The sequence below is a fragment of the Haliotis rubra genome, unplaced genomic scaffold (assembly GCF_003918875.1).
Source record: "Haliotis rubra isolate DU_JTF1 unplaced genomic scaffold, ASM391887v1 Scf69, whole genome shotgun sequence".
NCBI lineage: Eukaryota > Metazoa > Mollusca > Gastropoda > Lepetellida > Haliotidae > Haliotis > Haliotis rubra.
The window spans coordinates 993,174-1,137,352 of record NW_025767401.1 but is presented as its reverse complement, the minus strand read 5'-3'; the positions used below and the strand labels follow the sequence as shown (position 1 = coordinate 1,137,352).

The following is a 144,179-nucleotide window of genomic DNA, read 5'->3' as shown; positions in this document are numbered from 1 at the left end:
ACCTCAAATATATCTGAGTTTTCTCAACATTCGGGTTTCGGGATTTGAATCCCGAATCTGAATATTTTTTCACATTTGGTATTCGAATGATGAATCGGAATTTTTTTTTCATATTCGGGATTCGAATCGCGAATCTGCATTTTGTTCACGTTCAGTTTTTTCTTTTGCACATTCGGCACTCGCCATTGGGCATTCGGTATTTGGTATTTGAACTCTTATCATGCATTTCATTAACACATTTGGAGAGTGAGTGAGTGAGTTTAGTTTTACGCCGCACTCAGCAATATTCCAGTTATATGGGGGCGGTTGGTAAATAATCGAGTCTGGACCAGACAAGCCAGTGATAAACAGCATGAGCATCGATATGCGCAATGGGGAACCGATGACACGTGTCAACCAAGCCAGCGAGCCTGACCACCCGATCCCGTTAGTCGCCTCTACCAACAAGCATGGTTTACCGAAGGCCAATTCTAACCCGCACCTTCACGGGTATTAACACACTTGGAATTCGGAACTTCACCGCCCTTGTAACTATACTCTTTGCATCTTCACTTGTCAAAATTCGGAATTCGAACTCCCCAATATTGTACATGTAAGCAAAATAAAACCTCAAAAACGTTATTTCTTCCTTCAGCAAAAACGTCCAATAAGTCACCCATCCTACATTATAGAACCAGTCAGAGGAACCAATGAATGAATGCATGATGAATGAACGAAGGGATGAAGTTTGGCATTTTCCAACTAAACATAGTATTTCTAAATACGGGTTTGTGGAGACTAATGTATGTTTGAAAAAACTTGCATTTTTATCACTAAAGTTAGGTGGTGACATGTGAAGCTACTGCCCCATCAGTGAGGTTGTGTGATGTAATGAAACCTGCAAACTACGAAAAAAATTCAGATTCGGGATTCGAATCCCGAATATGGAAAAGATATTCAGATTCGGGATTCAAATCCCGAAACCCGAATGTTGAGAAAACTCAGATTTGAGGTTGAAATATCGGAAACTGTAGTTACGTAGGTATACAACGAGCACCTAGTACTTTAGAAGGGGGATGAAATATAAGAGTTCAAATACCGAACGCCGAGTGTCGAATGTGCAAAACCCGAATATGGAAAAAAATATTCAGATTCGGGATTCGAATCCCAAAATATTCAGATTCGGGATTCGAATCCCAAATGTGAAAAAAATATTCAGATTCGGGATTCGAATCCCAAATTCCAAATCCGTTTCTAACTTCATGTTCCCGCCCAGGGCCCCGTTCCTCAAAGCGATCGTAATGCTACGACTGTCTTAAGTCTATGTTAAAGTATGGGAGATACGATAATCGTAGCGTTTTCATCGCTTTGTGAAACGCGGTCCTGCCTGGTAAAAGGTTCATTGTCAACGGGACGCCACAGGGAGGTGACTTCAGTCCTATCATGCAATGGTGACGACGTCCATTTTGCAAATCATTCTAATCAATCAATTTGAGTGTCAGTAATTTAAGATATCTTATTCACCAGTAATAACAATGATACTGGCTATGATTAAAGGTAACACAATATTTGTATAATATGCTCGCCTTTAGCAAAGAAGAGACAAACAGCCCTTGAGATTTATGTCATTGGTGTTTTGGGACCACAGACTCATCTGGGTGTGACCAATATACTACATGTAAATGTGTACAACTAACTGACTTTAAAGTGATGACTTGACAATACTCGATACTGGGCCCAGTAAACCAGTGGAAACATACCCTGTTACATAATGTCGTAGCTGTTGTTGTGTTTTAAAGGAAAGGAGACAGTTACTGACGTAGCAGCTGTTTTGTAGCGGTAGATAAGAGTGTGATAAGGAAACAAGTATAAGACCTCGTACCGAGGCAGCCAGGAACATATACAAGTAAACCTTTGTTTATACCTCAAGTTCTCAGCAATGTTCAAGTTTCGTTTCACCGTGGACATGTTATTAACATCGGTATTAAGCTTAATCCTATGGAAATCCGGTTCTTCGTTTGAGATGTACACTTTTGACGACACTCCTGGTCTGGGCCGTGTATTTGATGGGATAGGAGCCATTAGCGGAGGTGGGGTAAGGCGCTCTTCCTGACATTCTACACAGTGTATGTACTGTGGTAAACATTTCTGTCAAACTGTTCTACATACTTGGACTTTTCCTCAAATGGATATACGGACAATAGTTATGATTTGGGATTCATCAGCATTTAGACTGGATAGTTTGTGGTTTGGGTGAGCAATGACTGACCAGCTAGTCACCTTTAACTTAACTTGTTACTCATACAATCAGCCTCTGGTTTTTAAGGCACGTGCATGAACGTTTTTTGATGCCATCTGGATACCACGCGATTTTGCAGATCGCAAGGTAAATCTACATAAAAACAATAACACAGTACTACGTCACTACGTGAAACGAAATCTCATAAACATTCAACCTTGCAGCTCTGTCAGGCTACCTCTGTCATAACATTAAGTGTATCTTCTTGCAGGCAACGTCAAAACTACTTGTTGGATACCCTGAACAGCAAAGAAATGAGATTCTGGATTACTTGTTCAAGGTAAACCAACCATTATAGTCCTAACATTGCTCTGATCCAAGAACCGCATAAATGAGTGAGTGAGTGAGTTAGTATGGTTTTACGCCGCTTTTAGCAATATTCCGGCAATATCACGGACACCAAAAATGGGCTTCATACATTGTACCCATGTGGGGAATCGAACCCGAGTCTTCGGCGTGACGACCGAAGGCTTTAACCATTAGGCTACCTAACAGCCCCAAGAACCGCATAAAGGGGGTAGGCTTCTGTAAAACATATACATGTACGTACATAGTATCTCAATATTGGAATATTGTTGAACATTTGCTCCGCTCACTTTTCAGCCGAACTTCGGAGCTTCGTTTCATATTCTTAAAGTCGAAATTGGGAGTGACACCCAAAGCACAGGTAGAGTATCCTACAAAAAGACTATATATCTAATTGTGCCAGTGGCTATTTGTTCTGTTCTCCTACTAACCATAGACTTAAAATAGCTTACATGGAAGTGGATTTGCCTGTAATTCGTTTTAACAGTAAGTCTAATTAGAAACGATAGCACATTTCTCCGAAAAGGACGGTATATGACACATGTTTGTTGGATATGTTTTGTATGCGGGTAAATACATTACAACAGCCTAAACTCACGCTACATGTATATATGTCATTTAGATGGAACCGAGTCCACCCACATGAGAACACCGGACGAGGAGAACTATGACCGGGGTTATGAATGGTGGCTCATGCTGGAGGCGAAGAAGGTACAACTCCGGATGTAACGAAGTCGGATATAGTGAAGGTGGTGTCTTGGCTGATGGGAAATGAGAATATACTACGTGATCGTAGTAACTGACGAACTGATAGTATCAGTCAGTTCGGTTTAGCTGGACATGACCAACTTATGCAACACCGGCCTGACAATAACGATCATATGTAAAAATAAACATGACGCTCTATAACATAGTACATATATGTCATTATTAGATCAATAATTATCCCAGATCACCGACTCCTTCAATGACGTTTTTAAAGTAACAAAGTAATATTTCAAAACATCATCATTTAAACATTGAAGAGATGGTTCTTTCTTTTGAAACTTCAGATGAAACACGAACCGGGTAGATATTCTTCATTACTGGACCGTTCAAATGAAATGAACTCAAGATATATACAAGATATGTACTCAGCTGATACATCCAGGAAGTAGAACACAGTTTGTTATTGTGCAGAAATACAAACTCCCATAACAAACACTTTTAATTCCTCTAACTTCTACAGCGTAATCCAGACATAAAGATATATGGGCTCCCGTGGGGATTCCCTGGCTGGGTTGGAGGAAGCACCGGGAATATCTATGTTGACCCTGATCGGACAGCTATGTACGTCGTCAAGTGGGTAATGGGGGCTAAAGTTCACCACAATATAACAGTGGATTACGTTGGGGTATGTATATACAACAATTACTTAGATTGTAATGACATGTTATAATTAAAATAATTACTGCATTGTTATGGTTAAACTGTATTATTATGTGTAATGTTATGTACATTTAGCTGTTCTGTGTCTGTTCCCATGGTGCCGTTCTGTCGGCATACACATGTTCATGCCCTATTGTTGAAAAGAAATGATATATTGATGTACATTGTTTCATTGTTAGATCTGGAATGAGAGGTTGTACAACACAACATATATTAAGGTATGTATACCTTATTTGAGGTAATAATGTTCTCAGTGTGATAAAACAAAGTTGTTTTCAATAGTTGCATCTTTCAATGATGAATGTATTATATACATGATATGTGTGTTTTTCAGTCTTTGAGGAAGAACCTTGATGCAAATGGTTTACAGAACACAAAGGTCATCGCTGCAGATGATGGCAGTAATATCTCCTGGTCAACATTAACAGCAGACATACTTGCAGACCCACAGTTGGCAGCGGCAGTTTATGGAATAGGGTAGATAGTAGTTGACATGTACAACCATCGGGGTACGATGACACACTGAGACAGCCAGCCATCGTGATCATCGATATTAATCTCCTTTTGTGAAATAGAGCATTGCCATACCAGCATCACCGTCAAAGGATTCCACCAAAAATGATGAAATTGTTCTTAGAATTAATAGTAAAAAGGACGCTAGGTATTCGCTGGTCATTCAAACGTTTTCTCTCCTCTATTTCGGGTTTTGAACCAATGTCTTATGATTATATTTTTCGTGATAATAATGTTTGGTTGCAGGGTTCACCACCCTGGGACATTTTCCACCCCATCTGCCATCGCCACGGGGAAGCCACTTTGGGCGTCAGAGGACTACAGTACCCCCAACAACCAGACGGGAGCGGGATGCTGGGCCAGGGTGGGTCATCTTCATCAATGATGAATTATATTTGGTGTCTGTTTAAATAAATACTGGAACTTTGTTTGACACATAGCTTTTTACATTCGCAGTAAAGATTGAAGCTGATCAACATGTGTATAGTTTAATGCTCTGCTAAAGAAGTTTTGGACTTGAATACTGGATTTGACCAAACAGCTTCAAACATTCTTATTCCAACTTCAAACCTATTGTCCAACTCTGATATCTTTGTCAAATAATAGTGCATCACCTTGGAATAACCATTCTTATTGGTCAATATTAGCCAGCATCAAAACATGGGCGTATACTTTTTTGTTAGATAGTTCTTCCGGAAAAGAATTTGCTGAGATGAGAGGAAAACGTTTCGATGGTATTTGTCATTTTACTCATCCACTGCAACAATCGAGAGGATGAGTAATCACCCTGAGCAATCAACATACGTATTCTTGCATGTAAATCTTTGCTCGAAGGCGTTATGTTGTGGCTTATAATCACGTTCGGAGTTAATATCACGTTTGTATTTTTCCTTTTGCAGACACTTAATCAAAACTATGTAAATGGAAATGTGACAGGGTAAGAACACGTTAATTATAAGCCATAGTGTCTGTTATCGTGCTAGGGAAATAATTAGATGTACAGTGTTATTATGCCAGCTCTTGAATAATAAGCATAAGCATAAACACAATCACATTTGATTTCAATCACACTTTAACTATAGATGTAATGTCAGTCCAATCCTTGAACCTGTAATACCTTGTACATCTCTGTTTGTGGTAGCTGCATTGCCTGGGCGTTGACAACCAGTTGGTATTATGCGCTACCTTACTTTGATCACGGTTTGATGAACGCTTTTGAACCTTGGAGTGGTAATTATGAAGTGTCCAGTCCTATCTGGGTTACAGGTATGTTGTGTTATGGTATTGGTGGCAGCGTCTAACTGGCACTGAGAAAAATCATACCTTACTGCCATTTGACATATCCGGGAGAATTATATCATCCCCACTGACATATTTCAAAGGATTATTATGTAATTTAAAACAAATCTCATTATGACATTACCTACAGCTGCCTTCGTGCTTTCCTACTGGTTAATACATTGGTTCTATCAAGATGCATTTGCCTTTGGTCCTCATGCAGATTAAAAATATAATATGTTTTCCCTAGACAGTTTATCACAGCTGTACCAAGGTGTAATTAAAAGCAGGGTTTTCACTTGCTATTTGTTTGTAGATGTGTTAACTGTATGAATTAATTACATTCAATATATGTTTTAGCCCACACAACACAGTTTACCAGAATTGGATGGAGATATCTGAAGCACGGTTCTGGTGCTGGGAAACTGTCTCGCGGAGGAAGCTATGTAGCACTGGTCAGTCCCGACGGCAAGGATTTCACCATCATTATTGAGACAATGGTAAAGAGGTCTGATGTTTAGATTCAAATCCTCATAACGAACGAGAGAGTTCATAAAATTGTCAGTTAGATGCCACCAAGCAAACTGTGATTATTTATTGATATATATTTCACATATATATTGGAGGTGTTTTGATTGTTACATATTCTTGCGACATATATGTTAACAGAACTGAACGAAATAAGAAAGGATACGTGATAATAAGGATGAGGTCCACTGCTATAGTCGTGTTAACTGGCCATTTTGAAACTTCAAGTGAAAATCTAACCATGAGCAAGTCCGCAACCCAAGATGTTTTTCATACATGATTGCAGAGAAACTACATCTACCAAGTCTAGCTAGGAAATGTTAGGATAAAAAATACCCCAAGTCTTGGAAACTTTTAAAATCATTTTTACATAAGTTTACCTAACATATATATATGGTACATTTGCTCAAGGTTTGCATGCAAACACGGTAACGAAATCGGCGTGTGGCATCCCTAGTATTGAAGTGATATCCTGTCGTTACCCAAATCTCATGGTCCAGATCCACAAAACGTTCGTAGAGCTACTACACTCGTAAGCCTATGATAAACTATAGAGTTACGACAGGTCGTAAAGTTACGAACGCTTTGTGGATCGGGACCCAGAGTTCATTTTGTTGGCCTCTGTAACACGAAGACATGACGAAGGTAAAAATATTTACGACGGCTTGTATTTCAGAGTCATGATGGATCCGTGTGTTGGAACCCCAAATCTATCCCATGGTATGACGTCTCGCCTCAGAACATCACTCTCGTCTTTGATGGAAGTTTGGTGTGTACTGCAACTAAACACTATACAGACAAACGCCGCAATACACTGCGACAAAACTTTTATCGCTCCATGCTCATATAAGTATACAGAGAAGAGAGAGAAAGTTATTTTATTAAAATGTCACATGCTGTGTTACAGAATATATAGTCATGATTATAATTCATTTAAAACAGCACCCGGCCAATTGGCCTACGAGACACTAGATTACTTGAATATATATATATACTGAAAGGCAAAAGAAATGTAATATTGGAAATGACATTTAAGTATCAATGGAACATTTGAACCTATTTTTTTTAAATAATACGCGACTGAAATGCAGTACCGACTTTCATCAGAGAAGATAACCCCTCTCCATTGTCCCCCACGACAGTTTTGCCGCTGTTGTGTCCACTTGGATACGTTCCTGGCGGTGACGTTGGGTGACTGGTCGCTGGTGGTTTCCTATGGTCACCCAAGCTGTTTATCTGGCCCTTGCGAATAGGTCTTGCACGTGTTGATGGACGATATGACGGTCCTGGCGTCGTGTTGTTACACGGGGTTGACCACTACGTGGACGGTCATCAGTGCTGGTGGTGGCGTTGTATCGCACTCTAAGACGTTCTATCGTTCGTACGCTGCAACTGAAGTCATTAGCAATGACTCGAGCATGTTGACCAGCGTGCAGACGTCCAATAGCTTGTTGTGGTTGATCTCTCGTTAACCTAGTCATAGCTGCTGTGTTCAGAAAACAAGTGAACGATTGCCATTCAAGCCGGCAATTTATGCCTGAATGCATTTATGATGCACGTGCATCTCGATTTCAATGTTGTGTTTGTGGGAACTTTTCCCTCTCCAAAAAACAAAAACATTTCTAACTTCAATCTCAAACAATACTTTATTGGGCAATGCAGGCTATACGACCACGATTCATGTTTCCTCAAACTTGACTTCTGGTGTATATTTAAAAAAATAGGTTCAAATACTCCATTGATACTCAAATGTCATTTCTAATATTACGACGTTTCTTTTGCCTTTCAGTATATATGTATATATACATATACATATATAAATAAAGTGAATTTAATGGTTACAAAATGTTTTTACGTACATACATACAGACGATACATACATACATGAACATACCTACATACATACACACACGCACGCGAACGTACACACATACCCCACCACCACCACCACACACACACACACACACACACACACACACACACACACACACACACACACACACACACACACACACACACACACACACACACACACACACACACACATACAAACATACACACACACAGACAGGCAGACAGACAGACAGACACACACACACACACACACACACACATACACACATACATACATACATACAATAGTAGAGTCATACTTAGTACAATTGCCCCCAACCCCACATAAACACACCCATCCATCCAACCAACAAACCAACCAACAAACCAACCAACCAACCAACCAACCAACCAACCAACCATGCAATACACTGCGACAAAACTTGTATTGCTCCATGTTCATATAAGTATACATATAAGCATTGAGTCACCATATTGACAATATGGACAAGGTTTAAAGACCTCACTTTGGGTTATTTTCCAGGCTGGTATAACCCACTTCAACCCGTTCTTCACACAGCTGCACGCTCCCGGGGAACCAACCATCTTCAAACAGTTGCCTCCCATAGTGGTATGTCTTCTTACTTTAGTCATCTTCAAATTGAAGGGAATCGGATATAGAAAATATTTGGTCTCATCCCTTATAGAAATAAACCCCATGGTTAACTTGATAAACAATGACTGCTCAACTACTTCCATGTTGAGTTGTGAAAACATCTCTTGCGACTGTCGGATTCTGCATTCAGTTCAGATATACCCGTTTATGCTTTGCGTCATCTGGGACATATTCCGCCATTGTTCCCCCAAGAATATTGGTCGTTAACTCATCTGTCAACCGCTCTATTTTGCGCGGCCAAAGATTATCGCTGACTAAAGGCATCTACTGCGGAACAGTATGTAATTAACAACGTCGCAAAATACAATTCACTGACCGACTCATCTTTAAAATATATTACGGCTGAATTGTATTTGACTCTGTCTCCCGGGTGAAGGGTGAACCTTCTTAGCTTCATGAAGTTAATACCATTTCTCACTGACGGTTTACCGTTACAAAGGCATGAGCACTATCGTAAATACATTATAACTACACCGCCATATGGATGTTTAAGAATGTGATGTTAAGTTGGTGTTTCTTGAAGGTTTTGAACAACCGTTTGGACGTGTACCTTGGCGTGAACCAGCTTCTCACTCTGACCACTCTCGGCCACGGCAGGAAGGGACAATACCCAACACCTCCTCCATCTAAACCCTTCCCACTGCCGTACACACAGGACTTCGAAAGTAAGATTAGATAGATTGTAGACTTTTCTCAAATATCTATAATGACTAGTAACTGCATGCTGGTACCATTCCGTCTGTTCCCTTAAGAAAAAAAAATAGCCATACCATTGGATATTGTTTCTGTCCGTTTTCTGCTTGGACCCTTGTGATGGTCCTTATGAGGCACACATTCAAGGGCAGACCATTTCCAAAATGTCCTTGTTTGCTTGTCCTAAAGACAGCAAATCACGAGAACCAGATTGCCAGGACGAATGTCGAAACACTTGGATCATGTCTACACGAGAGAACGTTCTAGCATTATTAGTCCACAGTTAGTTGCCTTGCATACCAGGTCTGTAAAATTCTAAAACCACGTTATCGGCTGTGTCCATTCTTTATTCATTCACTGTGTACATTAAACTTGTATTACAAGTGAAATAACACCTTTCTGTCATTTCTGTTATTTCCATAGAATAGACGAGGAGCCATATTTGTTTGCACAGCTAATAACTGGGTTTTTGGCTGTGTCAAATATTTATAATGACTAGTAACTGCATGCTTACCATTCCGTCTGTTCCCTTAAGAAAACAAATAGCCATACCATTGGATATTGTTTCTGTCCGTTTTCTGCTTGGACCCTTGTGATGGTCCTTATGAGGCACACATTCAAGGGCAGACCATTTCCAAAATGGCCTTGTTTGCTTGTCCTAAAGACAGCAAATCACGAGAACTGGGTTTTTGGCTGTGTCAATCCCATATTTATTCACTGTGTACATTGACTTTTTGTCATTTATGTTATTTTGTCAGGTTACAGAATAGACGAGGAGCCATATCTGTTTGCACAGCAGATCGGATCATTTGAAGTTCACCAAGCTGGGGGAAGCCATGGTCAGGTGATGCGCCAGATGACCCTGAGGATGACCATTCCCTTTTGTAACCAGACTGCAGCAGGGATAGCTATAATCGGAAATACTAACTGGTAATACACGTAGACACACCCGGCAGTGTCTACATCTCATTGAAGTCACGACGGAAACGTGAAATATATTTGTTTAGTGTAAAAAGAGAAGCAAACGTATTGTCATTGGTGATGAACTGTAGATAACCGAAATCACTTGTATAGTAACAATTTTCCAACAACTGGGAATCCAAATGGTACATTTTTAATGATACATGTAGGTACAACGAAGTAGTGAACTCGCTCATACCATGATCAATCGTGAGATATAACTTTCATCACCATGATTAGCATTCGGAGCATTTGGTGCCAGATTGTATGACAGCTTTCTCGAGGCAATCTATCAACCACGTGGATTTTGAAATGTTCTTCAATAAATATATTCACCATTATATCCTAGGTATAAGAGAAGAACCCCTATCGTTAAGCACGTCAATATGCATATATACTAAGCAGCAAAAGAAACGTTAGTTTGGAATTTTCCTTCTCAGAAACGGATCACTGTAAACTCATTTAATGTTTCGATTGTATATTTTGACAACATCTCCAACTATACCTGAGCATTCCTTCCCAAACCCAGGAAATGGTCTCACAAACGCAACCTGATCTCGGAGATCGTACGGAGTTCTCCATGTTTTTCATGCAACTCATGCTGCATGTGCTGTTGACAAGGACCAGCCCTAACCTGGTTGAAACATTCACATTACAACGTCAGCAGGATGTCGCGACTCACGACAGCTCAGAAGAACCAGGCGCCAGGAAGACTTGAAGCTGGCCACACTGCACAAGCCGTTGCCAATCACTTCCAGGTCAACGTTCGGACCATCTACAGGCTGCAGCTACGTTTTCCGGGCCACCAACACCAAAAATGATCGCCCCTGTACTGGCAGACGAAGGGTGACCACAAGACGACAAGACCGCCATGTTGTGCGACAGCATGTACAGAATCCCTTCATGCAGGCATCCGAAACAGCATGCCAGACAGTGGGAACACACGGAAGACCAATCAGTAATGATACAGTACGCCGACGTCTTAACAGCGGGAACCTCCATTGCCGTAGACCTTACCGTGGACCTATCCTCATCCCTCGTCATCAGCGTGAACGTCTACAGTTTGCCCTACAACACCAAAACTGGCGATACAGGCAATGGAGAACTGTTCTGTTCACAGATGAGAGTCGATACTGCTTATAAACTGCAGATGGCAGAACAAGAATATGGCGACGACGTGGCCAGCGTTACTTAGACCAATGTGTTATGGAAAGAGACTCATGGGAAGGTGCAAGCATCATGGTATGGGATAGAATAGGCCTGAACCAGAGAGTGGGTCCTGTGGTGTTCCAGAACCTTTGTCCAGGGAGAGATGGCGGCATCACAGTGGTGCGCTACATCAACCAAGCTCTCAGACCCCACGTAGTACCACATTTCGCACGTCACCGGAACAACATTTTCCAGCATGATAACGCCCGGGCCCATACTGCCACAGCTACATGGGACTTCCTACGGTGTCAACATTATACAGTGGCCAGCCCTTAGTCCTGATTTAAACCCAATTGAACATCTTTGGGATGAAATTCAGAAGAGACTGAATAATGTCATACCAAGGCCGAACACAGCCGATTTATTGCGCCAGGCCTTTCTCAGAATGAGGTTCCAGATGCCAATGGGCTTTATCAATCGATTGGTGCACTCCATGCATAGACGCTGTGCTGGCAGTTATTGCCACTCGTGGTGGTCACATTAGATACTGAAGTCAAGAGTCTGAATGGGCTGCAAACGTTCACGTAATATCTTGGAATTGTGCTGAGTTATTCATTGATGTGTCAAGATATTGTACACAAAAAATGTTTTTGATCCTCTTATTATGTCCATTTCTGTAATGATTTGATTACAGTGCCTATCTAATTTTGAATTCGTACTGACCTTTTTTTTGCTGCTGAGTATATGTTATGTAAATTATATGTAGCATTGACCACTCACTCTTTCTCCCTCGTTGCATCCGTGAAGATAATGGCTGGAAGAACTCTCCAGCAACCCATGAGCCGACTAACGGAATCGGGTGCTAAGGCTTACTGACTTGGTTGATGTATGAAATCGTACCCCAATTTCGTAGATCGATTCTGATGCTGGATTGTCTGGCCGAGACTCGTTTATTTACAGACGTCCGCCATATAGCTGGAATATTGCTGAGTGCGGTGTTAAACAAAATGACAAACGCTCTCTCTGTAATGTCCACGTAAAATCGGTGTCTGTGTTTAAGATGTAATCTTTGTAATGCTTTAGAAATTTGGACCAATGAACATTCCGTCAAACTACACCTTGCTGTGTGTACATGTGTTCCAGGACGCACATTTACGTGGAGGCTGATGTGTATGATGATGGTACGGATGCGTCCAAAGGAGTCTTCATTGCTGCCAGGGTCTCAAAGAGAGGATGCAAGACCAACTCATCACAGGGCGTGTTTTTCTTTTTCTACCCCCAAGATAACACCTATCAACTCGCCCCTACTTTGGGTGAGTCCCCCCCCCCACCCCTCCCCTGTTCCATTTGAAGGGTGAAGGTCCTCATTTGCAGATACTGATCTTGAAAGATGAATGCTTGACAGTTGTGTTTTACGTGTTTTGTTTAGAAAGTTCGTGAACAATTTATGAAGGCCAGTCAATTCATATATGCTCAGTTGATGCAGTTTTCCTTTCATTTTATATTGTTTATTAAGTTCAGATAGTAGTCTATCAGTCAGTCTTTATTTCTTTGTAGTGGAGGCCATAGGCCCAGGCTACATTTCAGGATTACAGAGCGATACATATCTGCATACATGTATATAGTTCAAAAGACAATACGTTAAATTACAAATATACAGAAGGAAATATGATAGTATTGGCATAGGAGTTAATGCATTGTGTATATAAATAGCTATTTGTTTTTACAATATCTGACATGAGCATGTCAATATATTTGACATGAGCATATTAAACTTATGAATAGTGGGATTTGAATAGAAATACAAACATCTCAGATTTTGATAACATTTACATACCAAAATAAAATGAAATTCGTTTTCAATAAAGTTATCTTTGCATACAAAACATAATCTATTCATTAATATATCGACTGGTTCCAATTTTGGAGGCGGTGTGAAGAACATCTGAATTTAGCGAGGGCCGGTCGGAATTTTTAAATTGATAAATCCTTTATGTAAAATTCAACATTAAATGAGATTATAAAACAAGAATAAAGTGAAAATTTAGGACTTTTTACAAACTATGTACGCCATTCTTGTTCATAACTTGCTCTCAGTCTAAAAACAAATTCTGATATGAATTTATCAACATTATATAAATTTTGCTTTTGTTTCCACATAAAGCCAGATCCAAAAGAATAAAGAATATTCTTATTTTTTTAAAACAGTTTTTCTTTTATGTAAACATATATACATTGGATAACGGCCACATTCTCTCCTAACCACTTGGTTCGAAATCGACCGTTTGACATTTAAAACCCGTTTACAACAAAACACATGTACAACTTCGACTTCTTTAAATTTATCAACTCCCCAGATTTCAGCTCCATACAATAGAATTGGACTAATTTAGGTATCAAATATCTTAAAAAATAAATCATAAGGAAATGGTTTAAACGTGAAAAGAGATTGTAGAATACCATGTGCAATTTCTTAGCTTGCAAAGCAGCGTTATTCACATGGGGAGACCAAGATAGAGAACGCCCAAATAAAATACCCAAATATTTTTAAGATGAAACAGTTTCCAAAAGAATTCCATTGAAATGCCATTTTTCATAGTTTGATAATTAACAACCATTTTTAAATACAACAATCTTGTTTTTCCCCAAGTTAACAGTTAGTTAATGACTTTAACAGACACTTTCTAAAATATACTCTTGGAAACGAATACGGGAACACATGAAAGTACAAGTGTTCCTTCATTTATTTCCAGACTTTCACCCACAGTGCAATACATACCTTGTGAAGAAACATGGAAAGGAATAAAGGAACACTTGTACTTTCATGTGTTCCCGTATTCGATTCCATGAATATATGTATACTTTTTTGTAAACCAAATACAGAGTCTGCAAAAAGTACAATATTATCAGCAAAAAGTAGCAAAAACAATTGTACAACATCAGGGTGAAGCTGTATACCAGGATTACATGTAGATTCAATTTCTGAAGCATTTATTGATAAAAAATGAGAGCAATAGTGGGCTTAAAACACACCCTTGTCGTAAACCCTGCAACAACCGAGAAAGAGAAATATCACGCACCCGTCCCTTAACACACTTATAGATAGAAGTTAAAGCTTTAAGCATCTTAGGTGAAACGCCTCTATATTTGAGAATGGTCCATAGTTTATCCCTGTTAACAAAATCAAAAGTCTTTTTGAAATCGACAAATATAGCATAAAACTTCCCCTTTTTTTTCACAGATAACGTTGGATAACAGATTGTAGAATAAAAATACTGTCCAATTCTACAACCTTTACGTATGTATATGCCGAAAATGTTAATCTTTTGTTAAGTACAGATGTATATAATTTACTGAAAGTCCTAAGAAAGGATATTCCCCTGTAACTGCCCTGACGTTCACTTCAGATCGAAAGAGCATTTTACAAGGCGGTGGAGTAGGGGGCGTCACCAAAGGTTGGAACAACATATCCTTGAATGTTGAGGTAAGTATTAGTTTGGACTGCGTGCTCACTGTAGTTAAAGAACCTTGAGCAGCTTCTTCTCACATGGTCAGGTACATGTGACAACCTCTCTCAGTATATCTCGCATTATTGAATACATTTGTATGTGTTAAGGTAGTCTGATCTTTCCTCTGAAATAAGATTTAGGTGACCACAGAACATATTACTAAAACCAACTGATTACATTTAATCGATGTAATGTGCGGGATAGGACATGCTTTCCTCAAACCATGTGTCATCGTTTTCATGCTTCACGAACAGTGGTACCTTCAGTGTAACGTGTGCACTGCCCTAAGAATACCTAATATATCGCAGTGCTTTGTAAGTGTAGGTTGCTTAGTGTGTATTCTGTCTGATCCTAAGACCACATCTAACATTGTGTTTGTGTTATTTGTTTCCAGCTGCAATTTAATAGCTCAATTCTATTTCCATTATATGCTTCTCTCTCGACAAAGAGCAATGCTGTATGAACCATAAATTACTTACTTAATATCTTTGTTGTCATTTTATACAGTTGGAGTTGATGTTTGAAGAGGAGAACGTAACAAATGTGGCATGAATTGTGTAATTGCCCTTTCAAAAATTGTTTACAGTTAAAACATAAGTATCTGAAGCATAACGTAACTGCCAGTCTGATAGCACAGACAGGACAGGACTGTTATCACACATATATGCGGGAACGACACCTGTGGGAAGTCCCATGTTATCTGTGGAATGTTACCTAGGATGCAGTGGTGTTCCACATTTTGCAGGGAACAACAGCGGTGGGCAAGGTCAACAATAAAACAGTGTTCACCTACTCTGACCTCCCGGCTGAGCCGGACCAAGGCTTTGTGGCTGTAGGAACTGGATCACTGGGATACGCGGATTTCGACAATGTGAAAATAACACGTCCTTCTGGAACATGAGTTCCTTCAACTGTCCAGAGAAGCGCTTCTTTGACGCCAATTTATGTACGAGTCTGAATAAAACTTCACAATTAACAGTTATTTTATTCAATAGACAAAAGATAATAGTGACATGCTATCGTAACTTGTTGTTTAGCGAGCTACCAGAATTTACTTGATGTTAACAGCAGATCTATTTTGATATCAGTCGGCATGTAAGTGAATTAAGTTTAAAATACTGCAATGATGAAGATGATTACTCATGGGGGAAAATTATTCTATCATGACTTCAGTGTATACTGGATTATGATTGGGTAGTTATAGTCATTCAGATATAATTAATCACTCAGATTTTCCAGCACAGTACGTATTTCTTAAAAATCTTAATAACGCGGTTATGGTAGAATGAAGATAAACACATTGTGTTGGAAAATCAGAGGTACGCGTTCGGTTTTAAATCATATTTAAAGCTATATAAATTTCGTCATATACTTCTGATTTTCCAACAAAGTATGTTTATCTCCTAATCATATTTAATGTAGGATAGAGGTCTGAAGCTAAAGACTGAACTGATGGTGAAATCATCATATTTTAGCAATTTTCTGCGCATATACACATAATTGTTTTCTGTTTAATCATCGCTCTTCAAGAGTCACGAAGTGGAGAGAGGTACTGATTACTGTTTGTGTGTCCAAGATTGGTCCAGGTTTTGTTAACGTTACCACCATGGCAGGTGTTGCGATCAGACCTTTGTTGAACGATCTGAAGTGAAACATGTCCCTGAGCTGGCTAAACAAGAAGGCTGGATAAGTTCAATCCCCTATCTGTTTTTTAAGTGTTATAATACCAATCCCTCAGATAGGTTGGTGGCGGAAAGAAAGATGGCGGGATCACTGGTGAGAGCCAACAGTTGCTTCCATGACTACTTGTGTATTGGAGGTAACTTCGTGAACTCTTTGTTCTTTTATCATCAGTAGTTGATTGATTAAGTTTAGTTTAACGCCGCACTCAGCAATATTCCAGCTATATAGCGGCAGTCTGTAAATAATCGAGTCTGGGCCAGACAATCAATTCATCACCAGCATGAGTATCGATCTACGCAATTGGGAGACGATGACATGAGTCAACCAAGTCAACGAGCCTGACCACCCGCTCCCGTTAGTCTCCTCTTACGACAAGCATGGGTTTGCTGAAGATCAGTTGTAGCCCGGATGTTCAAGGGTCATCATTAGTTGGGGTTGAAGGTAGGAGTTCAATTCCCCATAAATGTCACATGTGCTCACATGTCCTCATTATCGGTGGAATATTGCTGTCCCTCATTCAGTCATGCCAGAGTTTAATTTCATGACCTGTGCCACAGCGATGTGTTTATGTCTATTGCGTAAACACACAAATATAAAGAAAGTGTATGTGCCTGTAAACTAAGAATGTCTTAGTCTGTTCAATTGAGGCTTTTGTTACACACTTATACGGAATATTGTAGGTGCTTGATATGCTTCACGGGGCGGTGGGTTAGCCAAGTGGTTAAGCATTCGCTCCTCACGCCGAAGACATGGGTTGGACTCCCCACATGGGTACGATGTGTGCAGCCCATTTCTGGTGTCCCCCGCCGTGATATTGCTGGAGTATTGCTCAAAGCGGCGTAAAACTAAACTCACTGACTGATATGTTTCACTACCTTCATGGAAGAATGTACTTATAGTTTATTCGATCTATGTCCTCGAAATGACATAACATACATGAACACGTTAGATGTATTTTATCAATCTTTTGGAGATTGCGGGATCGTTTGTGAGTGAAAGTTGCTTCAAGGCCTTGTAATGTTCGTTCGTGAGTCAAAACTTGCTTCAAGGCCTTGTAATGTTCGTTTGTGAGTCAAAAGTTGCTTAAAGGCCTTGTAATGTTCGTTCGTGAGTCAAAGTTGCTTCAAGGCCTTGTAATGTTCGATTGTGAGTCAAAAGTTGCTTCAAGGCCTTGTAATATTAGTTCTAATCAATAGTTGCACGTGAATCACCTGTCCCCGGCCACATTGAAACATCAGCCCAGTCTGCGGTGGACGATCCTCGTAGTACCGACACCTGGAAGCTACTTACACTACAACGTTACAGGCAACGACGCCACAGTCAAGAACCGATGCGGTACACGTTGTCCAAGGCTACCACAAATTCAAAGATAGTAGAAAACAGCAAACAATCAACCTGTTGTGGCAAGCTTCCCCAACAACCTCTACATAAATCAGGCCATAATCAAGCATTGAAATACATTCAGGTGATACCGCAGGTTGTGTGTACCAGACGGGGACAGGAGTTTTCAACATTACTACCATGGCAGGTGTTGTGATCAGGCGTTTGGTTGGTCGATCTGAAGTGAAACATGTCGCTGAGCTGGCTAAACAAGAAGGCTGGACCATTTCACTCCCATATCTGCTCAAGTGTTTTGATATCGATCACTCGGCTTGGTGGGTAGCAGAAGAGAAAGATGGAAAGATCGTTGGTGAGTCAATTGTTGTCTCTGTGACGAATTATGCTAGTTTTTGTTAGTTTTCATTGCCAATAATAACGCGAGGCCCATTGTTCAATTCCCCAACAAATCCTCTGTGTGAAGCTCATTTGGTGCCCTGGATATAGGTGAAATATTGCTATAACTACAGTCATATCATAGTTTCTTGCCATGACATATAGGAGAAATATTGCTATAAGTACAGTCGTATCATAGTTTCTTGCCATGACATATAGGTGAAATATTGCTATAACTACAGTCATATCACACAGTTTCTTGCCATGACATACAGATATATTGCTATAACTACAGTCATATCACAGTTTCTTGCCATGACATATAGGCGAAATATTGCTATAACTACAATCATATCACAGTTTCTTGCCATGACATACAGACGATATATTGCTATAACTACAGTCATATCACAGTTTCTTGCCATGACATACAGACGAAATATTGCTATAAACCTACAGTCATATCATAGTACAGTCATATCACAGTTTCTTGCCATGACATACAGGCGAAATATTGCTATAAGTACAGTCATATCATAGTTTCTTGCCATGACATACAGGCGAAATATTGCTATAACTACAGTCATATCACAGTTTCTTGCCATGACATATAGGCGAAATATTGCTATAACTACAGTCATATCACAGTTTCTTGCCATGACATGTATCTCTGCAGTGTATTTATGTCTGTATTGTGTAAGCTTTAACTCAATAAATATAAAACCTTTTACATGCATTTAGCAAAGATTCGGTTAGTCTGTTCATCTGAAGCTGTTGTAAAGAAACTTAGGTAGGTGTTTGATATGATTCAGGGATAATATGTTTCTCCGTGTATCGTTATCATGTTATATAGATACTGTAATTTACTGTACAGGGTTGCGTCCCTTGGTCACACGAGGATTCGTTGTGATTGTGATTGACAGCGGCATTCTTGCGGTTGGAATCGCTATTCGTATGCTCGTCGGTTTCACTGAGCTGTTGTAATCGTCTGGGGCCTACGTCACCAAACTGATGCCTCGTGATATAAGTGTCACATTGTCCAAAGTGACGTTAAACCAAGCTCTCTCAATCACTGTATCGTTAACATAACTGCAAATATAACATTTTAAAGTTTTGTTTCACGTCTAGGTAGCTCCAAAATGTTCTTGCAAGAGGACAACACAACCTATCAGGGTGGAATGTTTGTTCTTGATGAGAAATACAGAGGTCAAGGGATCGGTGGGAAACTGAGAAGTGCAGTATTAACAGGAGTTCAAGAGAAAAATGCCTTTGTCACCGCACTTAAACCTGAGAAAAATCTTCACGTTTTCAAGCCTTTACAAGAAGTTCACTGCCTGATCATGACAAAATCCAACCAAAAGCTATCGCCATTACCGAGGACTGAATTCCGCATTCTTCCATTAGCTGACGTCCCTTTGGAACTAGTGGAGAAATACGATGCACGGACATATCCGATAAAGAGAACAACAATCTTTCACAGATGCATCATTGGTGAAGCAGCCTGTGTCTTCGTGGCGGTGGAATCCAGTTCTGGAGACGTCATTGGTTATGCAGCCCTTAAAGAAACCTGGAAAGGGTGGGAGTTCTGTCCAACGTATGCCGATACTGAGGAGGTGGGATACGAACTTATCAGAAAAATGCTTGACCATGTTCCTGAGGGAGCAGATATTGAAGTGAATCCTTTCATTGAAAATCAAGCGGCGATTGACTTATACAATGAAATTGGATTTTCATTCCAATACACTCTTACAGTGATGTACTCAAAAAAGCCACTGATTATTCCAACAAAAAAGGTTTATTCTACAGCAGGATGTGATTATTCGCCGATGTAGACAATTCAAATTCAGGTGATAAGCATAAAAGGCAAATCGAATTATTTAGGGAGACGGTCAGAACAAATTTTCAGATCAGTTTTTTCAATACAAGTGAAACTGAGAATGTAGATTACATGGTAAATTGTAAAAGTTTTGAAATGATAAATGAAAGTAATTTATACAATTAAAGTCTCCTTCTTTCCTGAAGAAAACGTATTTTTTCAAACTCTTTTACACTGATCCCAAAGTGTTACTTTTTGCTTGTCGATCTGGCAAACAAAATTTTGGAAGTCGTATTAGGTGACTTTTATTAAGCAGGAAATCATCGACGAGTATGATTCTTATCTTTCAGCTTCAACCCGCCAGGTTGTATGTTATGAACGTTGTGGCACCTTTACGCAAAGGGGTGGACCACCCGAAATTCCCAAATGATGAAAAAAATGGAAATATAGCAACTTTTGTCAACACTGGTTTGCCTCAGTTAGTAAGAAACATGTGTCTTACTTTCCAAGAATCATATAAGAATATTTGGTTGCGGTTCTATATTGTCAGCAGCAGACATTACTAAAATTGCCATTACATTCCCGATATGTCATTGACTGGCTCTTCAATGCCACCATTTTATACGATGCATCCCATTCGTTTAAGAAAGGCGGCGTTGGCTGGCTCTGAAGACATACGTTCCCATCAATCAAATGTCACTCACGGTACACCTTACGGGTTCTTTCAATGAATGGTTTGTCTCACCCAAAACAGAGGTATCCATGGGAAATAAAGGTCTGATTTCAGTGGGAATGTTCTGTAATCATATGGGCAATCTAAAAGAAACGCTTATTGCACTGTAATGATTAACATCAAGGTAAGAGAGCGCACGCATGCATGCAAATGGCTTTTAGTTTCTTTGGAGCTGCGTCTTACCTAACATCAGTGCACGTCGTGGATAATCACGCCATCAATAATTCCATCCATTGTCTATGCTTCAGTCCAGGCAATTATATCCACTGTTATCACAGCTGATTCTGGTGTTGCGACACATTTGTTCTATATGTTTATATCAAAACTTGTTACTGCATCTACATAACGTTTCATTCATGCAACAAAATGGTGAATTAAAAACAAATATGAGCAAGAGATGTGACACGCATACATCTGCACAAATAGAATGATGACGTTATGTGAAGTAAATAGATTGGAATGTTCAAGTCTCCTCTTTCGGAAATTCATCGAGTAGGTTAAAATGTATCAGTTCCATCTCATCGGCTCAATGGCGTTGTTTGTTGTTTCAGGATAAAGGTAATAAGCGGAGACAATATGTAATTGTTGGAAGATAACACACCATGACAATCCTCCCATTACGCCATCTGTTGTTTTCGAATGTTTAGTGTACCGTTCATGTAATCATTGTTCAGTTGAACTGAATGTCATTGCCGATCTACCTGAGTCGTTTATTCTTTCGTATTGTTTAACGCCAGGACTGAGCAATATTCCATCTTTCTTATGGTAGTTCATGTTCGAATGTTGCTCTATCTCACTTAGTGATATCATAGTTTTATCTTGGTCTGTATCATACAGCGTAGTTGTGTGTGTATTGTGTAAACCTTAAAAACCTTACAGCAATTTTATGCTCCAGCTGAACAACCCGCATTCATAAATTGAACGATTAGAGTACATTTGAACATGAAATGATAATTACACGCTTTAATGTGTCCGTGTATTGAAAAAGTTTAAATGCACATGAAATAAATATTGTGTCATACGCAAAGTGAGCTATATTTTTTCATAATGGACATTATGTATGTTTCAATGGATTTACTGAAATGTGCCTTCAACAAAGAATATCTTTGTAAATTCAGCTGAGGTTGCAACTTGGCTTACAGAATGTTAAAATCTGTCTAAAAAATATATATCGCTCACGAATGCATTAATATAAGTGCGTGCGTGCGTGCGTGCGTGTGTGTGTGTGTGTGTGTGTGTGTGTGTGTGTGGCGTTTGTGGTATTTACTATTCTGTACATTTCGATAGTTTGAAGACATATGTGGCATTTAACTTGACTTTTTTTAAAATAATGTATTAAAGAACAGTATACAAAAGGATTAAACAACAACTATGACTGTACGTTATAAAAGGAATGATATGTTCAGCTGAAGTTGTTCCAGGAACATATGTGTACATGAGTCCTGTGTGAATCAGTAGAAATGTCCCGCCACAGGACATCGGAAATGAGATACACTGACATGCACATGAGCCATATTCCAGCAATATGACGGTGAGAGACTTCAAAATGGGCGTCAATTAGGGATCGAACCTGGCTTTCGACGAGCGAACATTTTAACCACAAGGCTACACCACCGCCCCATTTATATGAATATAGCATCGTCATATACAAGGAGAGAATATTGGTGAGAACAGATCTTCCTGAAAGTTAGTAAAATCAAATATAATAACTCAAGTGAGATTAGCGTCATGACTATTATTGAACAGGGAACAATATTACACTTCACGTATGGAACAACAATGATGATTTTTAATGAATCTAAGAATGCAGTTATAATGTAAACATTTTGTGTGACAACTGATGTCCGTGTTAAGGCATGATAGCGGTAATCTGATCGTGGTTGTTGTAAATACTGCCGAATTGGGGATTTGTCAATTAATTCGCACATGATTTCGACGAAAAATATTGTGAATTTCGAACCTTAGATAAAAATATACAATGAACAACTTTGTTAGCAACTAGTGTAGCAACAGAACTAACTTGCGATCCCCTTCACCCTCCCATCTCTACATAGCTGTATACTTTGGGTGTGCACTGTACACAAGACACCTTTTCTTCAAAAGATTGTTTGAAAAACGCGTCTACCTGGTCCTCTGCCGCGTCATCCTATTACTCGTCCAGTCTCCAGAGGACTTCTTCGTCCACTTCTGCCCAGTCGACAGGCCTCTGGAGGACTTCAGGGTCCACTTCTGCCCCAAGGTCTTCTTCTTGGCAGGCCCGTGTCTCCGGAAGTTTCCTTGACAGTGCTGTGGCTCGGAATCCTTCATACAGTCATTGGCCTTCAAGACCGGCAGACATTCCACTACACCTCCAGGTGACGATGGCGTTCTGGGCACTAATAATAAAGGTAAAGGAAATTTCACACCATTGGTACTTACTAGACAGATAGCAAATGCGAAAAAGCATGAAAAACAACTTGTCACTTGTGGTGACTCTTTGACGTCCGTCACTACGGGAAATCTGGAAAAGAACAGTCCTCACCACATTCAAGGTTGACGGACATGATTTCGTCACCTCTGACTTTGCGTCAATAACGGTAAAATGACGGGTCGACGTGTTCGTATTCTTTAAGCGATTCATGGCTGTTGTGGTGGATACGTCGAAGTTCTTGAATGGTCTGAGCTTTGGTCACTGTAATCTGGAACGTGGGCCGGGGATAAGTCACTCGTATCCACCTGTCTTGTCTTGGCGTTGTGACTTGTGGGCGTCCTGCACTTGGGCTGTGGATAAATAATGCAGGACCTAGATCTTCGTCAAATCAAATACTGAAATGTTCGGTGAAAAACAAGCGGGGTGAGTATCAGTCAGTGAAACACTTCTCGGTGTGATCCAAACACAACACGCTAATGTATACAGCAAGCAATATAGACTGACATTGTCAAACATGTATAATCCGATAGAGAAGGTTCGAAAGGTGTGTGTGTGTGTGTGTGTGTGTGTGTGTGTGTGTGTGTGTGTGTGTGTGTGTGTGTGTGTGTGTGTGTGTGTGTGTGTGTGTGTGTGTGTGTGTGTGTGTGTGTGTGTGTGTGTTTCGGAGCTTGCGAAAATAGATTGATATGATTCTCTTTTCAAAATGTGGCAGCGTCTGGTTGGATTGACCGACATGGTCAACATTGTTCTTAGTTCACCCGAGTTCCTAGAGGTAATGTCCATACAATGATAGTAGTGGCAGTCGTTTCATGTTGCTTATATCATATTGTATATTTCGCACAGAAAACAGGTAAATGGGAATTTTAAAGATCTATCGCTTCCCAAGCTGTCCTTTAGGTAATGTTTAACCATTATGTTATTACCTTTACGTATGTATCTCTTTGGTAAAATATACATCAAAATACTAAAAAGTCCACAACAAGTAGCACAACAATATTTCAGGTATTCGACGACGGTTTATAAATATTCGATGCAGGGACAGGAAAACCGGTGTTTGATAGCTTTTCCTGCTACGTAATTTCTCAACACCCATTGTGTCTCTGAGGAATGTTGTCTACAAGAAAGCAGCTGTCTTGTGTCATTAGATTAGGCGATGATAAGGAGATAAATATGAAAGTATGTGTTGCGACATACAGGGTCATACGTATAGGTGTTTGTGTGCACCCAACAACAACCCAATAATGCTCAGGTTTCGTTTTTCCAAGCACATGTTATTTACATCGGTTTTAAGTTTAGTCCTATGGAATTTTGGTTCATCGTATGAGATGTACACTTTTGACGACACTCCTGGTCTGGGCCGTGTATTTGATGGGATAGGAGCCATCAGCGGAGGCGGGGTAAGGCGCTCTTTCTGATATTCTGCACAGTGTACATAATGTGGTAAACATATTTAACCTATTCTAGACATAATTGGAATTTTCACGCAATTGATTGATAAATGGTTTCCATATATTGGATTTCTCACCAAAAAGACTGTGTCCAGTATTAGGAGCAGATTGCAACGTAAATCTTACGACGCCAGTGTGTGTGTGTGTGTGTGGGGGGGGTGAACTCTGGTCCTTCAAATTTCAACGTTCTTGTAACCCTGTACCTCCATCCCTGCCAAAACCTTCTTCTTGCAGGCAACGTCAAAACTCCTGGTTGGATACCCTGAACGCCAAAGAAGTGAGATTCTGGATTACTTGTTCAAGGTAAAACTACCCGGAATCATCCTTACATTGCTCTGATCCATAATCCACGAACCGCACTGATGGTAAAGCTTTTGTAGAACAGATGTATATTTCCGAATCATGATATGGTATCTTCATATTTGAGCTTTTTAAAATTGTCTCCGCATGCCTCTTTCAGCCAAACTTTGGAGCTTCGTTTCATATTCTTAAAGTCGAAATTGGGAGTGACACCCAAAGTACAGGTAAGACATATAGTTACATATCCAATAGATATACCGCATCTAATGTTCCGAGTGATCAATTGTCCAGTAAGCTTACATAGCCACGAGTTAGTCTGTCCCTGTACCTGTATTCGTTTGGACACTTGTCCCAGTATTAGACTTCAGAAGAAACAATAGTACATTTATTTTAAAAGAACGGTATATGAGATATGTTTCTAAAAGATGTTTTGTATGCGGGTAAATACATTACAACAGCCTAAACTCACGCTACATGTATATATGTCATTAAGATGGGACCGAGTCCACCCACATGAGAACACCGGACGAGGAGAACTATGACCGGGGTTATGAATGGTGGCTCATATTGGAGGCAAAGAAGGTACAAGTCCAGTTGTAACGAAGTTGGATGGGAGACGAGATAATACTGCATGATCATAGTAAAGTACGAACTGGTTGTACCATAGTGTTCGCAATAGCTGGAGTTGAACAATATATGCTGCACTGATCCAAACTGTAATGATTATCATTAACAAAGCACTATACAGTACAGATATATGCCATTAGTCGACACATATTTTCCCGAACTCATTTAGTGAAGCAGGTTATATTTCATAACACCTTTCAGAATAAATATAATCCCTAAAGAGCTTGCCCTGAAGTTTTGAAATCCATATCAAACCTACACCCTATAAATATACTCTATCACAGGGAGGTATAAATGAACCCATTCAATGATCACAATGAGTTCCCTTTTCGGACCAGATATAGTACGATGTTTCTTGCTGTGTGTTCAATAAAAGCTCCCATAACAATATTCTGATATAGCGAACTTGATGTCCTGTCTGATGGGAGAAGTGATAATACTGCATGATCATAGTAACTGACGAACGGATTGTACCATAGCGTTCGCAATAGCTGGAGTTGAACAATACATGCTGCACTGATCCAAACTATAATTATCATTAACATAACATTATATTATTATTATCTTCAATTATTCGATACATATTTTCCGTAATCATTGACTTGATAATCGGAATATTTAGTGAAAGTAGGTTATATTTCATTACACCTTTTATAATAGATAGAATCACTAAAGAACTTACACTGTAGTTTTGAAATTCATATTAACCTGAATCCTTCTCCAGCACATTCAGTGTAAATGAACTGATTTGAGTTGAAATGAGTTTTCTTTTTGGATATAGTATGACGTTTCTTGCTGTGTGTTCAATACAAGCTCCCATAACAAACACTTTTCATTCCTCTAACTTCTACAGCGTAATCCAGACATAAAGATATATGGGCTCCCATGGGGATTCCCTGGCTGGGTTGGAGGAAGCACCGGGAATATCTATGATGACCCTGATCGGACATCTATGTACGTCGCCAAGTGGATAATGGGGCTAAAGTTCACCACAATATAACAGTGGATTACGTTGGGGTATGTAAATATAACAGTACTCAGCTAGTAATGATATTATATTAATAACTGATAGATAATGATAGTTGAGCAATCACCCATGTGTAATATGAAGAAGGCGCACCCTTAAATTAAGTGTTGGTCTTCTATATCTATTCTACTGATGCCACTCTGTGGCAACATCTCCACCTTGATAAAGACACATATACGCCCTTCTCGGTAAAACGAAAGATTACATTGATGCATCTGTTCCGTTTCTTTGTTAGATCTGGAATGAGAGGATGTACAACACAACATATATAAAGGTAAGTATACCTTCTTTGAAGTAATACTCTTGCATATGTAATAAAACAAATATGTTTCAGATAGCTGGACCCTTCACTGATGAATGTAAATGATATTTTTGTGTTTTTCAGACGTTGAGGAAGAACCTTGATGCAAATGGTTTACAGAACACAATGATCATCGCTGCGGATTATGCCAGCGCTTTCTCCTGGGTGACATTAACAGCGGACATACTTGCAGACCCACAGTTGGCAGCGGCAATTTATGGAATAGGGTAGATAGTAGTAGACATGATATGTACAACCATCGGGGTACGATGACACAGTGAGATAGCCAGCCATCGTGATCATCGATATTAATTTGTTTGTAAATATAAGACTTACGAATTCGCGGTAAGGTTACATGTTAAGGAGGATTGACAAGTTGATCAAAGAATATTTTGACATATGCTTGTATATAGTTCCAAACATTAAAAGATGTGAACTATTATTTTCGACATTGCAACCATGCAGTACAATTTTGGATATCAATATGTGTAATGATTGTATTGTTCATGCTACATCTGTTTACAGGGTGCACCACGCAGAGACCTTTTCCTCCAAATCTGCCATCGCCACGGGAAGCCACTTTGGGCGTCAGAGGACTACAGTACCCCCAACAACCAGACGGGAGCAGGATGCTGGGCCAGGGTGAGTGATCTTCATCAGTGATAGTTTTCATATGTTCTTATGGTTGTAAACAAACAACGGTAACCGTAACGGGGTCATGTAGGAGTTGATCATGGAATTGGAAGTAACTATTTGAAGATGATCGGCAAACAATATCATTGAGAAAACATGGCTGAGACGCGGTATTTGACGTTAAGCCCTTAAAACACATCAGTTATGCAGGATGGGTATTGACATAAATGAACATGAATATTCTCACACGCACATCTCTTCAGAAATGTGGTCGAAAGAGTGGCACTGTGGTTGGCTATCCGTTTCTGTATGCTCTGATATTGCCTCAATATCGTCAACAGCGGTCTATTATGATATTCATATTCATTCTTTTGTAGACACTGAATCAAGGCTATGTTAACGGAAATTTGACAGGGTAAGAAAATTTAAACGGTGAAGCATATTCTAAGAACCTTCATATCATACATACATTTGGGGAAATGAAACAATGTGACGGTTAGCTGTGGCTAAATAATGCAATAAAAACTGTCATTTCAGAAACACAAGAAATTTGATTTACTAAAACCACTTTTGGAATGTCAGTCGAATCGATGGACTTCTAACAGCATGCATTTTTGTTTGGTAGCACCATTGCCTGGGCGATGATAACAAGTTGGTATTTTGACCTTCCCTACTTTGGTCACGGTCTGATGAACGCTTTTGAACCTTGGAGTGGTCATTATGAAGTATCTAGTCCTATCTGGGCTACAGGTACGTGGTGTTGGGGGTATTTGACTAATTTTCCAGTGAAATGGTTATGACGAAGAACTTCTGTTTTAATCAAGGAGCTCATCAGCATACATTTGACATATCCAGCAGAAATTACCTATTTCCAAGACATTGAAGTATTTCACACAAATATATTTATGTTGACACAACCAAAAATTATTTTTTATATAATTATATCCATTATTTATGATTCCCTGTTGTTTTTCTGATTAACTCTCAGCTCTCAGCCATACCTTGTCTTCCTTCCCTGAATCTAGTATGTTCCCATGATTTTACCTGACAGTACCTCAACCATACCTTGTCTTCCTTCCCTGAATCTAGTATGTTCCCATGATTTTACCTGACAGTACCTCAACCATACCTTGTCATGCTTCCCTAAATCTAGTATGTTCCCATGATTTTACCTGACAGTACCTCAACCATACCTTGTCTTCCTTCCCTGAATCTAGTATGTTCCCATGATTTTACCTGACAGTACCTCAACCATACCTTGTCTTCCTTCCCTAAATCTAGTATGTTCCCATGATTTTACCTGACAGTACCTCAACCATACCTTGTCTTCCTTCCCTAAATCTAGTATGTTCCCATGATTTTACCTGACATGATTTTACCTGACAGTGCTACTCAACCATACCTTGTCTTCCTTCCCTGAATCTAGTATGTTCCCATGATTTTACCTGACAGTACCTCAACCATACCTTGTCTTGCTTCCCTAAATCTAGTATGTTCCCATGATTTTACCTGACAGTACCTCAACCATACCTTGTCTTCTCTTCCCTAAATCTAGTATGTTCCCATGATTTTACCTGACAGTACCTCAACCATACCTTGTCTTCTTCCTTCCCTAAATCTAGTATGTTCCCATGATTTTACCTGACAGTACCTCAACCATACCTTGTCTTCCTTCCCTGAATCTAGTATGTTCCCATGATTTTACCTGACAGTACCTCAACCATACCTTTGTCATGCTTCCCTGAATCTAGTATGTTCCCATGATTTTACCTGACAGTACCCTCAACCATACCTTGTCTTCCTTCCCTGAATCTAGTATGTTCCCATGATTTTACCTGACAGTACCTCAACCATACCTTGTCTTGCTTCCCTGAATCTAGTATGTTCCCATGATTTTACCTGACAGTACCTCAACCATACCTTGTCTTCCTTCCCTGAATCTAGTATGTTCCCATGATTTTACCTGACAGTACCTCAACCATACCTTGTCTTCCTTCCCTGAATCTAGTATGTTCCCATGATTTTACCTGACAGTACCTCAACCATACCTTGTCTTCCTTCCCCTGAATCTAGTATGTTCCCATGATTTTACCTGACAGTACCTCAACCATACCTTGTCTTCCTTCCCTGAATCTAGTATGTTCCCATGATTTTACCTGACAGTACCTCAACCATACCTTGTCTTGCTTCCCTGAATCTAGTATGTTCCCATGATTTTTACCTGACAGTACCTCAACCATACCTTGTCTTCCTTCCCTAAATCTAGTATGTTCCCATGATTTTACCTGACAGTACCTCAACCATACCTTGTCTTGCTTCCCTGAATCTAGTATGTTCCCATGATTTTACCTGACAGTACCTCAACCATACCTTGTCTTCCTTCCCTGAATCTAGTATGTTCCCATGATTTTACCTGACAGTACCTCAACCATACCTTGTCTTGCTTCCCTAAATCTAGTATGTTCCCATGATTTTACCTGACAGTACCTCAACCATACCTTGTCTTCCTTCCCTAAATCTAGTATGTTCCCATGATTTTACCTGACAGTACCTCAACCATACCTTGTCTTGCTTCCCTGAATCTAGTATGTTCCCATGATTTTACCTGACAGTACCTCAACCATACCTTGTCTTGCTTCCCTGAATCTAGTATGTTCCCATGATTTTACCTGACAGTACCTCAACCATACCTTGTCTTCCTTCCCTGAATCTAGTATGTTCCCATGATTTTACCTGACAGTACCTCAACCATACCTTGTCATGCTTCCCTGAATCTAGTATGTTCCCATGATTTTACCTGACAGTACCTCAACCATACCTTGTCTTCCTTCCCTGAATCTAGTATGTTCCCATGATTTTACCTGACAGTACCTCAACCATACCTTGTCATGCTTCCCTAAATCTAGTATGTTCCCATGATTTTACCTGACAGTACCTCAACCATACCTTGTCTTCCTTCCCCTGAATCTAGTATGTTCCCATGATTTTACCTGACAGTACCTCAACCATACCTTGTCTTGCTTCCCTGAATCTAGTATGTTCCCATGATTTTACCTTACCTGACAGTACCTCAACCATACCTTGTCTTGCTTCCCTGAATCTAGTATGTTCCCATGATTTTACCTGACAGTACCTCAACCATACCTTGTCATGCTTCCCTAAATCTAGTACCTGTTCCCATGACCTTTCTTCCTGACAGTACCCTGATAGTACCCCTCAACCATACCTTGTCTTCCTTCCCTGAATCTAGTATGTTCCCACCTGATTTTACCTGACAGTACCTCAACCATACCTTGTCATGCTTCCCTGAATCTAGTATGTTCCCATGATTTTACCTGACAGTACCTCAACCATACCTTGTCTTCCTTCCCTGAATCTAGTATGTTCCCATGATTTTACCTGACAGTACCTCAACCATACCTTGTCTTCCTTCCCTAAATCTAGTATGTTCCCGTGATTTTTACCTGACAGTACCTCAACCATACCTTGTCTTCCTTCCTTGAATCTAGTATGTTCCCGTGATTTTACCTGACAGTACCTCAACCATACCTTGTCTTCCTTCCCTGAATCTAGTATGTTCCCGTGATTTTACCTGACAGTACCTCAACCATACCTTGTCATGCTTCCCTAAATCTAGTATGTTCCCGTGATTTTACCTGACAGTACCTCAACCATACCTTGTCTTCCTTCCCTGAATCTAGTATGTTCCTCGTGATTTTACCTGACAGTACCTCAACCATACCTTGTCATGCTTCCCTAAATCTAGTATGTTCCCGTGATTTTACCTGACAGTACCTCAACCATACCTTGTCTTCCTTCCCTGAATCTAGTATGTTCCCATGATTTTACCTGACAGTACCTCAACCATACCTTGTCATGCTTCCCTAAATCTAGTATGTTCCCGTGATTTTACCTGACAGTACCTCAACCATACCTTGTCTTCCTTCCCTAAATCTAGTATGTTCCCATGATTTTACCTGACAGTACCTCAACCATACCTTGTCATGCTTCCCTGAATCTAGTATGTTCCCATGATTTTACCTGATAGTACCTCAACCATACCTTGTCTTCCTTCCCTGAATCTAGTATGTTCCCATGATTTTACCTGACAGTACCTCAACCATACCTTGTCTTGCTTCCCTGAATCTAGTATGTTCCCATGATTTTACCTGACAGTACCTCAACCATACCTTGTCTTCCTTCCCTGAATCTAGTATGTTCCCATGATTTTACCTGACAGTATCTCAACCATACCTTGTCTTCCTTCCCTGAATCTAGTATGTTCCCGTGATTTTACCTGACAGTACCTCAACCATACCTTGTCATGCTTCCCTGAATCTAGTATGTTCCCATGATTTTACCTGACAGTACCTCAACCATACCTTGTCTTCTTTCCCTGAATCTAGTATGTTCCCATGAATTTACCTGACAGTACCTCAACCATACCTTGTCTTGCTTCCCTGAATCCAGCATAGAGTCTTAGCATGGTATAACCCCAGGTTAATATACCATTTTAACAATACCATAATACCTTTATCTATCCTCTAATGTGAATATCTAATAAACATAAGCAAATTATCTGTGATCATGACAGATACAAAGTCAGGATATTACTTAGTTACTGCCTGCCTTTATGTTGTCCTTTGCTCCGTTGATGGATTGTTAAGCTTAATATCAAACTACGTTCGACATTATCCATCAGTTTTTATGCAGTTTAAAGATAAAATGTGTTTTAGCCCACACAACACAGTTTACCAGAGCTGGGTGGAGATATCTGAAGCACGGTTCTGGTGCTGGGAAACTGTCTCGCGGAGGAAGCTATGTAGCACTGGTCAGCCCGGATGGCAAGGATTTCACGATAATTATTGAGACAATGGTAAAGACGTCTGGTCTGGACATTTACACGTCTCTCTTCATAACCTGACTTAACATATTATCTGGGAGCAAATTTAATCTTAAATAAATAATGACGTCCTTAAATTTGTCAGTTACATGACAATATTGTACTACTAATGGCATGTCTTGTTGCTTTGTTCAGATTGACATAAATTCATCCCGATAATAAAGTTGCCATAGAAGATGAAAAGAATAACTTTGAAGTTCAACTGAACCTTCATTGCTGATTGTCGGAAAATTTCATGCACCAACATAGGTCTGAAAATTGGTGAAAACTGCCGATTTTGTATTGTCGTTAGTAAAAATGTAAGTATGAGCGAATCAGCAACCCAAAACGATTAGTTTTCTTATTTCCTCAGAAATCAGTTTGGTAAAATACTTTCTCATTTTCAAACATTATAAAAATAGTTCCTTAAAACGTCTACCATCATTTTTACATATTTTAGCCTTGCTTCTACATTTGGTAACACTTGTGACTATTTCTAAAGTTTTACTCATTTCTGAAACCCGTGAAGATGTTGGTTAGAACTGATCTTCAGTAACTCATACTTGTCATAAGAGGCGACTAATGGGATAGGGTGGTCAGACTTGGTTGACACATGTCGTCGTATCCTAATTGCGTAGATCGATGCGCATGCTGTTGATCACTGGATTGCCTGATCCAGACTCGATTATTTACAGACCGCTGTAATAAAGCCGGAATATTGCTGAGTGCGGCGTAAAACTAAACTACCTCACTCATTTCTGAAATTATGGAGATTCCCAGACCAAGGGGCGGTGGGGTAGCCTAGTGGTTAAAGCGTTCGCTCGTCACGCCGAAGACCCGGGTTCGATTCCCCACATGGGTACAATGTGTGAAGCCCATTTGTGGTGTCCCCGCCGTGATATTGCTTGAATATTGCTAAAAGGGCGTAAAACAATACTCACTCGTTCACTCATGTCTCCATAAGTATTTTGTGGTCCTGTTTGGGTAATCCACTGTATGGAGCCATAACCTCCTGTCCCCAAATCACTTTACTCCTGGGCCAGTTTTACAAGAAAATGGTAAAAAACACCAACTTTGATAAGAGTGTTTTATTTCAGACTTACAATGGATCAATATGCTCCCGCCCGGAACTTATCAAATGGTTTAGCGTTTCGCCTCAAAACATCACTCTCGTCTTTGATGGAAGTTTGGTGAGTTTTGTTACGAAATACGAACCCATGAACATATAAACTGCAACGGGAATAGGTATCTTTTCCACATCGTCATAGCATGGCAAAGAACTTACTTTGGGTTATTTTCCAGGCTGGTGTAACACACTTCAACTCGTTCTTCACGCAGCTGCACGTTCCCGGTGAACCAACCATCTTCAAACAGTTGCCTCCCGTAATGGTATGCTTTCATATTTAGTCATTTTCAGACAGAAAGGAATAGGACATTGGGCGATATTTGGCCACATTCTTTTATCAAGGTTCTTTTTTGGTGGTGAATATAAAGAAATGCATTTCAAGGTAACCCCAGGATCCTCATGCGTTCCCATGTCGAAACTGGTGGACGTCGTAGCATCGAACAGAGTTATGCTTCATAGTCCAAGACTAGAATAACTTCTCGCTTCATAAGCCGCCTATGCATACAATTTCCTGACGGTCGGAACTGTGTCCTGAATTAAGATATACCCGTTGATGTAAGGGTAAAGTTCCACGATATTGTATGTTTGTTGTACACTTTGCTGTACAAGTGCTGTGCACGCTGATACAAGTGAGAACAAGTGTGGTATGTTGGCCCATGAAGCGTTATATAGGTCGTTAACCAATGTATATTTTGTGACCAATGAGCATGTACTTTTTCCCCGTGTCCCTAACGAGGCTTTAATATTGTTGACTAAAATGCAATGACCCACTCTGCTTAGTTAAAATAGCACTTGCTCTCGGGAAATGTTTGAAATTCCTTCATGCCTAAAAACCAACACCTGCATGAACACAATGCACATGTATAAATGTGAAATGTTATATGGTGTTAAAAAGGTGTATGTACAGGTATGACTGTGAAGGGGTTCTTCTTGAAGGTTGAGAACAACCATTTGGACGTGTACCTCGGCGTGAACCAGCTTCTCACTCTGACCACTCTCGGCCACGGCCGGAAGGGACAACACCCAACACCTCCTCCATCTAAACCCTTCCCATTGCCGTACACACAGGACTTCGAAAGTAAGATCTGATAGATTGTAGAATTTCCTCTGACATATATAGTGACTGGTAACCGCATACTTCACATTCTTTCTGTACTCTGCAGCGATCCTTCCGATAGGAGGTCAGGCCATATCCAAAGTGGCCTTTTTTTTGCTTGTCCTAAAAACAGCAAATTGTGAGAACCAGACTGCCAGAATTGATATAATGTCTGCTTGGATTAAGTCTACTAAGGAATATCTTTATAGCGTTGCCAGAGCTAGTATAATCATCTATTTTTTCGCCGTACCCGTAACACGCTAAGGCCGGGCTGCCAAAATTGTAACGAAGATCTATTCATCGCACATATTCAAACAATTATTGCATTTGAAGAAAAATAATAGTAAGTTGGCTTTGTGTTGTCAGGTTACAGAATAGACGAGGAGCCATATCTATTTGCACGGTTAAAAGCTGGTCTTTTGGCTGTGTCAATCCCATATTTATTCACTGTGTACATTGAACGTTTTACCATTGAAGTTATTTCCGTGTTGTCAGGTTACAGAATAGACGAGGAGCCATATCTATTTGCACAGGAGATCGGATCATTTGAAGTTCACCAAGCTGGGGGAAGCCATGGTCAGGTGATGCGCCAGATGACCCTGAGGATGACCATACCCTTTTGTAACCAGACTGCAGCTGGGATAGCTATAATCGGAAATACGAACTGGTAATACACGCATGAAACGTATTTACATCTCATTGAACTGACGACGGAAACGTGAAATGTTTTAGTAATATTTCAGAGCAAAAAGAAACTTATTGTAATGGGTGATCAGTGTCTTGAACCCAGTTAAGACTTGCTAACTGCAGTCGAGTCTCCCTTTGTTGGAAGTAATCGCTCGTATTGTTACATTAGCTAAATATATAAATAACTGATACATTCTCAGTGTATAAAACAATACTTCGCTTGCAAACATCAGCACACATGATATCACGAAGCACACATTAGATTAATCTCCTGTGATATACATTTCGACACAGTTATGATTCTTTGGGGCTTTTACAAACATCTTTACATGCAGGGTAACTGTTGAAATGCTCTTCGATTCGCACGTGTACTGTAATAGTCAGCCTTAATCGTAGACGATCGAGAACTTTTCCGAGATCGTTTACACATTTTTATAACTGTTCAAAATATGATTATTTATTATTACATATACGTCTTGTGTGCAAGAAATATGTCTATGTAGCTATAAGATCAAGTTAATTTATCATCGTAATATCTAACAGTTACAGTTCGTTCCAGTGGTCGGCTCGAATTGTCCCGCGATCTACAGGTGCTTACGTCAGCAGAAAATGTGGTTTTGAAGTTGTTTTAAATCTACTAAAATATATATGTGACGTATGCGGATCTGCCTTTCCGCATAGTAAATATTTTTCTAAAGTAGTTTGCTTAAAACGTAGAAATTATAGAAAGTAATATAAATCGTCATAACTAAGAAGCCGTTAAATTAGCAATAGCATAAGTCGTGCAGTTAGCTCATCCACAGTTAGCTATTTTAACTTCATAAGTAATAATAGCAACAACAACATAATAGCATTTCCATTGACTTTCACTATTTGCAAGAGTTTTCGTTTAAATCCGCTTTTTCTATAAATCTCTTCATAACTGGCGGTAGGGATGGGACATCACACATCCAGACAACCACATACCCCCACCCCCAATCCGTTGCATGAACCATTACATCCTTGGTATAACAGAGGAGCAACCCTATCACTGGGGACGTCGTGGTAATATATTCATTTAGTACTTCGTAGAACCACCTCAGATGGTCACTCTCTCCTTTGTTCATTGGCAGATTGTGTAATGTCCACTGAGACTCGGTGTCTGTGGTGAAGATGAAATCTTTGAAATGCTTTAGAAATGTGGACCAATGTACATTCCGTCAAACCACACCTTGCTGTGTGTACACGTGTTCCAGGACGCACATTTACGTGGAGGCTGATGTGTATGATGATGGTACGGATGCGTCCAAAGGAGTCTTCATTGCTGCCAGGGTCTCAAAGAGAGGATGCAAAACCAACTCATCACAGGGCGTGTTTTTCTTTTTCTACCCTCAAGATAACACCTATCAACTTGCCCCTACTTTGGGTGAGTTCCCCTTCTCCGTTCCATTTGAAGGGTGAAGGTCCTCATTTGCAGATACTGATCTTGAAAGATGAATGTTAGACAGTTGTGCTTTACGTGCTCTTTAGAAAGTTCGTAAACGATATACGAGGGCCAGTCAATTCATATATGCTTAGTGGATGCAGTTTTCCCTTTCATTTTATATTGTTAAATAAGTTCAGATCACAGTAGTCGTATCTCCTCATTGTCAATTACGCGATAAACAACGTCTTGACTTGGTACCACTGACATGGTATTCTTCAAACGTTCACCTGATATCACTGCTTTGACGTTCACTTCAGATCGAAAGAGCATATTACAAGGCGGTGGAGTTGGGCGCGTCAACAAAGGTTGGAACAACATATCCTTGAGTGTTGAGGTAAGTGTTAGTTGGCACTACGTGATCGCTGTAGTTTAAGAACCTTGAACAGCTTCTTCTACATGGTCAGGTAAATGTGATAAACTCTCTCAGTGTGTCTCGTATTAATGAATGGATACGTTTAGGGCACTCTGGTCTTTCATCTAATTATATGACTTAGAGGCCACAGGACATTTCCCTGAACCGACTGACCTTCGCTTTTAACTGGAGTAACATACTTATCTGTTTCTCGGTGTAAACATTCCAACACTGCTTCACGGACACCAGGTGTCATACATGTAGCGTTACAGTGGTCTACAAATAGCGTGGATGTACTTTTAAAGTGAGTGAAGGCATTTGAACATAGAGGATAGAGGTTTTTATCTGATTCTATGGCTTCATCGAATTTTGTTTGCATCCTGCTACCGACCGTAAAATATTTTTCTTGCCGATATTCATTTTTTTTATGTACAACGTCATGACGACGAGACTAATACAGTGCCCTCTATATCCCTTTATCTTTGCTATAAAGTGGTAAATTGGATATAAGGTTCGAACAGCTGGCAAACCCACATTAAAGTATCACAAGGACATTGGCGAAATTCCGCTATTGTGTAAAGATATTTTCATTTTAAAAAACAACAAAACAAAACGTTTTACAGTTGAAACATATCTTAGGGTTAACCTAAGATAACCATAACCACATAGAATTATGACAGGAATGTAATCACACGTTCCACACCTGTGGGAAGTCCCATGTTATCTGTTGAATGTTACCTTCTGTGCCGTGGTCTTCCACATATTGCAGGGAACAACAGCGATGGGCAAGGTCAACAATAAAACAGTGTTCACCTACTCTGACCTCCCGGCTGAGCCGGACCAAGGGTTTGTGGCTGTAGGAACTGGATCACTGGGATACGCGGATTTCGACAATGTGAAAATAACACGTCCTTCTGGAACATGAGTTCCTTGAAATGTCCAGAGTCGTACTTCTTTGTACAATATATGTACGAGTCTGAATAAAACTTCACAATTACCAGTTATTTTATTCTATAATCAAAAGATATTAATGGCATGCCATAGTAACCAAGCGGGTTTACCTAATTATGTTAACAGATATACCTAATTCTGTTAGCAGAAGATCTACTTCAAACAGGATTTTAACAGGGCGTCAAGGAAGAAGAGCCCCGAGAAAGATTAACCGTGAGGTTAATGATTATAATTAATCAAGGATAGAGGTCAGAAGCCAACGATTGAAGTGGTGGTTAAATCATCACATTTTATTGCTATCCTCCACATGTACTTGCATATGGTTGTTTTCTGTTTGATCAGCCTTCAAGAGTCATGGCTTGGATAGGTACTGATTACAACTTTCTACAATTCCTACTAGATCGGCAAATGCAGACTTGGCAGTTGCAACAACTGACGTGATAGATTGTGACTATAGTCACCCGTAGTCATCCCCTGGGAAGACAACAATCAGTACAATGGCACTTTTCATAAGGGTCACTTTGCTTCTGCTGAGGGCTATATCTCCCCGAAAGGAAGAGCTCGTTGCTCATTCTGTGAACTATTCTGTAGCAGCACGACTGTTGAATACGGCGTTACATGCATTCAGACCATCGAATGTCTTCAAGAACATACTGTCGCAGTGTCGTCAAACTGAACTGATCTCTGCTCATGATGTTAATTAATGGATTGTCTGACCTGGAATCGATTGGTTACAGATTGCCGTCGTATTTCTGGATGAATGCTAACTTTCTAATTAAACAACAAACAGAAAATAAGATACCAAGGTTACTAAGGGTGGATACAACAGGGATAATGATATGTACACCAGGCAGCGCGGAAGGGTACAGAAGAGAGTAAGGACGAATACTACAGTGAATAAGGTCTGGTATAGGAAACATGGACGGAAGAATTCGTGGAAAAATAGATCCCCCAATTTCGCTCATGGTTGTTGTAATATAAACTGTATCTCGGTGACATGATTTTGCCATCGTTAACCTTACCCTGACTGACAACAAAACAGTAAAGTTAGCACGTATTTATTTTATTATTGAATTCACAAAGAATTAAGCTGGAACTGTCTCCTGTCATTTGTATGCCTTGTAAGGAATATGGACAGAAACTGAAAAAACCGTGGTTCCTTCGGTACAGAGAACCAATAAGGGGCATGAAATATCTATTTTTTATATCTTTTGTTTCTTGTATGACTCTTTCATTCTTCTAATCCCTTCTTCAGGTTGAGAAATCATAAAGTTATCAAAGTCAGCTTCTCCAAAACTGGCCGTTCCGAGACCAGCAAATCCAGACTTAATTGTTGCAGGAACTGGTGTTCCGTGGAAAAGACTTTCACCATTGACAAATGCCGCCGCTGTCGTCCCCTGTTACAAAAAAAGAGAAAAAAAAACAATATCAAGGAAAACAACCGGGGATCTATGTCTACAAATGGTTACCATCAGTACCTCAGTACCATCCTCAGTACCGCTGTACATAGTGAACTGGCCACAGTGCCAGCGTACCGAGACGACATGAGTGCTTCATTATGCTGGCAACCTTCAGTTTTAATTTAACAAGCCCCGTAATACTCAAGAACTTAACTCTCAGAAAGCTCTTGTATGAGACGAATCAAGTAACTTTCTCAGTATATGAAATAAAGGTGTGTATCATGGTACCCTTGGTACGTGGTTGGCAGAAGACCCTGTTTGATATGTGTACAAAGTAAAATATGTCATGGATATTGCTTGTTTCACAACAAACGCAATATTTAAAAAAACTATAATAGCCAGTTCAGGAGCAACAACAACAACAAACAACAATAAAACAACCACCATACATTAATGAACAAGTGAAAGATCTACATACAACATTGCCGCTGTATACTATAAACCTCACCTGAACAAACAGGCCGATCACATTCCACTCTAATATGTTAACATTGTTGATGATTCCTTTGGTAAGGACGTGCTTCCTCTCTGCAACAGACAAAGGTAATAAGTATTTGGTCATCTGAAGCAAGTAACGGAAGCAGAGCATGTAGATGTGTATAGCATCTCTCGTTAATTTCGACAACTGGCTTGGTATCTTCCTACATCAACCAAGCACGAGTGTATGCAGTCTGGATCTCCCATGTTTTGATCGCGGATTTCTCGGTTAGTCATCTTTTAATTCAACAGATTATTTGCCAATTCCTGGCTTGGTATCGTCGAGATGTGTAGTGTTTTTTGACGCGTACTAAATGCAGCTTTATGGCCTCCCATGCGGCGATATGGATTTCACCCATTACCGTTGAGGGGGGTCAGTAATGAAAAGGTAATCTTAGATAAAGAATGCAAGAATATCCATGGACGACGCGAAATCTGATCTTTGATCTTACATATTAAATATCAATAGAAATAAAATAAAATCTTCGATCAAGCATATCACAAAAATATATTATTGGTGATATGCACAGGCGCTTCTCACCAAGATCAGAGCTGATCAGATACGTCTTGTTCTCTGGGTAGAAGTAAAAGAAGACCCCTGTGTTGTTGTCCGCGTGACACCCTCCATGATCCACTCTGGCGGCCAGGAACACGCCCTCGGCTCTGACAGGTGACGTCAAGTTGATTGACACTTGGCACTGGATGTATGTCTCAGACCTGAAGGGAATAGCAGTTTAATATGACACTGTGTACAACTGGGTGTTAGTGTGATGCCCAGTGTAGCACTAAGTACCAGAGTGACAGTATGTGATAGTGTATGGCAATATGTGTCAGTGTGTTTCTGTTTGTTCAAAAGAGAAATGGTACTTTAGATATGTTTCGAACTGCGTTTTCTCAAGCAGTACTTACCAGTAATATTCGCCTACCACTGCCAGCGATACTCCAGCCTGTTCTATTGGACACCAAGTGGACCAGGACACCGGCCTCCGTGTGGTCACCTGCCTCATCACCTTGTCATGTTCACCACCCACTGTCGTGGCTTCATATGCTCCAGTTTGAGGAGATATCATGTACGGTTCCTCATACTCACTGTAACCTGGTACAGATTACTAGAATGCATATACCAATCATATAATGACACGTGGTACTGTGCGCAAAAGCATTCATTGATCTTTTACTGTTCGGTTCTTTATTTTTCTGATTTAAGTCTCAGAAACGAGGCATTTCAAATCATATTGTGGCTCAAGTAAAATCTATATGGTTTGATTTGACACCTCAAGAAATGCTTTGGTTAAAGGATTTGGTTATTAAGGGTTTACTGACCATTAAAATCATCCATATATGGCAGAGGGAATGGCTTAGACGAAGGAGGAGGAGGGTAGGAGCCCTTGCCTCCTGTCGTCAGGGTGGTCAGTGTGTACACCTGGTTTACGCCAAGGTTCATGTTTATCTTCCCATCTATGACCTGCAAATGATAGGTTGAAGATATTGAGAGGGACATTTGTAAACAGGAAAAGTCCGCATTCAGGTTTCTGCGCAAGAATTATTATTCACTCCATGTTCTGCACAATACATACCTGCATAGGTGGTTGTTTCTCAAAGACGTAAGAGTCTGAAAGATTATATATGTTCAGCTGAGTGAACCAAACAGTCAGCGTTGTAATCGAAGCCTGGAACATAGAACAGTTTTCTGTAGATACATAAGGTGATATGCAGTGAGGAATAGGTCAATAATGGGAGGACTGATAATTCTACCAATGTTATATAACACTCGTACATACATGTCAAGTATTCTTTCAAATGGTATCAAATCACTCACAAAGCTGCCTTGAAGCTGCAAGGTGACATTCTCTGAATCAGCTGGAATACCAGTAGTGCTGTCATTCTGTAAATGAGCATGTTACGTACCACGTATATAATATGCTTATACTATGTCAAGGATTGTATTAAGCTATTAAATAAAGAAATACGTAAACACTTTGCTCTTGTTAGCATTTTGATCCGGTTTGAATGTAGTTTATGCGTGTAAACGATTAAATCATAAATCAACTCTCGATATTTACCGATATACCAGATGATTTGCCAGTTCACTGTCAAAAAGTGACCATGTTTTTTTTTATTATCGGATATTTATATAGCGCACATATCCAGGCAACCAGTGCATGCTCAAGGCGCTGGTATGTTTATGTTCATATAAAATCTAAGCATTGTTATTTTAAGGGTTATATTAAGGAAACGTGAAGAATTAACATAATATCATTTTTATCCCATGCTGATGGCAGTTTACATGTGTGTATGAACTGATCACTTCTAAAAAAACGGTGCCGAGATAAAAAATCAACTGTCTGTATCCACGTTCATTTGAACTCACTGATGAAAATTGTCAATAACTTACAACTGTCTCAATGACAATGGTGAAGTCCTTCTGATCCGGGCTGACCAAAGACACGTATATGCCGCCATTACTGAATCTACCGACCCCGGAACCGTGTCTCAAGTACGTCCAACCAGGTCTCGTGAACTGGGTACTGTGAGCTATATATACACTTATATAAGTGTAATCGAGTAGATTGAATGAGCGGAGAAAACAGATGCAGTGACAATAGTTGTTCTTAAAATAAGTTAGGGTCAGAAAGATGGACAATCCTGACTGTTGATGGAATGAGGATGTTAAGGATGGGTTCCATTTAAACATATTCTCGATGATGTAGCAGGCACATCCTACACATGTATTTATTACGAACAAATCATTCTACGATTGTTATGGTAAGTCACATGTAGCCAAATTCTGCAATGTTTCTTGTTGACTAGGTTACTTATTTTGGGATTTTTATTGTTATTCGTTACCATTCCCTACCTGCAAGATACACATCAACTGGAACTGTGTAGAAGCCGCTCCATGGTTCTGAGGCGTTCATGAAGCCAGCCCCTTGGTGAGGAAGACCCTCATAGAACGCCGACAGTACTGGCCATATTACTGTACTGTGTAGATTATCTTACAATGGTTAGCGCGAGTAGTTTTAAATACGGTTGTGGGTAAATTGATATTGCATGTGCCTGACAAAAGAGATCACATAGCAACGATATCTAGCGTTCAAACACGTACATGAACATAGCTAAACTTTGGTGGACATTGGTGTGGCATGTATGACCACAGATAGTCGTAGACGAATGAAATGAACTGAATACAAGGGAAACGTGACCAATGAACGCATGTTCAAAATGGCAGCAACTCTTTAAAGGTCGTTATTTCTTTTTACACATTTATGAAAGATATTTAGACAAACAAAAATTTACATGTCAACAAAGGTACTTACCCAGTCATGAATCCGTTGACATAGTTTAAATTCCAGCGCTACAACAGAAAGTGTTTTTCGTTATGTAACACTTAAGGATAATTAGTGTCGTCATAAACTAAGCTTCCTCAAACATCCGGCGCAGTATATCATTTCTGCCACTGCCACTGACAAATTTGCATATCGCTATTTTCTTGGTTGTAAACAAACGCACTTGTTCTGTAATCAGAACAAACCGTCCCAATGCAAGCCTTTTGGGGAACTCTGGATACTATTTTACATAATTAAATAGTTATGCTACTACAACTGCTTGACGTACCACAGTGACAGTATCGCCAGCTATTCTATGGGCGTCGAGGATAGCACGTAGAGCCGTAAAACCAAAATCTACAAAGGATAACTACGCAAATATAAATAGTTTTCAGGGTGTCTATTTTCTCAAAGAAGGGGTGAAAATTCGTTTGAACAGTATTTGACTCGTCGGAAATGGAACGGATAAAAAACTATGTATAAACCCAGTATAAACCTGTCGGGGTAAGGATGCAGTGATGCATTTTCGCAATGCAAAGTTATCTGCATCAGTTCGTAAAACATATATGGATGTCCTTATCATATAAACTGCCATGATATAGCAAATGGAATTCCACAAACTCTCCACTTCGCTAACCGACCTGTTTACATGGAATGGTTTTAAGACAAACGTTTTTCGCAAGCAATTTCTGAAAGATTAAGTCAACAGTGTTCATCTGCTGTTTCCATATTATACCCACTACTACAAAGCCAAAACATGTTACATGTCCTTACTAAAAATAGGCTGCGAGAAGCATCTTCTGAGGCCCACAGTGGTTTTCCAGTGTCCAAAGCTAGCAGAGAGCTGTTGGTCCCAGGATAATGCACACTGAAATGGTAAACAAATTATGCTTGGTGTGAATAACCCAATACATTAATTAATCATGAAACTACGGACATGCTCATGACTTTGATGCCAATTTAGTCTTAAGGTCATACAGTGAACACTAGACGTTTGTTCAGATGCCACAGGTATCCAGTTTTCAATTCTTACTTGTCCAGTTTATGAAGACACAACTCACCCAATAGCATACATAGAGTTAGCTAAGTCTGGATCAGCTAGAACCTGAGATGATATCTGGTCCCAGTCTCTGCCGTTATCTGCAGCAACAATCAGGGTGTTCTGAAGATCATGTTGGTCTAGCATCTTCCGGAGGACCTGTGGTTATAGAACGCCGGTGACATGTTCGTCGAATGTTGTACATGACATGTAAATTACCTCATTGTTCCTAGTCTAGATTCAGTTCCTTACCTTTATGTAGGTGGTCGTGTACCGGCTCTCATTCCATATCTGTAAAACAAAATTAGACGTCTCAGTGTGTTGTTTTTGCATGTGAAACGTGTCTATTTAATAATATCAGTAAAATGTACCAGTTTACTATTTGAATGAATGAACGATATATATTTGCCTAAAAGTTATCTATCAAACAACGATAAACGCAATGTAAATGTAAATGAATGTGGTATATTGTTTCAACAAAAGACCCACGCACACCAATGTAGTCGATGTAGAGTCCGTATTTCGACTTGGCACCCAGGATCCACTTGACAATGTACATGGCTGTCTGTTCAGGGTTGGCGTACACGTCCCCTGTGTCCCCTCCCACCCAGCCAGGCCAACCCCAGGGCAGGCCGTACAGCTTGATATTGGGGTTCCGCTGGGGAAGAAGTCCGATGCAAAAGGTAGAAGAGTCCATCAATGAAGTAAAATACGTTTTGATACACATACATGTAGATAATTTGTACAATCATAGGATGAATATTGTCATATTTACCTTTTTAGCTTCCAGCATAATCCACCATTCATAGCCTCTTTCATAGTTTTCTTCGTCAGGTTGGCGCATGTGGGAAGCTTCCGAACCGTCTATGCAAACAGAATCCACTGACACTATTTATGTGATTGCTGTTAAAGTATTCTGTTTTAATGCCATAGTTTGAAGTCACATTTGACCAATTATACAATGTACTGTGTCAAAGTCTCCATATCTGGTCCTCCATACTTTGAACTATAATATCTGAAGTTTACTTGTATTGTTTCTACTTGCTCTAACCACCGTATATACTTTCTGTCGACCCCAATGCTCCCTACTTTGTACGAGTGATGTCAACGTGTTAATGTTTCCCAACCTGTACTCTGCATGTCTCCTCCGATCTCCACTTTAAGAAGCTGCAGAGCAGCACCGAAGTCAGGCTGGAACAAGATGTGAATACAAAACTAACATCACTCAGCTGGACGTGTACCTATAGTTCATAACACGTTGTAGTCCTGACACAGGTGTAATAAATCATCTGGAGTTGTAATGTTTTTACATGGGATAGAAGGATCTACATCTAATCAGAACCTGAGGTTATTGATTGTGAAACTGTGATTTGTCTGAATAGAATTTCTGCAATACTGAAGTTTCCTGTGATTACATCACCTGGGTTACCTTGAACATATAATCGAGTATTTCATCCCGCTGCTTTTGAGGGTAGTTAACCAACAGTTTGGATGTTGCCTGGAAGAGAAAGTGTTGATTGGCGACTCACTGCATTTGAAGGATCAGCTGCAACATACAGGTAGCTCACTTCAAGGTAGTCATCTCTGGGGTGTTATACAAGGTCACAAGAGGAAGATCACAGAGGACAGTTGTATGCAGAGATCTTTAATTATATGTACACTGTATTTAGTATGTATGTTATGACTGAAATATCATGTGGTTACAGAAATAAGAATGCGATCTAATGGGATTGGGATTTAATTTAGTTTTCTAGATTTATTTATTCTTTTGGATATATACCACATTGCAACTACTTCCCACTTACAAGGAGAATTTCACCAATAGAAATTCCACAGTGAATGAGTGAATGAATGAATGAATGAATGAATGAATGGATGGATCGATAAATGAATGAGCTGCTATTAGAGCATAAAACATTCCTCATTCCAATATAAACCTACTTACCCCTCCACCACTGATTGCTCCGATTCCGTCGAACCGTCTTCCTAATCCACCATCGTCCCCGAACACATATGTCAGTCTCTCAGAACACAGACAACCCTGCACTCCGAAATACAACAGCACGATCCTTGCCACGACGTCCATATTACCGCAAAGTGAACAACTTCGGGTAGAAATAACAAACACGCTTGATAAGCTCAATCTTTGTGCAGGTATTATGTAAAAGGAGCACCTATGTGAAGACACTACCCGCAGAAATTGACTTATCTAATTAGATCAAGGTAAAATATCTTACCGAATGTTATCAGTTAACTGGAGTATAATGATGGGTGGCAATCGTATGTGATAAGTACCAACATGTAGTTGAAGTATGTTTTGAACTAATCATTAGCCCGACAGATGCCAACACGGTCAAGGGCGAATTAGACTATAACATGTGTCACACTTGAGCAATACGACACGTATGTGACTTTCAGAGAATGTGACCGGCCCAGTCAATCAGGTCGCGCCATTATCTAATGCTCAAGGACAAATAATTTTATCCAGTGACATAATATAATTGTAGTTACATTGTGACACTTGAGTGTGAATGATGGGGAAAAATAGTTAGACTGCACCGGAGATAGATGTGGCTGAACGTCTTTAAAGGTTACGATAAAGATCTGACACCTACGTTTTTGTCATGCGAATTTTCATTTAGTGTTGTTGATCATTATAAATATTGATTATTATCATGAAAATACAAAATTCAGTCATTCAGTATCAATGATAATCTTTTCGACAGCAACTGTAGGCGTCTCAGACTCTACAGAACCACCATGAAGCTGACTGACATGTAGGTAGGCTGATGAACTGTTCAGTGGATTAACATGCCTGTGAGTGAATATTTATTTATCAGCAGATTTCCATGTATTTACTGCAATTCGTACAGAGGCATACATTCTCACAGTTGTGAGAAGCTTCCGACCCCTCTGTACAAACAGAATCCACTGACATGTTTTATGTTAACAGAATGAAGTACTGTGCTTAAATGCCATAACATTCAAGCAACATTTAATCACATTAGCAAAGTACTCAGTTTAAGCCTCAAAATCTGGTCCTCTTAAGTTTGGGGTGGTGGGGATAGCCTAATGGTTAAAGCGTTCGCTCGTCACGCTGAAGACCCGGGGTTCGAATCTCCACATGGGTGCAATGTGTGAAGCCCATTTCTGGTGCCCCCCGCCCTGATGTTGCTGGAATATTGTTAAAAGCGGCGTAAAACTACATTCAGTCACCTCTTTAGTTTGAATTATACTCTGGCAATGATTTTATCTAAAACCTTTCATATTTAAAATTACGTTTGAATTTATAGTTTCTCTATAGTTGCTCTAACAACCGTGCCTACTTTATGCCTAACCCCAATACACATTGCTCTCGCCCTTGTACGAGTGATGTCAACTAAACGTGTTCATGTTTCCCAACCTGTACTCTGCATGTCTCCACCGATCTCCACTTGAAGAAGCTGCAGAGCAGCACCGAAGTCAGGCTGGAACAGAAGATGTGAATACAAAAACTGACATCACTTGATGGTCGTATATTTATAGTTTCATAACACGTTACAGAGTCATGTATCGTAGGCATTTTGGAACAGTGTTTATCAGGGATATTTATAATATTCCTTGAGTTAAGTAATATAAAAAGATCACTTGATGGTCGTATATTTATAGTTTCATAACACGTTACAGGTGTAGTAAAATCATGTGGAGTAGCAATGTTTTACATATATAGGATAGAAAAATCTACATCAGTTATTCTCATCTGGACCTGAGGTTATTGATTGTGGAATTGATTTATCTTCGAAACATGATACACAGTCCTGGCACACCTTATCTTGAATAGGGCTTCTGGAATGCTGAAATTGAACTTACGTTACCTTGAACATATGGTCGAGTATTTCATCCCGCTGCTTTTGAGGGTAGTTGACCAACAGTTTGGATGTTGCCTGGAAGTGAAAGTGTTGATATCTATTAGACAACCTCATGAATGAATGAATGTATGAATGAAATGATGGACGAATGGACGAATGAATGAATGAACATTCTGTAAGAAAAACAAACCGTTATAAACCTACTTACTCCTCTACCACTGATTGCTCCGATCCCGTCAAACCGTCTTCCTAATCCACCATCGTCCCCGAACACGTATGTCAGTCTGTCAGAACACAGACAACCTGCACTCCAAAATACAACAGCATGGTCCTTGCCACAACGTCCATATTACCACCAACTGAACAACTCAACTCCCGAGAACACTTAATTAACTAAAATATATGTAGAGAGCTCATGAAGAACAGGATATATCCGAGTAGATCAAGGAAAATAGCTGATCAAATGTTTTCAGATACTTGGAGGATGATTATGGCAAGCACATGTAATAAGTATCAATACATAGTTGAAGTAATTTGAAGCAATTTTAGAACTAATTGGCTAGACAGGTGTTTACACGGTCAAGTACGAATTAGGACAATACTTGTGACGTCAACTGAGAACGACGACCCGTTGACTTGGCCAGTGGGAGAGGTCACCGCGTTATCTTGTATAAGGCCATATATAAAAATATACTTCTTTCTCATTACCCCCCGACCGAAAAATTCGACCCGATTCTTAGAATATTTTTAATGTTTTACACTAGAGAAAATGCAACTTTGACTCTCAACGTTCATGAATTTTTCACACTTCTAGATTTTGATTTTCTTTCGGAGAAAACGTGTAAATTTTCAAAGGAATCAATTTTTTTTTACATAAACCACTACTACTGCTAACAAAAAATAAAATATAACGTAAATCTGCCTATGTTTGTAAAAACAAATGTGATGAGAAACAAAATGTGTTTCTTATGTGGCCTAACCAAGGTTAAATCACTTTATCCCGTGACATTGGTGCAAGATCCTACATGTTATCTTTAACATTTTATGCAATGTTTGTACTTCTAGACACAGATCCGCATTTGAAAGAATGATGATTCCGATTTCACTTTTTGATAGTAATTTTGAGAACGAGTGATGTGTAAATGTTCTTATCATACTACGTCGCTGGTAGCCTGTAAATATTTTAAGACCAGATAAACCCGTGACTGATAGCAACACCCTCACCGGGCGATAACACCAAGAATGGCCTGACCCCATTTTACAAAGGAATAACCTGTAACTACATCCTTTCACATGGACTAACGACAATTAAAAACCCCAACAACTGAATTTTATACGGGCCCTTTTACAAACCACAAGATCCCCATTTGAGAGGTTCTTATGTAAAGGATTCAATCCGAGGAGTGAGTGAGTTTAGTTTTACTCCGCACTCAGCAATATTCCAGCTATATGGCGGCGGTCTGTAAATAATCGAATCTGGACAAGACAATCCAGTGATCAACAGCATGAGCATCGATCTGCGCAATTGGGAACCGATGACATGTGGCAACCAAATCAGCAAGCCTGACCACCCGATTCCGTTAGTCGCCTCTTACGATAGCCATTGTGGTTACTGAAGATCAATATTCTAACCCGGACCTGACAAGACCTCTGAAAGCGTCACTGACAGGTAGATTCGGACAGTGCCAGGCCGTAAACACTCATGTGTGATCTGGTCATTTAAAAAGATTTTACAACACCCCTGTATCTGATGCACTCTCAAAACATTCATTATCGTAATATCAACATTAATTGACTCCGATATATCTCCCAATGTTTTCAATCGTAAGTTAAAAATGAAGTTCCCCTACTTTAAAGAGTATACGTGTACCTATGTTGTTAAAGATTGTTCCATAAAGGCTCATTTGATGTCAAGGCTAACATGACACGTGAAGGTACATGACAGGCGTTTAATTCAAGGTGAGCGTTAAGTACACATTAAAGTGCTTTCATCCTCAGAAATAGTTATGTAGGTGTAAATCATGTCTATTGGTATTTTAAAGATTTAACGAGCGCTTCAGTTAGGTAAACAAGAAAAAAGTCAGTGTTTTCCCCTGCCGCTAATACTACGCCAAGAAAAATGGTATACCTTAAGCTTGTTTAGAGGTGAAACTACAGGAGTGAGTGAGTTTGGTTTTTCGCCACTTTTAGCAAAATTCCAACAATATCACGGCGGGTGACACCAGAAATGGACTTCACACATTGTACTCATGTGGGTAATTGAACCTGAGTCTTTGGCGTGACGAGCGAACGCTTTAACAACTAGGCTACCCCACCACCCCAAAACTACACGGAACGTACACGATGTCTGGTAATAAAAGTAAGTATTCATGTGGCAAGAATCCAGGCTCCCAAACACAGAAACTGTTATGTGGCAGTGTTATCTGATGCCATCGTGTAGCACTGATTTAAGTGTATGTCATTGTTTCTGTTAAGATTTAGTACAGGGCAGTAGGATGATGGGTATTATTTAGGCTGGGAGACAAGGCCCTTGTGGAAGTTATGGAAGCTTTTTTCTGAAGTATCTAAAGAGAACTACGTCTTGCCTCTGTAATGTCACATTACAACCAACAGTTGTGTGTAAATCTCTGTTCATCTCCATTACTCAACCAAGGCCTAATTTGGAATCTTGATAACTGATGCACTGTTACAGACAGGTGAACACAACCATTGCTCTCTTTACTATTATAATCAATGATTTTATATCATCTGGCCATTGTAATTGCACTGTCATTAGATTCGTACTCTCACTTTATTATGCACTGCCACTGAAATTCCTTTGAAGCGATTTTAAAGACAGTAATTATACAAAAACTATCATTTAAATTATGTTGCATTTCTTTTTTGGTTGTTGGACAGTTTAAGTTGGATTGGTTTCTTGTCAACTTATAGCTTAAAATTAAGAATGATCACATCGCCAGATTTACCATTGTCATTCAGATTCGGTTGTGAGCAGACACATTTATATATGGAATCCTAAGAGGGACATTGTCGGGCAGTAGCACTTTTAATAACAAGTAGAAAGTGTCAAAACTAACCCAAGCGACACAATGCGCCGATTTGGCCATTTGTCGCAATGTCGCACTTTGAATGACATTTTCTATTCTGTAATAAAGCAACAATGCAACTTTTGCACATGCTACCCTTACAGAGACAAGGTGCAGATGGGCACATGTGGGATGGTGTTTCCCATACTCTGCATGTTTCCCATTCTGTCACCAGGAGCAGAAGCAGAGGCAGATTTCGGACAACGGGACATGTCTCGTTAAACACCATGTTTCATCACGTGTTTCACATTAACTATGTGTCACGACACGCCACTGATATTATCTGGAGCCTATCTCAGGTGCTGTTTCTCCGCCGTCAGATTTGTTCACTTCATCTAGCATTATGGTTATTTTTAATCGATTTATCATTTTGGGAGCAACGACAATGACATATTTTGAAAACATACGACATATAACCTAAACCACAATAACTACAACCCGTTATAGTTGTACAAAATACAATTACCTAAAGTGTTTCTACATAGGCATTAGACAGATCACAAAGAAAGATGTTATCATTGCACCAGAAATCCATTCTGTCTCATAATGAAGGAATGGAAATCATGTTTATTCATTTCTAAGGGCGACATGACAGCATTATATTGTTAACAAAATACGATTTGTCCATGGGCATAATGTTCATTCAATGTAACAGGAAACTGTCTGAAAGTGTGTCACTATGTGGTGTCTTGTTATTCAGATGGTATACATTTATGTATTCATGTGAACTACAGATTAGGTAGTTCTAGCTTCAAGTTGTCAAAGTCTGCATAACCATACGATCCCGATCCTACTGCCACCATGCCATATTTGATATCAGATGGAACAGTAATTTTGAACACCATGTTGCCATTGATGAAACCTGTCGCCTGAGTATCCTGGAATAAGAACAGGATGAGTGAATTTAAAATTTGAACCCAAAAAACTAACTAACCTATATATCTTTAATTGGCATTTAGAAGCTGGTTTTATGAAGAGGAACACTTTTTATGGATGGTCAACTTCTTTATTGCAATAGATAATAATATATTATCATTATGTTTTACAGATTAAAGATAGTATGCAGCAGAGAGGGTTCGGGTGGGTCAGGCTGGTAAGGCTCATCATCAGCTCAGGGCCCTTGCCCCCTCTACACGCAGCCCAGACAGCGAATGGGACTTCTCCCAGGAAACGCTGCCTAGTCGAACCCACCAAGAACTTTCCAGAGAATATGAAGGCTCCCCAACACTGCAGCCTTCTGCATTACCCAGAGTGTCAGAAGGGCTGTACTCCCGGTGGAGAACCCGGGCACTCTCCTGATCTGCGCCAAGAGATCAGGAGGTACCAAACCAAGGGCACCGAGAACAATGGGGAGCCTGGCGACAGTGTACTTGGGATGCAAGCGAGACATTTCAAAGGCGAGGTCCGCATATTTATCATGCTTTTCCTGAATCTTGCCAAATCACATTGGTGTCAAAAGGGACAGAAAATTCAATGATATAAATAAATTTATTGGCTTTTTAAAAAGGACAAGATCAGGTTTGTTGGCTGGAATTCTCCTGAGGCTGTATATGGGCCTATTCCAGAGAAGTTTGAAAGCATCATTTTCCATGACGCCCTGGACATGTTCAGGGTCGTACCATGGGTGGACCTCGGAGCAAAAGCCACAGGCATGGCGGAGACGGTAGTAAAAGCAACGAGCCATGCCATCGATCATGTCGTTTAAGATATGCTGTTTGTGCCAAAGGAGGGCATCCACTGACAAGGTGTTGGACAGTCTCTGTAAATTCATTGCAAAGTCGACATTTCATATTGATATTTTCTTTAAGAATCACATTTAGGCGATTACGAGTGGGAAGTGACTGGTCCTGATCATGAGCAGCAAAAAGGAAGCCCTCAGTTTCACATTTAAGACCAGCCGACTTCATCCAGGCGAAGGAGTCGGTGGGATTGCTATTCTGTTCCACACACTGCATGTACACACGATGCAGTGGTTTCTCAGAGAGCTTCTCCACAAATGACCGACTCTGGGCAGACTTGGTGAAGGACTTCACCTGGTTTACTCCCATCGCTGTACCGTATACAGTATATCGCCATCAACAAAATCAACATCAAATTTCAGATTCTGTCCAACAACCTTGGCACGCTTAAAATAGCCGTTGAATTCCTTGCTTTCATCATGAGTCTTGACATGCATCACCAGAGGGTCATCCGATAAATAAATATGTGCAAAAGTACACAATACAATTCTATCATGTTATTATTGTTATTACTATTCGGGATCGGGTGGCTTGGTTGACACATGTCCTCGGTTCCCAATTGCGCAAATCGATGCTCGTGCTGTTGATCACTGGATTGTCTGGTCCAGATTCGATTATTTACAGACCGCCACCATATAGGTGGAATATTGCTGAGTGTGGCGTAAAACAAAACTCACTCACTCACTATTATTTTTATTAGTATTGGTTTGACATGGTCAGAAAACTAATGTTTCTTTTAAAGTTAACGCATTCGAAACAATTAAAACCATTGGATAATCTAAAATGTATGAATTGTATTTTCCCGTGTTATAACAATTTTGATTTTACTAACTTTACCAAGAGCACAGGTATTTAACTGGAAAAAAAATACCAGTACCCTAACAGTAAGTGACAGTGTGTTCCAGTCCAGGTCCACAAGCATCTTTCCGGCTGCTAGGACAGTTTTCAGGTCTAAAACACGTGATAGCAAAATGTATGATTAACTTAATTCAATATACGACATTTACAAGTCTCGTTTAATATGTATTGGGCCCCGTAAGTAGGTCACGGCACTTCGCGAGACCCTATTACTTCTGGTGACAAACAACGTTTCATACCTTTTCGAAAGGTCTTATGGTTGTCAGTTGACAGTAAAGAACCGATAATCCTAGCAGGATTAACGCATTTCTGATCTAACCATCCCCAAATTAACCAACTATTACTACTGTCAACAGCTGTGACAACCAAGCATTGTTGTACACTTGGTCCGGTCTAGTAAAGTCATATTTGGCTGTCGCGAAATTTGGAACCAGAACTGGTTCTTGAATATACGCTTGTCATCGGAAATCTGGTACCGGAAGTAACCTGGGCCCCGTCACGCATATCGCAAGTTGGCTTGGGCAAACGGAGCCGGGAACCAGCTTAGTACCGGAAGTAACGCCTCGTGAGACTTACAGGCCCTATTTTATATGTGTGAAGAGTGTAATTAATATTATAATAGAGCATTAATAGTGGATGAGTGGGTTGACTTCATTTACATCATTACCGCCATATTGCTGGAATAATGCTGAGTGCTACGTTAAACAACAATTCAACCAACTGAGAGCGGTCAGTTTCATACACTGATACATGTTTAAAGTTTTAGAAAGGGAAAATCTGTCCACACGACTGAATGCCAAGAGACCTAAGTATGACTTTTCACGTTTTCAAAACGTCAATATTCCACGGGCTTCTGACATTGTTTTCGACATGCTACAGCTTTTGAGGTACATCTGAGTATTTTCTCTTCAGAGATTTTGAATACTCGTAGCAGCGATGTATGTTCTTGCCGAGTTTGAAACTCATCTTATGACCAACAACTGAAGTACACGTATTTGAAGCAAAATATCATAATAAATACCGGTCTGTATATCAATAGAACCGCACATTAATGGAAAATAATGATAATAATAATAAGGCCATTTCTATAGCGCTGAACTCCACGCCGCATGGGCATGCTCTACACGCCTACAGCACAATGGACATTATTACTCAGGATAACCCAAACTGCATGTGAGGCGTTAGAATAGTATAATAGTCATATGACTTATCCCACCGTGTATCCATTTTCTGCTGGGCGAACAAGGCAAATTTGAACAAACTGACTTGCCTAAGGTGAAACCGCATGTGTCACGTATGCTTCGTTGTTGGGCAGGACAGAAGTCCTAGAAACTCTCACGGGTCAAGCTGCTAAACACAGTCACTCATCACAGGACTCTCCATGGACCAACGTTACTTAATTCCACCTGACTTGTGACCTAGGCTCTATGCACAAGACCACACATCACTAACATATGTACACGTATAGGAACCGAATCTTGAAACACCATCACGATGTATTTGCACATTATGGCAATGTTGTGAGTGCGGTATATCTCGAATCGTGAATCTATCAGGAAAACACAATCTGGCAGTCCGAAAGGGAAAAGTCAGTATCAAAATCGTTTCAGGGAGCAGCCTAAGATACGGCTACCTGTTTGCAATTTCTGAACAAACCGACCATAACTTGTGTTAAAGAATGGAGTAATATCAATATTATACTACCACTGATGAAGACCTACAAAACTAAGCAACCTGGAAAATGTACTGTTATATTTCGGGGTGTCAACTTGATGTGGGAAGAGAGTCAAAAGCGATGGATGTTGAAAAGTTAACATGGTTTCGTACTAATGGGACACATCTCTGTCCAGCAATATTTCAACCACGGAGCCCCAAGTACCACGACACACGACACTCAGTAGATATTACCGATGAAACTGTACATAGGACTAATCCGTAGCCAACTGTCATGTCTGGACAATGAAAACAATATCTCGGTGTTAACATACCAAATCCAGTAGTGACCATGAATATGTTGCTCTGGGGAAAATGAAGAAGAAGACACCCTTTGTCTCTGTCAACCAGCATCCTCCTTGGTCCAGACGAGCGGCGATGAAGGCTCCCTTAGAAGCATTCGCACCGGATTGCACTTTAATGTCACAGTCAAGGACGACATCGCCCCTAAAACAGGAACACTGGACGATGAAGAATGATTTACCGAAATCAACATTCAAAGGAGAGAACTTAATCAATGATGTCTTCATTTAGAGACAGGCAATGATAGAGATATGGACTAAATACACTCATCAGAGGAAATATATGAAATAGATATGGTAATACAAATAATTTATTGGCCATTTAATCAGGCATTCTAAAGGCGTACCTTTAAACTGTTTGCAGAATGAAACATTCAAAGGAGGGAACTAAAGCATTGATGTCTTCATTTAAACTGCCGCAGCCACATAGCTGGAATATTGCTGAGTGCGGCGTAAAACTAAACTCACTCACTCATTTAAACTGATGTAACACTTTGGACAAACTATACTTTGTAGGATGCCAATGAAAAATAATTACGAGCCAGTCTGAATAACGGCCACGCCCATCTCAACATAATCTGCTTGACACCAGGTCACAGGTCGCTGCAAGGTCATCTGTCGCATGACCTTTCCACGAGTGCCTCCGACGTCCATGACCTCAAATGACCCAGTCTGTGGGGCCAGGACGTAGGGCTCTTCACCCACCTCATACTCTGAAATATTAAAAATATATTTCAGTTTATAAAGTTTTCCTTATTCACCATGCTGTTTCAGTATTCGAAAATTAAATGAAGACCTATCCACACATACGTCTTGTCTTTATTGATACAATTACGGATATAAATTGAAACTGCACTCTTGAGAACGTCTAGTGGTCTGTGTTCAGGTAATGTTCAGGTTAAATGGTCAGGTTAAATGTTCAGGTTATATGTTCCATCTGTATTCAGGTAATATGACATTTAAGACAGACATGTAAAAACAATATTTACAAAGAAAACCACCCTTTGGTTCGACTGCGCCAATTACCTTTTGACCAAATTCACACCTGGACATACAAACACTTGGTCAAATCACTCACTGTATCAACAGTATTACTTCTGCGACTACTGTATGGTAACTCTGTTTCTGACATACCCATAAAACCTTATTCCAAGTATAATAACATTAAACTATACCTTAAGGTGGATTTACAGCAAATTCATCAAACCTTGTTTATTGACGTATCGGTAGGTACTGAAGTTCCCAACGCAAAGTGATACTTACAAGCTTCTTTCAGTTCCTTATCCAAATGACAAATATTTAACATGCCTTTAACGTTAAATGTTCCATATGTCATGAAACCGGTACCGATCCACGAATGCAGTGTTACTCAATATTAACAGTATGTTTACGTTCAAAGTCCTCCGCATATGACAGTGGAAAAGGGACGGAAGCTGGGGGTTTCGGGGGTTCCCCTTTATGTCCGGTCGTCAACGTCGTCAAGGTGAAGGTAGTTTCCGGGTAGATCGTCAGATTGAAGATTCCATTTGCAACCTGTTTATATGGTTAAATTTCAGTTGTATGATATTGAATAGATAAATACCTTCCGTCAAACATAATCAAAATTGTCATTTTCAGAATGGATAGGATACATCCTTTAATAATGAACATGAAGATATGGGTTCTTCCAGCTACTATTTCAGTTATTTAACATGGATCCTTGAGAAGAAAAGCTAACATTGCCGCAAAACTGAAAAAGTTAAATGTGAAAATGAAACTGGAGCGGCAGAAAATTAACTCGTTACTTCACATAGTTCTTCACTAACCAAAGTGAAATATGTATTAATTACCTTAACAGGAAATTGTTTTAAGAAATTCTGATAATCGCCTGGAGTAGAGGAGATGTACGTTTTCCAACTGTTGAGCTGGGTGATACTTGCCTGTGAACAGACATAATGGTCATCTTGATCATCGATACACAAACACTGTATACTAAGTGCTGGTAACAATCACAAAGTGAGCGTTTCTTTGAGATTTGGATGTAACCAGTAGAGGTGTGTGCTAACACAACAAATTACAAAAAAAAAACAAAACAAAAATCCCAAAAAAACAACCCCGCCCAAAACAACCAAAACAATTACAAACCCCCCACCCCCACCCCCCATACACACCATGATAAAAAAAAAATCAATAAAACAGAAGAAGTATTTTTTTTGGTCATTTGTTGCTAATGCTTTCAAAGAATGAAGTCATACTGCATCACACTGCATCAGACCTGAATTAACGCGTTTATTGACATGTGTCGCCTGTCTAGACATGACAAGCAGATAATTCAGGAAGTAACGGCTGAAGAGAAGGTAGATAAAACCAAGACGATCTAGATAATGGTTTAGTGTTTACATGCATGTGAGATAGTTTTGGATCTTGTAAGCACTCACAGGGGGTATAAACTGTATACCCTCATATGAAAACATGCGCCAGTTCTTTTTAAAAAGGGTTTTCACAGGTTCCACTAAGACTTACAAAAGTCCCTTTGATTTGAAATGTGATGTTCTCCATCTCTATATCCGCAGGGCCGTCATCTTGATGCTGCAATAATGAAATACCTTGTAAACCTTATAATTGAACTACAAACACAAGACCTATCCAAGGTCGCTTGGAAGAATCAAAACCTAAAATATCAAAATACAAAGGATGTCAGATTTGAGAAAGAGGTTTTCATAAACTTTCTGTACAAGAAAATATGTGATTCTGATTTACTTTGATTATACGGCCTCACCATTTTCTCAATGATGATTGTAAGGTCCTTTTGTCCGGACTGATCAGAGAGACATAGCTGCCTCCTTTAACCAGCTTCCCCACCCCGTACCCGTGCTTCAGGTAGGTCCACCCGGGCTTGGTAAACTGGCCAGTATGAGCTGCAACATTTGTGATTCTGACGTCATAAACTGTTAAAAATGGTTTACATCGCAATCAATTCGGTGCTTGGAATATCCAATAGGAAACAATTCATGAACAGTTCAGTTCGTGCACTGAGACCCAGTCTCCCAGTTTCATCGGTATAACTGACCCCTGTTAAGTGTTATCATGAACTCGACGATAATATATATAAGAACCCAACTAACATTGATTGGCTGTTGACATCAATACTGACCTGCAAGCCATAGGAAATCAAAGGTCTCATAATGTCCACTCCAAGGTTCATTGGCCAGTATAAGTGCCGACGGGAAGTGAGGCAGGAAGGAGTACCAGCTACACAGAGCCGCCCACACGATGGTGCTAGGTTTCCAAAGAAATAAAGGGAGCTTAGGGTAACATACATATCACTTGATAGTCTCGCAATGAAGAAACGAAACCGTATTCTGTATTCAGTGTTCGCAAAGATGCCTTTTAATTGAAACTATTGCCAACGGATTGTGTAACAGTTGTAAATTGGGCATTATATGGCTTACCTTGTGATGTTCCCGTTTACATAGTCTCGATTCCAGTTCTGAAACGAAGAATTGACCAACGATCTACCTGTTTCCATTATATTCCCTTCAGAGAAATATCAACAAGGAACTATATGTGTTTGCCCTTAAGAACCATAACATACGCAATCAATTTGGAAAGTAGATATGTCTTACAACGTGTATCCAGTAATCAGCTTTGTAAAGAAACAGCTGCCAAGAGCGTAGTCGTACATAAAGTGTCATTTTTGTTATATGAGGTATTGTTCCTCATGAGGTATTGTTCCTCATGATAACAACGATAACAACGCCATAAGACAATTGTTTCTATATATGTTTCAAATTTACAAAATATCAACCTCGATATATAGAATCAGATATTCACTTTTATAGTGCGCATGGATAAAAGATCTGAATCAGATAGGTAGTGGTTGAATGTTGTTCAATGCCACATGTATCAAACTGTCAGCAGACATGTCTGGATAGAAGCAATGTTTGAAAGCATGAGCATCGATCAATGCCAGCATGACAGCCAGTAATGTTACAATGTACATTAAAAGGCCTCCCCGACAGGCATTGGGTACTGGGACCAATGCTGCCCGATGCGTGAAAATGGAGAGGCTTCAAAATGATACATTCCGTGACAGATTGTTCGTTGTCATATCACAGTGGAACATAACTGTAAGACATGTACTTACAGCGGGGCCTTTTTCAGATGTATCCTCCGATGCCCACAGAGGTTTGCCCAACTTTTGAGCCAGGGAAGAACTGTTAGTGTGAGGATAGTGTACTCTGAAATAACATAAACGTTAAACCACTCATAACCAATGTATACCTCCTTTAATTCAACATTCATGGTTGTGGTTTGAGGGGTCAGGGTAGACTGTTGGAAAAGAATCAGTTTTTACACTTCACGAACTACGAAATGCAACAAATGATTATCCTTAAAACCTTTTCTATTCAAGCAGCAAATTATAAGTGGTTTCGCTCTTGGGCTATTCAAGGTAAGAATGTAATGTTTGTCTGTTGATTATAAAACAGTTGAAGAAACCAATGTCAACATATACCCCATAGCATAGATGGCTTTGTCAAGTTCAGGGTCATTCAAAATAGCAGTTGCAAAGTCGTCCCATTGGAAGTAATCTGCAGCTACGATGAGCGTGTCTTGGAGGCCATTGCTGTCCAGGACTTTCCTTAAAGTCTGAAAGGAGAACTCAGTAAGAGATTCAAGGGGCTACATTGTCGTGGCTCTTTTCAGTATGAACATGCATTTGACAATAGAGATATTGCTTTACGCCAAAGGGAAGTTTTCAATGTTCAACCGTTTTAGGTAAATACAAAGTTGTAAATAGAGTCACCTTGATATATGTCGTGTTGTACAATCTTTCATTCCAACACTGAAAAACGTAAATATCTATATGTTAGGTATATGAGAAATATATAATTAGAAGTACTTATCAACTGTTGCAATGCCATAATGCTCAATTTTAAAAACACAACATTTAATGAAACATCGATATATAGTCATTATTGTATATTGTATAGCACTGTAATAATAATGTAATAATGTAATGTAATAATTTCACTGAGACATATCTCATTAAGATAGACAAGGAACATAATAAGTTTCATAATGATGACACTTCGTTCAAATGCCGAATGATGCCTGATGGGGAGTAGTTGGATCAGATATACACCCGCCATAATGCACAAGATTGATAGCTTTGGATCATTCAAAACAAAAAGAGCATTGCCTCCAGATTCCATTATACATATGTTGATGGTCCTTACAGTTGGTTTGTAAGTTACACTATAGTAGCTAAACAGTAACTGTTCAGGTAGTACTAAATCACAAGGGGGTGAGGACTGTTCATACAAAGCCGGAAGTTGAGGCATTGCTATGTAAAGCATAGTATTTTAATTCGTCTCGATGGCGCCAAGTGATATAATCATTAAATTTTCATTGAGTACAACAGTTATGGACCGTCGCTGCATGAAGTAAATTCCATCTATATGAAAATATCACATTAAAAGGGTTTAAATCATGCTCCATGCGCTCGGGTAAAATGACACAAAAACAGTAATTGCCATACATAAAATGGCTAAACGGGAGTGAACGTGGATGGAATGCTACAGAGACACAGTCAGGGCAAACAAGAAAACATGACATTCACGATACCCCAACGTAATCTATTGTCAGGTTGTGGAGCTTCTTGGCACCAATGACCCAATTGGCCACATACTGCGCTGTACGTTCTGGCTGACCATACACGCTGTTGATAGGGTCTTCTAGCCAGCCGGGAAACCCCCACGGGAGTCCGTACAGCTTGATGTCAGGGTTACGCTGAAATGATATATACATGCATTTTAACTGAGGAATTACACATCACAGTTGACGTTATCTCATGTTTGATTTTCAGTAGATTATGTCTTTATTTAGAGTTGAATGAAGAAAAATGAAATACATTGGTATTTAATCAGCACACAAAACAGTTGCACGTGCTTTTGTATTGTAGGATGTGATTTAATTTAAAATTTGAAAAATAATAAATAATTCATTGCAACTGCTACAGCGTATCTTTGACATCTTATCTTTGAAAATGTATATTATTTATTAATTTCTTGCCCAAATTGTCATGAAAACAATTTAGGTTTACACAAACTTGCCACAGTCAGCTTACTGATTACAAACTGCTGCAGGTCCTGAGTGATGATTAGAGGAGAATACTAGACAACTGCAATAATTGCTGGGTGAAGGATAAAGTCATCTGAAACATGTACCCCAAGTGTTATTTAAAAAAATATGCTTTATTATGTTTTAATCGCGAAAAGAGTTTCTGTTATCTGAGCTTCGGACATTACGCATATTCCGCTGAAATCACGTGACCTTTCCGCTCGTGACGTCATATTTGACTAGAGTCCGCCATATTGCCAAAGAACAAGCGCTACAGTAGTGCAAATCATGTTGTTTCGGTCGTTTTTGTAAATGGTACGATGGTGTATTCCGTTGTCTGGGGTCTGGGGATGCACGGAATCCTCGAACAATGGAAAGAGCCACAATTTCTTCCGTTTTCCAAGTAAGGAGACCGATTTAGGCAGGAGAAATGTTCCGACCATTCCGAGGGTGTGAAAAATCATGGGGTATGAAAATCCAAAAGCTAGGGTGAAGAAGGAAGAAATACCCACGAGATTCATTTATACTCCATCTTTCCCTGTTACAACTGTCAGTGGTATTTTGAACATAAATTAAATCAAGTCCTATTGCCAGTCGAATTGCCCCAGCTACATAATGCCCCAGCTAATATGGTCAAATTGTCCCAGGGGGGTAGTCAAAATGCCCCAATTTATTTAAAATAATTAAATATAGGCCATAAATGCATAGTTTTTTGTCAACTTTGATATTATGTTCTACATATATACGTATATACATAGTTATGAGTTTGCTAATGGAACATTTATCAGAAATATTACTTCCTAATAATTTTCATATGAAGAACATAATATCAAAGTGGACAAAAACTATGCATTTACGGCATATATTTAATCATTTTAAATAAATTTGACCAAATTTAAATCAATGACTAAATTTGCTGGGTCATTTTGTAGCTGGGGCAGTCCGACTGGTACCCATGAGATATATATTATCAAAATCAGTAAGAGATTTCACAAGAGCTTGAAAATGTTTCGCTATAACGTTCTGTTCGGTTTGGAGCCCTAAATGCAGCAGTCTACCCGAAACATTGTCGAATACAACGGCAAATCATGTTTCATTGTTTTCCATTTTGTCCAATTACGCACGTCGGCAGACTCGCTATTTGTCAGTAATGTGTGCCGTGAAAGTTATTATATTCTCATTGGCTGACAAGATGTCATTCTAAGGCTATGACCGAGCACCATAACTATTTCCATAACCAAAAGCTAGAGAAACATACTTTGTCCTGACTAGTATTGTAAAATTCACCAGTTTTCGGGGAATAAATTATCTGCGTAGCGTATATTATCTCTGCTAGACCAGGCTGGGATCTTGGATGGAGACTTGAGAACTGGGATCCTGATTCACAATCACATTTCAAAAAATATTTTCTTAGGAACTGGTCATTTATCTATAGGGGCGGGCTTGCTGGTTAGAACTGTATCACATTTTTCTGACAAATAGTATTCTTATTAAATGATATGGTCTATTTTTACAATTATTTTGACAGCAAGCGGTGCCTCCGTTTCGCTTGATTATTCTGCAAAATCGGATCGGATTGATACAGTCTCACATCCTCTATTGTGACTGATACTAGAGATAAGAAGGGCGTTGAATACCTGGACAGCGCTATCTTAGATCTGAAATTTCACTATAATGACACACATACCATCATTTGTGGCGATCTTAATGCCAGGATAAGTTACCTAGCAGATTATATCATTCCTGATAAAGCAGACCTTACTCCAGAGCTATATGGTGTTAACGACATGATTGATACATTCGACACTCCACGCTCATCAAGAGATCCCGAGATAAATAACTATGGCAAGGAACTTATTAATCTATGTTGCATTTATGGGATACACATTCTCAATGGCAGATCAAAGAGTGATCCGCATGGAGCATTTACATGTAATGCAAACAAAGGACATAGTCTAGTTGACTATGCATTATGTTCTACTAATCTATTCAACCCAATTAGCGATTTCAGGGTGTGTACATCAGTAGAATCTGGTCATTTGCCTATTGTTTGTAAGCTAAAGTGTTTCTTCCAGAATACTGACGACTCGGAGCATTATGACACAACTGTGATTAAGAAATACAAGTGTAGACCTTCCCATGCAGACAAGTTTAAAAGTAAACTAAACTCACTGCCGCTTGATGCTTTTCATGAGACTACTATGGATAATCAATCTCTAGGTGCAGAAATGCTGACTGACATTATCCAAAAAACTGCATTTCTTGTGGAATGAACTCGAACTCTATGAGAAGACGGGATAGTCATAAACAGCAATGGTTTGATCAGGACTGTGAAAATTAAAACAAGATAAATATGAACTTTTGGATAGATTCCGCCTGTCTGGGGATTTTTCTTACCTTCAAGAGTTTCATAAAGTTCGAAACAAATTCAGAGAACTTTGTCGTCACAAGAAGGAGGAATATACAATAGCAAAAACCAACTCTATATTATCAGATTTTTCTTTTGGTAAAAGGGTCAAATCTTTTTGGTCTTATGTGAGACACTTTAGTAGCGCTTCATGTAAATCTGTAGCATCAATTGAATATTTTGAAGATGCATTAAATATTCAAGATATTCATATTGATGAAGATTTTTTAGCCTTTACAAAGGATTTCATTGTAAATCATGATGTGCAAGAATCCGTCTGTGGAATCTGTAATGATGATGATATAAATAATATTGTGAATAGGGACATAAGTATTGAACAGGTGGAGTTTGCTCTTGGTAGTTTACGACGTTATAAAAGTCCTGGTCCAGATGGTATTCCACCTGAGATGTTTAGAGTTAACAAAATTGTTTTACAGTCATATTTATGTACTTTGTTTAATGGCGTTTTTAGGTCAGGTAAATTTCCAGATCAGTGGTCACTTACTATTGTATATTTCCATTGCATAAAAAAGGAAGCATTCATGAAGTAAATACTTATCGTGATATCTCTCTTATGGATATCTGTGGCAAAGTTTTTACTTCCATTATGAACAGGCGTTTGAAAGAGGTTGTTGAAGTGTTAGATCTGTACCCTGAGTGTCAAGATGGCTTCCGTAAGGGCTATTCTACGGTCGATAACATTTCTACACTTCAAAGTGTTATACAGAAATATTTGTCAAAAACAGGCGGCAGATTTTATTGTTTATTTGTTGATTTCCGTAAGGCGTTCGATTCAGTTAATAGAGATCTTCTTTGGTTTGTTCTGTTATCTAATAGTGTCCATGGTTCTATGTTCAATATCATTAGAGATATGTATTCAAAGACAAAGGCTAGTGTTAAGCTAAACAATTTGAATTATTCGGAATATTTTGATTCTTTCCGTGGGGCGGTGGGGTAGCCTAATGGGTAAAGCGTTGGCTCGTCACGCCGAAAACCCGGGTTCGAATCCCCACATGGGCACAATGTGTGAATCCCATTTCTGGTGTCCCCCGCCGTGATGTTGCTGGAATATTGCTAAAAGCGGCGTAAAACCAAACTCAGTCAGTCAGTCAGTGATTCTTTCTTTCAGTGGGGTTCGGCAAGGTTGTATTTTAAGTCCTCTTCTATTTGAGTTGTTTGTTAACCAGTTGTATACGGAAATAATTACTTGTGGTGACAGGGGTGTATTTATTGACCCAGAGTTTATGGAATTGTATTTGCTACTGTATGCAGATGATTTATGTTTGTTTGCAGATTCTGCCATTAGTCTTCAGAGGAAGATCAACGTATTACTACAGTTTTGTAAAAAATGTGGCTTGTCTGTAAACTTTGAGAAAACGGAGGTGCTAGATTTTAGAAATGGTGGTAAATTAAGGCGGTATGAATCATGGTACTTTGGTGATCATAAGTTAAACGTTTCTACATATTATAATTATTTGGGTTTATTGTTTTCAAATAGACGTTCATGGTCTAAATTGTTTCAAAATCTGGTAAATAAAGCGGATAACGCCTTGTGCTCAGTTTAGGTTTTCGGTAGGAGACTTAAAAATACTTCTCCAATTATTTTGTTCAAAATCTTTGACGTCCAGATAAAGCCGACAATTTTGTACGCTTCGGAAATATGGGGTTTTCGGAAATGGCATGTTATTGAACAGTTTCACATTAGATTTTGTAAGTATGTGTTGGGCGTTAGTTATATTAAGAAAGAAATAGAAGAAATTATATTTATGTTGATTACGTGTTTATTACGTGTTTTGAAGTATTGGTTCAAACTTTTACGCTTACCAAAGGATAGAAATCCAAAGCAGTGTTATATTATGTTGCATTAGACAAAGTTGGTAGGTAAACGTGGGTATATTTTGTCCGAAATACTTTGTTCAATTATGGTTTTGGTTTTGTGGGGGAAGCTCAAGGAGTTGGCAACGAGGAATAGTTTTTGAAAGATTTTCATGTAAGAGTTGGCGATTGTCAAAAGCAATTCATATTTTCAGAAATGCACAAATGCTCATCGCTTGATGTCTATTCCAGTATCAAAAGTGTATTTTGCATTGAACCATATTTAACTTTACTGAAATCTAAAGATGCGAGGCGTCGAATAACAATGTTACGAATCGGTGCACTTCCAATATATAAACATACTGGTAGATTTGATGTAGTTCCGAGGCACCAAAGACTTTGTAATATTTGTAATGATAATTCTGTAGAAAATGAATTTCATTTCCTATTTGAATGTAAAGTTTATCATGATTTGCGCTGTAAATATTTTAAAGCATTACCATATTACATGGATCAACAATACTTTCTGAACACATTATCTTGTACCAGGTTTTCAACACTAACATATTGTTCTTCTTACATCAAGGAAGCATTGTCATTGCGTTCTTTATACATATGAATCTGATTGGCAAATGCCACTATCTTATAATTACACATGTTTATTTGTATTGTACGTGGGCCTAAGGCCTTGTTACGAAATAAACTTGAATACTGAACATCCATTTCAGAAACGACATAAGGAACATGTTTTACTGCTTCAGAATCCATGGACACTGTTTAGTTGTGAGATACAATCAAAGAGAAAGCCATCAGCAACAGGCACATATGACGTTATGTCACATGATACCCCATCTGCTCATTAACTGTCGGGTGTTTTTTGTGTTTTATTGGATTTTACAAACTTTTTGTTTAATTTTAATCACGGAAGGTGACTTTTAGAATGCCTTTACCCCTATTAAAACAGTTCCTTGAAATCAGACTTGGTATGTGATTGTAAACGTTCATGAAAATCTCATATATTACACAACAATTAAAGCAAAGCAAATTTTAGATTTACATCCAAGTAACGTCTGTCCATTTTGTAGCCAGGGAATGAAACGAAGAGTGCTCCTTTTATGTACTTTGTGCAAACCCTACCTTGCCTATCCATGAAGTAATGTGTACAGTATAGTGAACAGGCTCTCAAGCAAGTACTTTGTGCAAGCCCTACCTTGCCTATCTGAAGTAATGTATACATGATACTGAACAGGCCCTCAAGCAAGTACTTTGTGCAAACCCTACCTTGCCTATCCATGAAGTAATGTGTACAGTATAGTGAACAGGCTCTCAAGCAAGTATTTTGTGCAAACCCTACCTTGTCTATCCATGAAGTAATGTGTACAGTATAGTGAACAGGCTCTCAAGCAAGTACTTTGTGCAAACCCAACCTTGCCTATCCATGAAGTGACGTAATGTGTACATGATACTGAACAGGCTTGCCAAGCAACGTAATGTGTACTTTGTGCAAACCCTACCTTGCCTATCCATGAAGTAATGTGTACAGTATAGTGAACAGGCTCTCAAGCAGGTACTTTGTGCAAACCCTACCTTGCCTACCCATGAAGTAATACGACACAGGTAAGTATTGATATGAGCGTTTATTCAGTTATCTCTCTCATAGGAATAAAACAGATTGTCGATTGCCCATTATTTGTAGTGACCAGTTGGACGATATCGTGAATGTAAATATATTTTATTAGTTCAGGTTGGAACGTTTGTTTCTGAGAGGTTACAGAGATTTATTTAGTTCAAATCGGCAGAAGTTTTAAACATCGGCACAATTTCAGCCACAACATGATTGGAAAAAGTTATATATGTATAGTGTAGTGTATAAATACCTGAAAGTTGACAATACAACAGGTAGGAATGTGATTATAGCCACTGTAAACTAAGGTATACATTCTTCACAGGGAAGGTAACTTGCTTGCCGGGGGAAGCAGGTTCATGACATATTACGCTGATGTAAGAAACTAGAGAATAGAATAGAATCCATGGATACAGAGCGGCAAGTGTGATGGGTTTATAGGATTACGGTCATCGTAGCCCTAAGACCATTTTGTGAATCTTTGCTCAGGACGAGACAAACATATGTTTAATAATCATCTTTGGCCGCTCCATGCCATCAGGCTACCATGAGAGTCATGCAAAAGCGGATACTACTCATCAGATTTATTTAGTGTCACCTCTAAGGGTTAAATATATATACTGGGTGTGACAGGTATCACACAATATCGAGGATGGTATCCTGAGTGCAACCAAGTCCAGCTTACCTTCTTGGCTTCTTTCATCATCCACCATTCATAGCCCCTGTTGTAGTTCTGGTCATCAGGGCTCCTCATGTGTGTAGCCTCCGTGCCCTCTGGGAACAAAACACATGCATATGTACACTTGTTTGGGGTTATTGAGGGCATTTTCATGTATTTGGTTTTACAAATATGTCTCCGTCATAAAGTCTTACCTGAGCTCTGGGCATCACCACCAATCTCAACTTTAAAAATATGAAGTGATGCTCCAAAATTCGGCTGAAACCCAAACATGTTAATTGAAAATTGAGTTATTTTATATCAGATGTTCAACAAAGCTTTATTTCAATATTAAGATAATATCTTTGATAACTTAGCAAGCGAATGATTTTTGGATATTAATTTCCATTCAACGTTATTGAAATACAATACGGGAATATATTTAAGACGTATAACGAAAAAAAGTTATTTCACTAGGTAATTTGTTAATCCTAACGGTAAACAAGAAATCCAGGATTTCATCTCTTTGTTGTTGTGGGTAGCCGACCAAGAGTTTGGATGTAGCCTGAAATTAACAAAACATTCCGATACTGTCAAAATGTAGCATTAGGATACAAACATTGCTCATTCACTGTAGAGTAAATCATTAGTCAAACAGTCAAACAAAAAATAATTAAACATACTGTTCCACTAATCAGGTCTGCATGCAAGCAAAGCCACCAGTCCAACAGTCATTAACCACACAAGGTCACACGTAACACATACTCACCCCTCCTCCGCTGATGGCACCAATACCATCAAATACCCGGCCTAGTCCGGGTGTGTCGTCCACTGGGTAGGTATACTGACCGCTGCATGTGTATACCAGGACTAACAATACTAATGTCCTAAGAACACCCATGTTAGAGCAGTACAGACTACCACGTTGAGCGTCAGACAGGCCCAGTATATATGCCAAGGCCGGCATGTGTGTATTTACGTTGGAGATAACACAATATCATGCCAGATAGCAAGCAATACTGATGCAATCTCTTACGATGTTTGTAATCAGGTCAAATATCATTTATTTACCTTTTCATCTCCTTGTTGATGTTTGAGAGTTACCTTTTTTCCAGTTTAGTCCGAATATGAGAATGCCGCCGGGCTGTTAGAATGGTACACCAATGCACACCATAACCCGGAACCAACAAACCAGATACGTTCACTATAATCACCTAATCAACGTTTTCCAATATGATGCAAAAATACAGAGGGGGCTTAATTGGTTTCTTTGTGTATACTTTAAGAAGTGTTCAAGCACACTGGATGAAATGAAATAAATTTGAGATTCGCACCATGTCTGATGTCATACCTGATTCAGAAAGAAATCTCATGAAGATACTGAGACATACAGAAAATATTTTGCAAATATGATATCGAGCGCCTTTAGTTGTAGACTGGAATCAGTTACGATGGAAATGCTCTCCAAGAGTTGCGTTCGCTCGTCACGTCAAAAAACTCGGGTTGGATTTCCTGTTCTTTTCACAATGTATGCAGTGGAGAATATCGAATAACTTAAGATATATACCACATTTCAGTATTAGCCTCCAAAACATGAGTCGGAGAGATTATTCCCCATCCAGAAATGATTTGGTACAGAACAATAAATGAATCATTGGTAGCATTTAGTAATGTGGGTAATCAGTGTCTTCCACTCGTATTTCCTTGGTAGAATGTTGATAGTCAAGTACCGACTCAGAGTGTCCAGCAGGTGGTACTTCTGTAGGGCATTGATTATGTGAGGTATGAAGCATATCTGTTGATTGCTACGGTTATGAAGATATTGGTAGAGTCTTCTGTGGAGGAGCTTCTTTGATAGCTTGTCAGGGAAGAGTGAACATAGCTTGTGAAAAAACATAAGTTGACGCTTTGAGATCTCTTCTGTAATAGGCATCCAGTTGATCATACTGAGACACATATCTGTTCTTGTCCTTAGTTGGAAGCCTTGTAGAGATGTTGCCATATAGTGCCATGTTGTTGAGAGCTGCCGTATATCCTGCTGAGAGAGATGTGGCCATATAGTGGCATGTTGTTGAGAGCTGCCGTATATCCTGCTGAGAGAGATGTTGCCATATAGTGCCATGTTGTGGAGAGCTGCCGTATATCCCGCTGAGAGAGATGTTGCCATATAGTGCCATGTTTTCGGGAGCTGCCGTATATCCTGCTGAGAGAGCTGTGTCCACAGTTCGCAGCCATACAGCAGACAAGGTACAACTGTCTTACGGACAGTTTCTGCGGATATGAGGGGATTAACACCTTTGAGTTTTAAGCCAATCCCCATTAGAGCATGAAAACACCATTTGGCTTTTCTACAAGCTTCTACATCATCTTCATGTTTAAGGTTTTTGTTCTATTGTAGTCCAAAGTGTTTGGTAGAGGCAGTTGTGGAGACAATATCAGCTGTAAGGCGCCACTTAAAGGTTGAGGAGTAACCAGCTTTGGACCTAAACAATTATATGGCATTTGGAGGGGTTAGGTTCTTACCTCCAGTTCTGTGAATACTTCGACACAATATCCAAGAGAGTCTCTGGTGTGATTGCAAGTAGGGTGATGTCATCAGCCAATGTTTGATTTCCAAGATGAAGATCAACAACATTCACACCACATCTTGATGCCTCAAGTTCGTCAAGAAGTTCATAACTAAAAATGAGATACAAAAGAGTTGACAACACACCGCCTTGTCTTACACCTTGGTGTACAGGGAAGAGACTAGATTGAATGCCATTTACAAAAACTCCATTTTTGAGGTTGGTGTATGTATCGATAAGGATTCTCCAGGATTGCCCTGTAATTCCAAGTTGCTACAGCTTCAGAAACAGGCCATTGTGCCAAACTGTATCAAAAGCTCTTTTATTGTCTAAAAAGTTTGTGTAAATTTTGCTTCCCAATTCAAGATGATGACATATTGATTCCGTTAGGTTGAACTCTGTTGTCATGCATCCGATTCCACTTGATAACCCTGTTGCTGCTGTTTAGGTGTTGTGATGCTGTTTAGCGTGATCCAGGATGTTAGTCTGTTGTGCAAAGGTTTCTCAAAGAGTTTATAAATGACAGGGAGCAGGGTTATTGGACGATACTGTCAGTGACGAGAACAAGATCTAACATCGATTGTGAAGGGACAAAGGCATATGGTAAGGAATCAATATCCTAGAATAACTTAGTTATTATTCTCGAGGAAGCTTTGTAGCAGACATGATCTTCTTCTTTCTGTGACGGAGTTGTGGTCCTGAAGTGGAATGTTCAAATCGCCAAGTAAACGCACTATTCCTTTACTTTCATAGAAATCATATAGGTCTTGAAGTACAGTGTATGTCAATTTCTTGTTTCAAAAATTCGATATCCATAAGAGGAAGTAGGCATATAGACGCCAAACAAATAAAATGTTGGCAGGTCTCGAACTTCAATCTCAATCCCAATTATACGAGAGCTGTGGATGGCATCAATATGTTTCACATATGGGATCAGTGATGACTTAAACAATATAGCAACTCTATCTTTACCACAATAGGAATTTGCAGAGATGTTTCTATCAGATTTGACAAATGATGAGTAACCAGTGTGAATAGTAGTCCATAAAGCTGTCGGAGCACTGTAATTGTTTATGCTCTGATATAAATGCAATGTCTACATTGTTCTGGTCAGCAATTTCACAAAGTGAGAGTGCCGAGAACATTATTCCTCTCACATTCCAAGTTAGAAGACTAAGTGTTGAGGAAAAGTTGAAGTATAATGGATGTTAATAAATTTGATGCAATAGGAAATGTGTTCATGGTTTTCATGTTGGAATAGCCTATATGGCGGCAACTGAGGCACTTAATAGTCCCAGTCTCTAGAATTCCTGTTGTGTGTTTTCTCCTGCTGCTTGCTCATCCACCTGTGACAGTAAACTCCTGTGGGCCAATCCACATCTAGTTCTAATTGCTCTGACTGATGTTTTGGAGTAGTAAGCTTTGCTGATTGTGAAGCACCTTAAAATTTGTATTAGTCTCAGTCCTTTAACAGTGATATTGTGTTGATGGAGAAAATTGAGGATGGCAAGTCTTGTAGATCTGTTGGAGATGTCTCCTGGTAATATCTCGTCCTAATAGTTTCTTAGAAAAGATCATTAGCATTACCTTCCTGTGGAGTCTCTGTTGGGTTGACCTGAGATTTCTGCAGGATATCAATGTCTCTATTTGGGGATTTAATGTGAACAATACGAGTTTTCTCACTTTAATTATCGTTTGTGAGACTGATTCTCAAGTTTGTTCTTGGGGTATTCAACTGTTTTATTTTTCGCAATGTATAACATCAGAATCTTGTAGGAAGGTGATGCCATGATCCTCTTCATGTCTGTGATTTGAATGCACGTGATAGCTGATGATTGACGTCTGGGGAGAAAACCGCATGTTCTTCTGACGTGTGCACCTTCTCTGTCACACCAGTTAGTTGTTCACTGTTAGATTTACAGTTACCTAGCTGCTCGAAACTCAACAGACTCGCATGTGCTCATTGTGTTCCTTCAACGTTTTGTTTTCTGATTGGAGCGTTTGCTGGGCATTGTGTTGGGATCTTTAATTCTCATTCACATGGTCAAGTCTTTGTTTCATTTCTACAAGGTCTGACGGGGTATTCTCTGGACGTGGACACCCCGTGTCGTGTAAAAACAAAGTCCAGAAAAAGAGTCCACTTCGTGCGAATGGGTTATTGAGATAATTAACGCCAGACATTAGACAAAGTTTGGGAATACAAGACTTCGGGCAATACTAAATTGTGAAATTATAAGTAAACGAAAGTATTGTTTTTCACAAATTTAATAAGTAAGACAAACACAATGGCGCTGACGTCCACCGTTCAATCTGTTCCTGTGACCTCGTATTTTTCTTGCAGGTTGGAGTAGTTCATTATTTAACATCGTCAAACCTCAATTTCTCAACTGCGGGGTGGTTGTGTACACTGAGCGGCTTGGTGAGGATGTCGTTGACTGTAGATACATTTGATTTACAGTCCTTGATGGTACATTGCCAAGAACTACAGTCATTTTCGTCTTCTCTTCAGGATTCTGTAAGTATGCCCATTTACGCAGAAGTATCTTTCTCTTCGAGATGTCGGAAGAAATTTGTAACGTTTGCTATAGCGAAAGTGATGCACGATTGACCTCATTTTGCCAGAATTATACAATGCAATTTCTTGACACTGGTTAAACGTTTGAGTAAATTTACTCAAGTCAGCTAACGCAATACTACTGCAGGTTGTATGGAAGGAAGAATTCAGGGGAGTAACCGGCTCTCCCATTACTCCATGCTTGTACATTAATCGGGTGGCGATGCTCGGGGACCTGATTTGTCATCATGGTCCGATTATATGGATTGGGATTCACAGCTCGATTGGCCAAAACAGACGTCAAATGTTTTGAACATAGTTCACTCTAAATGTCCGTGTATGTTTTGTGTGAAAATGTTGATAGGGCATCGGTATATCAACAATGAAAATATGACTTTCTTTATTTCCTCTGTGACGTTAATTGAATTGACAAAAATGAAGCTTGATGTGTCTCCTGCCAACTTCATACCATGTAAACAATATGGACAGAGAGTGAAGAAAAATGACAAACTTTTCCGTTTGGTAAATTAACATATTTATAACGATATGGATTATCTCCTTACAAGTGTTATTTTTCATATGTTTCGTTTCTTGTGTAATTCTTTCATTCTTCTAAGCCCTTCCTTCGGTTCAGAAATCATAAAGTTATCAAAGTCAGCTTCTCCAAAACTGGCCGTTCCAAGACCAGCAAATCCAGACTTGACCGTTGCAGGAACTGACGTTTCGTTAAAGAGACTTTGACCATTGACAAACGCAGCAACTTTCGTTCCCTGTGACAAGAAAACACAAGGTATGTTCTCATAATATCAAGGAAAACAACCTTGGATATACATTATAGATTACACTTTTCGTTATGGCCAACGTGTCTCAGGGTTTCCCCAGTGCCTCTTCAAATAGGGAACTGGCCACAATGTAGTGATACTAAGACGTCATGGTAGTTGATCACGGCGTCCGCTTTTAGGTTTTCTTGTAATAGTCCCCATATTGATCAAGCACAAAACTGTCAAAACTGACAGTGTACCGTTGTAAAGTGGTGGGCAGGAAAACATGCTGGGGATTTTTACAAAATAACTTTTATGTTCAATGTGCCATGAAAATTGATTGGTTGTACGACATGGTAGATCGGTTTACAAGAAACATTTTATTCAAACGAATAGGAATATTGTTCCGAGGACGTTTACATATATTGGTGAAAATTATGTCTACATAAAGTACATCATCATTACAAAGTATACTGTATAACTGACCTGAACAAAAAGGCCTATCACATTCCATTCGTATATGTTAACAGAGTCGATATTTCCTTGGGTAAGGATGTGTTTCCTCTGGAACAAACAAAGGTTGTAATTATTTGGTAATTTGAAACAGCTAACTTAGGGAGAAATCGCTAATTTTGATAACTTAGTAGATCCTTGGGCGTGTTTGCATTCTTGTATGTTTTTCGGTCAGTTATCTTTTGTTTTAATACATTTTACTTCAATTTCCATTCCTCGCTTTATCTCTTCTAGATAAGCACGTGGTATATCTAGGTTAGCTGGGATGTGGATTTTAACGCTCGCTGAGAAATTTGTTATCATTTACGGGGGCGGTAACGTTTACATAATTTTGACGTATTTCGTATTTATATTTGAAATATCAATAGAAATAAAATAAAATCTTCGATCAAGCATATCACAAAAATATATTATTGATGACATGCACAGGCGCTTCTCACCAAGATCAGAGCTGACCAGATACGTCTTGTTCTCTTGGTAGAAGTAAAAGAAGACCCCTGTGTTGTTGTCCGCGTGACACCCCCCATGATCCACTCTGGCGGCCAGGAACACGCCCTCAGCTCTGACAGGTGACGTTAAGTTGATTGACACTTGGCACTGGATGTATGTCTCAGACCTGAAGTGAATTGCAGTCAGTGTCAGTGTGTGCCAGCATTGGGTCGTGAAAGGCAGTATGTAATTGTGGCAGTGTTTTATTATGTAGGTGTGTGACAGTGTGAGGCAGTATATGGCAGAGAGGCAGTATGTGGCAATGTATGTCAGTGTGTATCAGCATGTGGCAGTTTGGGGCAGTATGAAGTGGTGGCAGTGTGGCATTATGTAGCGGCATGGCAGTATGCGACAGTGTACGACAGTATTATGGCAGAGTGGGGCAAAATGTGGCACTGTGTGGCGGCAGTTTTTGACAGTGTGTGGCTGTATGTGGCAGTATGTAGGTGTGTGTTTCAGTGTGTGGCAGTATATGGAACAAAGTGTGTGACAGTGTGGCGCAGTGTGTGTAGCAGAGTTGCATTATATATTTGTGTGGCAGTGTGTGACTATGGCAGTATGAAGCATATGGCAGTATTAGGAAGTATATAGTAGTGTGGTAGTGTGTGGCGACAGTGTGTAACGGTGTGTAGCAGTATGTGGGAATATGCTCTTGTCTACTCACAAAAGATGAAACGTAATATCGACTGTGTTTTTCTTCAAAACCGATCGAATAACACAAAGTCTAAAGACCAGTTTACGAAAGATACGCGTGGAGAAGACACGGATATATTTATTCGCCAACAGTTTCATCCTTTCACCCAGCAAGGTCTCCCTGCACAGTTAGAAGGAGAAGGGATGTAAACACATGCAAATCTGCTGATACATCGTAATAAATACTCACTCACTCACTCCCTTTGCATGGGTTACTAAGGAAAGGTAGTTTGACCACTTACCAGTAATATTCGCCTACCACTGCCAGCGATACTCCAGCCTGTTCTATTGGACACCATGTTGACCAGGACACCGGCCTCCGTGTGGTCACCTGCCTCATCACCTTGCCACGATCACCACCCACTGTCGTGGCTTCAAAGGCTCCAGTTTGAGGAGATATCATGTACGGTTCCTCATACTCTCTATAACCTGGCACAGATAATTAGAATGCATATACCAAGCATATAATGACACGTGGTACTGAGCGCAAACGCATTCCTTGATCTTTTACTGTTCGGTTCTTTTTGTGGCTGAATTAAGTCTCAGAAACGAGGCATTTCAAATCATATTGTGGCTCATATGATATCTATATGGTTTGATTTGTGACCTCAAGAAATGTTTGGTTAAAGGATTTGGTTATTAAGGGTTTACTGACCATTAAAATCATCCATATATGGCAGAGGGAATGGCTTAGAAGAAGGAGGAGGAGGGTAAGAGCCCTTGCCTCCTGTGGTCAGGGTGGTCAGTGTGTACACCTGGTTTACGTCAAGGTTCATGTTTATCTTCCCATCTATGACCTGCAAATGATCAGTTAAAGACATTCAGAATGAACCTAGTGAACAAGAAACGAACACATCTAAGAATCTTAAGGGCTTTATTGGTGTTGTGGAAGTATTAATGTTCAGTAAGTTGCAAAATACATACCTGGATAGGTGGGTGTTTCTCAAAAACGTAAGAGTCCGTGAGATTGTCAAGATTCAACTGGGTGTACCAAACATTCAGCGTTGTAATCGAAGCCTAGAACATAAAACGGTTTTGGATTGACAACAAAACGATTAGATGATACAACACATTTATCAATGTCAGTCCTCTGTACTTAATTACCACTGGGTAACTGTGGAACATACGAATGATCCTTCTGGCAGTATTTTGAAATATAGGTGTCGTATAGTAATATTAAATACAGAGAACAGTGTTATCCTTGTTTTGCCTGAAAGTATTTAAAGTAGTATGAATCTACTCACAAAACTGTCTTGAAGTTGTAAGGTGACATTCTCCGCTACAACTGGAATACCAGTTCTTCTCTTATTCTGTAAAACATGAAAATATATAAGTATTAAGTATATATAAATATACCACATTTATGATCATATAAAAATATATCGATGTTAAGTAAGGGCTTGCATTAGGGAATCAAGTAAAGAGAGAACCTTAAAGGCTTCCATCTCGCTTCTAATGATCCAATGATGAACGTATTTTATATGTGTGCATAAACTGTAGAATAGAAGCAAGTATCATCGGATCAGTTCTTAAAAACATTGCCGAGAGTTCATTGACTGTCAGAGTTTACTGAACACTGGACAACTTACAATTGTCTCTATGACAATGGTGAAGTCCTTCTGGTCCGGGCTGACCAAAGACACGTATATGCCGCCATTACTGAATCTACCGACTCCGGCTCCGTGTTTCAAGTATGTCCAACCAGGTCTCGTGAACTGGGTACTATGAGCTGGTATAAATGTAGTCGAGTGATTGGAAATAACGAACAATGCAGTTGCAGTGAGAAAGCCATATTCGTATAACAAGAACTCGTATTTTAATCGTATTTAAGCTTCAGATAGACCCAAAAAGATGGAAAGTCAAGATTTTGGTTTAATGAAGTGAGGATGGGTTCCATTCACATTATATTCTCCATATTGGAGAAGGTGCTCACAATATTAGTATTGAGCAAATCGTCCCACAATTATTATGATCAAGTCACATAGAGGCAGAACAGGTGAGGAATTTTAAGGGGCTATATATGGTTATTCATTATCATTCTCTACCTGTCAGGTACACATCAACAGGAACTGTGTAGTAACCGCTCCATGGTTCTGAGGCGTTCAACAGGCCAGTCCCTTGATGAGGAAGACCCTCATAGAATGCCTCTACCGCTGGCCACATCACCGTCCTGTGAAGACGTTATATACAGTGGAGGTGAAAGTAGGTAATGATAGAGCAGAGACCTGCTATATTCCGTGTGCCCGACAAACAATTGACTTAGCGATGGCAACAGGCGTTTTCAAACAAATATAATTACCAATTCAATGTTTGCTTTGGTGAACAACAGTTAGCTACTATGAACGTCTAAAGGTGCGACGAGAAAATATTAGATATTTTGAGTTGTTAATAAACTTGAAAAAACGAAAAAGTATGAATAGACAACATATCGAAGTAACGAGAAGTTTCGAAAATTGTTTCATGTCATTTGCAACTCGTGTGTCATTTATTTACGCGAATGAATATAGACAAGGGAAAAGCAAACGCAACCAGGAACGTGTGACTGTCTGTGTTCAACTTGTTACCAAATCAATTGTTCAAATGGCATTCAATATTTCAAGAAATCTAAAGTTGATTGAACTATATTTCATGTTTACACAAATACACTTACCCTGTCATGAATCCGTTCACATAGTTTAAATTCCAGCGCTGCAACACAAAGTGTTTTGTTTTTGTAAAATTTAGGAAAGACCAATGTGAAAATGTTCTTTCTGTGACGTTCTGATACATCAGGATTGGTTATGGTGACAGATCTCTAAAGACATTTGCCATTGCTTTAAATGGATCGTAAAAGTATCTGAACAGTTTAAGAAAAGAATTTTACAAATAACTTCCATTTGTAAATATAAAAGCATCCGTTCACACTGAAAGGTTTTAAGGTGAACGTCGTTTGCCAACATTTTATGGAAACTTCAAGCCTTGAGACTTCTACTGCTGTTGTTATAGTATACGCAACATTACCCAGCCTAAACGTGTTACAAGCTCTTACCAAATACAGGGTTTTTGAAGAATCCTCTGAGGCCCACAGTGGTTTTCCTGTGTCTAAAGCAAGCAGAGAGCTGTTGGTCTCAGGATAATGCACACTGAAATGGTAAACAAATTATGCTTGGTGTGAATAACCCAATGCATTAATTAATCATGAAACTACGGACATGCTCATGACTTTGATGCCAATTTAGTCTTAAGGCCATAAAGTGAACACAAGACATATGTTTAGTTACCACAGACATTCAGTTTTCAATTGTTATTTGTCTAGTTTATGAGTATATTATTGTCCACAACGTACCCAATGGCATATATAGAGTTAGCTAAGTCTGGATCAGCAAGAACCTGAGATGATATCTGGTCCCAGTCTTTGATGTTATCTGCGGCAACAATCAGGGTGTTCTGAAGATAATGTTGGTCCAGCATTCTCCGTAGGACCTGTGGTTAGAGAACGCCGGTGACAGTTTTGTCAGTCACAATGTCGTATATTGCTGTAAATTACCTGCCTGGTCGAAATATTCTAGTCCAGATTCTAGCATCTAGCATCTGGTCTAGCGTCTTCCGGAGGACCTGTGATTTGAAACCGGGTGACATTTTATCAGAATGTTAAGTTGTACTTTGAATTTCTCCTTGTTCCTAGTACAGATTCAGTTCCCTACCTTTATGTAGGTGGTCGTGTACCGGCTCTCATTCCATATCTGTAAAACAAGAAAGCGACTACATGAACGTTTTCATTATTGCATTAGTTCAATGCATCTGATCCCTTATTCTGTAATAATATGTTAATGAATTACATTCTATAAAATCCAATCGAGCATATAACTGTGTTTTTCATCCTCTTTTTAAAGAAATCTACACAAAAATGTTATCTTATTCCGCTACTTGGAATACGAATTGAATCTAACATTTCATACTCGTAGGAAACAAATCAACTTATTCATCAATTAAGAAACACTTATAATAATAAGGAAGAGAGTGTCAACTTCTTTATGATGAGGAACGTTTAGGAGTTTATTCTTATTCCTTCATCAGGTGAATAAATGAAGAATATACTCCATGGCGTTGCGTTCCTCATACCTAAGAAATTAACATTCATTTAACTCCCTTGTTTATGTGTATCACTTCTAAATGTCATTTAAAGAACTTATAAATCCATATTTACAGACGCCTTCAAGGATGGTGACACAGGTTATATTTGGGGTCTGATGCACAAGAAGTGGGACACCCAAGTAGGTACGAATAAGTACATGAAACGACACCAATTATCGGTTATACCTCCTTGAGGTGTCTGGATATTTCATGATGAATGCCTTATTCTGTAATAATATGTTAATGAATTACATTCTACAAAATCCAATCGAGCATATAACTGTGTTTTTCATCCTCTTTTGAAAGAAATCTACACAAAAATGTTATCTTATTCCGCTACTTGGAATACGAATTGAATCTAACATTTCATACTCGTAGGAAACAAATCAACTTATTCATCAATTAAGAAACACTTATAATAATAAGGAAGAGAGTGTCAACTTCTTTATGATGAGGACCGTTTAGGAGTTTATTCTCATTCCTTCATCAGGTGAATAAATGAAGGATATACTCCAAAGCGTTGTGTTCCTCATACCTAAGAAATTAACATTCATTAAACTCCCTTGTTTACGTGTGTCACTTCTAAATGTCATTTAAAGAACTCATAAATCCATATTTACAGACGCCTTGAAGGATGGTGACACATGTTATATTTGGGGTCTGATGCACAAGAAGTAGGACACCCAAGAAGGTATGAATAAGTACATGAAACGACACCAATTATCGGTTATACCTCCTTGAGGTGTCAGTTTGAATCGGTCATTATGGGACGATGGCGTATTGGCCATTCGACATATACACATGAATATATAAAATTATTACAAGGCGAAGATCCTCCGGTTTGAATCCATTGTGATGAAATAATAACTATTTCATAATAATAATTAGTCCCGTGACCACAAGTATGGCGATCTACCTTCCGTTGTGAGCGATCTGTAGCCCATGTAAATATTGTGTTGGTTTGGAAATATTGTTTTATGGTTACTTGCTGGTTTTAAGTCTGTGATATTAATAATTTAACTTTGTTGACAAGTATTCATATCGTTTACGATTGTTTTTATCAATATATAACTTTCATAGTCACGATATGGCTGAAATACTGCTTTAAATTTAATCACTCAATGTATCGATTTAATGTACCCGTATCAGTCAAGCAACAGTGTCATGAACATTTGTAAATGAATTGATATTACAACACTATATTTACCACACAAAGTTAGCTCTTAAACTTAGCGATCTGCACAATGCAAATGCTTGTTGCCATATGAATTGAACACAAGACCCACGCACACCAATATAGTCGATGTGGAGTCCGTATTTCGACTTGGCACCAAGGATCCATTTGACAATGTACATGGCTGTCTGTTCAGGGTTGGCGTACACGTCCCCTGTGTCCCCTCCCAGCCAGCCAGGCCAACCCCAGGGCAGGCCGATCAGTTGTATGTCAGGGTTACGCTGGAGAAGAAGAGGAGTAAAAGGTAGAAAAGTCTCTCATTCAAATAGAAACGTTGTTGAAGTGTATACACATACATGTAGACTATTTGTACAATTATAGGATGAATATTGTCAAAATTACCTTTTTAGCTTCCAGCATAACCCACCATTCATAGCCTCTTTCATAGTTTTCTTCGTCAGGTTGGCGCATGTGAGAAGCTTCCGACCCCTCTGTACAAACAGAATCCACTGACATGTTTTATGTTAACAGAATGAAGAACTGTGCTTAAATGCAATAACAGTCAAGAAACATTTAATCACCTTAGCAAAGTAATCAGTTTAAGCCTCCAAGTCTGGTCCTCTTTAGTTTGGGGCGGTGGGGATAGCTTAGTGGTTAAAGCGTTCGCTCGTCACGTCATGTGTGAAGCCCATTTCTCGTGCCCCCCGCCGTGATGTTGCTGGAATATTGTTAAAAGCGGCGTAAAACTACATTCAGTCACCTCTTTAATTTGAATTATACTCTGGCAATGATTTTATCTAAAACCTTTCATATTTAAAATTACGTTTGAATTTATAGTTTCTCTATAGTTGCTCTAACAACCGTGCATACTTTATGCCTATCCCCAATACACATTGCTCTCAGCCTTGTACGAGTGATGTCAACTAAACGTGTTCATGTTTCCCAACCTGTACTCTGCATGTCTCCACCGATCTCCACTTTAAGAAGCTGCAGAGCAGCACCGAAGTCAGGCTGGAACAGAAGATGTGAATATAAAAAGATCACTTGATGGTCGTATATTTATAGTTTCATAACACGTTACAGAGTCATGTATCGTAGGCATTTTGGAACAGTGTTTATCAGGGATATTTATAATATTCCTTAAGTTATGCAAATTGATCAGTTCTCTAAGTAATGGCCATGCTGTAAATAGAAATGAAATCTGCACAGCTTGACCATTGTCATCATGGCCACTATCATAGAGTCATTAGCTGCCTAATCAAAGTTAGACAAAGGCCGGTTGGCCACTGAAGCATGACATTGTGGATGAAGTGCGGGATACTGCAGGCTGACCACACATCTGTCGCAAATACGACACATGACAGTCAGATCAGGATTCGACCCTTAGGGAGAAATTGAGAATGCTTTGTGTTAGTCGAGACTTGACCCTGAGACATCGGCTAGGCAGGTTGGCTGACCATCGCCTCCAAATCATGCCGCCTAGCCCTTGTGATAACATCATGTATTTATACATATTGAATCCAGAATAAAGTGTTGTGGACCCACTGATGGATTCCTGTATTTGAAGACACAGTTATCCCTTCTTAAACAGCCCGGGATACATGCTACACGTGTAGTCAAATCATGTGGAGTAGCAATGTTTTATATAGAATAGAAGAATGTACATCTCATCTCGACCTGAGGTTATTGATTGTGAAATTGTGATTTATCTTCGTAACACGATACACAGTCCTGGCACACCTTATCTTGAATAGGGCTTCTGGAATGCTGAAATTGAACTTACGTTACCTTGAACATATAGTCGAGTATTTCATCCCGCTGCTTTTGAGGGTAGTTGACCAACAGTTTGGATGTTGCCTGGAAGTGAAAGTATTGATATCTATTAGACAACCTCATGAATGAATGAATGGAAGGATTAATGAATGAAAGAATGAATGAATGGATGGATGGATGGGTGGACGGATGAATGAATGAATGAACATTCTGTAACAAATAAACAAACCGTTAGGAACCTACTTACCCCTCCACCACTGATTGCTCCGATCCCGTCAAACCGTCTTCCTAATCCACCATCGTCCCCGAACACGTATGTCAGTCTCTCAGAACACAGACAACCCTGCACTCCGAAATACAACAGCACGATCCTTGCCACGACGTCCATATTACCGCAAAGTGAACAACTCAGCTCCCGAGAACACTTAATTTAACTATCATATATGAACTCAGCACCTATGTAGAGAGCTCATGAAGAACAGGATATATCAGAGTAGATCAAGGAAAATAGCTGATCAAATGTTTTCAGATACTTGGAGGATGATTATGACAAGCATATGTAATAAGTATCAATAATAGTTGAAGTAAATTGAAGCAATTTTAGAACTAATTGGCTAGACAGGTGCTTACACGGTCAAGTACGAATTAGGACAATACTTGTGACGTCAATTGAGAACGACGACCCGTTGACTTGGCCAGTGGGAGAGGTCACCGCGTTATCTTGTATAAGGCCATATATAAAAAATATACTTCTTTCTCATTACCCCCCGACCCAAAACTTCGACCGGACCCTTAGATTTTTTAAATGTTTTACACTAGAGAAAATCAAACTTTGACTCTCAAACGTGCATGAATTTTTCACACTTCTAGATTTTGATTTTCCTTCGGAGAAAACGTGTAAATTTTCACAGGAATCATTTTTTTTGCATAAACCACTACCACTACTAACAAAAAATAAAATATAACGTAAAATCTGCCTATATTTTTGTTTTAAAAATGGGATGAGAAACAAAATGTGTTTCTTATGTGGCCTAACCAAGGTTAAATCACTTTATCCCGTGACATTGGTGCAAGATCCTACATGTTATCTTTAACATTTTCTGCAATGTTTGTACTTCTAGACACAGATGTGATATCCGCATTTGAAACAATGATGCTTCAAATTTCACTTTTTGATAGTAATTTTGAGAACGAGTGATAGGTAATTGTTCTAATCATACTACGTCGCTGACAGCCTGTAAATATTTTAAGACCAGATAAAGCCGTGACTGATAGCAACACCCTCACCGGGCGATAACACCAAGAATGGCCTGACCCCATTTTACCAAGGAATAACCTGTAACTACATTTTTCACATGGACTAACGACAATTAAAAAAATCAACAACTGAGTTTTATACGGGCCCTTTTACAAACCACAAGATCCCCATTTGAGAGGTTCTTATGTACAGGATTCAATCCAAGGATGTGATAAAACCTCTCAAAGTGTCATTGACAGGTACATTCGGACAATGTCAGGCCGTAAACACCCATGAGTGATCTGGCCATTTAAAAACACCCTCGTATTTGATGCACTCTCAAAACATTCATTTTCATAATATCAACATTAATTGACTCCGATATATCTCCCAATGTTTTCAATCGTAAATTAAAAATGAAGTTCCCCTACTTTAAAGAGTATACGTATACCTATGTTGTTAAAGATTGTTCGATAAAGGCTCATTTGATGTCAAGGCTAACGTGACAGGTGAAGGTACATGGCAGGCGTCTTAGTCCAAGGTCAGCGGTAAGTACAGAACAAAGTGCTTTCATCCTCAGAAATAGTTATGTAGGTGTAAATCGTTGGTATTTTAAAGGTTTAACGAGCGCTTCAGTTAGGTAAACAAGAAAAAAAGTCAGTGTTTACCCTTGTCGGTAATACTGCGCCAAGAACAAGGGTACACCTTAAGCTTGTTTAGAGGTGATACTACAGTGAGTATGGTTTTACGCCGCTTTTACCAATATTGCAGCAATATCACGCCGGGGGACACCAGAAATGGGCTTCACACATTTTACCCATGTGGGGTATCGAATCCGGTTCTTCAGCGTGATGAGCGAACGCTTTAACCACTAGGCTACCCCACCACCCCGAAACTACAGGAGTGAGTGAGTTATAATTTAACGTCACATCGGCAATATTGCATCCATATCGTGACGAGAACATTTGACATGGAAATAGAATATATATAGATATTATAAAAACCTGCCGACGAAGGACAGTAAAACAACTATAATATCACAATTTGAAGTAAAACTAGCATAGAAAGTTAAAACAAATAGCAGTATTTGGACAATACAATATAAAAAGTGGCCAGAGATCGCCAACAACTGAAGGGAGATCACCATACTAGGGACCATGGGGACTTACATTACTTTTGCTACCTGCATGGACCCTAGCTGGATTTACACCATCCCTTCAGCCATTAGCGTTGGTGCTGACATTAAGCCATACACGTCAAAAACACAACAATAATACTACGATTAAAAACCTGGTACACTTAAATTGACTTTCAAATGTTTTGGGACTTACATACCCTCGCAGGATGACAATACTTTTACGCTACGTCAACCCCCTTTGAGGGTACATCCACTAACAATCTCAGTTACTAATTCAAACTACCAATAATAAAATATATATCTATTTACAAATCACTTAACAAATCTAATTCCTTTAAAAATGCAATAATTAAATGAGAACTGACATTATTAAAAAGATCCTTCATAGTTTGTTTATGATTTACTTTGAAGGTAGTTATCCCTTTCCGAGATGGAATATTCAATGCAGTCAAGCGTCGTTGATGTCGAGAAATCATTGACTGTTCCTCATATGACGTCCTTTCATCACGGGCGAGAGGGAAGCAGGCGACTTTTTGGCCAAGGGATAATTCCTTTAAAAATGGAGGATCCTCACCTTTTAATAGGTACTCATGCGTATATTCTGGCTGTACCAATACGTGTGGCCAATACGACATCGTCGTATGGTGACCTCTTCAAATCTGGACTGACAGCCCAAGTAGGTGTAACCGATAGTTGGTTTTATTGCATGTAATTTATTGAAATCTACTTGGGTGTCCCACTTCTTCTGCATCAGATCACGGATATAAGATCTAATGACAGGTTTGAAATCACTATATGGTAGAAGAACTGGTGTCACAGATTTGGTGAGAGCTGTTTTTGCTGCATCATCAGCCATTGTGTTTCCCACAATGCCAACATGGCTGGGCAACCAACAGAAGACAATGTCGTATTGGCTAGTGGCAAGATTACTGTATAGTTCCAATATATCTAGAATGACGGGATGGTCCGAAGACATGTTTTTCATTGCCTGAAGACATGACAATGAATCAGAAAATAATACAAATTGTTTATGATGAGACTGACGTTTAATGTATTCCAAGGCTGTCAATATTGCCATGGGCTCTGCTGTGAATATGGAGCTATTGTCTAGTAATCGGAATGTGATATTGTTTGATCCGATGACAGTGGCACTGGACACATTGCCACCATCTTTAGATCCATCAGTAAAGATGGAACGATGGGAAGTATATTGGTTCCTTAACTGGATGTATTCCTGTTGGTATATTAAGTCATTTGTGTCAGATTTCTTATGATTAGTAAAATCTAGGTTCACTAGCGGTCGGACCAATTGCCATGGAGGCGTTGAGAGAAGCCTGCATGGACATATAGTCTCCAGTTCAATATTTGCAGCTGTAATATGGGATTTCATCCGACTTCCCAAAGGTGGAATTTATTTAGGGTTTACATTAAACAGTTCTTCATACTGTGGATTAAAAACTGCACCATAAGCAGGATTTGATGGATTTGGACATAACTTTGTGAGATACTGAAGAGATAATTTAATGCGGCGCTGATGAAGAGAAGGTTCATCCTCTTCTACATAAAGGCTATCGATAGGTGATGATCTGAAAGCACCAGGACATAATCTTAAACCTTGATGGTGAATTGTATCTAATTTTTCTAAATTACTTTTACATGCTCCACCATATACAATTGAACCATAATCTAATTTTGAGCGAATAAGTGATCTGTACAAGTGGAGGAGGGTTTTTTGGTCTCCTCCCCACTTTGAATTCGACACGACTTTCAACAGGTCTAAAGCCTTCAAGCATTTAGTCTTTAGCTGACTAATATGCGGCAAATATGTCAAATGATGGTCAAAAACAAGACCCAAAAATTTGGCCTGTTCTACAACCTTAATGGGAGTTCCACCTAGAAATAATTCAGGATCTTTATGTGGTTTATATCTTCGACAAAAATGAATACAATTTGTCTTGGATTTTGAAAATTTGAAACCATTCTCGAGACACCAATTTTGGATTTTATTAAGGCACAACTGTAACTGGCGTTCAATTGTGCGCATATTTTTGCCACGACATGAAATGTTAAAATCATCAACAAATAAAGACCCATCAATTGAGTCATTTAAAACTTTTGACAAACTGTTAATCTAAATGCTAAACAGTGTAACAGACAATATACTACCTTGTGGTACACCCTGATCTTGATTATAATGGTCAGACAGGGTAGAACCCACTCAGAGCTGAAATGTTCTGTCTTTTAAAAACTGAGATATAAAATGCGGCAAACGGCCTCTCAGTCCAAAATCATGTAAATCTCTCAAAATGCCATGCTTCCATGTGGTATCATATGCTTTTTCTAAATCAAAAAAGATTGACACCGCATGTTGTTTATTAACAATGGCATTTCTTATAAATGAATCCAAACGTACTAAATGGTCAATGGTACTTCTGTGTTTCCGGAAACCACATTGAATATTACTTATTTGATTGTTAGTTTCCAACTACCATACGTTTCCATAGTTTTACAGACACAGCTAGTTAAAGATATAGGTCGATAATTAGAAGGATCAGCATGATCCCGACCAGGTTTTGGTATTGGTACCACAATGGCATCATGCCAAGATGATGGAAAGTTCCCAGAAGTCCATATGGCATCAAATATACAAAGCAGAGTTTCCAAACACGACTCAGGCAGATGTTTCAGGAGTTGATAATGGATGTTATCAACACCTGTTGCAGTATCGTGCGCTTGTCCAAGTGCAGTGTGGAGCTCATGAATTGAAAATATTTCGTTATAATCTTCACCATTATCGGAAGTGTAAGTAATAGTTTTCTTCTCATGCTGCTTTTGATATTTTTGGAATTGGGGTACGTAATTCGATGATGAAGAATGTTTAGACAAAGTTTCCCCTTTTTTATTTGCATTGTCAATTTTGTCTGTAAGTAATTGATCACCGTCTTTCAGATGATGAACCGCCGATTTTGAACCTTTACCCATGATTTTTTGTATCATGTTCCACACCTTAGAAATTGGCTTTCTAGAATTGATCCTAGAGACAGAGTTTCTCCAAGACCGGCGTTTGTTCTGTTTAAAAGTTTGCCGTGCCTTGGTGTTTGCTATTTTGACAGTATTTAGATTAGTCACTGTAGGGTGCCTACGAAAATATTTCTCTGCCTTGTTCCTGGTCTTCCTGGCCGTCTTACAGTCTATATCAAACCATGGTTTACAGATATGTGAAACTGCAGAGGACTTTGGAATAGCTTCTTCAGCAATAACATTAAGTTTGTCTGTAAACAGCTGAATGGGATCAGGTACATTCATGAACAGATCTGGCTGCAATATTTCCTCACACAATGATTTATAAATAGTCCAGTTGGCCTTTGCAAAGTTCCACCTCGTCGAAGGTGGCTCATCAGCAGGGATGGTTGGAGTAAGAATGGAAGGGAAGTGGTCACTTCCACAGAGGTCATCGTGGACAGACCATGAAAACTCACTTAACATATTAGAGTCTGACAGTGAGAGATCCAGGGCAGAATAACTACCACTAGCAGGATGCAAGTATGTCGGTGAGCCGTCATTAAAAATACACAAACTATTATCAATGATAAAGTCTTCAATGACTTTTCCTTTAGAATTAGTGTTGGTACCTCCCCATAAAGGGTTATGACCATTTAAGTCACCCATGAATATACATGGTTTCGGGAGCTGGTCATATAATGACTGTAGTTGAGGGTGGAATATACAATGAGCACAAAGTAAAAGTAATGTGCAATGTGAGTCGAATTGCAACAGCCTGTAGATTGACATTAAGAGGAACAGGACTGTGGATCACATCCTGCCTCACCAAAATAGAACACCCACCAGAAGCTTTAACAGCCGGAGGTGAAAAAGAATGATAATAATTGTATTGACGGAATTCAAACTTATCTGTTGGCTTGAGATAAGTCTCCTGGAGACAGTATGCTGAAGGTCGAAAGTCCTGTACTAATAAATGTAGTTCATTGGCATTGGTCCTTAGACCTCTGCAATTCCACTGAATAAGTGGATGGTAAATGGTCACGTTATTTGGGGTGGGCGTACGGGTGATCTACTTTGCCCTGACCGTGGCGACTTGCTTCTATTTCGCCTATGGGGATGTGGCGACACATCCATGTCTTCCAAGATATCATACTTATTAAATACCTGTATTGGGTCTCGGAGACCCTTTGACAGTCTGTCAGATTGCTTAGAATGATCAATATTCTTGCCAGCATTTCTAACCAGAGGAGATGGTGATGTTTGTTTGTTTTTTTGCGTCTGCGTGTATGAGTTTACAGAAGTAACGTCAGGAGCAGCAGGAGTATCAACATCAGGAACAGAAGAAGCGTCAACGAGTGAATAGGTATCTGTTTTGACCCATGTAATATCTGTCTGGGTTTCAACTGATTTAGCAGATTTGTTCACTGTTCTGGTTACTGCAGCGGAATAAGACAGGGGAAGAGTCTGTGGTTGACTTGCATGTACCAAGCGTTTGGCTTCAGGGTAAGAGATATTCTTTTCTAGTTTCAATTCAATGATTTTGTGCTCTGTTTGAAATACATGACATAGTTTAGAGGAGGCCATATGTTCTCCAGTACAGTTCACACACTTGGGATGTTTCGTACACTCGTTCCCATCATGACCTTGTTCACTACATCGGTAGCATGTTTTGGATTTTGTGCATGACTGTGATCCATGCCCAAATTTTTGGCAGTTGTAACAACGGAGTGGCGAAACTACAGGAACGTACACCGATGTCTGGTAATAAAAGTAAGAATTGATGTGGCAAGAATCCAGGCTCCCAAACACAGAAACTGTAGCAGTTATGTGGCAGCGTTATTTGATGATATCGTGTAGCAGTGATTAAAGTGTATGACATTGCTTCTGTTAAGATTCAGTAGAAGGCAGGAGTATGATGGGTGCTTTATTCAGACTGGGAGAAAAGTCTCTTGTGGAAGTTCTCGAAGCTTTATCTGAAGTATCTAAAGAAGACTACTTGCCTCAAGTATGTCACATAACGTCTAAATGCAGCTATTGGCATCAGTAAATAAATCAGGCAATCCAAATCTTTCACTGTTGATCATGACGGGAAGTCATCCAATACTATACTGATCATATTTACATGACATTATCAGAGGGCATACCATTATCCAAGAAGTACCAAAAGGCGAATCGTTCTTCATTTTCTGCAATTTTTAAAGAAATATTATACCCAATGTGTTGTGATGACAAATATCTGGTTAACCACATTACCCACACATGTGAAATTTTGGATATGGCTTTGCTAACGATTCCTTCAAAATAAAATGGAAGCTTTTCAAACATTGGACATCGAGAATATAGTTAGGCTAAGTACTTTCTGATCGACCCTCGTAGCGCACATATATCACGCAAGGCGCTGTTTTTTTCCTTCCAGCATTGGATGTCAGTCTGAATGGCACATCGTATTATCAATCTCAATTCCCTGGGGATCATACAACTCTTGCAGCCACTAGGCGCACCAAGTTATTGCTGCTTTCCCATCCTTCCGAGGTACCCATTCTGGGACACATATTCACAGTACTTTGTTCACGTTTACTTCACGTTGCTACACCCGCAAATAGGTCTGTGCACGTATTCTGGTCGTTCACCAACGGATTCGAGGGTTCTTGTAAGTGCACTGGGTTGTGTACTGTACACTGGGTGTTGTCACAACAATGAATCTGCACACAAAGTTGACTCCAAGGTTTTTACACCCGGTCACAGGTGGGCTCGATCCCGGCACCTCAAGCTCGCTGGATCACAAGCTTGGCGCTTTACACAGCTCGCCCACCACGCCCCATTCTGTCATCAGGAGAAGATTTCGGACATCGGGACAACATGACATCTTTTGAAGTGACACAACTATATGACCACAGTTTACATGTACAACCCGTTATAGCTTGTACAAAATACATAGACATAACACAGATCAGATGTTATCATTGCACCAGAAATCCATTCCGTTTCATAAAGAAGGAATAGAAATCATTTTTATTCATTTCTTTACATTCTATTTGTTAACAAAATATGTTCACAGGCATAATGTCCATTCAATGTAACAGGAAACTGTCTGAAAGTGTGTCAGTATATGGTGTCTTGTTATTCAGATGGTATACATTTATTTATTCATGTGAACTACAGATAAGGTATCTTTAGCTTCAAGTTGTCAAAGTCTGCATAACCATACGATCCCGATCCTACTGCCACCATGCCGTATTTGATATCAGATGGAACAGTGATATTGAACACCATGTTGCCATTGATGAAACCTGTCGCCTGAGTATCCTGGAATAAGAGCAGGATGGGTGCATTTAAAATTTGAACAAAAACCTAACTAACCTATATATCTCTTTAATTGGCATTTAGAAGCTGGTTTGATGAAGAGGAACACTTTTTATGGATGGTCAACTTCTTGATTGCAATAGAGGCGACGTTTAGGTGTAGATCGCATCAAGCAAATGATACGCATCCATTACAATAAAGAGGTTGTCCATAAAAAGTGTTCCTCTTATCCTATATATTAGAACACAATGGACATAACGGGCAATCAATACTTATTATATCTCGGTTATTCATCAGTCAAAACAGATTCTATAATATCGAATATCATATCAAAACCTTTTCTCTGAGGTTACAGTTATTGGTTTGATATGATCAGAAAGTTAATGTTTCTTTTAAAGAAAACAATTAAAACCATTGGACAATCTAAAATGTATGGATTGCATTTCCCCGTGCTATAGCAGTTGGGGTATTACCATTATGCCAAGAATACAGGTATTGAACTGGAAAAAACAAAAATATCAATACCACGACAGTAAGTGACAGTGTGTTCCAGTCCAGATCCACAAGCATCTTTCCGGCTGCTAGGACAGTTTTCAGGTCTAAAACAAGTGATAGCAAAATGTATGATTAACTTAATTCAGTATCCGATATTTACAAGTCTCGTTTAATATGTGTTGCTATAGGGCCCGTAGGTCACGGCACTTCGCGAGACCCTAGTACTTCCGGTGACAAACAACGTTTCATACCTTTTCGAAAGGTCTCGTGGTTGTGGGTTGACAGTAAGGAACTGATAATCCTTGCAGGAATAACGCATTTCCGATCTAACCATCTCCAAATTAACCAACTATTACTACTGTCAACAGCTGTGACAGCCAAGCAGTGTTGTACACTTGGCCCGGTCTAGTAAAGTCATATTTGGCTGTCGCGCAATTTGGAACCAGAACTGGTTCTTGAACATACGCTTGTCACCGGAAATATGGTACCAAAAGTAAGCTGGGTCCCGTCTCGCATATCGCAAGTTGGCTTGGGCAAACGGAGCTGGGAACCATCTTAGTCGCGAGACTTACAGGCCCTATTTGATATTTCTATGCGCGAAGAGTGTTATTAATATTATATTAGAGCATTAGCAGTGGGTGAGTGGGTTGGCTTAATATGCTTCATTACCGCCATATTGCTGGAATATTGCTGAGTAAGGCGTTAAAGAACAATCCAACCATTTACTTCATTGAGACTGTCACCTCATTAGGGTGGGGGTGGGAGGTGGGGTGGGGTGGGGGTCTATCCACAAGGCTGAATGACAAGAGACCTAAGTATGACTTCAAGTTTTCAAAACGTAAATATTCCACGGGCTTGTCTTTTGAGGTACATCTTAGTATTATTTTCTTCAGAGATTTTGAATAGCAGCGATGTATATTCATGTCGAATTTGAAACTGATCTCCATTACCAACAAGCTAAGTACACGTATTTGAACAAAATATCCTATCCTGTCTATTATTCCAACCGGTCTGTATATCAATAAAACGGAGCATAATGGAAAATAATGATAATAATCAGGCCTTTTCTGATATCCAGGCCGCACGGGCATGCTTTACGCGCATACAGGATAATGGACATTATAACCCAGGATAACCCAAACTTCCTGTGAGGCGCTAGAAGTATATGAGTGATGTGCGTTATCCCATCTGATACCCATTTTCTGCTGTCCGAACGTTTCAACATCCATCGTCACGTATGCTTCGTTGTGGGGCAGGACAGAAGTCCTACTAAACTCTCAGGCGTCAAGCTGCTAAACACAGTCAGCCATCCATCCAAGGGCTCTCCGAGCATCGTTACTTCACCTGATTTGTGACCTGGGCTCTATGCATTGGACCACACCCACTAATGTATGTATATTTGAAAACAAACTGAATATTGATGTATTTGCACATTATGGCAGTCTTGTGAGTGAGGTATATCGCGAATTGTGAATCTACCAGGAAAACACTATCTGGCAGTCCGAAAGTGAAAAGTCAAATTGTTTCAGGGAGCAGCCTAAGTTAGGGCTACCTGTTTGCAATGTCTGACCAAACCGACCATAACTTGTGTTAAAGAATGGAGTAATATCAATACTATACTACCACTGATGAAGACCTACAAAACTAAGCAACCTGGAAAATGTACTGTTATATCTCGGGGTGTCAACTTGATGTGGGAAGAGAGTCAAAATTTAAGCGATGGATGTTGAAACGTTAACATTGTTTCGTACTCATGGGACACATCTCTGTCCAGTAATATTTCAACCACGGAGCCCCAAGTACCACGACACACTCAATAGATATTATCAATGCATCTGTACATGGGACTAATCCGTAGCCAACTGTCATGTCAGGACAATGAAAACAATATCTTGGTGTTAACATACCAAATCCAGTAGTGACCATGAATATGTTGCTCTGTGGGAAAATGAAGAAGAAGACACCCTTTGTCTCTGTCAACCAGCATCCTCCTTGATCCAGACGAGCGGCGATGAAGGCTCCCTTAGAAGCATTCGCACCGGATTGCACTTTAATGTCACAGTCAAGGACGACATCGCCCCTAAAACAGGAACACTGGACGATGAAGAATGATTTACCGAAATCAACATTCAAAGGAGAGAACTTAATCAATGATGTCTTCATTTAGACTGGGGGCGGTTGGGTAGCCTAGTGGTTAAAGCTTGGCTCGTCACCAATTTTGGATTCCCCACAAACTATACTTCGTAGTATGACAATGAAAAATAATTACGAGCCAGTCAGTCAATATTTAGACTGAGCTACCACGCCCATCTCAATATAATCTGCTTGACACCCATCTCAATATAATCTGCTTGACACCATGTCACAGGTCGCTGCAAGGTCATCTGTCGCATGACCTTTCCATGACTGCCTCCAACGTCCATGACCTCAAATGACCCAGTCTGTGGGGCCAGGATGTAGGGCTCTTCACCCACCTGATACTCTAAATTATTAAAAATATATTTCAGTTTATTAAATTTTCCATATTCACCATGATGTTTCAATATTCGAAAATTAAATGAAGACTTATCCAGACATATGTCTTAACTGATACAATTACGGCTATAAATTGAACCTGCACTCTTGAGAACGTCTACTCATCTGTATCCAGGTAAGGCACTTAGGATAGAAATGTAAAAACGATATTTATAAAGAAAACCACCCTGTGGTTCCAATAACCTTTTGTCAAACACATGGTCAAATAGCGCACCGTATCCACAGTATTACGTGTGCAACTAATGTATGATAACTCTGTTTATTACCCAAACATAACATAACCAGTATCATAGATATCATATGTGTACATGTACACATATCACTCTTGCCTCGCTAGGTCAATACAAAATTTCACACTCGTATGACACACTTGCTCGTGTAATAATCTCTATTTATAACATACACATAAAACCTTATTCCAAGTTTAAAAAACCCCCTGTGAACTATATGTTAAGGTGAATTTACAGGAAATTCATCAAACCTCGTTTATTGACGTATCGGTAGGTACTGAAGTTTCCAACGGAAAGCGATACCTATAAGCTTCTGGCAGTTCCTTAACCAAATGACAAATACTTAACATGCCTTTGACGTTAGATGTTCCATATGTCATGAAACCAGTTCCAATCCACGACTGTAGAGTTATTAATTGTTTACAGTATATTTACGTTCAAAGTCCTCCGCATGTGACAGTGGGAACGGGGCGGAAGCTGGGGGCTTCGGGGGTTCCCCTTTATGTCCGGTCGTCAACGTCGTCAAGGTGAAGGTAGTTTCCGGGTAGATAGTCAGATTGAAGATTCCATTTACAACCTGTTTATATGGTTACATTTCAATTGCATGATATTCAATGGAAAATACCTTCCGTCAAACATTATTCAAAACTGTCATTTTCAGAATGGATAGAATATATCCTTTAATAATGAACATTAAGATATGGGTCCTATCAGCTACTCTTTCAATTTTTTAACATGGATCCATGAGAAGAAAAGCTAACATTGCCGCAAAAAATGAAAACGTTAAATGTGAAAATGAAACTGGAGAGGCAGAAAAAACTTCAGATATTTCTTCACCAACCAAAAGTGAAATATGTATTAATTACCTGAACTGGAAATTGTTTAAAGAAATTCTGATAATCGCCCGGATAAGAGGAGATGTATGTTTTCCAACTGTTGAGATGGGTGATACCTGCCTGTGAAGATATATCATGCTCATCTTGATCATCGATACACAAACACTGTATATTAATAAAAACTGCTGGTAACAATCGCAAAGTGAGTGTTTCTTTGAGATATTGATGTAAGCAGTAGACGTGTGTGCTAACACATCAAATTACAAAAAAACCCAAAACAACACACACACACACAAAAAACAACAACAACAACAACAACAACAAAACAAAACAACAAAACAAAACAAAACAACCAAAAAAACCAAACAAATAAACAAACAACAATTCAGGAATCAACGGCTGAAGAGAAGGTAGATAAAACCAAGACGATCTAGATAATGGTTTAATGTTTACATGCATGTGAGGAAGTTCTGGATCTGGTAAGCGCTTACAGGGGGTATAAACAGTATACCCACATATGAAAACATGTTTTTAAAAGTGTTTTCACAGGTTCCACTAAGACTTACAAATGTCCCTTTGATTTGAAATGTGATGTTCTCCATCTCTATATCTGCAGGGCCGTCATCTTGATGCTGCAATAATGAAAGACTCTATAAACCTTATAAGAAAACGACAAACACAAGACCTATTCAAGGTCACTTGAAAGAATCAATACCTTTAATATCAAAATAAAAGGATGTCAGATTTGAGAAAGAGGTTTTCATAAACTTTCTGTAAAAGAAAATATGTGATTCTGATTTACTTTGTTTATACGGCCTCACCATTTTCTCAATGATGATTGTAAGGTCCTTCTTGTCCGGACTGATCAGAGAGACATAGCTGCCTCCTTTAACCAGCTTCCCCACCCCGTACCCGTGCTTCAGGTAGGTCCATCCGGGCTTGGTAAACTGGCCAGTATGAGCTGCAACAATTGTGATTCTGACGTCATAAACTCTTAAAAAACTCTTAATTCGGTGTTTGGAATATCCAATAGCAAACAATTCATGAACAGTTCAGTTTGTGCACTGAGACCCAATCACCCAGTTTCATCGGTATAACTGACCCCCGTTAAGTGTTATCATGAACACGACAATAATATATATAAGAACCCAACTAACATTGATTGGGTGTTGAAATCAATACTGACCTGCAAGCCATAGGAAATCAAAGGTCTCATAATGTCCACTCCAAGGTTCATTGGCCAGCATAAGTGCCGACGGGAAGTGAGGCAGGAAGGAGTACCAGCTACACAGAGCCGCCCACACGATGGTGCTAGGTTGAGAAGGAAACAAACAGAGGAAGCTTAGGGTAACATACATATCACTTGATAGCCTCGCAATGAAGAAACGAAACCGTATTCTGTATTCAGTTTTCGCAAAGATGCCTTTTAATTGAAACTATTTCCAACGGATTGTGTAACAGTTGTAAATTGGGTATATATTTACATTATCTGGCTTACCTTGTCATGTACCCGTTTACGTAGTCTCGATTCCAGTTCTGAAACGAAGAATTGACCAACGATCTACCTGTTTCCATTATATTCCCTTCAGAGAAGTATCAACGAGGAATTATATTTGTTCACCCTTAAGAACCATAAAATACACAATCAACTTGGAAGGTATACGTAGATATGTTTTACAAAGTTTATCCAGTAATACATTTTGTAAAGAAACCAGCTTGTCAAATTATTTTTTTATATTGTGCAAATATTTTGTGCTTTTCAAATAAATATCTTTACAAATGAGGTACTGTTCCTCATGATAACAAAGATAGAAACGCTACAGGACAAGTATTCCCATATAAGCGTCACATTTACAAAATATCAATCTCGATATATAGAATCGCACATTCACTTTTGTAGTGTATCCATGGATAAAAGGTCTTAATCAGATAAGTAGTGGTTGAATGTTGTTCAATGCCGCATGCAGCAAACTATTAGCACATGACAGGTACATGTACATAATATCTGGATAAAAGCAATGTTTGAAAGCATGAGCACCAATCAATGCCAGTATGACAGCCAGTAATGTTATAATGTACATTAAAAGGCCTCCCCGACAGGCATTGGGTACTGGGACCAATGCTGCCCGATGCGTGAAAATGATACATTCCGTGACAGATTGTTCGTTGTCATATCACAGTAGTGCATTACTGTGAGACATGTACTTACAGCGTCGCCTTTGTCAGATGTATCCTCCGATGCCCACAGAGGTTTGCCCAACTTTTGAGCCAGGGAAGAACTGTTAGTGTGTGGATAGTGTACTCTGAAATAACATTAACGTTAAACCACTCATAACGAATATATACCTCCTTTAAATTATACATGCATGGTTCTGGTTTGAGGGTTAACGGTAGACTGCAGGAAAAGAAACAGTTTATACACGAACTATGAAATGGTGGGCTTGAAATGCAACAAATGATTACCCTTAAAATTGTTTGCATTCAAGCAGCAAATTCTTAATGGCTTCGCTCTTGGACTATTACCGGTAAGACGTAAGGTTTGTTTCTTCATCATAAAACAGTTGAAACAACCAATGTCAACACATACCCCATGGCATAGATGGCTTTGTCAAGTTCAGGATCATTTAAAATATCAGTTGCGAAGTCGTCCCATTGGAAGTAATCTGCAGCTACGATGAGCGTGTCTTGGAGGCCATTGTTGTCAAGGACTTTCCTCAACACCTGTTGAACAAGACAGTGGTTACATTATCGGGGCCCTAACTTCGAAATAATGTATGGACATAATAATATAGCCACGAAGCTTCACTAGGATTCACGTATATCAGTGATCTAATGCCGTTCACTAATCTATTCCTTTCCACTGATTTACCCACCTGAACTTATAGACAAGTGAGACCGCCTTGTGTGTTCCATTATTTGATTCAGAGAGACACAAACTCTCCACAAGGCAATATGACAAAAGTAATGATTTCAACTTTCCAATAGTTAAATATCCCTTCATGTAGAGCAATTTTCCAACAGCTCCAGCCTTTGGTGTGATCATTTGAGGTACAATCAAGAATACTCGTTTCACGACGATTTCGAAGAGCGTGACACTACTCTTGGCTTTAACATTAAAGGCTTCTGTAAAGCTTTCTCATAGTTTTATGGTAGACAGGTGGGGGGAGTTTGAAAGGCTGACACGTCAGGGACAAAGATAATCTCCGAAACAATTCCATATTTTGACATCTACCACCATTCCCGAACTTCAGGTGTATAATTGACTTGGCATTTGTGACGGGTGCCACCAATGGGCACGATATGCTTACCTTTTCGCAAACACATGGTTTTATACTTGACAGAGATTCATGATCACTTACCCATGACATAGTCGGAATTTTAAACCGACATTTCTTATAGGTGCTGAAGGGGTTTCATCGGTTCTGTTCATTGGTATTTAACACATTTTCTAAAGCAAAAGATACCAATCGTTGTTATTTATAAGTTAAAAACTCACCTTTATATACGTTGTGTTGTATAGATGTTCATTCCAACACTGAAATAAATAAAATAGCAAACAAGATAACGTAGCATGTTCATAGTCAAACATTCATCATCATAGTCAAACAACGTAATACTTACACTAAACTAGAAGACTGCGATATAGCAGTAGATCAAACTATTAATTACACAAATGAAAGTTGTATAATACTTGTATAATTACTTTCCACATTAACTTAAATCGTAATCAATTGTTTTCTGTGCGTTTCGTTTCATTATTCAATAGTCTTTTGTCACTATTTCTACGTCATTATTTTTTATGCCGCAAGAGAATATTTGGGATGACAGGATAGTACAGGTATAAACGTTACGATGCAATGGATAATTATGTTTCACATGTTGACAAAAAAGTATGCTCTCTTATAGTTGACTGACAAGCTGACTGACAGTTCCCCATCTGGTTACTACGACATCCCTTTCATAAACTTCTAGGTAATGTATGTGTCATAAGTAGCTACCCACGATTATATCCAATTATATAGGTTTCCCTATATCAACATATACTCCATTCATTTATACAGACCCGGGTTCGATTCCACAATGCGTGAAGCTCATTTCTGGCTCCACCTGCCGTGATATTGCTGGAATATTGTCAAAAGAGGCGTAAAACCATACTCACTTACTCCCCAAGTAATGATGTCTCAGAGATAGTTTAGCCCCCAAAATGACGATTAAGCCGAATCACCAAACACGCGTTTTAACTTGCAATAAAGGATTTTCACTATGTTACCTATATTACACGTTACAAGTCTAGAGTTTCTGTCTGCTAAACATTTGTATATAATGTTATATGCTTCATTAATGTAATCAGACATTAGAACAGGCACTAAAGCTACGCAGATAAAGTGTGATACCCCAACGTAATCTATTGTCAGGTTGTGGAACTTCTTGGCACCAATGACCCAATTGGCAATATACTGCGCTGTACGTTCTGGCTGACCATACACGCTGTTGATGGGGTCTTCAAGATAGCCAGGAAACCCCCACGGGAGTCCGTACAGCTTGATGTCAGGGTTACGCTGAAATGATATATACATGCATTTTAACTGAGGAAGGAAAGAAATTACACTTCACAGTTGACGTTATCTCATGTTTGATTTTCAGTAGCTTATGTCTTTAATTAGAGTTGAATGAAGAAAAATGAAATGGGTGCCTAATCAACACATAAACACAATTTCACATGGTTTTGTGTTCTAAGATGTGATTTTATTTAAACATTTTAAAATAATAAACATAAGTAATTATTTTAATATATTTGTTTTTACCATCATTATTTCCACAGTGTAATATACAGTTGAGCACATGTATGTAGAATACATTCACATCAATATACTCAATACACTTTCACACATCACCATCATACAACGAATATCTTTGAATATGTTTTGCATACTTTATCTCTGTATCTAATAGTGGTAATAGTGATGGAATACACTTACAACATGGTTTCTGACCAAATATTTTCAGTAAATAGATTGTAGAAGGATGACATAATAAGTAATGATGATTAGGGAAAGAAATTAATGCATAATATATATTTTCAAAGATAAGATGTCTAAGATACCCTTCAGCTGATGCAAATAATTCTATTATTGTTATCAGGTTACTTATTACACACCTGTTGCAGGGCTGAGTGATGATTAAGCAGACATAATCAAATTTGAAAACAGTTCCTTGAAGTCAAACCTGGTATGTCATCAGTACTATTACACAACAACAAAAGCAAAGCAAATTTTAGATTTACATTCCTCCGTCAAGTAATGTCTGTACACTTTGCAAGCAAGTCCTTTGTGCAAACCCAAAATGGCCTATCCATGAAGTAATGTGTACAGTATAGTGAGCAGGCTCTCAAGCAAGTACTTTGTGCAAACCCTACCTTGCCTATCCATGAAGTAATGTGTACATGTATAGTGAACAGGCTCTCAAGCAAGTACTTTGTGCAAACCCAACCTTGCCTATCCATGAAGTAATGTATAGTATAAGTGATAGCCTGAACAGGCTCCCAAGCAAGTACTTTGTGCAAACCCTACCTTGCCTATCCATGAAGTAATGTGTACAGTATAGTGAACAGGCTCTCAAGCAAGTACTTTGTGCAAACCCTACCTTGCCTATCCATGAAGTAATGTGTACAGTATAGTGAACAGGCTCTCAAGCAAGTACTTTGTGCAAACCCTACCTTGCCTATCCATGAAGTAATGTGTACAGTATAGTGAACAGGCTCTCAAGCAAGTACTTTGTGCAAACCCTACCTTGCCTATCCATGAAGTAATGTATACATGATACTGAACAGGCTCCCAAGCAAGTACTTTGTGCAAACCCTACCTTGCCTATCCATGAAGTAATGTGTACAGTATAGTGAACAGGCTCTCAAGCAAGTACTTTGTGCAAACCCTACCTTGTCTATCCATGAAGTAATGTGTACAGTATAGTGAACAGGCTCTCAAGCAAGTACTTTGTGCAAACCCTACCTTGCCTATCCATGAAGTAATGTGTACAGTATAGTGAACAGGCTCTCAAGCAGGTACTTTGTGCAAACCCTACCTTGCCTATCCATGAAGTAATGTGTACAGTATAGTGAACAGGCTCTCAAGCAAGTACTTTGTGCAAACCCTACCTTGCCTATCCATGAATGTAATGTGTAAACATGATAGTGAACAGGCTCTCAAGCAAGTACTTTGTGCAAACCCTACCTTGCCTATCCATGAAGTAATGTGTATAGTATAGTGAACAGGCTCTCAAGCAAGTACTTTGTGCAAACCCTACCTTGCCTATCCATGAAGTAATGTGTACAGTATAGTGAACAGGCTCTCAAGCAAGTACTTTGTGCAAACCCTACCTTGCCTATCCATGAAGTAATGTGTACATGTATAGTGAACAGGCTCTCAAGCAAGTACTTTGTGCAAACCCTACCTTGTCTATCCATGAAGTAATGTGTATAGTATAGTGAACAGGCTCTCAAGCAAGTACTTTGTGCAAACCCTACCTTGACAGTTGGCAATATAACAGGTAGGAAAGTGATTATAGCCACGGTAAACTAAGGTATACATTCTTTACAGGGAAGGTAACTAGGTTGCTGGGGGTAGCAGGTTCATGACATATTACGCTGGTGTAAGAAACTAGAGAATAGAATCCATAGATACAGTGCGGCAAGTGTGAAGGGCTGAGTTTATAGGATTACGATCACCGTAGCCCTAAGACCATTTTGTGAATCTTTGCTCAGGACGAGATAAACATATGTTTGATAATTCTCTTTGACTTTTCGATACCATCTGGCTACCACGTGTGCCACTCAAAAACGGATACTACTTATCAGCTCTAAGGGTTAGACATACTGGGTGTGACAGGTATCACAAATATCGAGGAGGGTATCCTGAGTGCAACCAAGTCCAGCTTACCTTTTTGGCTTCTTTCATCATCCACCATTCATAGCCCCTGTTGTAGTTCTGGTCATCAGGGCTCCTCATGTGTGTGGCCTCCGTGCCCTCTGGGAACAAAACACATGTCAAGCATATGTACACTTGTGAGGGATTATTGATATAATAGTATTGAAAATTCAGTTATTGGCATTTTCATGAATTTGGTTTTACAAATATGTCTCCGTCAGAAAGTCTTACCTGAGCTCTGGGCATCACCTCCAATCTCAACTTTGAAAATATGAAGTGATGCTCCAAAGTTTGGCTGAAAGGGTTAATTGAAAATGTAGTTATTTTATAGTTTTATAAGTTTTGTTTCATTGAAATATTGATAATGTTAAGATAATATCTTTGATAACTTAGCAAGCGATAGATTTAGATTTCTTGTATATTAATTTCCATTCAACATTATTGAAGTACAATACGATAATGTATTAAAGACCTATAACGGAAACTTGTTTCACTAGGTAAATTTGATAAATTGTTTAATCCTTACGGTAAACAAGAAATCCAGGATTTCATCTCTTTGTTGTTGTGGGTAGCCGACCAAGAGTTTGGATGTAGCCTGAAATTAACAAAACATTCCGATACTGTCAAATTGTAGGAATAGGACACAAATATTGTTCATTGACTGTAGAGTAAATCATTAGTCAAACAGTCAAACAAAAATTAATTAAACATTCTTTTCCACTTATCATGTCTGCATGCAAGCAAAGCCACCAGTCAAACAGTCATCAACCACACAAGGTCACACGTAACACATACTCACCCCTCCTCCGCTGATGGCACCAATACCATCAAATACCCGGCCTAGTCCGGGTGTGTCGTCCACAGGGTAGGTATACTCACCGCTGCATGTGTATACCAGGACTAACAATACTAACGTCCTAAGAACACCCATGTTAGAGCAGTATAGACTACCACGTTGAGCGTCAGACAGGCCCAGTATATATGCCTACGCCGGCATGTGTGTATTGACGTTGGAGATAACACAATATCATGCCAGATAGCAAGTAATATACTGATGCAATCTTTCACGATGTTTGTAATCAGGTCAAATATCATTTATTGACCTTTTCATCTCCTTGTTGATGTTTGAGAGTTACCTTTTCTTCAGTTTAGTTCGTGTATGAGAATGCTACACCAATACACACCATTACCGGGAACCAACAGACCAGATACGTTCACTATAGTCAACTAATCAACGTTTTGCAATTTGATGCAAAAATACAGGGTGTTCTTAAATAAGTTCTTTGTGTATATTTTAAGAAGTGTTCGAGCATACTGGATGAAATGAAATAAATTTGAGATTCACACCATGTCTGATGTCATAACTGTTTCAGAAAGAAATCTCATTAAGATATTGAGACATACAAAAAATATTGTGCAAATATACTCATGCCAATAATGGTTGTCACCCCTTCAAAAAAAATTTTTGGATTGGTGGGTGAGGGGTGGGGGTGGGGTGTTGAGGGTCGGGGGTGGGTGACAACCATTATTGGCATGAGTATATGATATTTCGAGCGCCTTGAGTTGTAGACTGGAATCAGTCACGAGGGAAATGCTGTCAATGAGTTGCGTTCGCTCGGGAAACTCGGGTTGGTTTTCCTGTCCTGTTTACAATGTATACAATGGAGAATATTGAAAAACTTAAGATATATACCACATTTCAGTTTTAGCCTCCGAGACATGAGTCTGAGAGATTATTCCCCATTGAGAAATAACGTTTCCTCATCCCATGTGGACTTGGCACAGAACAATTATAACTGAATCCCCTTCATTGGTAGCATATAGTATTGATGTCGGGTGTGAATGTGAGTGTGGTGCCTGCAGCGGTGCCAAACTGCTGCTCGTTTAGCGGACTGGTTTGCGTGTTAGTCGGTGTGTAAGTTACTGGTTGTGCTGGATTTACACCTGCATGTTTAGTGATCTGTTTTGTTTATGCGTATTTAGCGGACTGGCTTGCATGTTAGTCAGTGTGCAAGATACTGGTTGTAATGGATAAACACGTGCGTGCTATATCGGCTTTTGGCCGGGAAACATCGTCAATGACACACTGCCATGCCAGATACGCGAATCGATAAGCAGGTAATACTGATGCAATATTTGATGGTGTTTGTAATCAGGTCAAATATCATTTATTGACCTTTTCATCTCCTTGTTGATGTTTGAGAGTTACCTTTTCTACAGTTTAGTCCGTGTATGAGAATGCCGTCGGGCCATTGGATTGCTAGCCCCATACACATCATTACCGGGAACCAACAGACAAGATACGGTCACTAAAAAAATCAACGTTTTGCAATTTCATGTATCATGGGTTCTGTTAAAGCTGTACACGTTTAGACAAAGCTTATAACAAGCATAACCTTGGAGACTCCTGTCTTATTCATACCCACTATAAATTCAAACGTGCGACCGCTTTTAGTTTGATATAGGTTTTAAACACAAGAGAGATCCGAATTGTGCTACCTTTAAGAGGGACGTTCAAAAAGTAGTCGGCCTAACTATATTCCTGATGTCCAATTTTAGAAAAGCTTCCATTTATTTTGAAGGAATCATTAGCAAAGTCATGTTCCAAATTTCACATATGTGGATAATGTGGTTAACGAGATATTAGTCATCACAACACACTGGGGTACAATATTTCTTTAAATATTTGCAGAAAATGAAAAACGATCTGTCATTTGCTAACTTTTGGATAATGGTATGCCCTCAGATAATGTCATTTAAGATATGTTCAGTATAGTATTGGATGACTTCCCGTTATAATCAACATTCAAAGTTATGGATTGCATGATTTATATTTAGACAGGGGCTCTTTTTTTCCCCAGATATTCAAACTGGCCCTGTTTACAAATGTTACATATTGAGAGCTGACACTTGCAAGATAAAAATTCAATCAAATTGGGGATCGTGGGGCTGGACATGGCAAAACCAATTTGCTTGAGGTTGACAGAGCATATGTAGAAAGATACATGATACAAACAGCTGCATTTATATCATTTTCTGGGTGAGGCAGACTACTTTGTGAACGTCCCTCGTAACATATATCACATGTCTGATTGTACCCCAACAACGTAGGTGAATGTTCTCAACTATTGTTCTTTGATAATTTTATATCACAGGTGGATTTTTGATGATAGGAGAAATTGGCACAGATCATCACTATATTACAGATGGGCACAGGGGGATGTAGATGAAAGGCACTTGAGTAACTCCCATTGAGGATTATATTCATTGCATCGTGCGGCTCTTTATCCAACTGTTCCAGTTGTATTCAAATAGATCATTGTCGCATATAAACAATTGAAGCACATTAGGCTGACGGCCACAGGCTGCAGGTGGCCCTAGCGGCAACCCGTGAAGATCCGGGTTAGAATTGATCTTCAGCAACCCATGCTTATCATAAGAGGCGACTCATGGGTTCGGGCGGGTAGGCTGACTTGGTTGACACGTGTCAATCCCAATTGCGTAGATCGATGCTCATGCTGTTGATCACTGGATTGTCTCGTCCAGACTCGATTATTTACAGACCGCCGCCATATAGCTGGAAAGTTGCTGAGTGCGGCGTGAAACCAAACTCACTCACTCACTCTGTAGCGGAATCTCACACCACACAAGAGAATTTCATACAGATACTAGTATATTAAGAAGTGTTTAAGCATACTGGATGAAATGAAATACAATCGAGATTCACACCATGTCTGATGTCCTAACTGTTTCAGAAAGAAATCGCATTAATATATTGAGACATACAAAAAGTATTGTGCAAATATGATATTTCGAGCGCGTCGAGTTGTAGATTGGAATCAAGTTCGCTTTCATAGATTTTCAAATCAACTAATGAAAAATAACAAAAGCCTCACCAAGCCAAAATATGTCTCTTCTTGATTTGAAACAGTCACGATGAAAATACTGTCAAAGAGTAGCCTAATGGTCAATGTGTTCGCTCGTTACGTCGAAAACCCTATCATTTTGACAATGTCTACAATGGAGAATACCGATAACTTTCTGTTAAGAGGTGAGTGAGTTCATCCGAGATATGATATATACCACATTACACTCAGTGACTGGTTTTACTGGAATACTGAATCATTACACGAGGCCGAGGGTGTACTTGTGTTATCGAATGATAGCAGGTGGATAGCATTGAGGTTGAAGCATTTTATCTTTAGCCCAGTCTGTGGTTGCTATTGAACGGTGATAAACAAAACATACTTGAATAATACATATGTTTATAAAACATGCTTCAATGTTATCTTAGTTTGTAAGAAAACGAACGGTAAATTAAATTACAGAATACCTTTTAATATTATTTTCATTATAAGTGATCAAATGCAACATATTCAATTCACTTCATTTTATTTCGGTTTTATAGGTCATTGGCCCATGTACAATAAGAAAATAGTTTACAATATAAAGAGTAGCAAAATTATAAAGAGAAAAACGCAGTTGACTTATTACAGAAGATGTAACAGATTTTCTAACAGCAGGAGCTTCTTTAATAAATTTCGAAACGTTAAAAAATGCATGTGTACAATTGCTGCTAATGAAATGAAGATATTTAGTCAGTATGCTATCCTGTCCACACTATAGAAAATACTTATCTCTAATAACATTATATTTTGTACATTCTAAGGTAAAGTGAATTTTATCTTCATTCGAGACGCAGACACCTTTTACTTATCTAAATTAATACCTCTAATATTACATCTCATTGGAAGTGCATGTAGTCTAATTAAACATTTATTTCTTCTAATTACTGTGTTATTAATGGAAGTAACAAAATAATTAAAATTTAACATTGATTTAACTTCTTTAAAACATCCTAGATGGAGAGATTCACTTATTTTAATAAGGATACGTAGTTTATCACAATCAAGAAGTCTATTCTTAAAAAGGGAAGCAAACTGGAAAACATTGTCAAGTCACTCTGCCAGCCGAATCTCTTCATAAGTAAATACGACTGTTTAGGATAATGATCCTCGGACATCGTTAACAACTTGCACCAATAGCTAAAGCACCTTACGTAATAATTCACATAAATATTTGATCTACCACAATATCATTACTAGGGACATGCTTTCCAACACCAAGGACATATTTACAAACATTAGTGTGAAATAATTCAATCGATTTCCTTTCCTCAAATCCCCAAATTTCAGAGCCAAATAATAACACTGGTTTAACCTTACTATCAAATAATTTGAACATAAAGCGAACAGTCATATAATATGTTTGTTAAAACAATACCTTCAGAAAAATATGCCTTACAGGCTTTACCAACTAGTGTATGTGTGCACTTTGTCCAGGACAACCGAGTAGAAATAGAATACCAAGGTAACTATAGTATGTTGATGTTTTAACTGGAATGCTATTGTAAAACCATTTTTCATAAGAGCGAAGAAAACCACCATTGCGAAATACCAAACCCCCTGTCTTATCCATCTTAATCTCCAGACCTCAAGAGCTACAATACTTATGTAAAATACCTATCTTTCTCTGTAAACCTATCACAGTATCATCAAATAAATTGAGATCTTCGGCATACAACAACAGAAGTAAATCAACATAATCTGACCCAACAAAGATACCCTTTCGATCTGAATTCTGCAGCATACCCTGTAATTCTGTTGTAAAACATTGCAAAACGAAACGGACTTAAAATGCAATCCTGACGTACGTCACTCAATGATTAAAAATATCCACCAATTGCCGAATGCGAATGTCGAACTGAAACCAAGATTTTAGAATTCATATCCCTTAAAACTGAAATATATTTTCCTCTTATCCCTTGCCTGAAAGGTGACTACCTAAGTAATGTCCTATCAACAAAATCGAAAGCCTTTCGAAACAAACAATGAAAACGACCACCACCTTTAGAAATATACTTCTGAATGAGACATTACAATGTAAATACTTTTTTCTGTGGTAGAATAATCCTGCTTGTGCCTCCGGAATCTTTTCATAAACCTCTGCAAATCGCTGAAGACGATTATTTATTACTATACAAAACACTTTACCAAGACCATCCATTAACGAGACACCCCGATTTTTATCCACATTATTTACACTGCCTCTCTTAAGCAAAGGAACAATATACCCTTGACCACTCCTGTGGATAAACGCCAGATGAATCAGCACCATTAAAGATCAATAACAAATAAGGTCATAGCAGACGAACACAACAAATATCACCACAGCCGTGATACTGTCTGGACCTGCAGCCTTCCCACACTTCAAACATTTCCCAGCCGCTTCAATCTCTGCAAGGGCAATATCATCATTCAAAATACAAACCAGTATCATTATCATAATCGACATCAATAACTTAATCATCATCATGACATCCATCATTATTATCAAACAACACTTCAGCATCATTGAGCATCTCATCGTCCACAGTGATAGTAGCGATATTGCTCACATCATTTAAGTATTCTGTCCACTGTGCACAAATTATAGTGGTGGAGGAGAGGCTGCGAGAATACGTCAACGATTTGACTCTAGTCCAAACGTTTTGCTGTCTCTGTTCGTCACACAAGTTGGTTGATATGATTTTCATCAGATTCTGCTTTTCTACACGTGCTTCGCTAGGCATTTCTGGCTTTACAGTTCTCACCAAATTTGGCTTTAACTCCAGAAAGCCTGAATTCATTCAAGTGTAACATTTTATACAACATATTTATACTATTTGGAACTACACTTTATCGGTATGAACAGATCCCATCCGGGAATCGAACCCAGAGTGAAACGCCTAATCGGCAGCCCACAAAGTCAACGATCTAACCCACTCAGCCAAAGCGGCATCCACAAAAAAAGGAAGTCTGACAACTGGTTGACTAAATGTAGATCACATACTTTCGGTACCCTTCAGATAAAGTGACTTAGTGTAAATTGTCACGGCTCCGATTCTACGAATACACAATGACTATTTGAAAAGTACAGAGAGTATGTGATCTAAACATAATCCCATATATAACATAATGTTATATGGTAAAATATGTGTACAATGTAACCAGATTGAAACGCCAAGAAACCAAGAATCGGCCCGCACAGAACTAAATTGTGCAAACGGTAAATGTCCACGATGTCAATCAGCTATGTTTGAAAAACTCTTTCTGCGTCATTTAACCCTATAATAGTTCAAAAGCAAAACACTGCTACCTTGAGTGAATGAATTGCGTTTCATGTCGCAGTAAAAAACCATTATTTGTGGTGGCTACCCGGTTACATAATTGCATAACAAAATACGGATGTCGACCTATTAGATCTGGAAAACATTGACACGTCATCACTAGGGCGGTCATTTTCAGTATTTGCCTCCGAGACAAGACTCGAAAGAGTGTTCCACATCCAGAAAGAACGTGTCCTTATCACAAGGGGATTTGGTACAGAACACTAACTGAATCCTCATCATTGGTTGCATTTAGATGGGATTCTGGTTGTGTATGTGGCGCCAAAGACTTCTCGTCTTGCGAACTTGTTTGTGTGTCTGTCTGTCTGTCTGTCTGTCTGTCTGTCTGCGTGCAAGTTACTGGTTGGACTGAATAAACACATCCGTGTTTAGTGAAGCTGTTTGCGTGTGTGCCATTGTGTAAGTTACTGGTTGTGATGAATCTACACCTGCATGTTTAGCGAACTTGTTAGCGTGTGTGTCATTGTGTAAGTTACTGGTTGTGATGAATCTACACCTGCATGTTTAGCGAACTTGTTTGCGTGTGTGTCATTGTGTAAGTTACTGGTTGTGATGAATCTACACCTGCATGTTTAGCGAACTTGTTTGCGTGTGTGTCATTGTGAAAGTTACTGGTTGTGATGAATCTACACCTGCATGTTTAGGGGACTTGTTTGCGTGAGTGTCATTGTGTAAGTTACTGGTTGTGGTGAATCTCTGCATGTTTAGCAGACTTGTTTGCGTGTGTGTCATTGTTTAAGTTACTGGTTGTGATGAATCTACACCTGCATGCTTAGCCGACTTGTTTGCGTGTGTGTCATTGTGTAAGTTACTGGTTGTGATGAATCTACACCTGCTTGTTTAGCGAACTTGTTTGCGTGTGTGTCATTGTGTAAGTTACTGGTTGTGATGAATGTACACCTGCATGTTTAGCAGACTTGTTTGCGTGTGTGCCATTGTGTAAGTTACTGGTTGTGATGAATCTACACCTGCATGTTTAGCGGACTTGTTAGCGTGTGTGCCATTGTGTAAGTTACTGGTTGTGATGAATCTACACTTGCATGTTTAGCAAACTTGTTTGCGTGTGTGCCATTGTGTAAATTACTGATTGTGATGAATCTACACCTGCATGTTTAGCGAACTTGTTAGCGTGTGTGCCATTGTGTAAGTAACTGGTTGTGATGAATCTACACCTGCATGTTTAGCGAACTTGTTAGCGTGTGTGCCATTGTGTAAGTTACTGGTTTTGATGAATCTACACCTGCATTTTTGGGAACTTGTTCGCGTGTGTATCATTGTGTAAGTTACTGGTTGTGATGAATCTACACCTGCATTTTTAGCGGACTTGTTTGCGTGTGTGTCATTGTGTAAGTTACTGGTTGTGGTGAATCTCTGCATGTTTAGCCGACTTGTTTGCGTGTGTGTCATTGTTTAAGTTACTGGTTGTGATGAATCTACACCTGCATGTTTAGCCGACTTGTTTGCGTGTGTGTCATTGTGTAAGTTACTGGTTGTGATGAATCTACACCTGCTTGTTTAGCGAACTTGTTTGCGTGAGTGTCATTGTGTAAGTTACTGGTTGTGATGAATGTACACCTGCATGTTTAGCAGACTTGTTTGCGTGTGTGCCATTGTGTAAGTTACTGGTTGTGATGAATCTACACCTGCATGTTTAGCGGACTTGTTAGCGTGTGTGCCATTGTGTAAGTTACTGGTTGTGATGAATCTACACTTGCATGTTTAGCAAACTTGTTTGCGTGTGTGCCATTGTGTAAATTACTGATTGTGATGAATCTACACCTGCATGTTTAGCGAACTTGTTAGCGTGTGTGCCATTGTGTAAGTTACTGGTTGTGATGAATCTACACCTGCATGTTTAGCGAACTTGTTTGCGTGTGTGTCATTGTGTAAGTAACTGGTTGTGATGAATCTACACCTGCATGTTTAGCGAACTTGTTAGCGTGTGTGCCATTGTGTAAGTTACTGGTTTTGATGAATCTACACCTGCATTTTTGGGAACTTGTTAGCGTGTGTATCATTGTGTAAGTTACTGGTTGTGATGAATCTACACCTGCATGTTTAGCGGACTTGTTTGCGTGTGTGTCATTGTGTAAGTTACTGGTTGTGATGAATCTACACCTGCATGTTTAGCGAACTTGTTTGCGTGTGTGTCGTTGTGTAAGTTACTGGTTGTGATGAATGTACACCTGCATGTTAAGCGAACTTGTTTGCGTGTGTGTCATTGTTTAAGTTACTGGTTGTGATGAATCTACACCTGCATGTTTAGCCGACTTGTTTGCGCGTGTGTCATTGTGTAAGTTACTGGTTGTGATGATTCTACACCTGCATGTTCAGCGAACTTGTTTGCGTGTGTGTCATTGTGTAAGTTACTGGTTGTGATGAATCTACACCTGCATGTTTAGCGAACTTGTTTGCGTGTGTGTCATTGTGAAAGTTACTGGTTGGGATGAATCTACACTTGCATGTTCAGCGGCCTGGTTAAGGTAAGGTTGATAGGTCTGTTGAATTCTTCAAAGTTTCAGTCTGTACTGAAATTTGATTTGATGGAATGTATGTGAGGATGCTCTGTTTTGTTGAAACCTGTGTTGTACGTGGGATTCCTGTCTCCACGACGAACTGCTTGGTGAAAAAGTAACACCGCTGCAATTTGACATCAGACGTGAACCATTTATAAGCTTTTGGCTGGGAAACATCGTCAATGAAAAACTTTAACTGGTGTTGGGGTTGACGACTACATGAGTTTGCCACATGTGCCAAGAGAAGTGAATGTTTACAAAATGTTGCATCAGCAATGAGCATATCTTAATCCATACTCCATTGATACATGTCGCACAACAGGAGATCCCATGATAGATAAACATACGTCCTTGACACGACCTACTGATAACACTCATGATCTTCGTCATTGTACACACCGGCTTTCCGTGCAGTAAACTATATGTGGGATGATGTACAGACTACTTGCTTTTCAGGAATGAATATATCTATAAACTGTTATTCTGAATAATCTCATAATTCAATCGGATTACTGAGAAAAACAGAAGTTTAATGTATTTGTTTACCCAAGGCCTAGTAATTTCAAACTGTTTCTTATTTTGTCACATTCCCATTTTGATAGGCATACTTTACTATTACCGTTTGCATTTTCTACACATATTGGCGAAATTTTCCAATGGAATGAACTTCGAGCATCCGCTTTCATGAGATATTCAATATTTACGGAAAGAGTGAGTGAGGTGGACACCAGAAATGTGCTTCACTCGTGGAACCCATGTTAGGAATAGAACCCGGGCCCTTGGATGACGAGTGAACGCTTTAACCACTATACTACCCTACAGTAGGAATGTTCATATCATACAAATTGCGCACCATTCAAGAGTGGTTTAGCTGGGTTGAAACAGTAAGAATATTATAGCTTTTATCCTAATCTGTCAGTTTCATGTGGCTTTACAGACCAAATTGATCCAGGTTTCTAACGTTTATCACTTTGGTGAATCTCATGCACCCGGATTCAATTGAGTTAGTGAGTGAGTTAAGATTTAGAGTGACATCGGCAATATTGCAGCCATATCGTGACTATGATAATATAGACTTTTATAATAAATACAGTTATTTCGTAAAATCTGTCAACAAAGGACAGTAAAACAAATAGGTTATCACAGATAGAAATATAAAACTAGCATGTAAGCATTAAAAAGTTTATTACAATACAGGACAATACAATATAAAAACAGGGCTATAGTTCACCAAAAACTGAAGGTAAGATCACCATACTAGAAAGGGACCATGGGAACACACAGTACCTTTGCAACCTGCATGGACCCTAACTGGATTTACATAATTCCTATAGATGTTGGTGATTTTTGCACAATTTAACCATACGCTAAAAGAACACATATACTACGATTAAAATCACGGACAATGAAAAATACTGTGAATCGAATAGGAATGACATACCCTCTCCGGGGGACAATAATTTAACGATACTTCAACCCCCTTTGAAGGTATAGCCACTAACAATCAAAGTTATTTATTCATTTTCACAAATCAAAATTCATATGCTAATAACAATACATATCACAATTTATCAATGAATTCAAATTCTTATGATTAAATGAACACTTACATTATTCAAAAGATCCTTCAACGTTTTTATATTGAAATACTTGTACCTTGTAATGGAATAATCAATACAGTCAAGCAGGACATGCTTGACCGTGATTCGTTCATCACAAGGAATGCAAAATGGAGGATCCTCCCCTTTTACCTCCTCACCATCGTCTTAAAATGACCTCTTCAAATCTGGACTGACAGCCCAAGTAGGTGTAACAAATATAGGGTTTTATTTCATGCAATTTATTTATACCTACTAGGGTGTCCCACTTCTTTTGCATTAGATCCTGGAAATAAGATTTAATTACAGATTAATAATCACTGTAGGGTATTAGAAGTGGTGTCACAGATTTGTTGAGAGCTGCCTTAGCAGCCCGGATTCAAACCTTCAATCGAATAGCAGCAGTTTAAACGACTAGGTCACCCATGTCACCATGTACCATAGGTGGGCAGAGAGTCTCTCAGATTTATTATGGTTGTCCTTTCCGTATATCAAAATATTATAAAAAATGTCAACAGTACTCATTATCCGACGAAAGGTGTTCCATTGGGCGAAAAAGGCAAAACAACGGTGAACATATTTGAATGAAATGGTTTTAATCAGTTCATGTACTTAATCTGGCAAACGTCCGGCCTTGGCCCTGTTTGATAACATCGAGCAGACGACACAGCAGACGACGAAGCAGGCTGCAATAACCATGAACACTGGTGGTGTTTTCGTCGCGTGTGTGTGTTTTTGTGGGTTATTTGCGACAGCACATACAGCAACAATCTATCCCATTGATGACAGTGACGGGTTTGGACGGAAATTTGATGGAATCGGCGGCATTAGCGGTGGAGGGGTAAGATGTTCAAGACGCGGGTGTGTGGTGTGGGTGACATTAGCTACCATCAGGTGGGTGGGGCTGGAAGGCACATTGAGCAAGCGGGTGTCTAACATTCTTGATTTCCGTGAATCGTATTCTAGTTTCCGTGTGTAACTATTTTAATTTACTGTATGTGACTTCATCTACGAAGTGTTGTATCGTGTCGTTGAATATTTTACGTAGATACAGCCTAACCACTTCTTCCGTTGCATGGATCAAATACCACTTCCTACACCATATGTAAATTACCGCCATCACATTCTGATTATACCACTGCAAACAACCAAACTAAGTGATGATGTTTTATGCTTTCATTTAATTGTATACGAGCCAAAACGTAAAGTCTGCCAAAGTTAGACATCGCACTATGCTACTTACAATTTAGGAATAATACCTAAGTAACTGAATCTTTGATAGCTCTAAAGCTCCATTTCACTGTTTACAAGAACACCTGTGCTATATGTACATGAATTTATACCTTGAAATGATTCTTTCAAGAATACTCCGATAACACAAGTCAGATGTGTTGCCTCATGTATAGAGCCTTATCAGTCGTTGAAAATATCGAATGATGCCAAAGGTAGGATATGAAATTTGCTCGAATGGTATTGTAACTCACCCAAGTGACATCATAGACGCTTTGATTCACGCCTTCGCAGGCCACATCCAAGCTGCTGGTGAACTACCCACAACCTTACAGGGATCAAGTCTTGGACTTTCTTTTCAAGGTGATAAAATGTTTCAGCAGTTTTGCAGTTATTATGATTAATGTTATCCGCTCATTATTTGAAATACATACAAAATTTATATTTCCGATTCTTTCCATTCTGATATATCAACAATATTGTAGTAATAATTACTAAGACATGAATTTTCTGTTTGATATTCTTTTGTTCTTGACCAAAATTTCAGGATATCTATCTATTTATAAGAAAGAAAACTAGGGAGGTTTTGTATAGTTTATGAGACAGGACCATGCGTCGTTCAAAGGTGTTGCCACTCAAAGGGTAATCATGATAAGCAATATTAGCAATGGCCAGTTTGTTGTTTGATAAGTTACTCAGTTAGAAATTGGTTAGTTAAGTGAAGCCATCTTTACAGCCAAACTTTGGAGCATCGCTGCAGATACTGAAAGTTGAGATCGGAGGCGATGCTTGCAGTACGGGTAGGTACCTTCACATTAGTGATCCGTCTAAATGTAAAGTATCACTTCAGTACATATCGTGCCAATCACGTGGCTATATTGTTGTACACCATGAAGCGTGGCCTTCTGTACGAATCTGTTCATTTGCAACTAACAATGTCAATAACAATACATCAACAGATGGATCCGAGGCGTCCCACATGCACAACAGCTGGGAGGAGAACTACCAAAGAGGATATGAGTGGTGGCTCATGTTGGAGGCTAAGAAGGTCCTCTTCTTCTCGTACAAATAGTAACTGAAAATATTAAGCTCAAAACCCTTCATACCAGCTGTTCATTTGACCGAAACCGATATCGCCATTGACTTCTCTGTCGTTCATTGTCCTTCAGAAATACATACATTCCAGTAAAACAATAATGGAAAGGTACGAACAATTAGCCAGATGTCGCCGTGTGTCATGACCACAAGTCTGGCGTTCATGTCTCTTACTATAATCTCCAATAAGTATAGAAGGTAGTCAGGCCTGTGTGCAAAGATGATATCCAATTACGTTGTTGTTTTCAGAGAAATCCCGACATAAAGTTGTACGGTCTGCCTTGGGCGTATCCTGGATGGGTAGGGGGACCTACCCGAGACAACCCCTGGACCGACCCAGAGAGACCTGTTAACTATGTGCTCAACTGGATTATGGGTGCCAAAACAGTCTATAATCTCACCATAGACTATGTTGGGGTTCGTTATTTATTATGTTAAGGATAATCACAATCCTTTTGAATTTTTTAATTGTAAGTTTGCTTGTTTTGATTTCTCTTTTATGTATCAGTTTAACGGAAATCAGTTTCAATATTCATCATATGACATTTGTATTTGATTGACAAATCCCTTAATAGAAGCAATAGGCAGTGATAAATCTTTTGATGAAAGCAATGCACAGTGACAAATTCTTAAATGGAAGCAATAACCAATGACAAATCCCTTAAATGGAAGCAATACGCAGTGACAAATCCTTAAATGGAAGCAATGCGCAGTGACAAATCCTTAAATGGAAGCAATACGCAGTGCCAAATCCTTTAATGGAAGCAATACGCAGTGCCAAATCCTTAAATGGAAGCAATACGCAGTGCCAAATCCCTTAAATGGAAGCAATACGCAGTGCCAAATCCTTTAATGGAAGCAATACGCAGTGACAAATCCTTTAATGGAAGAAATACGCAGTGCCAAATCCTTAAATGGAAGCAATACGCAGTGCCAAATCCTTTAATGGAAGCAATACGCAGTGCCAAATCCTTTAATGGAAGCTATACGCAGTGCCAAATCCTTTAATGGAAGCAATACGCAGTGCCAAATCCTTTAATGGAAGCAATACGCAGTGCCAAATATATGTTTGCGAGTGAAGATATATTTCATCCTTTCTCTGTTATAGATATGGAATGAACGGATGTACAGTATCCCCTACATCAAGGTGAGCACGTGACTGATTTAAAAAAACTTGACCAAACTGAGTATTTGTTCTTATTGGATCAAACTATAAAGATATGTTCTCATTTCTGTATATCCAGCTACTACGGAGGATCCTTGACAACACCGGCTTCAGCAACGTGAAGATCGTCGGTGCTGACAAGAAGTGGGAGATTGCTGATGATATCCTTCAGGATGAGGAACTCGGGGCTGCCGTCGAAAATATCGGGTACTGGTAAACTTGTGACAATCATATCATGCACAATATGACCAAAGACAGTTCTCATCGCAGTTTCATAACTTCTGTGTTATGTTCTGTTATATTTTTCTCTGATCACATGCAGACATATTATCCCGTGATATGGTGCTTTATCAACACTGACAACCTTGACACAGATGTCTTTGGTTGGCATCAGTGTTATTAAGAACTTTAAATGGATAATAAGTCCTGTGTTTTTCCGTACAAACAACGTGGCCCCATGTTTTCTGTTATAATATTCCAATAGTTCTTCTGATTCCCGCCAGGTGTCACTACCCTGGCACGTTCTCTGATTCATCCGCCATGAAGACCGGCAAGAAACTGTGGGCCTCAGAAGACTACGGCACCTTCAACGACAACGTCGGGGGTGGATGCTGGGGAAGGGTAGGTACTGAGATGTGGAAGGGTCGTGTTGAAATTTCTTCTTTTAGTGGCATGTTTAGAAGTTGGAGAATCAGATAAGGACAAAACTTTATGGATGAACAACTTCTTTATTCTTTATTATCTCGTGTTAAAATTGCAAATGTGCTGCCTTGGTACTACACACCATTCCCCGATTGGCTGTCTCTCTCTCTCTCTTCTCCTATCTCTCTCTCTCTCTGCGATTGTTTCCGAAAAGTAATTTGAAAACAACTGAATTTAGAAGACCAATGTCATTATATTCTGCTGCTAAATCACAATCATTACCAAACCTTACTTTCCACCTCACATTTAAATCAAAGTATAACGGATACTGAATTTTCCAGATTCTCAACATGAACTATGTCAATGGAAACATGACAGCGTAAGTTATTCATAATTGACAGAGATTTAAAATCCGTTATAACACATACTAATGCTTCTTACTGTAAACGTTTCTAAATATGCCGTAATGGACGTGTAATTCAGTATAAAAAGCTGTAATAATGGTGAACGAGGAAATGTTTACATAAAAAACCCATTTCCTCAAAGGACACTTCAAGCGCATGTCGACGTTTCACAATCAATGCATGTTTCAGAACAATATCGTGGACCGCTATTGCCAGCTTCTACAACCCCCTGCCTTGGTTCAGAGCAGGATTAATGACGGCAATAGAACCTTGGTCCGGGAACTACGTCGTCCAGAGCCCAATCTGGATAGCTGGTATGTGTTATAGTAAAAAGAAATATTTACAGTGAGTGAGTTTAGTTTTACGCCGCACTCAGCAATATGCCAGCTATATGGCGGCGGTTTGTAAATAATCGACTCTGGACCAGACAATCCAGTGATCAACAGGAAGAGCATCGATCTACGCAATTGGGAACCGATGACATGTGTCAACCGAGCCAGCGAGCCTGACCACCAGATCCCGTTAGTCGACTGTTATGACAAGCATGGGTTACTGAAGGTTCATTCTAACCCGGACCTTCACGAGTTATTTTCAGTGACCTCGGTTGTTTTATCATGTCACTAAATGTACTCCTACTATTTGGTTGTACCGTCACATGTGTCATTAGTTAGTACCCACTGGACCTAATAACGGACTACACTGCCATGTAAGGTATTAACATTCCAAGCCATTCAATAAAACAGGACAAAAATGTCACTGAGTGCCCCAATGAGCATATGTCATAGACACGTTTAAAGAATGTTAATTTCAAAATATGTTTTCCTATGGACTATTAGATTATTCCGTGATGCGAAAGGTCCGGGTTCGATCCCTTAATGGGTACAAATGTGAGGCTGATTAATGGTGTCCCTCAGCCAGCAACAACTCAACTCTTTCACTCATTATTTGCCTTTCTATCCAGCCCACACGACGCAGTTCACGGAGATAGGATGGAGCTATCTCCGTCACGGCGCCGGAGTTGGAAATTTCACCGGAGGAGGGAGTTACGTTGCTCTAGTCAGCCCTAATGGCAAGAACCTCACTATTATCATCGAAACCCTGGTAAGAGACTCTGTTATATTACAATATTAACTATATTTGAGCACTGTATGTATCTTGATGTTTCTTGTATTAATTTGTTTCAAACGATCTTTTGTCAACAACATTACCGTCATGTCACCATTCTAGTGCAACAATATTGTATTTAAAAAAGTTTCACTTTGATGTAATATGTTTGTGTCAGTCAATAAAATCAAAGCTTTGGTGATCACAAACGAAGCCTGTAATAGTCGACAAAGTCGAAAAATGGCTGCCATTGTTAGGTGAAGTTGTGTCCCTTCAAAATCTATTCATTATCTGTTTTGATACAATCTTACCTTGCCAGTTGGGTTCACGTATTCGATCGCTGTCAAATACTGGTCTGTCTGACCAGATTACCGACCACAATGACAAAGCCATAACTCACCGTTTGTTCTTCTATGTCCTCCTAGAGCCACGACCATTCCATCTGTGTCCGGCCTCCACTGGAGCCGTACAACGTCACGAAGCAGAGAGTGACCTTCCAACTGAAGGGCAGCTTTGTAAGTGGTTGTTACATTCGCGATTCAAAGAAACGGATTTATCGATTAAATTGATTGAAATATGGACGAACATTAATTCAAAGAACACAAGCACAGGATAGATATATTGTATAAAGTAATTATCAAAATGTAAAAATATTCCAATGCTAAATATTTGTGTTTTACATTACCTCGACGATTCCACAGTGAATTACTGCTCATCCGACAGTCAGCAACAAGGTGATAGTAAATTGTACGATGTATTTCTTACAGTTTTCCATAACATCTCTGAGGGTGTGGTACAGTAGATTGTTCAATGGCGCGATCAATGATACAGGCACGATGTTCGAGAGTCAGCAGTCACTAGAGGTGCGAACTATATTTGTGTGACTATAAACTCAATTTCGATCTGAGCTATCATGGATGTCTTTGAAGCAGTTAGCACTTCCTAAGATTCAGAACACTGCTTTGATTGATGGCAGAATGCAAAGTTTGTTCTTCAGTCCGAAGCCTTTTGAGCCAGTAATTAGACAAAATGACCTGTCTTCTCACTCACGTGAGACCATTTTTCACTTCAAAGTGGACGTATTACTAATGGATTTTATTATTTCATACTAAACGTAAGAAAGTAAGAATAGAGTTGTGAATATATATGCTTTATATGTTATTGTAATGTAATGTGAGAAGAATTTCTTGTCAACGCAATGTCTTTCTCAGTGGTTTCACTTGTGTTGTTTAGGTAGTGAATGGGATGGTGCAGCTGGACGTGGCAGTGGATGAGGTTTATACGTTGACGACCGTCAAGGGTGGAAAGAAAGGGTCGTACCCTCGCCCTCCTGCATCCCAACCCTTCCCAAACACCTACAATGAGGACTTTGAAGGTAACACTGCAGGGACCTGTCATATATGAGTACACGTATTTGTGGAGGGTTGATGTGTGCAGCAACAGGAGTTAGTCATTTACTCCAATATAATGTTTTACAGGTTACTCTGAGCACACGGAGCCCTACAACCTGGCCCAGCAGACCGGGTCATATGAGATCATTGACGTGGGTCCCCCACACAACAAGGTGGTCAGGCAGATGGTTCTGACACAGCCGGTACACTGGTGTGAGGCAGAGGGCAATACCAACAGGTCTATCAGCATCATTGGTAACTACAATTGGTAAGGTTTTAATCTTCTTAGTGACAGGCTTTTGACGATGGTAATACTGATTGATGTACTCTCTGTATGGGCGTGTACTCGGCAATTGCCTTGGAGTACATCACTAACCTGCGTGTACCTCAAAGCGTCTTTCCCAAGGGATAGGAAGACAACGAAGTGTTTATTCAATTTGAAAGGAGGGAGAGAGGCGTTAGACTGTGTGATCATCACATATTTTAATGTCATTGACAAACGCAATGTAAGGCGGGATAAATTAAATTTGCCATTAAAACTTGAGATTACGTGATGCACATAGTTTCAATATAAACAGACTCTCGTGTATGAACAATGGCTTCGTCTTGTACAATAGGTTCAATATAAACACTCTCGTGTATGCTCAATGGCTTCGTCTTGTACAATAGGTTCAATATAAACAGACTCTCGTGTATGAACATTGGCTTCGTCTTGTACAATAGGTTCAATATAAACAGACTCTCGTGTATGCACAATGGCTACGTCTTGTACAATAGGTTCTCATGCAATGTGTTCGATATATTTCAACGTCTTGCAGAAGCAAAAAGGTAACAAAATACCAATAATTCATGGGTCCGAAATGTGTCCGAATGACTGTACCTGTGATATCCTGGAGACATAGAGTTTAACTATGGTATAGTTAAAGACACGTATACTACAACCGAGATTATGGATGAGGATGAAAATTAGAAAGTACCACATAATAATATAGAGGCAAGTACCAATTGTTCTTCTGATCTTCCAGGACAGATGTAACTGTCCAGATAGACGCAAGAGTCGGGGCCGTGAACGGCTCCAGCGGCTACTTTGTGGCTGCCAGGGTCGACAGAGGCGGCGGAAGCTCAGACCAGGCAGAGGGCATCTTCCTGTACATCTTACCTAACACAAGTACTTACCTACTGTCCGCGGACTTTGGTGAGTTTGTACATTCTATGTCCTGGAGGCATCTCTATCAACCAACATTATGGTTTCCCACTCAGCACTGAGAGGGATGGCCTCGTGGTAAACGTATTCTCTCGTCGTGTGGGGTAACAATATATAATATGATATGATATGATCTCCATTACTTCAGAACACAACCACATCATAATGGCAGGTGTGCTGCCGTCTAGCAGCAGCGACTGGAACACCGTAATGCTGACTGTACAGGTAAGGGTTGTACGAAACTTTACCCAGGAACTCTGCCCACTAGGAACTCTTCCCCCCAAAAATGTTTCCTGGATACGGCTTTATCAAATGTTTCCCGTGGGCAAAGTTCCTTGTGGGCAAACTCCCTGTGGGCAAAGTTCCCGGATTCCCGGAATCCGACAGTTCCTAAACTTCTTATAATAAAATCAAATCATGTCCTTTTGTCTGTAGACAACTGCGTGTGGTATCAGAAATGTTCCACAGTAATAGATTTGCATGTTTTGCACTGTATAATATTCATTACTGAAATGCCAGCTGAAACTGTAGACGAGTCGAGACTGAGCATTGGTTTTATATTCCAGGCAGGATACGCAACTGCGAAATACAACAATCAGACACTGTTGAAAGAATCTATTCCACCCAGTATGGGATTTGTGGCCATTGGCACCGACTCCTGGGGAATTGTGGACTACGACAACCTGATGATTAAGGCAGAACCAGTCCCACATCAACGCCAGAAGGATAATACACTGTATTTCAAGCCTCCAAAATAATATATTGATTTTCATTATTATTCATTTAATATTGTTCGTATTTAATATAAGTAGAACACGTTTTGCATCTTCTGCTTTTATACACGCGAAGGTACAAGAAATTGGTTACCCTTTTATTGAACATAGATTTCCGATTCTTTCATGAGGAATACATGCCAACTACAGTTCTGTATAAAACTGAGCATCTCGACCACGATTTTGTTGAGTTGATTCACAACGTCGTCAATCTGAGTAAGGTCAAGCTATCCTATAAGCATGATATAGCACATTTGCAGTGAAATAAAGAGATACTGTGTTATCTATGTTTATGTATGTGAAGGGTTCAGAATCCCTTGAGTCACGGCAGTAATCATTATTTCACGCTCGTTCATCACACGTATATGGCACTCGTACCTTCATAACATTGTCGATAAGTGACGGTATTCAGGTGATTCAAGTCACACGTTGTGTTGTGTAACATCTGTCTCTATGGTTACTGTTTACAACCAGGACGGTTTAAGTTTATGCTGACTCAGATCGTCCATATCTGCTCGAGAACTGTTACACGAACACTGATAACACTGATAACAAGTTCAAATACCATTGTGCTGACAGGCAGCTAGACGGACTGAACGACAGACAGACACACACGTGTGCATACAGACAGACAGACACACACACACACACTGGGAGTAATGTGTAATGTGATGGTTATAGTGTCAGTAAACATGTTTATGATTTCTAAAATATGATCAGTTATTATTTGGAAGTCCCATCGAGAGTTATCATTTCAAATACACAATTTCTGACACATAAACGCTTTTACTTCGAGATAACCGGAAGTTCAAAGCAGTAAAACTCGACATAAAAGTGTTTCACAACTGAAATATATTTCGTGCCTTTTGACTGAACAAACACACACAGCAGTTCACCGATATAGCGACTGATAGCATCGTAAACATTCAGTCTTCCTCACGAAACGTAGGTCACTAACGTGGACAGCCACCATTATCTACCATAGCATGCTTTATCTTTATCTATTGTCCGCAGAATAAAATATTTGAAATGTTTGATTCAGACTTGTACATTTAATGACGTCAAAGAAGCGCTACTCTGGACAGCTCAAGGAACTCATGTTCCAGAAGGACGTGTTATTTTCACATTGTCGAAATCCGCGTATCCCAGTGATCCAGTTCCTACAGCCACAAAGCCTTGGTCCGGCTTCAGCCGGGAGGTCAGAGTAGGTGAACACTGTTTTATTGTTGACCTTGCCCACCGCTGTTGTTCCCTGCAAAATGTGGAACACCACTGGAACAACCTAGGTAACATTCCACAGATAACATGGGACTTCCCACAGGTGTCGTTGTTAACGAGTGACTACATTCCTATCATAATTCAATGTGGCCATGATTAGATTTAACACTGAGCCATGATTCAACCGTAAAACCTGTTTTGAAAATTGAAATGTCTTTGGGCAATAGCAGAATTTCGAGGATTTTTTAACTCATTCTTTTATATGGATATGCCAACCATTCGAACCTAATCTCCATTTTACCAGTTTATGACAAAGATACGAGAATATCGAGGGTACTTTGTTATTCTGCCTTTACTGTTTCATGACGTGTAAAATCTATAAAATGAAAACCGACAAGAAAATTGTAGTACGTTCCGTGGTGAGAGTCAAACAAAATTCGATGCAGTTCAGAATCGGATAGAACCTCCATGTTGAAGTGCCTCCATTTAATTTAAAAGTAATAGCTTTTTCTACTGGTATTTGTACATCACTGTAACGTTATATATGTGACACCTGGGGTTCGTGAAACAGTGTAACGTTGTAATGATGACACCGAGAAACGGGTAAGCAAGTTACACCATGTATCAGAGTAAATTAAAAGCATACACGTATTTGTAATTTCGATGTCCTCATTAATACGAGGCATACTGAGAGAGGTTGTCACATTTACCTGGCCATGTGAGAAGCTGCTCAAGGTTCTTTAACTACAGTGAGGACGCAGTGCAAACTAAAACTTACCTCAACATTCAAGGACATGTTGTTCCATCCTTTCATGACACTATCTACATCACCGCCTTGTAAAATCCTCTTTCGATCTGAAGTGAAGGTCAAAGCATCATATTAGGTGAACGTTTCAGGTATACCACGGCATGTCAATCAGGTGTAACAGTCGTCACATAGAGCCCCCAGGTTTACGAATCAAAGACTTTGTCGTGTATTTATCGATGAGGAGATACGACACCTGTTATTTGAAGTTAATAAACCATATAAATTGAAAGGAAAACGTGCACGCATGACATATATATGAAATGATTGGCCTTTGCAAATGATACACGATCTTTCTAAAGAACACCATTGTCTAACATTCATCTTTCAAGATCAGTATCTGAAAATGATGACCTTCACCCTTCACATGGAGGGGGGGGGGGACTCACCCAAAGTAGGGGCGAGTTGATAGGTGTTATCTTGAGGGTAGAAAAAGAAAAACACGCCCTGCGATGAGTTGGTCTTGCATCCCCCTCTTTGAGACCCTGGCAGCAATGAAGACTCCTTTGGACGCATCCGTACCATCATCATACACATCAGCGTCCACGTAAATGTGCGTCCTGGAACACGTGTACACACAGCAAGGTGCAGGTTGAATCAGTTATTTATATATCTAGCTAATGTGAGAATACAAACGATTTTTTCCAACAAAGAGAGATTCGACTGCAGTTAGCAGAATAAAACTGGGTTCACAGGGTTCAAGACGCTTATCACCCATATGTTTGGCTCACGTATCCATGAGATGTAGACACTGCCAGGTTTTCTACGTGTATTACCAGTTCGTATTTCCGATTATAGCTATCCCAGCTGCAGTCTGGTTACAAAAGGGAATGGTCATCCTCAGGGTCATCTGGCGCATCACCTGGCCATGGCTTCCCCCCTGCTTGGTGAACTTCAAATGATCCGATCTCCTGTGCAAACAGATATGGCTCCTCGTTTACTCTGTAACCTGACAACACGAAAACAACAAGCATTATATTGAAAGGTTCACATGTAATTCAAGTTCAATGTACACAATATGGGATTGACATATACGTTAGCTGTGCAAACATTTATCGCCATTCATTAATACTGTATATTTAAACTGTGTACATAAAATCAACAAACATTAGTATTTTTTCCCTTCGTATGCAGCAATAGCTCAAATATGCTCAATGAAATAACTCCACTTCAACATAGTTTTCACAGCCAAGCTTTTGCATGTCTCTGACCTGAGTATGGCGACTAAGGGCCGATTGTAAAGCTCTGACAACGCTATAAAGATTTTCTTAGCTGACATGATCCAAGTATTTACACAATTCTTGCAGTCCGGTTATCACGATTTGCTGTTGTAAGGACAAACAAAAACAGTGGATCAGTATGGTCTGACCTTGGGTCATCAGAAATATCGATTCAGGGATCAGACAGAATGGTAAGCATGCGGTTTCTAGTTATAAATATTTGAGAAAAGTCTACAATCTATCTTATCTTACTTTCGAGTGAGTGAGTGAGTTTGGTTTTATGCCGCTTGTAGCAATATTCCAGCAATATCACAGCGGGGGACACCAGAAATTGGCTTCACACATTGTGCCCATGTGGGGAATCGAGCCCGAGACTCTGGCGTGACGAGCGAACGCTTTAACCACTAGGCAACCCTACCGCCCCCTTACTTTCGAAGTCCTGTGTGTACGGCAGTGGGAAGGGTTTAGATGGAGGAGGTGTTGGGTATTGTCCCTTCCTGCCGTGGCCGAGAGTTGTCAGTGTAAGAATCTGGTTCACGCCGAGGTACACATCCAAACGGTTGTTCTCAACCTTCAAGAAGAACCCCTTCACAGTCATACCTGTACATACATTGTGTTTATGCAGGTGCTGTGTTTGTTTAGGCGAGAACTCTTTTGCAACTTAATTTGTATAGGCTGAGTGGGTAAGTGCATTTTAGTCAAGAATAGTAAAACTGCGTAAGGGACACCTGAAACATGTAGATACTCCTTGATCACAAAGTATACATCTTCGGGACACTTGAAACATGTAGATACTCCTTGATCACAAAGTATACACCTTCGGGACACCTGAAACATGTAGATACTCCTTGATCACAAAGTATACACCTTCGGGGAACACTGACAGTTCACATGATCCACCAGTTTCGGCACGTGAACTACGAAATGAGACATGACCAAAGAATGTGGCCAAACATTGTCCATATCAGATTACATTCAATTTGAAGATGACTAAAGTCAGAGACATACCATTATGGGAGGCAGCTGTTTAAAGATGGTTGGTTCACCGGGAGCATGCAGCTGTGTGAAGAACGAGTTGAAGTATGTTATGCCAGCCTGAAAAATAACCCAACATGAGTTCTTTAAAACCTAACCATGCTATAAATATGGCGATTCAATGCTTATATGTATACTTGTATGTGCATGGTGCAATAATCGTTGTGTTGCAGTGTATTGCGGCGTTTGTCTATATTGTGTTTAGTTATAGATCTCACCAAACTTCCATCAAAGACGAGAGTGATGTTCTGAGGCGAAACGCTAAACCATTTGATAAGATCCGGGTGGAAGCACATTGATCCATTGTAAGTCTGAAATAGAACACTACTGTGATTATCATTCAAAGTTGGTGTTTTTACCGTTTTCGTGTAACACTGGTCTCAGAGCAATGCAATTTGAGGACAGAAGGTTATAGCCCCATACAATTGATTTTCCACACAGGACCACGAAATACTTACGGAGATATGAAATTCGCAACGTTATCAATGTAATGATTCCTTTGCTCAGGGAATCGCCATAATTTCAGAAATGAGCAAGTTTTAAGACAAAAATTTCTATACGCAAGGCATTATCAATGTAATATGCAAAACTGATGATTTTAAGAACCTGTTTTTCTAATGTTTGAAAATGAGAAAATGTTTGACCAAAACGGAAGAAATGTGAAAACTAATCAGTTTGGGTTGCTGATTTGCTCATACTTTTCGACAATGAACAATGAAGGTTTAGATTAACCGTAAAATTTGACTTTTCTAGTAGGACTTTTTCATTGTTTTTTCTGTGAAATTTTATTATCGGGTTAAATTTGTGTTAGTCTAAACAAGGCATAACATGTGAAGCGAAATATTGGTAAACCTCTGTGCCATGAAACTGACAATTGTATGGACGTCCTTGTTCAATTAAACTTAAATTTTCTCCCAAACAAAATGTTAGGTCAGGTTATGAAGAAAGACATGTACATGTGCAAAATAGACGTGTTTACCATTGTCTCAATAATGATCGTGAAATCTTTGCCATCCGGGCTGACCAGTGCCACATAGCTTCCTCCCTGAGACAGTTTCCCAGCACCAGAACCGTGCTTCAGATATCTCCATCCAGCTCTGGTAAACTGTGTTGTGTGGGCTAAAACATGTCATTTGACTGAACAGAGAGAATTATGCCGATGAATTGTGATGCAGTTGACTCATCTAACAACATGACTGGTTGGTTGGTTGTTTAACGCCGCACTCAGCAATATTCCAGATATGTAGCGGATGTATGTAAATACCCGAGTCTGGATCAGACAATCCAGTGATCAACACCATGAGCATCGATCTACTACGATGTGTCCACCGAGACAGCAAGCCTGGCCATCCGATCACTTTAGTCGCCTCTTACTACAAGCATGGGTTGCTGAAGATCAATTCTAACCGGATCGTTACGGGTATCTAACAACATGAACACAACTTAAATATCATGTTGATTTAACTTTTAACCTGTGTCGCATGAGCTGAAATATACACTGAACGCCAAAAGAAACGTTACCCTCCTTCCTTAATGACGGAGGTACCTATCTTGAACTGGCGTCGTGATGCGTGGCGTTCTTGGTCTGTCTACGGTGACCCCAGTCTGTCTGGAGCCCTGAATAACTCTTATAACCGTGATACGGTGGCATCCGCATTGGCAATAGCATTGTACGTCGACCCCATCTGCACCATTACAATGGCTCTTTCTCTCTCTTCAGCTGTTAATCGTCGCATATCATGATTATGATTGTATCTTTTGTAGGCTCTCTTCATACCCTATAGAATAATTCTGCATGTGAAATGGATGCAAATACTGCTTGAATATTGCTGCGTTTTGGCGATTGATATATATATGTGTAAACAGAAAATGGAAAAGTTACTTTGCAAGCAAAAATGTTAACAAAGATCATTGTAGATATTCCTAAACATATTTTCACAATATCAAAGACACGTTTTATTTGTGTTCACTAATGCAAATCAGCAGAAAATGGTTTAAAAGACTGAACTCATAGGAATGATTATTTTACAGTTTTACACACTTTACAACAGTTGTTTCTTGTTTTGATAGTTGACAAATGGTGACTTTAAATGGTTTATCTTTGTCCCAAAAGCAGAATTTTATTTCAACCTTTCTTCTGGACATCTAAATAACTGTTATTAGTTTATTTCGGCACGGACGAAAATAGGACAATTTAACTCTTCTGAAAAAGATGCATTTCACCTAAATATGAATGCATTTGAGAATTGTTTTTCGTGATTTGCATAAAGTTGTATTGTTAAACTTTCTTGTAAACTAATACCTTCCAACATATCTTTGATAGTTTTTTTAAGCAATTCATAAAGGTAGGAGGGTAACGTTTCTTTTGGCAGTCATCCAGTAGCAAACAAATACATACGCTACGTACCTGTGGCCCAGATAGGACTAGACACTTCATAATGACCACTCCAAGGTTCAAAGGCGTTCATCAGACCGTGACCAAAGTAGGGAAGGTCAAAATACCAACTTGTTATCATCGCCCAGGCAATGGTGCTGCCACAAAAGAGAATTGCATGCTGTTAGAAGTTCATGGATAGGATTGACATTCCAATGGTAGTGTTAGTAAATTCAACTTCTTTGTGTTGTTAATGAAATTATAGTTTATGTTGCATTATTTAGCCACAGGTAACCGTCAAACTGTTTCATTTCCCCAAATGTATATCTGACATGAAGGTTCCTACCCTGTCAAGTTTCCGTTAACATAGCCTTGATTCAGTGTCTACAACAGAAAGAAGATGTATATAATAATAGACTGCTGTCGATATTCAGGCTACATCACAGCATAACGGATAGCCAACCACAATGTCACTCTTTCGACCACATGTCTGAAGAGATGTACGTGTGAGAATGTTCATGTGTACTATTATTTGTGTGATTACTCGTCCTGCATAACTGATGCGATAAGTGCTTAACAACAAGTACCGCCGTCTCTCAGGCATGTTTAATAGTAACAGGATCACCATCAATATTTACTTCCAATTTCATTATCAAATCATGTGTCCTCAAGTTACCGTTATTTCATTTTATTTTTATGTTCTCTATATTTATTTATTTTGTGTGGGGTATGTGTGTGTGTGGGTGGGATGGGGTGGGGAGATATTATTATTATCACTGATGAGAAGGACCCACCCTGGCCCAGCACCCTGCTCCCGTCTGGTTGTTGGGGGTACTGTAGTCCTCTGACGCCCACAGTGGCTTCCCCGTGGCGATGGCAGATTTGGAGGAAAAGGTCTCTGCGTGGTGCACCCTGTAAACAGATGTTGCATGAACAATACAATCATTACACATATTGATATCCAAATTTGTACTACATGGTTGCAATGTCGAAAATAATAGTTCATATCGTTTAATGTTTGGAACTATATACCAGTATATGTCAAAATATTCTTTGATCAACTTGTCAATCCTCCTTAAAATATCAGGGCCACTTTCTTTACGGTTATTGTTTCCATATCAAAGATTGTACTACATGGTTTCAGTGTCGAAAATAATAGTTGGTAACTATATACCAACATATTTCAAAATAGTCTTTGATTAACTTTCCCATCCTCCTTAAAATGTTGCGGCCACTTTGCGTCAGCACTTTCTTTACAGTTATAAGTGATCCTTGAGACGGATTCTTGTTATGAATGCGAGTCTGAATAGTCTCATATAAAGTTTACAACAAACAAATATATATCAATAATCACGACGTGGCCGGCTGTCTCAGTGTGTCATCGCACCCCGGCGGAATGGTTGTACATGTCTACTACTATCTACCCTATTCCATAAATTGCCGCTGCCAACTGTGGGTCTGCAAGTATGTCCGCTGTTAATGTCACCCAGGAGAAAGCACTGGCATAATCCGCAGCGATGATCATTGTGTTCTGTAAACCATTTGCATCAAGGTTCTTCCTCAACGTCTGAAAAACACAAAAATATCATTTACATTTATCTGTGAACAATCTAACCACTGAAAACATATTTGTTTTATCACATATAGAAGATGATATCTTGAAAGAAGGAATACATACCTTAATATATGTTGTGTTGTACATCCTCTCATTCCAGATCTAACAAAGAGACGGAACAGATACATCAATGTAACCTTTCGTTTTACCAAGAATGGCATTTATATGTCTTTATCAAGGTGGAGATGTTGCCACAGAGTGGCATCAGTAGAATAGATATAGAAGACCAACACTTAATTTAAGGGTGCGCCTTCTTCATATTACACATGGGTGATTGCTCAACTATCATTATCTATCAGTTATTAATATAATATCATTACTAGCTGAGTACTGTTATATATACATACCCCAACGTAATCCACTGTTATATTGTGGTGAACTTTAGCCCCCATTATCCACTTGGCGACGTACATAGACGTCCGATCAGGGTCATCATAGATATTCCCGGTGCTTCCTCCAACCCAGCCAGGAAATCCCCACGGGAGACCATATATCTTTATGTCTGGATTACGCTGTAGAAGTTAGAGGAATTAAAAGTGTTTGTTATGGGAGCTTGTATTGAACACACAGCAAGAAACACCGTAACATATCCGAAAATAGCCTAATCAGTTCATTTACACTGAACGTGCTGGAGAAACTGTGAAGGGTTCAGGTTAATATGAATTTCAAAACTACAGTGTAAGTTCTTTAATGATTCTATATATTATAAATAGGTGTAATGAATTATATAGCCTGCTTTCACTAAATATACCGATTATCAAGTCAATGATTATTATGTATTCGTATAATGTTATGTTAAAGATAATCATTATAGTTTTGATCAGTGTTGCATATATTGTTCAACTCCAGCTATTGCGGACTCCATGATACAATCAGTTCGTCAGTTACTTCGATCATGTAGTATATTCTCATTTCCCATCAGACATGACATCAACTTCACTATATCCGACTTCGTTACATCCGGAGTTGTACCTTCTTCGCCTCCAGCATGAGCCACCATTCATAACCCCGGTCATAGTTCTCCTCGTCCGGTGTTCTCATGTGCGTGGACTCGGTTCCATCTCGATGACATATATACATGTAGCGTGAGTTTAGGCTGTTGTAATGTATTTACTCGCATACAAAACATATCCAACAAACATGTGTCATATACCGTCCTTGTCGGTTAAATGAGCTATCGTTTCTTCGGAATCTAATATGGAGCAAGTCTACTTTGATACTTTTGCACTGTAAAATACAGAAAAAAGTCATGTATATGTAAGCTTACTGGACAAATAATCAAGTATGTACGACTCGAGAAGATCCGGGTTAAAATTGACCTTCAGAAACCCATGCTTGTCGTAAGAAGCGACTAACGGGATCGGGTGGTCGGGCTCGCTGACTTGGTTGACACATGTCATCGTATCCTTATTGTGTAGATCGATGCACATGCTGTTGATCACTGGATTGTCTGGTCCAGGCTCGATTAATTACAGGCTGCCGCCATATAGCTGGAATATTGCCGAGTGCGGCGTTACAAACAACACACAGTACATCTATTGGATCTGTAAAACATCTTCAACAAACACATGACATATACTGTCCTTATCGGATAAATGGACTATGGTTTTTTCAAAGTCTTACATGGAAACACGGCTCCTTTGATACTCATATTACACTGTTATATACAGAAAACGTCATGTACATGTACTGGACAAATAATCACTCGAAACATCCAATATATAAAGTATATCTATTGGATCTGTAATATATCCTACCTGTACTTTGGGTGTCACTCCCAATCTCGACTTTAAGAATATGAAACGAAGCTCCAAAGTTTGGCTGAAAGAGGTGAATGGAGACAGATTCTTGTTAAATATGCTCAAATATGAAGATACCATGTCATCATTCGTAGATATGCATATGATTTACAGAAGCTTTATCATCAATGCGGTTCGTGGATTATGGTTCAGAACAATGTAAGGATTATTCCGGGTGGTTTACCTTGAACAAGTAATCCAGAATCTCACTTCTTTGCCGTTCAGGGTATCCAACCAGGAGTTTTGACGTTGCCTGCAAGAAGAGGGTTTGGCAGAGGTGGAGGTACAGGGTTACAAGAACGTTGAAATTGAAACTTTAAGGCTGTGATCGAAGGCTGAGATTGAAGGCTGATATTCCGCCATACACACTGACGCTGTAATACTTATACTCGACACAGTCGTATTGTTGAGGGCGCGAATACATATATCGTAAACATCGATCATATCGAGCGTGAGAAATATGTGTAGAATAATTTAACGGGTATGATATGTTTACTACATGATGAACTCATCAGGAAGAGCGCCTTACCCCACCTCCGCTTATGGCTCCTATCCCATCAAATACACGGCCCAGACCAGGAGTGTCGTCAAAAGTGTACATCTCAAACGATGAACCCGAATTCCATAGGACTAAACTTAAAACCGATGTAAATAACATGTGCTTGGAAAAACGAAACCTGAGCATTATTGGGTTCTTGTTAGGTGCACACAAACACCTATACGTATGACCCTGTATGTCGCAACACATACTTTCATACTTATCTCCTTATCATCGTCTAATCTAATGACACAAGACAGCTGCTTTGTTGTCGACAACATTCCTCAAAAGCTCAATGGGTGTTGAGAAATTACGTTGCAGGAAAAGCTATCAAACACTGGTTTTCCTGTCACTGCATTGAATATTAATAAACAGTCGTTGAAGACATGCAACTTGTCTACATTTTAGTATTTTGGATTATATTATACCAAAGAAATACATACGCAAAGGTAGAACATAATGGTTGAACATTACCAAAAGGGCAGGTTGGGAAGCGATGTATCTTTTAAAATTCCCATTTACCTGTTTTCTGTACGAAATATACAATATGATATAAACAACATGAAACGGCTGCCACTACTATCATTGCATACATGTCTGACAATATCGGTCAGTAGCTTAGATATTCTTTAATTTTTTTCTTTAGGGCCCAGGAGGCCATCGTCACCTGTAGGTGTCGTGAAATGTATGCAGACCAGGGTCTCCTTTCACCTTTACTAAGGTTAACCTTAACTCCTATTCTTTAACATTATACTAAGGTTACCTTAGTGACTTACGATCATCTTAATGCTTTGTGAAAGGAGGCCCAGGTGGACAAAGGATTGGCGGAAGGATTCCGAGTCCCTGGACTACCAAGAAGGGGACCTGGGGGCAGAAGTGGCCTCTGGAGTCCTTCAGAGGCAGGACGACCGCCAAGAAGATGACAGAGGACAAGGTAGATAAGCTTTTCAAATAATTTTTTGAAGAAAACATCGAACATAGGCTTGTTTTCAGTGATGTATTGTTTATAGTCCGCATCCATTTCCCCAAGGTATAGGAACATGCCGATCCACAAGTTGGTCCTGTCATCACAGGAGCTGCTCACAAAGGTGCTCATTGTATATTTTGACCTAAGGTTCGAACATTATTTCCGTCGAAATACTGAGCGAATTAATAGGCAGATCGCATCAATTCAACAGTATTTACAGGAACCACGATCAGATTACCGCTATCACGCCTTAAAACGAACATCGGTTGTCACACAGATGTTTTACATTATAACCGCATTGTCAGATTCATTAAAAGTCATAATTGCTGTTCCATACGTGAAGTGTAATATTGTTCACTGTTCAATAATAGTCACCACGCCTAATTCGCTTCAGTTATTACAATTGATTTTACTGAATGTCAGGCAGATCGCATGTACTCAACAATAATCTCTTCTAGTACATGGCAACATTATTTTACTGAATGTCAGGCAGATCTCATGAACTCAGGCAGATCTCATGAATTCTCTTCTAACATTATTTTACTGTACATGGCAACATTATTTTACTGAATGTCAGGCAGATCTCATGTCCTCATCAATATTCTCTTCTAGTACATGGCAACATTATTTTACTGAATGTCAGGCAGATCTCATGTACTCACCAATAATCTCTTCTAGTACATGGCAACATTATTTTACTGAATGTCAGGCAGATCTCATGTCCTCACCAATATTCTCTTCTAGTACATGGCAACATTATTTTACTGAATGTCAGGCAGATCTCATGTACTCTATTCTCTTCTAGTACATGGCAACATTATTTTACTGAATGTCAGGCAGATCTCATGTACTCTATTCTCTTCTAGTACATGGCAACATTATTTTACTGAATGTCAGGCAGATCTCATGTACTCTATTCTCTTCTAGTACATGGCAACATTATTTTACTGAATGTCAGGCAGATCTCATGTCCTCACCAATATTCTCTTCTAGTACATGGCAACATTATTTTACTGAATGTCAGGCAGATCTCATGTACTCACCAATAATCTCTTCTAGTACATGGCAACATTATTTTACTGAATGTCAGGCAGATCTCATGTACTCTATTCTCTTCTAGTACATGGCAACATTATTTTACTGAATGTCAGGCAGATCGCATGTACTCTATTCTCTTCTAGTACATGGCAACATTATTTTACTGAATGTCAGGCAGATCTCATGTACTCTATTCTCTTCTAGTACATGGCAACATTATTTTACTGAATGTCAGGCAGATCTCATGTCCTCACCAATATTCTCTTCTAGTACATGGCAACATTATTTTACTGAATGTCAGGCAGATCTCATGTACTCTATTCTCTTCTAGTACATGGCAACATTATTTTACTGAATGTCAGGCAGATCTCATGTACTCTATTCTCTTCTAGTACATGGCAACATTATTTTACTGAATGTCAGGCAGATCTCATGTCCTCACCAATATTCTCTTCTAGTACATGGCAACATTATTTTACTGAATGTCAGGCAGATCTCATGTACTCACCAATATTCTCTTCTAGTACATGGCAACATTATTTTCATGTATATGAATGGGGTCGTGGTGTAGCCTTGTGGTTAAAATGTTCGTTCCTCATGTCAAAGGGCCGGTTTCTATTCTCTACATCTATCCGAAGAATAAAATAGCTCATGTATGTCCATCGATTTATACAGATTTAAAAATTCATGAAATCTAATAGGTTATCCTATTAACAAGTATCGCCCACAGTAGCTACCGTACCAGATATTCTATACTACGTTCCCATGCATGTTAGGTATAGTACAAAATGCCTTAATTATACATATAGTAGTTTTTGTATTCGTTATAAATATGATCTTTGATATATATCTGTGATATTCTAGTTATTTTACTGTCCTTTGATGACAGGATTTATATTATCTACATGGATTTGTTATGTATATTTACATGTAACATTTCTAGTCACGATATGTCTGAAATACTGCCGATGTTACGTCAAATGTTAATTCTCTCACTCTCTGGACAACAACGACGTCTTGCAGTAACGTAACAGTTCCTCAAAAGACGCTACCACGCGGACGTCAAGCATGCCGGTTCCACACACTTTGACACATGGGGCTCTGTGGAGCTCCTCTCCAATTGAGATTGTGACCATAGTTACTTAAGTCGTTCTGATAAAACGGTCTTGTGCGCCAAGTATCGCCCTTGGACGATCAATGTTATTTGACTGTCGATATCGTGATTGTCGTCAGCTAATTACACTGTACATTTTACCCCCATTATGTTCACGTGCATATCATAGAAATGCCTGCACAAAATTTGCGTGTTTGCACTAAATCCATATTAACATATTGCAATTAAACAATTACTGCCTAAATCCATATACAAACTTGGTTCATAGATAATGTCACCCCAAATGGAATATCCCCTACTTTCTTTTCAATAGTGTAAATAAAGAAAGTAATGATCCTTATATTCTGATATGTATCTTAGACCACTTGGTTAGCCGTTCGACCTTGCATAAGGGTCGGCCTGGCTGTCCACATATATATCATGTGATTTCCATAAATGGAGATACATATCGTACCATGAGCGTATTAATTCACTAGGTAATGAAGCCAATTAAGCCCAACAGTAATTCTTACAAGTTGCAGCCTCAGCTGAATTGAAATTGAACGAGAATTCATTGTTGAAGGCACATTTCAATTCGCCGATCAAAACATGAATTATGTCCATTTGCACAAATAAATTGTAACGGATGAATAAGTTCACTTTGCACATCACTGGAAATTTATTAAATGGGTATTTAAACATGTTTTTACTCCAGGAACCGGTTAAAGGGTGTAATGATCTTTTCATTCATGTTCAAATGCACACTGAACATTCATTTTACGCAGTACCGGTTGTTCAGCTGGAGCATAAAATTGCTGTTAATTAATAGGTTTATACAATACAGACATAACTACAGTCCGTTTGAGTCAGAAACGGACCGATGAATTGCAAATTTAATCATTGTACAAATTGCCACATAAATATAAATAGTACACATGTTTATCATTTACTAATACCCAACAGCTTTCTTATATTTGAAAATTTTCCGGACACCACCAAAACAGTTGTTTAAGAAACTATCATCATTGAAAACGCAAAAGTTGTTATCTGTCGCGGCGGGGTGAAATTGCAGAAACGGAACAGCCAGTCATGGCGGGGGACATCTCAAAATCTATTCCGGGAGACCTGTCGGTTCCTCGTCCGTCGTAGTGTCATAGTCACGACTTAAAGGGATGACAAGTGGTGCCACAGTTGCCTGTTGTAAGCCATCCCGAGACCAGTAACCTTGTTCAATGACGTTAGCTACCTTGTTGACACAGTTTTGCCAAGTTTCAGTCGTGATTTTGTTAAGGGATTCCTTAACCAAAGCCTCTACGTCACGTAATCTAAAAGTTGTGTTTGATCTGGCAACATCTCCTTGACAATACCCCATATCATTTCAATGGGGTTAAGGTCACAGTGATAGGGTGGAAGTCGCAGAATATCGTGACCCTTACTTTTTATGTAACTGTCAACTTTGTAGAAAGGTTCACCTTTGTGGGTTTTTATGATCTCATATAGCTGAGGCTTCGTTGCCTTTGAAGGCCGTGCGATCTGAAATTTGTCGAGCCATGATATTATATAATCTTTTCGACTGTTCGATGTCGGGGCTTTACTGTCGGGGTCCTGCACGCTGTGGTATAGGGCATTGTCCATTACGATAAAAGTCTTCTCTGGTAGAGCTGGTACCAACTTGTTTTTAACCCAATCGAGGAAAACCGCACCATTCATCTCAGAATGATAGTCTCTGTTATCTGTGGACTTTGCCCTGAATACCAAGTCGGAGCCTGGGAGAAAGCCTTTGCTGGAGCAACCAGCGTGGAGAATGATAAGTCTCTCTCCTTTCCCTAGAGGCAGCTTTCTACGTGACCCCTTATCATCCCCATCTGGTACCCACTGACTGCTGGCAGTGTGCGAGGTATTGACCCAGGTCTCGTCCAAGTACACTGGCTCGAACCCTTCCTCGCGCTTCTTCTTTATAACCCTGAGAAAATTATTTCTCAAACGAACGATATCAGGGCGTTCACAGAGTACTGACCTATTCTCCCCCGAAATTTTCTTCTAACGATACCCGAAAGAGTGTAAGAGTCGCCAGAGTGTGTACTTTGATACTCTGAGGTTGTGTTCTTGCTTCAAATGCTTTTTAAAAATTTTCAGCAACATGTATTTGTTTTCAGAATAGAGCTTGTTGATAGACTGTCTTACAAGGTTCTTTTGAAAGTTGTCCAATGTTTTAATTTGTGTGATTTTGACACGACCCCTACCTGCTTCGCATCACCCTCACAATGTTTGTGTTCCAGAACATTTGTCAGTACCCATGCTGATACTCCTAAAGCTTTTGCTGCCCGCTTACGGAATTTATTAATGGCATAAAATGGTTTGCCCCTTACGGCTTCAGCACGGAAAACATCGTACACTTTAATCATCAACTGTTTCACGTCATCGTTCAACTTCATTTTTCATCATGCAGGTGTATCCCGTGCACGACGAGATAGTGGCTGTTCCGTTTCTGCGGTTTCACCCCACCGCGATAGATAACAACTTTTGCGTTTTCAATGATAGTTTCTTAAACAACTTTTTTGGTGGAGTCATTTTTTCAAACATAAGAAAGCTGTATTAGTAAATGATAAACATGTGTACTATTTATCTTTATGTGGCAATTTTGTCCAATGATAAAATTTGCAATTCATCGGTCCGTTTCTGACTCAAACGGACTGTACGCTGCTATGGCACATGCCGAGACAACAAACTATGATATTACTAAGTGAGATAGAGCAACATTCCACCAAGAGCTAGAGCACCAACTTCACTTCACACACTGGGCCAATAAGGGGATTTGAACCCTAATTTTCAGTCTTACTTGACCATTGATTAGAACTAACATTACAAGGCCATCTATCGTGTACATCTATGTCGTGTGATTTCGACAGGTAGATCCACAATAAAACTACCATAACATGACGGGATATTACTGAGTCCTGACGTTAATCAACAAAGGAAAAGAAAGAAAGAACCCGTCACAGGTAGATGTGGCTATGACATCCAGTTCAACTGAACAATGATTACATGAACAGCACAACAACCTTTCGAAAACAACAGATGGCGTAATGGGAGAATTGTCATGGTGTTATCTTCCAACAATTTCGTATTGTCTCCGCTTATTACCTTTATCCTGAAACAATAAACAGCGCCATGAAGCCGATGAGATGGAACTGATACATACATATACTCGATGAATTTTCAAAAAAGGAGACTTGAACATTCCTCCCGATACGACTTCCTGTGTATTTAAAAAAAACATACGTTTGCCTGAGGGAAGATGGAGTCTTATATTGTTTAAACTAATGAAATATATTTACTATTTCAAAGCTTAATTTAATTTACCATATAATCTACATTTTCACTTTCACTTAATCAAATAAACTGATCTGAAAATTTGTTCTGACCGTCTCACTAAATATTTGGATTTGCCTTCATACCAGTGACTTGAATTTGAATTGTCTACATCGGCGAATAATCAAATCCTGCTGTAGAATAAACCTTTTTTGTTGGAATAATCAGGGGCTTTTTTGAGTACATCACTGTAAGAGTGTATTGGAATGAAAATCCAATTTCATTGTACAAGTCAATCGCCGCCTGATTTTCAGTGAAAGGATTCACTTCAATATCAGCTCCCTCAGGAACATGGTCAAGCATCTTTCTGATAAGTTCGTATCCCACCTCCTCAGTATCTGCATACGTTGGACAGAACTCCCACCCTTTCCAGGTTTCTTTAAGAGCTGCATAACCAATGACGTCTCCAGAACTGGATTCCACTGCAACGAGGACACAGGCTGCTTCACCAATGATGCATCTGTGAAAGATTGTTGTTCTCTTTATTGGATATGTCTGTGCATCGTATTTCTCCACTAGTTCCAAGGGGACGTCAGCTAATGGAAGAATGCGGAATTCAGTCCTCGATAATGGCGACAGCTTTTGGTTGGATTTTGTCATCATCAGGCTGTGAATTTCTTTTAAAGGCTTGAAAACGTGAAGATTTCGCTCAGGTTTAAGTGCGGTGACAAAGACATTTTTCTCTTGGACTCCTGTTAATACTGCACTTCTCAGTTTCCCACCGATCCCTTGACCTCTGTATCTCTCATCAAGAATATACATTCCAGCATGATAGGTTGTGTTGTCCTCTTGGGAGAACGTTTTGGCGCTACCTAGGACGTGAAACAAAACTTTAACGTGTTATATTTGCAATTATGTTAGTGATTCAGTGATTGAGCGAGCTTGGTTTAACGTCACCTTGGACAATGTGATACTTATATCACAAGGCATCAGTCTGGTGGTGGGGGAAGATGATGTAGACCTCAGACGATTACAACAGCTCAGTGAAACCGACGAGCATACGGATGGTGATTACAACTCAAGAATGGCGCTTTCAAACTAAGCATCACAATCACAACGATCCTGGTTTGGCTATGGGATGCAACCCTGTACAGTAAATACCAGTATCTATAACATGATAACGATAAATGGAGATATTGTACAAACCAGAAACATATTTATCCCTGAAGCATATCAAGCACCTACCTAAGTTTCTTTACAACAGCTTCAGATGAATAGACTAACACAATCTTTGCTAAATGCATATAGACTGGTTTTATATTAACTGTTTTAAGGCTTACACAATACAGACATAAACACACTGCAGTGATACATGCAATTGCAAGAAAGTGTGATGTGACTGTAGTTATACTAATATTTCACCAATATCCAGGGCACCAAATGAGCTTCACAGACAGGATTTGTTGGGGGAATTGAACAATTGGCCTCGCGTTATTATTGATAATCAAGACTAACAAGAACTAGCACAATTCGTCACAGAGACAACAATTGACTCACCAACGATCTTTCCATCTTTCTCTTCTGCTACCCACCAAGCTGAGTGATCGATATCAAAACATTTGAGCAGATATGGGAGTGAAATTGTCCAGCCTTCTTGTTTAGCCAGCTCAGCGACATGTTTCACTTCAGATCGACCAACCAAACGTCTAATCACAACACCTGCCATGGTGGTAAGGCTGAAAACACCTGGCCCAGTCTGGTACACACAGCCTGCGGTATTACCTGAATGTATTTCAATGCTTGATTAGGGCCTTTTTGATGTAGAGGTCGTTTGTGAAGCTTGCCCCAACTATGTATGAATTGGTGATAGTCTTGGACAACGTACTGGTTCTCGACTGTGGCGTCGTTGCCTGTAACGATATAGCGTATGGCTTGTTTGGGTCAAAAAGATGAATCACAATCTAACCCCAAATCGGTTCATGATGAAACGTTCATTTCAACGCAGAATGTAATGAAAACATCGGACCAACTCTGGAAAAAGGTTTCATAGCGTTTTCCTCCAAAATAAAAACAAACTATCATCATTTTGTTTTGATTTTCCATGTGAGGTTTTACGAGGGTAAAGTAACAGTAACAGTAACAGTAAACTGTTGCAGGAACAGTCTCAAGGGCGGGAAGCAACATTCAGGAGTTGTATCAAAACTCTTCCGGACTGGAATCTGAGGAAATTCCTGATTGACGTTCACTTCTCGCAGACTGTACATTTATGATGATTGGTTAAAAGGTGGCATAATCTGAACAACTATATATCCAGTACTGATTCTCTATTTCATTTTCAACTTTCTGTACACAGTTTTGCCAGAGTACGGATGAATCTGTGGTGAACGCCAGCCACACTTAACCGCATAGTGAGTATATAGCTCCTCTACAGAACCATGTAACAGGAAAATGCCATTGGACAAGGATGAGCTACTCATTGTGTCACACGCAGGTTGTAAACGTGTGGGGTTTCTGACTGATTGTTCACTCGTGTTCAAGGCGAAATCCAAAGACAACAGAGATTACCACACTGAAATGAATAGAGGAGTTTTCCTAAATTGGGTGAAAAAATATCTGGTACCAGCACTTCCCCCAAAAGGTTTATTTGTTATGGACAACTCACCATATCATAGCGCAGGATCCACAGTAACGAAATTTTCTGTGGCGTGGCCTATGAGGAACAATTTGTTGTAATGTCAGATTTCATTTGTCGTGAGAGGCAACTGACGAGTGGTTAGCCAGTCGACTTGGTGTGAATCTATGAATTTCAACGAGGCATCCCTCCAGCCGCTGGCTGAAAATATGTTGCAAAACATGTTATACTGTTATCAGCGCATTTATCATTTATGTAGGAATATTAAAATGTTTATTAATGTTTTAAAAAGGGTTCATCTTTATGCTTGTAACAGATTTTTAGGAGTTAAGGTCGGCACTTCTAATTGTATGGTACATGGAGAATGTGGACGTTATCCATTTTATATTGAAGCATTAACGCAAAGATAAGCAAATATGTCACAGTCACGATTGTTACAATATGATGTGTATGTATGATAGAAATGGTAATATAAATTGGGTAACAAATGTGAGAAATTTACTTGCAACATGTGGATTTGTATTTGGTTAACTTGATTGTATTAGTTTCTAAATGTATTATTAAATCTGTAACACAAAGGTTAAAATATACGTACTTGCAGTTCTGGACTGTCACCCAAAACCTCACTATATAGCAGATATTAATCAAAATGAGTGAGAATTATTCTAAGCTAGGCTAGACTACCCCACCGCCCCTGTAGGGATATGGAGGAATGTTCTCCACTTGTATGTGTATTGAATGATTACAGATTAAGTGGGATTCACAAATTATAGCCTCACTGAAACCAGAGCAGACCTTTAGTTTCAGCTTCTGTATTCCTTTAGCTGCTGTCGGTTTTGGTGTTAGTGTATTGCTGGTGGGAATTTCGTGTGGCCTGTTTGTAATTTGGTTATCACCCTGTCAATAGTTTTAGATTTAAGTGGTATATGATGATTGATGCTTTGGGGATTTAACGTGCATTTGCCGACAAAATGCGCATTTCAAACACGGG

The 144,179-nt window shown here is 39.3% G+C and overlaps 9 protein-coding genes across 10 annotated transcripts; 3 read left to right on the top strand and 6 right to left on the bottom strand.

Annotated features, from left to right (window-relative positions):
• Positions 1 to 1,845: 1,845 nt before the first annotated feature.
• On the top strand, positions 1,846 to 16,129 carry LOC124258372 (galactocerebrosidase-like). The gene is made up of 18 exons (XM_046692464.1): positions 1,846 to 2,074; positions 2,490 to 2,558; positions 2,882 to 2,945; positions 3,207 to 3,295; positions 3,813 to 3,977; positions 4,192 to 4,230; positions 4,347 to 4,489; positions 4,772 to 4,889; positions 5,425 to 5,462; positions 5,667 to 5,791; positions 6,164 to 6,303; positions 7,008 to 7,100; positions 8,709 to 8,795; positions 9,364 to 9,505; positions 10,292 to 10,463; positions 12,786 to 12,955; positions 15,050 to 15,126; positions 15,897 to 16,129. Exons 1-18 carry the CDS (start codon positions 1,919 to 1,921, stop codon positions 16,050 to 16,052), a joined length of 2,043 nt encoding a protein of 680 aa, XP_046548420.1. The 5' UTR covers positions 1,846 to 1,918; the 3' UTR covers positions 16,053 to 16,129.
• An 8,565-nt stretch (positions 16,130 to 24,694) lies between these two features.
• LOC124258373 (galactocerebrosidase-like) lies at positions 24,695 to 38,447 on the top strand. The gene is given in 20 exon segments (XM_046692465.1): positions 24,695 to 24,903; positions 25,189 to 25,257; positions 25,415 to 25,478; positions 25,748 to 25,836; positions 26,735 to 26,852; positions 26,855 to 26,898; positions 27,144 to 27,182; positions 27,294 to 27,436; positions 27,735 to 27,784; positions 27,787 to 27,851; positions 28,220 to 28,257; positions 28,468 to 28,592; positions 32,579 to 32,718; positions 33,822 to 33,914; positions 34,027 to 34,113; positions 34,787 to 34,928; positions 35,442 to 35,613; positions 36,869 to 37,038; positions 37,356 to 37,432; positions 38,220 to 38,447. Coding segments are annotated over 20 exon segments (2,037 nt in total). The 5' UTR covers positions 24,695 to 24,747; the 3' UTR covers positions 38,376 to 38,447.
• Positions 38,448 to 39,443: 996 nt separating this feature from the next.
• On the bottom strand, positions 39,444 to 69,802 carry LOC124258275. The gene is made up of 37 exons (XM_046692342.1): positions 69,625 to 69,802; positions 69,352 to 69,420; positions 69,071 to 69,134; positions 68,883 to 68,971; positions 61,857 to 62,021; positions 61,036 to 61,074; positions 60,745 to 60,878; positions 60,376 to 60,469; positions 59,681 to 59,718; positions 59,383 to 59,507; positions 59,008 to 59,146; positions 58,137 to 58,168; positions 56,788 to 56,962; positions 56,223 to 56,394; positions 52,370 to 52,515; positions 48,760 to 48,835; positions 48,558 to 48,626; positions 48,107 to 48,170; positions 47,585 to 47,616; positions 46,649 to 46,912; positions 46,133 to 46,201; positions 45,831 to 45,894; positions 45,479 to 45,567; positions 45,197 to 45,361; positions 44,956 to 44,994; positions 44,726 to 44,862; positions 44,439 to 44,532; positions 43,656 to 43,693; positions 43,196 to 43,320; positions 42,734 to 42,873; positions 42,158 to 42,223; positions 41,916 to 42,008; positions 41,662 to 41,803; positions 41,248 to 41,434; positions 40,880 to 41,055; positions 40,310 to 40,389; positions 39,444 to 39,798 (listed from the first exon to the last, which is right to left on the bottom strand). Exons 1-37 carry the CDS (start codon positions 69,754 to 69,756, stop codon positions 39,604 to 39,606), a joined length of 4,017 nt encoding a protein of 1,338 aa, XP_046548298.1. The 5' UTR covers positions 69,757 to 69,802; the 3' UTR covers positions 39,444 to 39,603.
• LOC124258362 (galactocerebrosidase-like) lies at positions 52,150 to 59,093 on the bottom strand. The gene is made up of 8 exons (XM_046692453.1): positions 59,008 to 59,093; positions 58,752 to 58,817; positions 58,079 to 58,168; positions 57,641 to 57,782; positions 56,788 to 56,962; positions 56,223 to 56,394; positions 54,254 to 54,327; positions 52,150 to 52,515 (listed from the first exon to the last, which is right to left on the bottom strand). The coding sequence occupies exons 1-7, from the start codon at positions 59,008 to 59,010 to the stop codon at positions 54,322 to 54,324; spliced, it is 654 nt and encodes a 217-aa protein (XP_046548409.1). The 5' UTR covers positions 59,011 to 59,093; the 3' UTR covers positions 52,150 to 52,515; positions 54,254 to 54,321.
• A 4,749-nt stretch (positions 69,803 to 74,551) lies between the features above and the next one.
• LOC124258274 (galactocerebrosidase-like) lies at positions 74,552 to 88,079 on the bottom strand. The gene is made up of 19 exons (XM_046692341.1): positions 87,875 to 88,079; positions 83,740 to 83,805; positions 83,508 to 83,576; positions 82,667 to 82,730; positions 82,122 to 82,210; positions 81,836 to 82,000; positions 80,116 to 80,154; positions 79,758 to 79,894; positions 79,461 to 79,554; positions 79,083 to 79,120; positions 78,478 to 78,602; positions 78,022 to 78,161; positions 77,677 to 77,742; positions 77,357 to 77,449; positions 77,088 to 77,229; positions 76,675 to 76,861; positions 75,707 to 75,866; positions 75,224 to 75,301; positions 74,552 to 74,746 (listed from the first exon to the last, which is right to left on the bottom strand). The coding sequence occupies exons 1-19, from the start codon at positions 87,971 to 87,973 to the stop codon at positions 74,552 to 74,554; spliced, it is 2,046 nt and encodes a 681-aa protein (XP_046548297.1). The 5' UTR covers positions 87,974 to 88,079.
• Positions 88,080 to 91,822: 3,743 nt separating this feature from the next.
• On the bottom strand, positions 91,823 to 94,831 carry LOC124258273 (galactocerebrosidase-like). Its single transcript, XM_046692340.1, has 3 exons — positions 94,576 to 94,831; positions 92,699 to 92,772; positions 91,823 to 92,176 (listed from the first exon to the last, which is right to left on the bottom strand). The coding sequence occupies exons 1-3, from the start codon at positions 94,829 to 94,831 to the stop codon at positions 92,027 to 92,029; spliced, it is 480 nt and encodes a 159-aa protein (XP_046548296.1). The 3' UTR covers positions 91,823 to 92,026.
• Positions 94,832 to 94,965: 134 nt separating this feature from the next.
• On the bottom strand, positions 94,966 to 104,190 carry LOC124258272 (galactocerebrosidase-like). Its single transcript, XM_046692339.1, has 15 exons — positions 103,992 to 104,190; positions 103,719 to 103,787; positions 103,424 to 103,487; positions 103,205 to 103,293; positions 100,664 to 100,828; positions 99,766 to 99,804; positions 98,857 to 98,990; positions 98,479 to 98,572; positions 97,768 to 97,805; positions 97,456 to 97,580; positions 97,091 to 97,230; positions 96,836 to 96,901; positions 96,300 to 96,389; positions 95,869 to 96,010; positions 94,966 to 95,150 (listed from the first exon to the last, which is right to left on the bottom strand). Exons 1-15 carry the CDS (start codon positions 104,121 to 104,123, stop codon positions 94,966 to 94,968), a joined length of 1,572 nt encoding a protein of 523 aa, XP_046548295.1. The 5' UTR covers positions 104,124 to 104,190.
• Positions 104,191 to 115,192: 11,002 nt separating this feature from the next.
• LOC124258351 (galactocerebrosidase-like) lies at positions 115,193 to 124,576 on the top strand. The gene is made up of 18 exons (XM_046692440.1): positions 115,193 to 115,375; positions 116,059 to 116,127; positions 116,501 to 116,564; positions 116,724 to 116,812; positions 117,109 to 117,276; positions 117,968 to 118,006; positions 118,104 to 118,231; positions 118,528 to 118,645; positions 119,008 to 119,045; positions 119,260 to 119,384; positions 120,032 to 120,171; positions 120,600 to 120,689; positions 120,942 to 121,037; positions 121,408 to 121,549; positions 121,653 to 121,833; positions 122,591 to 122,760; positions 122,918 to 122,994; positions 123,336 to 124,576. The coding sequence occupies exons 1-18, from the start codon at positions 115,232 to 115,234 to the stop codon at positions 123,525 to 123,527; spliced, it is 2,070 nt and encodes a 689-aa protein (XP_046548396.1). The 5' UTR covers positions 115,193 to 115,231; the 3' UTR covers positions 123,528 to 124,576.
• Positions 124,577 to 124,579: 3 nt separating this feature from the next.
• On the bottom strand, positions 124,580 to 134,320 carry LOC124258352 (galactocerebrosidase-like). Of its 2 annotated transcripts, XM_046692441.1 has the most exons (18): positions 134,138 to 134,320; positions 133,793 to 133,861; positions 133,567 to 133,630; positions 132,782 to 132,870; positions 132,157 to 132,321; positions 131,873 to 131,911; positions 131,619 to 131,761; positions 130,989 to 131,106; positions 130,541 to 130,578; positions 130,228 to 130,352; positions 128,800 to 128,939; positions 128,039 to 128,131; positions 127,794 to 127,880; positions 127,215 to 127,356; positions 126,342 to 126,514; positions 125,955 to 126,125; positions 125,539 to 125,615; positions 124,580 to 124,794 (listed from the first exon to the last, which is right to left on the bottom strand). In XM_046692441.1, exons 1-15 carry the CDS (start codon positions 134,291 to 134,293, stop codon positions 126,384 to 126,386), a joined length of 1,599 nt encoding a protein of 532 aa, XP_046548397.1. In that variant the 5' UTR covers positions 134,294 to 134,320; the 3' UTR covers positions 124,580 to 124,794; positions 125,539 to 125,615; positions 125,955 to 126,125; positions 126,342 to 126,383. The 2 variants fall into 2 exon arrangements, with proteins under 2 accessions (XP_046548397.1, XP_046548398.1); XM_046692442.1 differs by lacking the exon at positions 128,039 to 128,131.
• Between the last annotated feature and the right edge of the window lie 9,859 nt (positions 134,321 to 144,179).

Bases quoted from the DNA above. Each gene is read 5' to 3' on its own strand.
- LOC124258372 (XM_046692464.1), top strand. From the start codon at position 1,919: ATGTTCAAGTTTCGTTTCACCGTGGACATGTTATTAACATCGGTATTA. The intron at 3,978-4,191 runs GTATGTATATAC...TTTCATTGTTAG, and splicing joins TAACAGTGGATTACGTTGGG to ATCTGGAATGAGAGGTTGTA. The intron at 4,890-5,424 runs GTGGGTCATCTT...TTCCTTTTGCAG, and splicing joins GAGCGGGATGCTGGGCCAGG to ACACTTAATCAAAACTATGT.
- LOC124258362 (XM_046692453.1), bottom strand. The intron at 56,963-57,640 runs GTAAACATACTG...TTAATATTTCAG, and splicing joins ATATGCGGAGGACTTTGAAC to AGTATGAGGTGGGTGAAGAG. The intron at 56,395-56,787 runs GTAATTATTTTT...TTCCTGTTTTAG, and splicing joins GCCGTTATTCAGACTGGCTC to GGGCGATGTCGTCCTTGACT.
- LOC124258275 (XM_046692342.1), bottom strand. From the start codon at position 69,756: ATGGGTGTTCTTAGGACATTAGTATTGTTAGTCCTGGTATACACATGC. The intron at 45,568-45,830 runs GTTGGGAAACAT...CTGTTTGCATAG, and splicing joins AGGAGACATGCAGAGTACAG to ACGGTTCGGAAGCTTCCCAC. The intron at 43,694-44,438 runs GTAAGGACATGT...TTTCTGTTGTAG, and splicing joins CTTCTCGCAGCCTATTTTTA to CGCTGGAATTTAAACTATGT.
- LOC124258274 (XM_046692341.1), bottom strand. From the start codon at position 87,973: ATGACTCAATTGATGGGTCTTTATTTGTTGATGATTTTAACATTTCAT. The intron at 83,806-87,874 runs ATAAAATCCAAA...AGACTGACATAC, and splicing joins CCAGTTACAGTTGTGCCTTA to GTGTTCGGGGACGATGGTGG. The intron at 75,302-75,706 runs GTCAGCTCTGAT...TGTTTGTTCCAG, and splicing joins AAGAGAACAAGACGTATCTG to AGGAAACACATCCTTACCCA.
- LOC124258273 (XM_046692340.1), bottom strand. From the start codon at position 94,831: ATGAAGACATCATTGATTAAGTTCTCTCCTTTGAATGTTGATTTCGGT. The intron at 92,773-94,575 runs GTATGTTAACAC...CACTTGTTTTAG, and splicing joins CATGGTCACTACTGGATTTG to ACCTGAAAACTGTCCTAGCA. The intron at 92,177-92,698 runs GTATTGATATTT...CTCTTATTCCAG, and splicing joins CACTGTCACTTACTGTCGTG to GATACTCAGGCGACAGGTTT.
- LOC124258272 (XM_046692339.1), bottom strand. From the start codon at position 104,123: ATGGGTGTTCTTAGGACGTTAGTATTGTTAGTCCTGGTATACACATGC. The intron at 99,805-100,663 runs GTATCACACTTT...TATTTATTTCAG, and splicing joins TGACAATAGATTACGTTGGG to TGTTGGAATGAACATCTATA. The intron at 98,991-99,765 runs GTGAGTTTTTAA...CTTGTTCAACAG, and splicing joins ACAACACAACGTATATAAAG to GTGTTGAGGAAAGTCCTTGA.
- LOC124258351 (XM_046692440.1), top strand. From the start codon at position 115,232: ATGAACACTGGTGGTGTTTTCGTCGCGTGTGTGTGTTTTTGTGGGTTA. The intron at 118,007-118,103 runs GTGAGCACGTGA...CTGTATATCCAG, and splicing joins ACAGTATCCCCTACATCAAG to CTACTACGGAGGATCCTTGA. The intron at 120,172-120,599 runs GTAAGAGACTCT...ATGTCCTCCTAG, and splicing joins CTATTATCATCGAAACCCTG to AGCCACGACCATTCCATCTG.
- LOC124258352 (XM_046692441.1), bottom strand. From the start codon at position 134,293: ATGCTCAGGTTTCGTTTTTCCAAGCACATGTTATTTACATCGGTTTTA. The intron at 131,912-132,156 runs GTATGTATATAT...TCTCTTTGTTAG, and splicing joins TAACAGTGGATTACGTTGGG to ATCTGGAATGAGAGGATGTA. The intron at 131,762-131,872 runs GTATGTATTCCT...TGTGTTTTTCAG, and splicing joins ACAACACAACATATATTAAG to ACGTTGAGGAAGAACCTTGA.